General features: G+C 45.6%; 4 protein-coding genes and 1 long non-coding RNA gene across 6 annotated transcripts; 3 read left to right on the top strand and 2 right to left on the bottom strand.

Moving 5' to 3' along the window:
* The first annotated feature begins 17,212 nt into the window (after positions 1 to 17,212).
* Positions 17,213 to 36,244, top strand: LOC138661841 (HHIP-like protein 1). The gene is made up of 9 exons (XM_069746782.1): positions 17,213 to 17,892; positions 21,639 to 22,285; positions 24,164 to 24,307; positions 24,629 to 24,957; positions 26,259 to 26,385; positions 27,599 to 27,744; positions 33,730 to 33,811; positions 34,507 to 34,589; positions 34,726 to 36,244. The coding sequence occupies exons 1-9, from the start codon at positions 17,629 to 17,631 to the stop codon at positions 35,619 to 35,621; spliced, it is 2,718 nt and encodes a 905-aa protein (XP_069602883.1). The 5' UTR covers positions 17,213 to 17,628; the 3' UTR covers positions 35,622 to 36,244.
* A 6,700-nt stretch (positions 36,245 to 42,944) lies between these two features.
* Positions 42,945 to 72,344, bottom strand: KCNK6 (potassium two pore domain channel subfamily K member 6). The gene is made up of 4 exons (XM_069746783.1): positions 72,023 to 72,344; positions 66,417 to 66,733; positions 47,098 to 47,493; positions 42,945 to 45,000 (listed from the first exon to the last, which is right to left on the bottom strand). Exons 2-4 carry the CDS (start codon positions 66,721 to 66,723, stop codon positions 44,777 to 44,779), a joined length of 927 nt encoding a protein of 308 aa, XP_069602884.1. The 5' UTR covers positions 66,724 to 66,733; positions 72,023 to 72,344; the 3' UTR covers positions 42,945 to 44,776.
* Positions 72,345 to 88,797: 16,453 nt separating this feature from the next.
* Positions 88,798 to 99,083, top strand: YIF1B (Yip1 interacting factor homolog B, membrane trafficking protein). Its single transcript, XM_069746784.1, has 8 exons — positions 88,798 to 89,004; positions 94,772 to 95,001; positions 95,156 to 95,260; positions 95,612 to 95,690; positions 95,795 to 95,852; positions 97,035 to 97,190; positions 97,614 to 97,707; positions 97,987 to 99,083. The coding sequence occupies exons 1-8, from the start codon at positions 88,977 to 88,979 to the stop codon at positions 98,140 to 98,142; spliced, it is 906 nt and encodes a 301-aa protein (XP_069602885.1). The 5' UTR covers positions 88,798 to 88,976; the 3' UTR covers positions 98,143 to 99,083.
* Positions 99,084 to 103,882: 4,799 nt separating this feature from the next.
* On the bottom strand, positions 103,883 to 113,685 carry LOC138661845 (immortalization up-regulated protein-like). The gene is made up of 4 exons (XM_069746785.1): positions 113,561 to 113,685; positions 107,853 to 107,995; positions 107,694 to 107,765; positions 103,883 to 104,140 (listed from the first exon to the last, which is right to left on the bottom strand). The coding sequence occupies exons 1-4, from the start codon at positions 113,580 to 113,582 to the stop codon at positions 104,024 to 104,026; spliced, it is 354 nt and encodes a 117-aa protein (XP_069602886.1). The 5' UTR covers positions 113,583 to 113,685; the 3' UTR covers positions 103,883 to 104,023.
* Positions 113,686 to 131,398: 17,713 nt separating this feature from the next.
* LOC138661846 (uncharacterized) lies at positions 131,399 to 140,387 on the top strand. 2 transcript variants are annotated; one of them, XR_011317969.1, is made up of 4 exons: positions 131,399 to 131,530; positions 138,963 to 139,140; positions 139,231 to 139,275; positions 139,959 to 140,387. It is a non-coding gene; the product is annotated as an uncharacterized lncRNA (long non-coding RNA). The 2 variants fall into 2 exon arrangements; XR_011317970.1 differs by having other exon boundaries at positions 131,419 to 131,513.
* The last annotated feature ends 3,792 nt before the right edge of the window (positions 140,388 to 144,179 follow it).

Consider the following 144,179-nt stretch of genomic DNA (forward strand, 5'->3'; position numbering starts at 1 on the left):
TGAAGGACTTGACACATGTCTTGAATCTTCGACCACTGCACACCTGACAACTCCATGTCTGCCATCCTACTGCCTGCCCGTGTATGTGTATCCTCCCACAAAAACATAACAGCCCGCCTCTGTTCACACAGTCTCTGAAGCATGTGCAGTGTTGAGTTCCACCTTGTTGCAACGTCTATGATTAGGCGATGCTGGGGAAGGTTCAAAGAACGCTGATAGGTCTGCATACGGCTGGAGTGTACGGGCGAACGGCGGATATGTGAGCAAAGTCCACGCACTTTGAGGAGCAGGTCGGATAACCCCGGATAACTTTTCAGGAAGCACTGCACCACCAGGTTTAAGGTGTGAGCCAGGCAAGGAATGTGTTTCAGTTGGGAAAGGGAGATGGCAGCCATGAAATTCCTTCCGTTATCACTCACTACCTTGCCTGCCTCAAGATCTACAGTGCCCAGCCACGACTGCGTTTCTTTCTGCAAGAACTCGGACAGAACTTCCGCGGTGTGTCTGTTGTCGCCCAAACACTTCATAGCCAATACAGCCTGCTGACGTTTGCCAGTAGCTGCCCCATAATGGGAGACCTGGTGTGCAACAGTGGCAGCTGCGGATGGAGTGGTTGTGCGACTGCGGTCTGTGGACGAGCTCTCGCTTCTGCAGGAGGACGAAGAGGAGGAGGAGGGGGTGCGAACGGCTACAGCCAATTGTTTCCTAGACCGTGGGCTAGGCAGAACTGTCCCAAACTTGCTGTCCCCTGTGGACCCTGCATCCACCACATTTAACCAGTGTGCCGTGATGGACACGTAACGTCCCTGGCCATGCCTACTGGTCCATGCATCTGTTGTCAGGTGCACCTTTGTGCTCACAGATTGCCTGAGTGCATGGACGATGCGCTCTTTAACATGCTGGTGGAGGGCTGGGATGGCTTTTCTGGAAAAAAAGTGTCGACTGGGTAGCTCGTAGCGTGGTACAGCGTAGTCCATCAGGGCTTTGAAAGCTTCGCTTTCAACTAACCGGTAGGGCATAATCTCTAACGAGATTAGTCTAGCTATGTGTGCGTTCAAACCCTGTGTACGCGGATGCGAGGCTAAGTACTTCCTTTTTCTAACCATAGTCTCATGTAGGGTGAGCTGGACTGGAGAGCTGCAGATCGTGGAACTAGCGGGGGTGCCGGTGGACATGGCAGACTGAGAGACGGTGGGAGATGGTATTGTTGCCACCGGTGCCCTAGATGCAGTGTTTCCTACTACGAAACTGGTGATTCCCTGACCCTGAAGGCTTTGGCCTGGCAAAGAAACCTGCACAGATACTGCAGGTGGTGCGGGAAATGGTGGGCTTACAGTGAGGGAAGGGATGTAGCGTTGCTGACTAGCTTCATTGGCCGAGGGTGCTACAACCTTAAGGGACGTTTGGTAGTTAGTCCAGGCTTGAACATTTTTGACAGATGACTTTGCGCTGATCAATTGGATGTTGTTTAAAAAAATGCCAGACTGCACTCTTTCTAGCATCGGATACCTTTTCAGGCATTGCAGACTGAGCTTTAACCGGATGGCCACGCTGTCCTCCAACAGGTTTTAGCTTTGCCACGCGTTTTGGGCAAGATACGGGCCCGGCAGATGGAACCTGTTGCGATGTTGATGCCTGCTGCGGCCCCTCCTCCTCCGCTTCAGAACTGCTGCCGCCTGCACCCTGTTCCCCCAATGGCTGCCAATCGGGGTCAAGAACTGGGTCATCTATTACCTCTTCTTGTAGCTCGTGTGCAACTTCGTCTGTGTCACCGTGGCGGTCGGTGGTATAGCGTTCGTGATGGGGCAACATAGTCTCATCAGGGTCTGATTCTTGATCAGCACCCTGCGATGGCAATGTTGTGGTCTGAGTCAAAGGACCAGCATAGTAGTCTGGCTGTGGCTGTGCATCAGTGCACTCCATGTCAGATTCAACTTGTAATGGGCATGGACTGTTAACTGCTTCACTTTCTAAGCCAGGGACGGTATGTGTAAAGAGCTCCATGGAGTAACCCGTTGTGTCGCCTGCTGCATTCTTCTCTGTTGTTGTTTTTGCTGAAGAGGACAAGGAAGCGACTTGTCCCTGACCGTGAACATCCACTAACGACGCGCTGCTTTGACATTTACCAGTTTCACGAGAGGAGGCAAAAGAGCTAGAGGCTGAGTCAGCAAGATAAGCCAAAACTTGCTCTTGCTGCTCCGGCTTTAAAAGCGGTTTTCCTACTCCCAGAAAAGGGAGCGTTCGAGGCCTTGTGTAGCCAGACGACGAACCTGGCTCCACAGCTCCAGACTTAGGTGCAATATTTTTTTTCCCACGACCAGCTGATGCTCCACCACTACCACTACCCTCATTACCAGCTGACAATGAACACCCCCGGCCACGACCTCTTCCACCAGACTTCCTCATTGTTTTAAAAACGTTAACAAACGAATGGTATTTGTTGCTGTCACACAACTTACACGGTGAGCTATAACTTCAGTATGATTTAGCTACCCCTTTACAGGTGGGTGAGACCACAACGAAAATCAGCCACAATGTTACACACTCTGTTGTTGTTGGCAACAAATGAGATGGCACACACGCAGGACTGTCACTGAAGCGCAAATGTAAATATTTATCTCCCACTGATTTGTGTTTGTTTTTTTTAAAAGGGAGACTTCAGAAAAAAAAAAAATTTAAAAAAAATTATTTTTTACAGAAGAATTTATAAAACAAATAAAATGAAATGATTGTTTCAGGGAGAATTTAGGAAAAAAAAAAAAGGCTTTGTAGGTCCCACTGAGTGAGAGAGGACGCACACAGGAGTCAGGAGTGGCACACAAGCCCAGAGGCCAATATTTATCTCCCACTGATTGATGTAGTGATTTTTTCAGGTAGATTTTGGAACCCAAATCAAGCTAAAAAAAATAATAGGCTTTCTATGGCCCACAATTGGGGAGAGAGAGAGAGATGGCACACCCAGGAGTCAAGACTGGCACACAAGCAGAAGGGGCAATATTAATCTCCCACAGATTTTTTTTTTTTTTTTCAGGGAGACTTGAGAGAAAAAAAAATACCAAAAAAATGATTTTTTTCAGGAATAATTTAGAAACCAAAGAAAATAAAATGATTGTTTCAGGGAGAATTTAGAAAACAAATAAAACAAAAAATAGGCTTTCTAGGGCCCACTGAGTGACAGATGACGCACACAGGAGTCAGGAGTGGCACACAAGCCCAGAGGCCAATATTAATCTCCCATTTTTTTTTTTTCCAGGGAAAATTTATAAACCCAATAAAAAAAAAAATAATAAATAGGCTTTCTATGGCCCACTATCTGAGAGAGAGAGATGGCACGCTTAGGACTGGCACACAAGCCCAAAGCCCAATATTAATCTCCCACTGATTGATTTAATGATTTTTTCAGGTAGAATTTAGAACCCAAATCAAGCAAAAAAATTAATAGGCTTTCTATGGCCCACTGAGTGAGAGATGGCACACACAGGAGTAAGGAGTGGCACACAAGCCCTGAGGCCAATATTTTTCTCCCACTGATTGATTGATTGATTTTTTCAGGTAGAATTATGAACCCAAATCAACCCAAAAAATAAATAGGCTTTCTATGGCCCACTATTTGTGAGAGAGATGGCACGCTCAGGACTGGCACACAAGCCCAGAGGCCAATATTAATCTCCCACTTTTTTTTTTTTTCCAGGGAAAATTTATAAACCCAATACAAAAAATAATAATAAATAGGCTTTCTATGGCCCACTATCTGAGAGAGAGAGATGGCACGCTTAGGACTGGCACACAAGCCCAAAGGCCAATACTAATCTCCCACTGATTGATTGATTGATTTTTTAAGGTAGAATTATGAACCCAAATCAACCAAAAAAATAAATAGGCTTTCTATGGCCCACTATTTGTGAGAGAGATGGCACGCTCAGGACTGGCACACAAGCCCAGAGGCCAATATTAATCTCCCACTTTTTTTTTTTCCAGGGAAAATTTATAAACCCAATAAAATAATAAAAAAATAGGCTTTCTATGGCCCACTATCTGAGAGAGAGAGAGATGGCACGCTTAGGACTGGCACACAAGCCCAAAGGCCAATATTAATCTCCCACTGATTGATTTATTGATTTTTTCAGGTAGAATTTAGAACCCAAATCAAGCAAAAAAATTAATAGGCTTTCTATGGCCCACTGAGTGAGAGATGGCACACACAGGAGTAAGGAGTGGCACACAAGCCCTGAGGCCAATATTTTTCTCCCACTGATTGATGTTGTGATTTTTTCTGGTAGATTTTGGAACCCAAATCAAGCAAAAAAATAAATAGGCTTTCTATGGCCCACTGAGTGAGAGATGACACAGACAGAGATGGCACTCTAGCAGAAATGTCAATCTTAATCTCCCACCAAAAAAAAAAAAAAAAGGAACTGTCCTTCAATTACTATCTCCCTGCAGTAATCTCAGCCAGGTATGGCAGGCAGCAATAAGGAGTGGACTGATGCACAAATTAAATAAAAAGTGTGGACAAACAAACAAGATAGCTGTGCAGAAAGGAAGGAACAAGAGGATTTGTGCTTTGAAAAAAGCAGTTGGTTTGCACAGCGGCGTACACACAGCAATGCAGCTATCAGGGAGCCTTCTAGGGCAGCCCAATGAGCTACAGCCCTGAGGAAAAAAAAAAAAAAAGGAGCTTCCACTGTCCCTGCACACCGAAGGTGGTGTTGGGCAGTGGAAATCGCTACAGCACAAGCGGTTTTGTGGTTAATGGACCCTGCCTAACGCTATCCCTGCTTCTGACGAAGCGGCAGCAACCTCTCCCTAAGCTCAGATCAGCAGCAGTAACATGGCGGTCGGCGGGAACTCCCCTTTATAGCCCCTGTGACGCCGCAGACAGCAAGCCAATCACTGCAATGCCCTTCTCTAAGATGGTGGGGACCAGGACCTATGTCATCACGCTGCCCACACTCTGCGTTTACCTTCATTGGCTGAGAAATGGCGCTTTTCGCGTCATTGAAACGCGACTTTGGCGCGAAAGTCGCGTACCGCATGGCCGACCACGCACAGGGGTCGGATCGGGTTTCATGAAACTCGACTTCGCCAAAAGTCGGCGACTTTTGAAAATGTTCGACCCGTTTCGCTCAACCCTAACCATGAGGTACATGGTAAATGGTGCATCTGACTCACTGGATAGTGGACAGAACACTGGTGCTGCTATCCCTATAGTACCTAATGTCTAAATCCCCGTGGATGAAAAACCCAGTGGGCATAGCAAAAAAACCACTCCATTGCTACCTTCGAGGCCTGCATACCTGACCGAAATAGAGAAAAAAACAATCCCTGGAGGAAGGAACGTACCCTTACAGACAGTTGCGGGAGCTCCATTGGGAAGGGCCTTAAGATTCAGGGGTGTCAAACTGCATTCCTCGAGGGCCGCAAACCATGCGTGTTTTCAAGATTTCCTTAGCATTGCACAAGGTGCTGCAATCATTATGTGTGTAGGTGATTAAATTATCACCTGTGCAGTACAAGGAAATCCTGAAAACATGACCTGGTTGCAGCCCTCGAGGAATGCAGTTTGACACCTCTTGTATACATAGACTAAAGACAACGTCTGCCTAAGATCAAGGTCTGTCCTGGAGTCATGTCCTATGCCCCTGGAGAGCAGGGGGAAGTTCAAGAGCAAGTAAGGCAAAACAGTGTCTAGACAGCTGGGGACTGGCCCAAAAAACTGGTAGAGCAGCTGTACGTCTCCTCACGTTATATGTATAGCTGGTATCAAGGGAAGAAAATGGTGGAGTCAGTGTTAGAAAAGGTGTGCTGAGTTACCATGTGTCAGTGCATGCGGCGTTCCCGCGCTTCTGGGGAGCAAGGCGTGCTGTGATTCGATGAGGACAGTGGAGCCCGCACAACTAATTGGCTGGGGGTGTGTTCCAGGGATAAGAGCAGTCCCCTGAAACGAGCTGGGGACTAAATTTAGAGACCCTGCTGCCAGGGAGATGTAGGGTAGCGTGGAGGCTGTGGTTGGGCTATAAGAACAAAACGACTCCAATGAGCTGCTCATGACCCCAGAAACCAAGCTCTGCTCCCGAATAAGGAGTCAGGAGTATCAGTATTTTACATATTTATATTTTCACAGGGACTTTTGGGGAGGGATACCTGTCCTGAAGGCCCCGGCATCCATCTTTGCAGCACATTGGGGAAGACGGTCATTAAGCGTCCCGGAGGCTGTCTGTCAGGCGGCAGTAAGGCACCGGTTCCCACAGGCTGTCAGCTGACTGGAAGGTACCGGTTTTGTCTTCCCACCCTGCATGTCTGGCTCTGTAGGGTTTACGTGCTAGGGGAATAAAGACAATGACTGTTCTCCTGTCCTCAGACCAGATGCCCCAAACACTCTTGATGTGTTAGGGGGGACGGGGTCCTGCCTGGTAGACATGAGAGAGTACAGTAGTGATGCAATCCCACACTGTGCTCCCAGTCTCTAGCGAGGAGGACAGAGTGACAAAATTCCACTCTGTTACCCAAAATCACAAGGTGTATCTGAAAAAAAACATAATAAAAAAAAAAAAACATGAGGTAGAGACGGGCAGAGAGCAGACCTATGTCCACCTCCTACTGACGGGGCTGAGAGCAGACCTATGTCCATCTCATACTGACGGGGCTGAGAGCAGACCTATGTCCACCTCCTACTGACGGGGCTGAGAGCAGACCTATGTCCACCTCCTACTAACAGGGCTGAGAGCAGACCTATGTCCACCTCCTACTAACAGGGCTGAGAGCAGACCTATGTCCATCTCATACTGACGGGGCTGAGAGCAGACCTATGTCCACCTCCTACTGACGGGGCTGAGAGCAGACCTATGTCCACCTCCTACTGACGGGGCTGAGAGCAGACCTATGTCCACCTCCTACTGACGGGGCTGAGAGCAAACCTATGTCCACCTCCTACTAACAGGGCTGAGAGCAGACCTATGTCCACCTCCTACTAACAGGGCTGAGAGCAGACCTATGTCCATCTCATACTGACGGGGCTGAGAGCAGACCTATGTCCACCTCCTACTGACGGGGCTGAGAGCAAACCTATGTCCACCTCCTACTAACAGGGCTGAGAGCAGACCTATGTCCACCTCCTACTAACAGGGCTGAGAGCAGACCTATGTCCACCTCCTACTGACGGGGCTGAGAGCAGACCTATGTCCATCTCATACTGACGGGGCTGAGAGCAGACCTATGTCCACCTCCTACTGACGGGGCTGAGAGCAGACCTATGTCCACCTCCTACTGACGGGGCAGAGAGCAGACCTATGTCCACCTCCTACTGACGAGGCAGAGAGCAGACCTATGTCCACCTCCTACTAACAGGGCTGAGAGCAGACCTATGTCCATCTCATACTGACGGGGCTGAGAGCAGACCTATGTCCACCTCCTACTGACGGGGCTGAGAGCAAACCTATGTCCACCTCCTACTAACAGGGCTGAGAGCAGACCTATGTCCACCTCCTACTAACAGGGCTGAGAGCAGACCTATGTCCATCTCATACTGACGGGGCTGAGAGCAGACCTATGTCCACCTCCTACTGACGGGGCAGAGAGCAGACCTATGTCCACCTCCTACTGACAGAGCTGAGAGCAAACCTATGTCCACCTCCTACTAACGGCTGAGAGCAGACCTATGTCCATCTCATACTGACGGGGCTGAGAGCAGACCTATGTCCTCCTCCTACTGACGGGGCTGAGAGCAGACCTATGTCCACCTCCTAGTGACGGGGCTGAGAGCAGACCTATGTCCACCTCCTACTGACAGAGCTGAGAGCAAACCTATGTCCACCTCCTACTAACAGGGCTGAGAGCAGACCTATGTCCACCTCCTACTGACGGGGCTGAGAGCAGACCTTTGTCCACCTCCTACTGACGGGGCTGAGAGCAGACCTATGTCCACCTCCTACTAACAGGGCTGAGAGCAGACCTATGTCCACCTCCTACTGACGGGGCTGAGAGCAGACCTATGTCCACCTCCTACTGACGGGGCTGAGAGCAGACCTATGTCCACCTCCTACTGACGGGGCTGAGAGCAGACCTATGTCCACCTCCTACTGACGGGGCAGAGAGCAGACCTATGTCCACCTCCTACTGACGGGGCAGAGAGCAGACCTATGTCCACCTCCTACTAACAGGGCTGAGAGCAGACCTATGTCCATCTCATACTGACGAGGCTGAGAGCAGACCTATGTCCACCTCCTACTGACGGGGCTGAGAGCAGACCTATGTCCACCTCCTACTAACAGGGCTGAGAGCAGACCTATGTCCACCTCCTACTGACGGGGCAGAGAGCAGACCTATGACCACCTCCTACTGACGGGGCAGAGAGCAGACCTACGTCCACCTCCTACTGACGGGGCTGAGAGCAGACCTATGTTCACCTCCTACTGACAGGGCTGAGAGCAGACCTATGTCCACCTCCTACTGACAGAGCTGAGAGCAAACCTATGTCCACCTCCTACTAACAGGGCTGAGAGCAGACCTATGTCCACCTCCTACTGACAGGGCTGAGAGCAGACCTATGTCCACCTCGTACTGATGTCCACCTCCTACTGACGTGGGCTCAGAGCAGACCTATGTCCACCTCCTACTGGCGGGGCTGAGAGCAGACCTATGTCCACCTCCTACTGACAGGGCTGAGAGCAGACCTATGTCCATCTCATACTGATGGGGCTGAGAGCAGACCTATGTCCACCTCCTACTAACAGGGCTGAGAGCAGACCTATGTCCACCTCCTACTGACAGGGCTGAGAGCAGACCTATGTCCACCTCGTACTGATGTCCACCTCCTACTGACGTGGGCTCAGAGCAGACCTATGTCCACCTCCTACTGGCGGGGCTGAGAGCAGACCTATGTCCACCTCCTACTGACAGGGCTGAGAGCAGACCTATGTCCATCTCCTACTGACGTGGGCTGAGAGCAGACCTATGTCCACCTCCCACTGACAACAAGCTATAACTGATTAGCTTCTTGCTAGTCGGTGGGTATATACTGCTGGAGAGGAGATAACTTTTTTTTTGCATAGTGTCAACCTCCTAGTGAGGTTGCCACATGCTGATCATGGGAGTCACATCAGACAGATCCTTCCTGATTAATAAAACCAAGATGGCGAAAGCACTTAGACATTTTCTTTTTCGGCACGGCACCACTCTGTAGAGAATCTATACTGAAAACTTAAAAACTCAGGTGAATGGGGCTGAGTTTCCCCTTTTTATTACAAGCTAAAAAAAAAGTCAAAATAGCGCAGAATTCTTGGTTTAGTCTATAAGTAGAAAAAAAAAAATTTAAAAAATTGTCTACAATCTGCGTGACCTCGGAGCATTGATATCATACATGTAGAGGCAGACATTTTCTTACTTTTTTTTTTTAAACCCACTAGAACATTTTTCATGGATGAACAGTAGAAATACATAAGACATGACCTCCCCCCAATCACTGACTCATCCAAGGAGCAGTCAATGTTCTCGGAACAGACAGCAGATGGGGGGGAAGCTTGGCTCACAGACCGTAAAATTAAGATTTTGGCACCTGGAAGGAGTCCAGGCCACGTCATCAACCCATTCTTTCCCTGTACAATTGATTCACATACATCCAAATAGAACACAGCTTTGGTATATGTTAAATGACCTAGGTCCATCAATGTTCTGAATAGGGTTATTAATATCAGATTTGTGGTGACTCAGCCCCCCTATTGGATCAGCTATTATCAGCTCTGGAGGTGGCCGGAGGTAATCAGTGAATGGAGTCGGATCAGCTCAGCTCCGCTCAATGTGTAGTGGCCGCTTCTGACAATCGCAGCTCAGCTTCTATCCTGATAACAGTCAGCTTCTATCCTGATAACAACCAGCTTCTATCCTGATAACAGCCAGCTTCTTTCCTGAGAACAGCCAGCTTCTATCCTGATAACAGCCAGCTTCTATCCTGATAACAGCCAGCTTCTATCCTGATAACAGCCAGCTTCTATCCTGAGAACAGCCAGCTTCTATCCTGATAACAGCCAGCTTCTATCTTGATAACAGCCAGCTTCTATCTTGATAACAGCCAGCTTCTATCCTGATAACAGCCAGCTTCTATCCTGATAACAGCCAGCTTCTATCCTGAGAACAGCCAGCTTCTATGCTGATAACAGCCAGCTTCTATCTTGATAACAGCCAGCTTCTATCTTGATAACAGCCAGCTTCTATCCTGATAACAGCTGATCAGTGGAGTGTAAGGTGTCGGACCACCAATGATATTGATCTGTTTCAAGGATAGGCCATCAATATGGTAAAGCCAGACAACCCCTTTTAAGGCCATAACTACACTACTAGATAATCGGACTACACAAAGTGTTTGTAGTCTGTAACCCTGGAGATATATAGATCTGTATCAGAGCTGCATACACATTTTCAAGACAACTTTCAAAGTTGTTTTAGTTTAGTTGGAATAATAATAAAAAAGGCATTACCTCTTTAATGTTGCCTTTTGTGACTGGGATTTGCCCTTTTCACTTTTTGTAAGCTTTTATTTACTTTTTTTTTCTTTTACTTAACAGTAAGTAATTTGCAATGCCCTTCAACACTGGGTCAGTGGGGTAGAATTTGACAAAATATATATTTTCTGGGAGTTTGTATGGGAGAGGGGGATCCCTCAGTTTCCCCCAGAAATTAATGGGGTTGTGTTATACTCAGGCTTATGGGCATAAATGTGAGGTGTCAGGAGAGATGTTGCAATAAGCGACTTTTATTACGGAAGTCGCAACACCCTGTATTACATGGCACCCATCTATTTGAGTGGTAGCGGAGTAGATCTTACCCTAGAAATAACAGCTGATTGCTGGAGGCCCAGAGAGATAGATTGAAAGCGATTTCTCCACATTTTAAAAATGGACTGATTATTCTGATCAGGATGGCTTCAGTTTTTCTTGTACATGAAAAGAAAAAGAAAACAAAGTTTCTCCACCCTATCCTTTCTGTCAGTCCATTAAAACTTGACTGCACTTAAATGTCATATGAGTGCAGTCCAATTTTTTTCACAGACCCTTTAGACTTGCATTGCTACTTTTGATTCGATATATTGGATCAAAATTGGACATGCCTCCAATTTTTTCTGCACACTACTTGATCCAATTAAAAAATCAGACATGTGCACAGCCGTATAAAATATCATAAGGACGAGTGCCATCCATGGAAACCACAGATAACACTCATATGAGAGCACAATATGGACATTGGTTTCTATGCAATTTGTTCTTCAGTCTACATACAGTGACTTTGTCAAAGTATTCACCCGTTTAGCATTTTTCATGTTTTGCTACCTCACAACTTGGAATTTCATTGTTTTTTTTTTTAGGGTTTACATTAGTTCATGTAAAGATCACGCCAACAACTGTGAACATTTGGTTTTCTTTTTATTATGAAGCAAACAATAGGACAAAATAACTGAAAACTTCAGTGTCCTTAACTATTCACCCTCTAAAGTCAGTATTTTTAGAGCCTCCTTTTGCGGCAATTCTAGCTGCGAGTCACTTTGGATGAGTCTCTATGAGCTTTCCACATCTTCCACTGGGATTTTTGCCCATTCCTCAGGACAAAATTGCTCCAGCTCCTTCAAGTTAGATGGTTTCTCTGGTGAACAGCAATATTCAACTCTGACCACAGATTCTCAATTGGATTAAGGTCTGGGCTTTGACTTTGCCACTCCAAAACATTTACACGTTTCCCCTTAAACCACTAGTGTTGCTATAGCAGTAGGCTTTGGGTCATTGTCTTGTTGGAAGGTGAACCTCTGTCCCAGTCTCAAATCACTGACAGACTGAAACAGGTTTTACTCAAAAATATCCCTGTATTTCGCACCATCCATCATCCCCTCAGCTTGGACAATTTTCTCTGTTACTGTTGCCGAAAAACATCCCCACAGCATGATGCTGCCACCACCATGTTTCACTGTAGGAATGCTGTTCTCAGGGTAATGAGCTGTGTTTGTTTAGCGCTGGAAAATGTCTTTACCTTGATGGCCAAAAGTTCAATTTTGTTCTCATCTGACTACAGCACCTTCCTCCATAGATTTGGGGAGTCTCCCACATGTCTTTTGGCAAACTGAGAAGGGGCGTTACAATTTTGGGGTGTAAGTAAAGACTTTTTTTCTGCCAACTCTTCCATAAAGGCCAACTGGAGTGTATGGCATATTGTGGTCTTATGGACAGATACTCCAGTCTCTGCTTGGGAACTCTGCAGCTCCTTCAGGGTTACCATTAGTCTCTGTACTGCTTCTATGGTCTTCATGGTGTTGTTTGGAGATCTCCTTGATCTTAATGGTGTTGTTTTGATATCTCCTTGGTCTTCATGGTGTTGTTTGGAGATCTCCTTGGTCTTCGTGGTGTTGTTTGGAGATCTCCTTGGTCTTCGCGGTGTTGTTTGGAGATCTCCTTGGTCTTCATGGTGTTGTTTGAGATTTCCTTGGTCTTAATGGTGCTGTTTTGATATCTCCTTGGTCTTCATAGTGTTGTTTGGAGATCTCCTTGGTCTTCATGGTGTTGTTTGGAGATCTCCTTGGTCTTCGCGGTGTTGTTTGGAGATCTCCTTGGTCTTCATGGTGTTTGGCTAGTGTTGCCTCTTGGTTAATGGTGTTGCAGCCTCTGTGGCCTTTTAGACAAGGTAAAGTGTATATACTGACAGACATGTGACACTTAGATTACACCGGGAGATGTTCTGTCACTAAACATGGGACTTATGAAGAAAATTACTTGCACCTGAAATTTTTAGAGGTTTCATAGCAAAAGGGGTGAATACATATGCACATGCCAATTTTTAGTTATTTGATCCCATAAATATAATTTATGCCTATATTTTTGTCACTTCACCAACTTAGACTATTTAGTGCTAATACATCACACACAAATCGGATTATTATTATTTATATAGCACCATTGATTCCATGGTGTTGTACATGAGAAGGGGTTACATAAAAATTACAGACATCACTTAAAGTAAGCAAACTAACAATGACAGACTGGTACAGAGGGGCGAGGACCCTGCCCTTGCGGGCTTACATTCTACAGGATGGTGGGGAAGGAGACAATGGGTTGGGGGGTTGTGGCAGCTCCGGTGTTGGTGAGGGGGTAGCTCCGGCGGTGGTGAGAAGGCAGCAGGATCACTGCAGGCTGTAAGCTTTCCTGAAGAGGTGAGTTTTCAGGTTTCGTCTGAAGGATCCGAATGTGGTTGATAGTCAGACGTGTTGAGGCGTGGAATTCCAGAGGATGGGGGATATTCAGGAGAAGTCTTGGAGGCGGTTGGGTGAGGAGCGAATAAGTGTGGAGGAGAGAAGGAGGTCTTGGGAGGACCGGAGATCACGTGAGGGAAGATATCAGTCAGAGATATATGGAGGAAACAGGTTGTGGATGGCTTTGTAGGTCATTACTAGTAATTTGAACTGGATACGCTGAGGGAATGGGAGCCAGTGAAGAGATTTGCAGAGGGGGAAGCAGAGGAGTAGCGAGGAGAGAGATGAATTAGTCAGGCAGCAGAGTTAAGGATGGACTGGAGAGGTGCAAGGGTGTTAGCAGGGAGGCCACAGAACAGGATGTTGCAGTAGTCAAGGCGGGAGATGATGAGGGCATGCACAAGCATTTTAGTAGATTGAGGATTGAAGAAAGGACGGATTCTGGAGATATTTTTGAGCTGGAGGCGACAGGAGGTGGAAAGAGCTTGGATGTGTGGTTTGAAGGACAGGGCAGAGTCGAAAGTTACTCCGAGGCAGCGGACTTCCGGTACGGGGGAAAGCATGATGTCTATAATAGTGATAGATAGATCAGGTAAGGAAGATTTGTGAGATAGAGGAAAGATGATAAGTTCAGATTTGTCCACATTGAGTTTGAGGAAGCGAGAGGAGAAGAAGGAGGATATGGCTGATAGACACTCTGGGATTCTGGAGAGCAGAGAGGTGACATCTGGGCCAGAGAGGTAGATCTGAGTCTCATCAGCATAGAGGTGGTACTGGAATCCATGGGACTTTATGAGTTGTCCCAAGCCAAGTGTATAGATTGAGAAGAGTAGGGGTCCTAGAACAGAGCCTTGGGGGACTCCAACAGAGAGAGGGTGGGATGAGGAGGTAGTGTGGGAGTGGGAGACGCTGAATGTGCGGTTGGAGAGCTATAAGGAGATCCAGGATAGGGCGAGGTCTTTGATGCCAAAGGAGGAGAGGATCTGTAGTAGGAGGCAGTGGTCAACTGTGTCGAAAGCAGAGGACAGGTCTAGAAGGAGGAGTACAGAGTATTGTCCATTAGCTTTGGCTGTAAGTAGGTCGTTAGTAGTTTTGGTCAGGGCTGTCTCAGTTGAGTGATGGGGGCGGAAACCAGATTGTAGATTGTCAAAGAGCAAGTTAGATGAGAGGTGGAAGGAAAGTTCACAAAAATGTTTAAACACAGATCTATAATATAACGCTGGGAGCGTCACTCTGTCCGAAGCCTTAATAGACTGCGCAGGCGCGACGCTCCTAGCGTTACATTATAGAAAAAATGCCACCGAGAGCAAGGGGGTCGGGAGCACGGGGACGCCGTCTACATATTTGCGCCCTGATTATGCAAATAATCCGCTGCCATAGTAAGTTTTTACTTACGCTATTCGTTTCGGGCACCATTGTCTTGCTCTTCCTGGTGCCGGAATCGGCGCCTGCGCAGTCCGCGCTTTCCGGCGCCATTTTCTTGAAGACACACAGCAGTGTGTCTTCAAGAAAATGGCGCCGGAAAGCGCGGACTGCGCAGGCGCCAATTCCAGCACCAGGAGCAAGACAATGGCGCCCTAAAGGAATAGCGTAAGTAAAAACTTGCTGTGCCATGAGGCTGTGGCACTTCATGCCACAGCAATTTGTTACTTACGCCATTCCTTTCCGGCGCCAGGGCACTTACTACTTCATAAGGGAGCACTTATGGCATAACTACTTCATAAGGGGGCACTGAAGGCATTACTAGTTCATAAGGGAGCACTGAGGGCATTACTACTTCATAAGTGGGCACTGCGGATCATCACTCCTTAATAAGGGGGCACTGAGGGCATCACTACTTCATAAGGGAGCACTGAAGGCATTACTCCTTCATAGGTGAGCACTGAGGGCATTACTCTTTCATAGGTGAGCACTGAGGGCATTACTCCTTCATAGGTGAGCACTGAGGGCATTACTCCTTCATAAGTGGGCACTGAGGATCATCACTCCTTAATAAGGGGGCACTGAGGGCATTACTACTTCATAAGTGGGCACTGCGGATCATCACTCCTTAATAAGGGGGCACTGAAGGCATTACTCCTTCATAGGTGAGCACTGAGGGCATTACTCCTTCATAGGTGAGCACTGAGGGCATTACTCCTTCATAGGCGCAGAATGGCAGTAGCACATGACAGAACGGGGGTGCAAGATGGAAGCAGCACATGACAGAACGGGGGTGCAGGATGGGAGCAGCACATGACAGAACGGGGGTGCAGGATGGGAGCAGCACATGACAGGATGGGGACGCAGGTTGGGAGCAGCCAGTGACAGAATGGGGACGCAGGATGGGTGCAGCACATGTCAGAATGGAGGTGCAGGATGGGTGCAGCACATGTCAGAATGGAGGCGCAGGATGGGAGCAGCACATGTCAGAATGGGGGCGCAGGATGGAGCAGCACATGTCAGAATGGGGGCGCAAGATGGGAGCAGCACATGTCAGAATGGGGGCGCAGGATGGGAGCAGCACATGACAGAATGGGGGCGCAGGATGGGTGCAGCACATGACAGGATGGGGACGCAGGATGGAGCAGCTCATGACAGGATGGGGGCGCAGGATGGAGCAGCACATGACAGAATGGGGACGCAGGATGGGTGCAGCACATGACAGGATGGGGGTGCAGGATGGAGCAGCACATGACAGAATGGGGGCGCAGGATGGAGCAGCTCATGACAGGATGGGGACGCAGGATGGAGCAGTACATGACAGGATGGGGACGCAGGATGGAGCAGCACATATCAGGATGGAGACCATATACCAATATAAATGCTCACCACCCGGGCGTAGAACGGGTTCAATAGTGAGTTGTAATATAACAAAATAGGTAAAAAGCAAACGGAGGGGGTGAATGCTTTCACCAGCCACATTATGTTGCAAGATGTGTAATTACCGTATTCTGCGAGCTCCACTGGTTAATTAATAGTGGTAGATGTCACTTTGTGGCACAAGGGCTGTACATATTCATGCATTTTGCATGTTTTACTCCAGCATCCTTTTGATTAACATCGGTATATAAATGACTATGTAAGTATATGTAAGTATATGTCTTCCCTGACACCTGAAATTCTACGGGCAATTGTTCAATTTCTTTTCAAATTTAAAGTTTTATTGTTTGTTTGTTTTTTAAACCTGCAGAAATAGAGAAATAGTAACACAAGCAATAATCTGTGGAAACAGGAGACTCGAAAAAGCAATATCTTCCATGGAAGAACCGTAGAGAGAAAAATAACAATTAGCCTTGAGTGTAAGGGTACCGTCACACAGTGGCATTTTGATCGCTACGACGGCACGATCCGTGACGTTCCAGCAATATACTTACGATCTCGCTGTGTCTGACACGCTCCTGCGATCAGGGACCCCGCTGAGAATCGTACGTCGTAGCAGATCGTTTTAAACTTTCTTTCGTCGTCTAGTGTCCCGCTGTGGCGGCATGATCGCATGGTGTAACAAAGGTGTGCACGATATTGTATACAATGTGCGCATAGTAACCAACAGCTTCTACATCGCACATACGTCATGAAATTATCGCTCCAGCGTCGTACATTGCAAAGTGTGACCGCAGTCTACGACGCTGGAGCGATATTGGAGCGATGCTGGAGTGTCACGGATCGTGCCGTCGTAGCGACCAGAGTGCCACTGTGAGACGGTACCTTAAGACAAAACTCTGATTAGGGAGAAAGAAAGATCAGAGAGGACCCAGCCTCAGACAAGGAGCATTTCTTGTGAAACGTGCATAATTCGTCCCATGTCTTTCCTTTTCCATGTCATTTTGGTTAATGAGGTGACTTGCTCTGCAAGATACTATAATGTAGGGATTTCTAGGGCAGCGCTTTTCCCACAAGACCCCGGTCTGTGATGAGATGTAAGTTTTGAAGGTGATGAGAGACAATTGGGGCTGGATTAAAGAGTAGGAGAAGGAGGGGACTGGATCATATTCTGCAGCCCCATGTACAGATGAGGAGGACGAGAGAAGGGGCTTACAAAATAGTCAGTGCAGGAGAGAAATAGGTGTGGGAGAGGCAGACAGGAATGAGAGAGTCATATAGCAGACACATCCTCTTGTAGAAAAAATGGGAGAATTGAGGAGAAAACTGCTCTGAGCGAGAAGACTCGTTTGAATGGGGGTGACAGATTTGTAGATTTGCAGAGACAAAGTGGCCTAGTCTCTTGTTAGGTTCTCTAACCACCAGAGTAGACAGGATGGAAGGAGCCTTTCCCACAGTTCTAGAAAAATCAAGGGGAAGAGAATGAGTAATTTGAGGGAGGAACAAAGAAAAGTGCAACTGAGTTCAAGATAAGTCCAAGGAGACGTATAGACATCTGGAGACAAAAACTGTGCTATTGCTAGATCGATCAGCTGGCATCCATGACCATCCATCCGGCTCATACCTTTTGGCTATTGCTGGTCACCACCACTTGGGTGGTGAGAGGTCATCCGCAGTGCTTGGATTATAAACCCCCATTTCAGCCCTCAAAACCCTTGGCTTTTTGTGCAGTCTACTCCTCCTTTGGATGCTGTGACTTCGATCAGGACAAAGCCATCGCTGACAGGTTCCGCTACATTACTGAATTCCTGGACCACAGCGGGATCAGCGTCTGCGGAGACTACATCCGGAATATCCTGTGCCAGGTACTGAAACCTTAACCCTTATCTCCAGCTGCAATGATCCCTTCAGCAAATATCAATGCCGTCTTTTTCTTATTCTTCTTCCCACTCCAAATATACACATACCCGTAGGTCATCCTCACACCTTTCTCCCGTCTAGCTATCCCTCTCTCACCCACTTGACTCATGTTCCTCTTACCTACCTTCACTTCATCTAATTTTTACCTTTTTTCCTATACCAAGAATACCCTCTTAAACCCAGATATTGATATCCCTCTCATGATTCCCTCCTAACTTTCCATGCCCAACTCTTTATTCTCATGTATGTTTTTTTCCACTCATTTATGTTTTTAGACCTAGGTCTTCTATGGTTGGTTTTATGTCACATGCTTCTCTCTTTCAGTGTCATCTTGTGCTTTGGAACTCCTCAGTCTTCTCTCTTGCACACCGCCTTTCTCCACGTTCCGCCTTCTTTCTCACTCCTCTTTCCATTGTCTCTTTACTCCTCATCTTCTATTTCACCCCTTTCGATATTCTCTAGTCAAACTTCATATCCCTTGTGTGAGTCATGTACTGCTTGTTTCAAGACTCTTGTCCCATGAATGTAATCTTCATTCATCTGAAGACCTCCTTCTCCATTATCCTACTCACCGGTGTCTCTCGAATTCTTCAATATCATCTATCTTCTCTCGAACCAACCAAAGCCAATGGTTTTATTACCATATAGACATACATTTACCATGCAGATTTTGATTAGCCTCTTAAAATAAAGCAAGTTTTTTAAGTAATGGGGTAATGGTCAAACATTGGGAAAAGCTTAGATTTATGAAGAAATAGTAGATATTTCAGAGATGACCCAGTACATGTTGAGTGTCTTGTTACAAATAGAGTTAAATATGTTCGGAAAAGATCGGGGAATCTGAATTTGCCATATTGGTACCCTATCCGTGTTGCATTTATGTTTGATGATCGGTTCCAATCATATGCCCTCATTTGTACTCCCACTGACTCCAATGGCATCCGGCGAATATTGCTAAAACAATATTCGCTGGTGATCGTAACCCGAACTGAATATTGAAAAATTCTCTCAACTCTAGTTACAACCCATCCATTCCCTTGAGGACTCGTAAACCTTCATTCTCCCTCATTGCTTTTTCCTTAGACGTTCACCATCCTCCTCTTCCAGCTTCTTCACCCTCTCTCCCTCCTCCTCTGCTTCCTCGAAAAGTAACCCCTTCCCTGTTTCCTTTCCCACATCTGAGAGCAAGTGGCTCCATCCTGCCTCCCCTTGGTCCTGTCCCTCTTCCCTCTCCATTCTGTCCCAGTCTCTGCACTTTTCTACACGTCTCACCGTTGCTTTTTCACTCTTGACGTTGGTTTGAAGACTGTGGGACCTTTGTAAGGCCATGCATATCATGCCCCTTGTCATGCGGTCATTTGTTGATGGTCTTATTCAGACACTGGGGATAATTAATGAGATTCCCCAAATTTCCACTCTGTTTTCCTGCAGCTCGAAGGCAGGCAGTGCAGAACGTAAGGTTAATATTACAGCTGGCGCCCGGACAGGGAATATTCTGCATGTATGAGAGGAAGCAGTACAAGGCTCCATTGTGGTCTTCACGGAAACCCCTTGTGAGAGGATGAGAGGAAAGCTATGTCTGGAGGCCAAATATACATGTACGCAGGGGCCAAGGACTAGAGAAAGGGGCTGATGGCACACAGAGGGGGATCCCTGCAGGCAATGTCACCAGTAACAAGTGTTTTTTTCCCCTGTGTTTCCTTTTGAAGGCAGGTCCCCGAATCGCTTTCATCTGCTCCATGTTTGCCTGCACCTCCAGGAAACACTTGAGACTGCTTAATCCCTGCACTTGCAGAAAAATAAATATAGGATTAACCTACACCTGTAATATTAAATATTCACATATGCAAATTAGCTCTTCTCCAAGAGGAAGTACAACTGCTCTCTAGTGCCACCTATTGGATGTACTAACTTATAAGTCAATGTCTCACCCTTTAATGAGGCTTACCACATGACTTGGGCTATTTAGCCAAACTCTTCACATCCACAATATCACCAATGGATGGTACTAAAGAACCCGCTTTTATCCTCCCGAGGGAGATCTAATTTCCATGCCCTTTTCCAAGGAATGACTGGTCTAAAAGTCTTCCTAAATCATCTTGGTGGTCTCCACCAGAAGTAAAAGTCCTTCACCTCCTCCACCATCATAGATTCACGCCCAGCATCAGTATTACATGGGCCCTTGAGAGCCCTTCTTCACTTTTTATCTTCTCTTCTTCTAAGTTTTTTTTTATTTTTTAGTTGATACACTTGCAGCAGAGCTTTTTTTTTGTTATTTCTGTATGAGCTGTTGTTTTTATTATTACAATTTTAGGGATTGTATGACATTCCAATCGAATTTTATTCCACTTTTTGAGAAGGTAAAGCGACTATAAAACAGAAATCTTGCAATTTTGATTTTAGCTTTTGATTTGGGGTATAACTTATGGGATAAATGTTATGACATTGTAATAATTTATACAGTTATGAATGGGAAAACAGGGGTGACATTATATATATATATATATATATATATAATTTTTTATTAATTTCAAATATTTTTCAAATATTTATTTTATTAGTCCCCAAAGGGGACTTGAAGCTATAATCTGTACTGCTATGCTGTAATATTGAAGTGCATTGTGAAATTACTACTGGTTTTCATAACTGTACAAACATAGCAGGCTTGGGGGGGTCTTCATAAGACCCCCGACTGTCATGGCAATACCATTTGCAACTTGTAATTGCATTATTGTTGTGTCAATGTATCAAATAGTACACCCCTTATTTCCAACTTCTCAAATGCCACAATTGAAATTGGCAGCAGCATCTAAGAGGTTAGCCTGCTACAAGCGGAGCTGGCGCCATTCACAGCATTTTGGTTCTGCCTGTGTAATACTAATGGCACCCGCACGATTGCCCGAGCTTGCTCCATTCGTGCAGTGGGCACATCCACCGTACGGGTATGGCAGATGTCATTAAAGGAAATCTGGGATGAACCCATGTTGGTTTCATGTTTCTCATGGTTTTAATGGGGCTTTGTTCTACAACCAGAGTTAAAGGGAATAGGTCACCTACAAACTGCAAATTCAGCTACTTAGCGCCTATAAGGGTCATACCAGCAACATACAAATTAGAGCTGTAGTTGAATAAGATTTTATATGGTCTAAGTCACCTATATAAATGTTTAAGGAGAATTGAAATGTTTATATGGAATCTGTCACTTGTTTTTTCCACCTATTCTGAGTGCCGAGACCCTGATTCCAGCGATGTGTCACTTACTGCCTTTAGAGAACTGGTAGATCCGCATCAGATAAAACTGTGAATTTATCACAATTGCAACAAGCAGCCCGGTAAGTGACACATCGCTGGAATCAAGGTCTCTGCATCTACATTATGCTGCTGTCAGATGGGGCAGCAAAAATTTGATGACAGGTTCCCTTTAAGCCGCTGAATTTGCAGCTTGTGGGGGGAAGGTGACAGACTCCCCTTAACGATCAATGGAGATGGGAAATGTCAAAAAGGACAGTTAGGATAAGAATAGAAAACTGCGACCACCCGCCATGAGTTTTTTCTAATAGAGAAACGGGTATGGCTAATGCCCAAACGAACACATCCCCTTTATACGCAATTTGTGGATATTACTGTCGATTTTTATTCTTGGTACTTGTACAATCTCCATTCTAAGATGTTTTCTCCTTTGCTTTATCAGGAATGTTCACCCTATGCCGCCCACTTATATGATGCAGAAGATGCCAACACTCCTCTCCGCGACCTCCCCGGTCTGTGCGGTAACTACTGTACGGAGTTCTGGTACCGGTGCCGCTCTACACTCAGCCTGATCGTTGAGGGCCAGGACCTGTCAGATATAGAAAGCGATGTCGGTAAATTCTGTCGTCTTCTCACAATAGATGATGTAAATTACTGTTACCCCAATGTCTTGACCGATGCAGAACTAAACACCGGGCTCGGCAACATGAAGGAGGATGAAGAGGGATGCCTCCAGCTGTGCTTACAGGAAATAGCCAACGGACTACGCAACCCGGTCGCCATGGTGCACGCCAATGATGGCAGCCATCGCTTCTTCATAGCGGAGCAAATGGGCTACGTATGGGTCTATCTCCCAAATGGGTCAAGAGTGGACAAGCCCTTCCTTAATGTCTCCAAAGCCGTACTCACCTCCCCCTGGGCAGGGGATGAAAGGGGTTTTCTGGGTATTGCCATACATCCTAATTTTCGACATAATGGAAAATTTTATGTTTATTACTCCATTTATGCAAAGAAGGACGAGAAGATACGAATTTCTGAGTTCCACTTATCTACTGAAGACGTGAACATGGCGGATCACAAATCTGAACGGTATCAGTGGTGGGAAAGGGTGGGAGAAGCGTGCGTGCATAGTGGTTCCTGTAAATGGGGGTAATCGGACACAATACATGAATACTGACTAGTAAAAATAGACTTGGACAAAAACATTGTCAGGACCCTGGTCCAGCGGCCATGATTGCAGTCTGTGGCCACAGGAACCTCCTCCTATCTGCTGACATCTCTGATGACATCATTGCGGTGTAACACATGGATGACATCACACCAGACCTGCTAATCAGTAGAGGTGCTGGAGATGTCAGAAAACAGGAGGAAATTTGCAAGCCCTGCTCTGGCAACCACGGACTACCAACGTGGCCATTGCAGCAGGGACCTGCAAATCTTTTTGCTCCACTCTGCTTATAGAGGGTGTATGAAATTGGCTGTTGTTTTTTTTTTTCCTTCCAAAAACAGCGCCTCTCATGTTCACAGGCCATGTCTGGTATTGCAGTTCATGTGAATGGGGCTCAATTGCAATACTAGTCAAAGCCAATGGACAATCGTGTTTTTCCTAACATTATGCAAACACTAATGGATGATTATCCGTCAGCATAAGGCACCTAAATAAATCAGTAAATCTAGATTTATGAATGCAGAGGTCGCATGGATTACTAGAGATTAGTGCTGTCCATTCTTGCTCCCTGTCTTTTCGATATTACCATATACACAAGGAATTTGGCTTCATCATCAGGCATGAGAATGACCACGGCTGTGCGATGTCACCAGCCCTTTAGCAGCTGGGTCAGACATCGTACCCCGTGTTTATTTCATCTGGTATTTGAGAATTGCAGAGTGCGGCCTGATTTGTTTCTAAGGGTAATCCGAGAGGAGGGATGTGACGGAGCTGTTTCCATCTTAATTGTCTGGCTAGATGTAATATATACTTTGTGGTGAGGAGTCTGGATATACTGGGCAGGAAGGGAGGATTTGGGGACAGCTCAGAGAGCACGTACTCAGAATAGACCGCCGAAAAGGAAGCTACGCATATAACGAGAGGCGGAGACATTACAGATGGATATTTCTCACTCGTGCTGTCCCTTTATTGTGGGCTGGCTGTTGCAATAATTTACCAGATTTTTTTAAATCTGTTAACATAAGTCTACGCAATTTCAAAGGTTTTTTTTTCTAAGGGTGGCAGACCCCATTACTATAATTTTTCTCCCAACCTTGTATCTTTCATCAGAGCCACCATACAAATGGTCTGGCCCTCAAATGTCCAGCTAACTCCATCTTCTATACATAAAATAACAAAATAATCTGGTCATCAATCAGCTTTTCAAGCTGTTAACATATATTCAAGCGATAGGTTGGAGGTCACAGAATAGTAATTGGGGTATACAGTGTCCTTTATAATGTGAAGTGAAGGGCACCATGGTGGGAACCCTGATTACCCCACAAAGGGTGGTTTTTTTAATCATAGTTGTAGACTGGTGGGTAGCAGCCATAGGGTAAGTTTCCATTTTAGAATTGCATAGTACCCTGATAACAGTACCATCTGTACTGTCTTCAGTGTGAAAAACAAGTGACCTTAAAAGACTGCACACATTAAAGGGATTTGTGCACATTGGGCAAACCCTTTCCATTATAATGGTTTCTATTAGAAGTGTCTTACCTCTACGACCCCCAGCAATCGGCTCTAAATTGTAAGAGAACCCACTGTTTCAATTAGTAAAATAGGTTCTAAGATGCAATCAACCAACGTTCCGCCAAGTCAAGATATCGTGTGTGTGTATATGGGTCTTGAACAAACATTCAGCCATCACTTATCACATGTATATAACCAATGTTATTCATAGACTGTGGCTCCTGAACTCAACACTATGCAAAACTTTTTTATATTGCCCTGGGTAACCAAATATGTCTTCTCTACAGAATTATCTTAGAGGTCACAGAGCCCGCATCCAACCACAATGGCGGCCAGATCCTGTTTGGACTTGATGGATATTTGTACATATTTACTGGGGATGGTGGACGAGCTGGGGACCCATTTGGAGAATTTGGGAATGCCCAAAATAAGTGAGCAAAATTGTGTGTTCTTGTTAATATTCAGTATGTAGCTAAAACCTAAGGGAGGTGACATACATAAACACAAGGGTGTTACTGTTCGGAAAAGTAAGGCTTCATTCGCACATTGAGGTCATGATGTCTTGGGGCTAAATGGCCACAAAAAGGGAACACAGTATAAATGTGAAATACAATGATTGGGGTCTTCTTTACCGATTTTGAATTAGTGCTTCTATTTCAAGATGTTTTGGGAAATAAAGATGTTTCCCAAGGCTATGAACAGCTATCCACACATTGTAGATTGTCTGTTCTTCTTTTTGTGTCTATGAACAGGTCTTCTTTATTGGGCAAAGTTCTGCGCGTTAACGTAACAGGAAATGACAGGGGACCACCATATCGCATACCAGTTGACAATCCCTTTCTGCGAGAACGTACAGCAAGACCTGAGGTCTTCGCCTACGGTGCTAGGAACATGTGGAGATGTTCAGTGGACAGGGGGGATCCAATCACCAAGAAGGGTCGTGGACGCATTATTTGCGGTGATGTGGGCCAGAACAAATTTGAAGAGGTGGATCTCATCCAGAAGGGAGGAAATTATGGCTGGAGAGCAAAGGAAGGGTTCTCTTGTTACGACAAGAAGTTATGCAACAATGCTTCACTAGGTAAGTAACTTTTAAATGGATGGTAACCTACCGCAGATACAATCCAAACCTGGGGCACTTAAGGTGCCTATGAAGGTACCTGAGGAAAGATGGTCAAACTTGGACAAATATCTAATGTTTATGGAGGTATCCCGACTCTCTATCAACAGATGTCATGGGAGAGACAAATTACTTATGTCTGATCTCACCATGTCCTATACTTTGTTCCTTCTGTTTCCTGTCCTGCTATTGTGGCCCTGATTTGGAACTTTGGTGAGACAATCCAAACCAGCATATGATTGAGCAGACAGAAATGCAGCTATTTTTTTACCCTCTACAATTATGCTCCTGGCCACTATAAGAGCCTTGTGTCCCCTTCAATCAACTTTTAAATATTTATGGAATTTTCCTCTTTACATGTATAATAAACTATTCCTTACTCGCCCTCCCTGGGTACGTCGTTGAGTCTCTGCCGCTGCTCCTCTTGTCTGTTATTGTCTGGGGCACTAATGTCACATGGACAGCACTGCTGCCAGTCAGTGATTTTATCGGCTCATGCCGTCAACTCGGGCTGAGCTCACGGATTGGCTGCAGCGCTGTTGATGTGATGTCAGAATTGCAGACAATAGCAGACACCAGGAGCAATGTTGAAAACCCAGTGGTGGACCTGGAGAGGGTGAGTAAAGCCCCTTTTTTTTTTACATGTGGCAAGGGGACTGTGGGTTTCCAAAACCGGAAACCCTTTAAATCCTGTCTCTAGTTGGCCTCACTCAGAATTGTTTCCTAATATATATTCTTCATCGTTATAAAAACAATGAGGCTCATATGCAAAGCATATGTAGATGAGTGGGTCCTCGTACATGATTTCCTTTTTCGGATGCAGTTTTCCTTTACATCGAGCACAAGAACCGAATATCAGGATATCGCAATTGGTTCTGGCTTTGAAGTGTATTGAATGATTGAAGGTATGCCCAGTACAGTGAGCTGATATCTTCCAGACATCCAGACATGAACGCGATTCAGTGCCTAGAGTATGGATCCAACAAAAGTCATCTGTCATACAGAGTCCTGAAAAATGGCTTCCTAAATCTGGGGGAGATTACACAACCAATCCACCAGTATCGTATTGAACAGGACGTCCAGGAACAAGGAGCCACATCACCGAGAGTCATCACATCTGCCTGACGCATGAGAAATCCGGTCTTGCAATTCATAAACGAGAAAGCACAGAGTCTGATCTGTCCTTATATATACATTAGCACGTGCTCTTTTTTTTAATATTTTTCAATTTTTCTTATTCTCTGTTTATTTCCCCATTTCAGATGATATCCTACCAATATTCGCCTATCCCCACTCTCTTGGAAAGTCTGTTACTGGTGGCTACGTCTATCGCGGATGTCAGATGCCCAATCTTTTAGGACGTTATATTTTTGGAGATTTCATGAGTGGGTGAGAAAAACTATTAGGACATTGTGTAATGCTATCCCAGATATCATGGCCCCCATGTTGTCATAGAAAGACACTTCTCCTCATAAGGGGGCTGTAGCAACACGCACAACCTGAAATATCTAAGGCATGGAAGGATATTGCTCCTCGCAATGTCAGTGAGCCACATATTATCAACGGGGGAAACCCTTGCTGACCCCTAGGAGGACACTGTTACACAATGAAGATTACCTTAAAGAGTAACTAATCTTTTTTTTTACTTATCAGTCTTTGCAAAGTTCTAAATCTTTGCAATGTTCTCTACACTTTACCTTTCCTCCTAAGATCTATGCTAAAAGAGCTGTTTTACCTGCCTTGTTCATGCACTTATTGTAGCTGATTTGAATGGCAGGTCTAGCAAATATCCATAGCCGTATTTAAGCTCATCTGCTCCCCTCCCCCCATGCACAGACACTGGCTACAAGCACGCTCCCTGTCAGCGCATTGGGGAAAGGAGCTGAGAAGGAAATTTTCTAGAAGTACAGTCCAAAACAGCTACTCTAAGTGCATGAGCAAGGCAGTTAAAACAGCTCTTTCAGCATAGGGTTTGGAAGAAAAGGGAGCAAGATTGGATAATAGAGTAAATTACAAATGTTCATAACTTTGCTAAGACTGAATAATAATTACATTTTTTAAAACGTTACTCCTGAAATTCTATATCCACCATCATTATCAATTTTATTGCATTTAAATGAATCAGATTTGTAAACAGTCTCCTTTAGCTTTGGGTCTGCAGCTCCTATCCACTTTAACAGGTTTATAATAAACCCGGACACCTCACCCTTTCATATGTCCCTGTAGATTTTAGCAAACAGTATTGGACAAATTCATGGTAATATAACTGCAGAACCTGACTACACAAATTGTAGTCTGTTACCATGGATACACATAGTATAGTATACATATAGGAGATTATTAAATAAACCCATTTGGAAAATTTTATTTGTTTTCTATTATAGACGCATTGGAACAAAACAAAAAATGGTTGTGGAGATGGATAAATTCCGGCAAACTTTAACATTTACACTGTAAAATGTGCATCACGATTGTTTTCAGGACCCTGCCACATATTCATGTGTGGATGCCCCAGTAATCCATATATCAGCTTCATTATGGTGGAGTTGCCTTCGCCATATTTTCCATTATCAATACAATATATTTCATTACTTTGTTCCAGACGTCTAATGTCTCTTAAAGAAGACAAGGATGGCAGACAGTGGCACTACACAGAAATCTGTATGGGAGCCGGACAGACCTGCAACTTCCCAAAACTCATAAATGCCTACTACCCTTATATTATATCATTCGGAGAGGACGAGGCAGGTAACACATTATATAGGTTCATACATATGGTATATAAGATGGCGTAGGGAATATAGGGAGTGATAAAAGCTGGGGTTGGGGTGGGCAGAGGTAGCTGTGGCACCAACACAGTGATGTCTGAGGGGTTCAGGGATTCTTATGTCACAACACAGTACACAAATCGCATAAATGGCACACGGTAGCCGTATCACAGATTGTGTATGGACAAGTAGGGGCTTTTCATTGTGTAAAAAGTAGAACGTAATCTGTAGAGTTCAAAGGGAATATATCATCAGAAAATGTATTGTGTTAGCTTCCATATCACTATCATTATAAAGACAAAAACTGAAATTTTGCACTGTACTGGAGTCTCATACCTCCTAATCTTTTCATAAGACTTTTCAGTAGTCTCATTATCATGACAGACAGCATTACAATGAAAGGTAATATCTTTATATACTGTAGCTAAAACAGGATCCACCATTCACAATAGGTGATATCACAGCTCACCTCCTCCTCCTGTACAATGACTGATAATGCCTCTATATACAGTAGATATCACAGGATCCACCATTCACAATAGGTGATGTCACAGCTCACCTCCTCCTCCTGTATAATGACTGATAACACCTCTATATACAGTAGATAACACAGGATCCACCATTCACAATAGGTGATATCACAGCACACCTCCTCCTCCTGTACAATGACTACTAACTCCTCTATATACAGTAGATAAGACAGGATCCACCATTCACAATAGGTGATGTCACAGCTCACCTCCTCCTCCTGTACAATGACTGATAACACCTCTATATACAGTAGATAACACAGGATCCACCATTCACAATAGGTGATGTCACAGCTCACTTCCTCCTCCCGCTGTACAATGACTGATAACACCTCTATATACAGTAGATAACACAGGATCGACCATTCACAATAGGGGATGTCACAGCTCACCTCCTCCTCCTGTACAATGACTGATAATACCCCTATATACAGTAGATAACACCGGATCCACCATTCACAATAGGTGATGTCACAGCTCACCTCCACCTCCTCCTGTACAATGACTGATAATACCTCTATATACAGTAGATAACACAGGATCCACCATTCACAATAGGTGATGTCACAGCTCACCTACTCCTCCTTTACAATGAAAAGTAACAATATATTGGAAATAATATATATAGGTTTTTAAAAAAAAAAACATTTAATATAAAACCCTTTTTGAAACAATAAGTAATTTTCTGATGACATATTTCCCTGAGGCATAAAGGCTTAGGCTATATTCACACTTAGCGGTTTTTACCGCGGAACCGCCGCGATTTTGATGCTGCGGGTCCGCAGCAGTTTCCATAGCGTTTACAGTAACATGTAAACCCTATGGAAACCGCAAACTGCTGTGCACATGCTGCGGGAAAAACCGCGCGGGAACGCAGCGGTTTACAACCCGCAGCATGTCACTTCTTTGTGCAGAATCGCTGCGATTCTGCACCCATAGGAATACATTGAACCGCTTACTTCCCGCATGGGGCTGTGCCCACGTTGCGGGAAGTAAGCGGATAATGTGCGGGTGGTACCCGGGGTGGAGGAGAGGAGACTCTCCTCCAGGCCTTGGGAACCATATTTGGGGTTAAAAAATAAAAAATCTGGTTATACTCACCCTCTGATGTCCGGAGCTCCTGGGCGCTGCACGCGGCCGTCCGGTCAGAGTTGCTGTGCGACCAGGACCTGCGGTGACGTCGCGGTCACATGACCGTGACGTCACGAAGGGTCCTTCTCCCACAGCATCTTTGGAACCGGACCGCCGGGTGCAGCGCCCAGGAGATCCGGACATCAGAGGGTGAGTATAACCAATTTTTATTATTTTTAACATTACTATTGATGCTGCATATTGCTGCATATGCAGCATCAATAGTATAGGCGGAAACCCGCAGCGGAAAACGCGGAACAAACCGCGATAAATCTGCAGGGAGAACCGCAGTTGTTTTGCCCTGCAGATTTATCAAATCCGCTGCGGGAGAACCCGCAGGGACCCGACGCAAGGTGTGCACATAGCCTTAGGGTATGTGCACACGATGCAGATTTAGTGCAGAACTGCAGCAGATTTTTCTGCAGCAGAAACGCTGCAGAACTGCACTGTGATCACAGTACAATGTAAATCAATGTGAAAAAAAAAAAGCTGTGCACATGGTGCAGAAAAATCTGCGCAGAAACGCTGCAGATTTCAAAGAAGTGCATGTCACTTCTTTTGTGCAGTTCTGCAGCGTTTCTGCACCCCTCCATAATAGAAATCTGCAGGTGCGTTTTTGATGCGTTTTTTTGTGCAGATTTGTGCTAAAAAACGTATAAAAAACGCACAAAAAAACGCACCTGCAGATTCTGCCAGGAGATGCAGATTTAGTGCAGAACTGCAGTAGATTTTTCTGCACCAAATCTGCATCGTGTGCACACAGCCTTACAGTGGGGCAAAAAAGTATTTAGTCAGTCAGCAATAGTGCAAGTTCCACCACTTAAAAAGATGAGAGGCGTCTGTAATTTACATCATAGGTAGACCTCAACTATGGGAGACAAACTGAGAAAAAAAAATCCAGAAAATCACATTGTCTGTTTTTTTAACATTTTATTTGCATATTATGGTGGAAAATAAGTACGAGGGGCGATCCAAAAGTAATGATAATCAATACTAAACACAATGAATATAGTCAAAAAATTTTTTTATTTTTTTACATAGTCTCCTATCAAGTCTATACATTTAGTCCATCTCTTTTCTAAACTTAGAATTCCCTTAGAAAAAAATTCTTGATCTTGACCCTCAAAAAAATCCCCAACAGCGGTTATCACGTCGCTATTGTCATCAAATCTCTTGCCCCGGAGGTGTTCCTTGAGTCGAGGAAAGAGAAAGAAGTCACTGGGGGCTAGATCTGGCCAATAGGGGGGGGGGTGTTCCACCAGTTCAAAGCCCGCTTCTTGAATGGTAGCCATGGCAACTGCAGCTTTGTGAGCCGGCGCGTTATCTTGGTGAAACAGCACTCCAGCCCGCAGTTTGCCGCGCCTTTTCTCCTTGATAGCCTCCCACAATCTTCTTATTTGTTCTGCGTAGTAGGAGCCCGTAATAGTGGCTCCCTTCTCCAAATAGTCCACCATAATAATTCCTTCATCGTCCCAAAAAACGGACGCCATAACCTTCCCTGCTGAGCTTGACACTTTGAATTTCTTCGGCGTTGGTTCGTCGGCTCGTTTCCACGTCATCGATTGTTGTTTAGTTTCGGGATCAAAGTGGTGGAACCAGGTCTTGTCCATGGTCAAAAAACGTGACAAAAAATTTTCCTTGTCTGCTTGGAACTTTTCGAGATTTGCTATTGAAATGTCAACTCGTTTCTTCTTTTGCTCGCCGGTTAACATTTTTGGCACCCAACGCGCGGAGACCTTTCTCATATGCAATTCTTTTGCAAGGATTCTTTGAATACTGCCATATGAGATCCCTGGGACCTCAGCTACATGCCTGATAGTCACTCTTCGATCTGCCAATACAACTTCTTCAACTTTTTTCACGTTTTCTTCATTGAGGGACGTGGATGGGCGTCCTTGACGATGTTCATCTTCCGTCGATGTTCTTCCCAGCTTAAATTCCTTGGCCCAGCGTGCAACTGTGGAATATGGAGGAGAAGAGTCCCCCAATGTTTCCACCAAGTCGCTGTGTATGTCTTTGGTAGACATTTTTTTCAAGCAGAGGTATTTGATGACAGCTCTGAGCTCGTTTTTTTCCATTTTGATGTTCACTCCTCGGCAGTTCATATTCAAATGAATGTAGCTCCCGGGAATCGTGGTCTATTTAAGTGATTTTTTTTTTCCTGGACTAGTGGGTACCTAAGAGAGAAGAAAACATTTTATTTTAATTTCTGTGTGCAATAGAAATAACCGATTATCATTACTTTTGGATCGCCCCTCGTATTTGGTCAGAAACAAAATTTCATCTCAATACTTTGTAAGGCTACGTTCACACTAGCGTTCGGCTAGTGTGCGTCGCGCTAGCGTCGGGCGACGCAGCGGCGACGCACGCGTCATGCGCCCCTATGTTTAACATGGGGGACGCATGCGTTTTTGCTTGTTGCGTTTTCCGACACGTGCGTCTTTTTTGACGCTAGCGTCGGACCAAGAAAACGCAACGTTTTTGCGTGCGTTTGCACGCATTTTTCGGTGCGTTGTGCGTCGCGTCGCCGAGGCGCACAACGCTAGTGTGAACGTAGCCTAATATATCCTTTGTTGGCAATGACAGAGGTCAAACGTTTTCTGTAAGTCTTCACAAGGTTGCCACACACTGTTGTTGGTATGTTGGCCCATTCCTCCATGGAGATCTCCTCTAGAGCAGTGATGTTTTTGGCTTTTCGCTTGGCAACACGGACTTTCAACTCCCTCCAAAGGTTTTCTATAGGGTTGAGATCTGGAGACTGGCTAGGCCACTCCAGGACCTTGAAATGCTTCTTACGAAGCCACTCCTTCGTTGCCCTGGCGGTGTGCTTTGGATCATTGTCATGTTGAAAGACCCAGCCACGTTTCATCTTCAATGCCCTTGCTGATGGAAGGAGGTTTGCACTCAAAATCTCACGATACATGGCCCCATTCATTCTTTCATGTACCCGGATCAGTCGTCCTGGCCCCTTTGCAGAGAAACAGCCCCAAAGCATGATGTTTCCACCACCATGCTTTACAGTAGGTATGGTGTTTGATGGATGCAACTCAGTATTCTTTTTCCTCCAAACACGACAAGTTGTGTTTCTACCAAACAGTTCCAGTTTGGTTTCATCAGACCATAGGACATTCTCCCAAAACTCCTCTGGATCATCCAAATGCTCTCTAGCAAACTTCAGACGGGCCCGGACATGTACTGGCTTAAGCAGTGGGACACGTCTGGCACTGCAGGATCTGAGTCCATGGTGGCGTAGTGTGTTACTTATGGTAGGCCTTGTTACATTGGTCCCAGCTCTCTGCAGTTCATTCACTAGGTCCCCCCGCGTGGTTCTGGGATTTTTGCTCACCGTTCTTGTGATCATTCTGACCCCACGGGGTGGGATTTTGCGTGGAGCCCCAGATCGAGGGAGATTATCAGTGGTCTTGTATGTCTTCCATTTTCTAATTATTGCTCCCACTGTTGATTTCTTCACTCCAAGCTGGTTGGCTATTGCAGATTCAGTCTTCCCAGCCTGGTGCAGGGCTACAATTTTGTTTCTGGTGTCCTTTGACAGCTCTTTGGTCTTCACCATAGTGGAGTTTGGAGTCAGACTGTTTGAGGGTGTGCACAGGTGTCTTTTTATACTGATAACAAGTTTAAACAGGTGCCATTACTACAGGTAATGAGTGGAGGAAAGAGGAGACTCTTAAAGAAGAAGTTACAGGTCTGTGAGAGCCAGAAATCTTGATTGTTTCTGACCAAATACTTATTTTCCACCATAATATGCAAATAAAATGTTAAAAAAACAGACAATGTGATTTTCTGGATTTTTTTTCTCAGTTTGTCTCCCATAGTTGAGGTCTACCTATGATGTAAATTACAGACGCCTCTCATCTTTTTAAGTGGTGGAACTTGCACTATTGCTGACTGACTAAATACTTTTTTGCCCCACTGTATATATAAAGAGTGGTATTTCTATGCGGAGAGCTGGGGAGAAGTTATAGGAAGGTGTTGCAGTGCATAATGAAGTTCAGCATGAGCAGAAAATAAGGAGCAGTACATTAGGAAATAAGAGGGATACATTTGTAGGAAAGAGTCAGCGATGAGCTCTCCTGCAGCTCCTCCACAGGTGAAATAAAGCATTACAAGGTGACCGCTGAAATCAATAGGCCAACAATGCCCTGAGGATAAGACATGTAGACAAACAAGGGGGACACTATTTATAGCTGCTCTTTAGCTCATTCTTCGCTTTTATCTTATAGTCTGCGAACATGACAACAAATGTTAGAACAATGTTCAAGTTTTTTTTTCTTTTCTCTTTGAAGGGGAATTATACTTTTTGTCTACGGGAACGCCCAGTGCAGCGGTGGCAGCAGGAGCCATGTACAAAATAGTGGACCCATCAAAGTAATATTCTACTGATATCACTACTGGCTGATGGTGGACGAAGGGGTGGAAAAAAAGAGATCTCCGCAATGTTACCTATACTATTTCTTCATAGAGTGTCTGCACATTCAGTCCTGCTATTGGCCATTGATGTGCATCCATATGGTGGTACATGGAGCTGGTAGACTAAGGCCTCATGTACACTACTGTTGCATGGATGTAGATATCTAAGGTCCCACACTGTTCCTTCATAGTTCTCCAAATTTATATGAAGGCCCAATTTTCTCCTCTAAGTGTCTGTTCCCAAGAGTACACCACTGACAGATACCTCTGGTGGTGGCTTATTTCCATTGAAAACAAAAGGGTCAGGCATGTTGAAATTCAACATGCCCAACCAGTCTTATCCTCCAACATCTGCTATCGATGGAGTCAGGATGTCCACGTAGACCTCAGGTGGAGGAACAAGGAAGGGTGTTTCCAGCACGTCCAGTCGTCCATCCAGTTTAGACCTCAGATGGTTGATCTTCCATCAACATTTTTGGGTTGGGCCGCCATTCATCTAATATGTATGGCCATCACATAGGAATGATTACATAATATGCTCTGTACATGGCTTAAGCTTGACAGTCCTGAGAATTAGTTATTTGTTTTTCTCATGAGTAACCTGAATTTTGCAGATTTCTTCTTCTGAACAGTCTTCTCTCTTGTCTTCATAGACGAGCCCCTCCAGGCAAATGTGCGATTAGTCCTCGATCTGTTCCCGTAAAGGGAAAACTGTTGGATTTCTATCCAAAGCAAAGTGAGTATCGGTGTGAAGTAGTATATGGATATTCAGTATCGGCCAAAAAATATCCATAAAATGATGGAAAATGTGTGATAGGACCTTAGGGTGGCATCTAATGTAACGTTCCATGCCAACTATTTGTTCTCCACAGAACTCATTCTAAAATCCAAAATGATGACAACCGAATCTGCTCCAACCTCAATCTCAACCAGATTGCAAGAGACAACCAGATTCAGCACAACACTGGAACCTCATTATACTGCCATGTCTCCTGCCAGCACAACATACAGAAAAATGACAACCCCAGCATTTGTCACAGCTGCCCCTGTCCCAAGGCCAACAACGCCAAGAAAAGCAGTAACGTCAGTCCCAAAGATGGAGAAATGGGTCACTAAGGCTAAGAAAGGAGTGACTTCTCAGCCTAGAAGTCAATGGATTCCCACCAAAGGTTGGCAAAGCGAATTAAAAGATGTTTTCTCCACCACCAAAGGACGATCGTACACAACCTCCATGACCACCCGGGGAACGTCACACTCAAGATACGCTTTCAACTCCAAGACCACGTCACCAACTCTTACAAGAAGGACCGAAGCGGGAAGTAAAACTGTACGCAAGAAGGGCTCGGGAGTAAAGCGAATGAAGAAGAAAGTGTTAAAGAAGCAGAAAGTAAAGATCATAAAGAAAATCAAACATGGGACTGTCCGTCTGGTCAATGACGATAAGGAACCTGATAGAGGAAGGGTGGAGATCCACATCAATGGAGAGTGGGGGACAGTCTGCAACGACAGGTTCGATAGCAAAGCTGGCTCTGTTGTGTGCAGACAGTTGGGCTATCCCTATGTATTGAAGGTGGCCAGAAAAGCTGAATTCGGGGAGGGCAAGGGGCTGCGAATTCTACTCGATGAAGTAAAATGTCACGGGTGGGAGAAAACCCTTTTGGAGTGCCGAAGATCAAAAATTGGGGAACATGACTGTGCCCATGACGAGGATGTTGGGCTGGTGTGCGCCATGGAAGATAGACATTTCGATAAGGACATACCATCATAGACAATATCTTTTTTTTTGTGGGAGGGAAAAAAAAAAGTAATAATTTATGGGATATTTTTTCCCAAAATTTAAGATAATCCATTCTATATGAAGAGTTTCTTCCATAGTAAACTTCTTCCCAACCGAACACAATGGGGTAGGAGGTGAACACCTTCATGAACCGGAGTAATGACCTTGGATACGTCGTTAAAGTGGAAGCTGCGCTTCACACAGGGGGTTGTCGCGGTGATGCCACCTCGAAAAGGTGGTAAATGTCCTCAGCTGGGCTCAGGGCAACTCTACACCCAACACAACAATGGGGAGCGTACAGAATGTAATATATATACCCATTGGTAATGCAGCGGGTCTGCGGCTTTGTCTTTCTTGTTACATCTGCCGGACTGGTGCTTTGTTGTTTTTTGGCCGCTCATATGTCACACGGTGCAGACTCAGCGTAGAACTGTGTCACTAAGGAAACGTGCAAATGACTCTGCCATTTCCACAGTCTGTGGCTGGAGCGGCCGTCACGTGTCAGATGTGTGGTCTCCTCATGTCCTGGATTACACTCGGCATATGATTGCATCACAAAGGGACAAAAAGAACAAATTATCCTCTTAGTGTAATAAAATCAATAGTCAGCCGAACTATCGGAGCAGTAATTGTTTTATTTTACCCCCCCTCCTGAGGGGACGTGCCCCTATATAATCATATATGATTAGAGAGCCTTTAAAGGAATCCATCATCTGATTCCTGAGCCTGGTTGATGCAAGGTGTACTTTCCTCTGAAACCCTCTGGCATTTCAGAGAAAAAAATAGTTAGATCTTCTCAGCGCTGTTCTAGGTAATTGGTTATTCGAGAGACCTGTCAATCACCTTCAGCAGCGCTGGAAATAGCCGGCCAAATCTCTATTTTCCATATATAAATGTGTGATTTTTTTCTTCACCTAGTGTAAATGCCGCTGCTCTCCTGAATCTGGCAAAGTTTTTCTTTCGTTTTTGCTCCTCTCCGTTCTTGAGATATGGCCTCTTCTTCCCTGTATATAACGCTATTATTTTTTAAGCCAATGGGGCGTGGTCTTCAACTCCTCATGGGCGTATTCTTGAAGACCACGCCCATTCAGCTTAAAAAGAGTAGAAGAGGCCTTATCTCACGAACGGAAAGGCGCAGGAACAAAAGAAAAATGTCCCCGGATTCAGGAAAACAGCAGCATTGACACCAGATAAGAAAATTAAAATTATATTTATAGCACAAGTGACTAACCATGACTAAAGAGATTGTCCCATGACATTAAGCCCTTTTCAAATCCTTCCCAGATTCTTGTCAATCTGGTATTAACAAATGAATGACCATGTAAAAATGTGCGTGGAGTCTTAGCACTACATTTATAAAGTTTGTAGAGGTGTCGGCTGTAATTGAGACCAAATCTACAGGTTCATATGGCAAATAGATCTGCTTACAGTCGCCAAGTGCATGTGACTTTGTAATAAGGCGATTCTGGTCCACAAGTATCAAATATGGTGCAATTTGCGTCAAATATTTATAGCATAATCATTTCAATTTTTTTTATCAAATGTTGCATTTAAAATGATAATGTAGCCACAATTTACTCTAACACCACCTTTTCAGTATGGTAGTACATATCCCAATGTTAGTGTCAAATCTCACAAGTGAATGCTGAATTTTTGCACCTAATGAAACTTTTTTGTAAAATATGTTAACTGGTAGATACCCCAATGGTAAAAAAGAGATTAGGAGACCAACGAGTCAGATGTTGCACTTTAAATGTAGAATTTTTGTGCAAATTGTGACTTGTTGTTAATTGTTAAAAATGGATATATTACATACATTTTTTTTTCTCCAAGATGGCCGTGACCGGTCTAGAATATCTGACGTTTGTGTAGAAATACAATCTACCGTATATACAGTACAGACCTAAAGTTTGGACACACCTTCTCATTTAAAGACTTTTCTGTATTTTCATGATTATGAAAATTGTAAATTCACACTGAAGGCATCAAAACTATGAATTAACACCTGTGGAATTATATACTTAACAAAAAAGTGTGAAACAACTGAAAATATGTCTTATATTCTAGGTTCTTCAAAGTAGCCACCTTTTGCATTAATGACTGCTTTGCACACTCTTGGCATTCTCTTGATGAGCTTCAAGAGGTAGTCACCAAGAATGGTCTTCCAACAATCTTGAAGGAGTTCCCAGAGATGCTTAGCACTTGTTGACCCTTTTGCCTTCACTCTGCAGTCCAGCTCACCCCAATCCATCTCGATTGGGTTCAGGTCTGGTGACTGTGGAGGCCAGGTCATCTGGCGTAGCCCCCCATCACTCTCCTTCTTGGTCAAATAGCCCTTACACAGCCTGGAGGTGTGTTTGGGGTCATTGTCCTGTTGAAAAATAAATGATGGTCCAACTAAACACAAACCGGATAGGATAGCATGCCGCTGCAAGATGCTGTGGTAGCCATGCTGGTTCAGTATGCCTTCAATTTTGAATAAATCCCCAACACTGTCACCAGCAAAGCACCCCCACACCATCACACCTCCTCCTCCATGCTTCACGGTGTGAACCAGGCATGTAGAGTCCATCAGTTCACCTTTTCTGCGTCGCACAAAGACACGGTGGTTGGAACCAAAGATCTCAAATTTGGATTCATCAGACCAAAGCACAGATTTCCACTGGTCTAATGTCCATTCCTTGTGTTCTTTAGCCCAAACAAGTCTCTTCTGCTTGTTGCCTGTCCTTAGCAGTGGTTTCCTAGCAGCTATTTTACCATGAAGGCCTGCTGCACAAAGTCTCCTCTTAACAGTTGTTGTAGAGATGTGTCTGCTGCTAGAACTCTGTGTGGCATTGGCCTGGTCTCTAATCTGAGCTGCTGTTAGCCTGCGATTTCTGAGGCTGGTGACTCGGATAAACTTATCCTCAGAAGCAGAGGTGACTCTTGGTCTTCCTTTCCTGGGACGGTCCTCATGTGAGCCAGTTTCTTTGTAGCGCTTGATGGTTTTTGCAACTGCACTTGGGGACACTTTCAAAGTTTTCCCAATTTTTCGGACTGACTGACCTTCATTTCTTAAAGTAATGATGGCCACTTGTTTTTCTTTACTTAGCTGCTCTTTTCTTGCCATAATATAAATTCTAACAGTCTATTCAGTAGGACTATCAGCTGTGTATCCACCAGACTTCTGCACAACACAACTGATGGTCCCAACCCCATTTATAAGGCAAGAAATCCCACTAATTAAGCCTGACAGGGCACACCTGTGAAGTGAAAACCATTCCCGGTGACTACCTCTTGAAGCTCATCAAGAGAATGCCAAGAGTGTGCAAAGCAGTCATCAAAGCAAAAGGTGGCTACTTTGAAGAGCCTAGAATATAATACATAATTTCAGTTGTTGCACACTTTTTTAAGTATATAATTCAACATGTGTTAATTCATAGTTTTGATGCCTTCAGTGTGAATGTACAATTTTAATAGTCATGAAAATACAGAAAAAGTTTACATGAGAAGGTGTGTCCAAACTTTTGGTCTGTACTGTATATATAGCATTTCTTGCCAAAAAGTTAATCAGTGAGTGAAGGTATTAAAAAGGGTGACATATCAATGACAAGGAAAGTGTCACAAATTGCTCAACATTTTAGGAACTAATACAGATGTATCTTCCAGTGTTCCGAAACAGCGGCAATAACCGGCCCAGCGCTAGAGCGCAACCTAGTGGACAAATGTCCAAATAGCAAAAATAGGCAAAGATCAATCCCAAAAATGACTTATTTTCACAGTTGTAAAAACCTTTCTTTAGCCCCAATTCTTATTCCATTCACGTATTAATTATTCCTTTCCAACATCCTACACAAAAGAGAACGGCTTAAAACCTACTTATTGCAGTATGAGCAATATTTGGTGCTTTCCGGTAACTTCTTGTGGTCATAGGAAACAGTTTTGACCATTTCTTGCATTTTCATGGCTTTGTGCAAAGTTCACTTGAACATTTGGCATTCTTGTGCAAGAATAATGAGATATTTGGACATTATGGCTGAATGTTGGCTCAGTAATTGTTTATCTGTTGTTCTAAGGGAGAATACTTACAGACTCAATGCTACAATCATGCAGGCCTTGGTTACAGCAGGGATTTGGCAGTGCCCACACCTGGGTATCCTATGGTCCTGTGCAGGGAGGGAGTCTGGCCATGGATGCTCAGTCGGCTCCCTAACACTAATCATTAATTGAGGGCAATGTGAAGCCAGCATTAATGTGGGACAGTTTACTGGGGACAAGCTGGGGGCACTGCTTTCTATCTCCGCTAATGCAGCAGGGACAGGTGTCTCTGGTGCCAATGTAGTAGAGCTAACAAGGTGATGTAACAGAGTTGAAATCGGTGAGGAGAAACCGGTGTAGTAAAGCTGAGATAGTGATGGAGCAGAGTTGACTCCGTGAAGACAAAATGAGTATAGCAGAGTTGAGTGTTCAACAATGGCTCTATGTAGCAGATCTGCCATTGCAAAGTAGCAGTGTTGATAAAACGGAAACTCAAGTAGCAGTACGAGAACTATGGCAGCAGTGAGAAGGTTTCCAACACTGTGTAGAGGCAGTAAGCCAAGTACCTGAATACTCAGGTGACGACCAGCTGCATGAGCTGGGTGACGTCTCTGGGGCAGAGGACGGAGGAAACAGTGATCATTGCTGGAGCAGGACACGTTACCCTTCCTTAAATTATAACTATTAGTGATGAGTGAACATGCTTTGATAAGGTGTTATCTGAGCATGCTCATGTGCTGAGTGTCTTCGGCGCGCTGGAATAATATGTTGGGAGTCCCTGCTGCTGCATGTTTCGCGGCTGTTCGACAGCCACAACATATGCAGGAATTGCCTTAAAGCCGCAAGACATGCAGGCACGGGGACTAGAACATGTTTTTCGAGCACGCTGAAGACACTCGGTTAGCGCCAGAGCATGCTGAGATAACACCTTATCCGAGCACGTTCACTCATCACTAATAACTATTCAATACAGTTCTGACCATGATGTGAACATTTATTTAATGGCCATCCTTTGTACCCATAGGTGTATTATTTATTTTACCGATATGACAGGCTCCTAGTGAAGCACTAGCCCAAAAACAGATAGTGCTATTAAATACTTATAGTGCCTCCTGATGGTCTTTCGATTCCCTTTCCAACCATCCTTACGTAGTGTCCAATACTGGTGAGAATCTGCCACTTTTAGTGCATGAAATAATTCTGCCGCCGGAGGATCCAGCTGATAGGACTGAGCTACTGAGCATGTGTGACCGCCAGCGCCGGACACATTAGGTGGACGTTCTGAGAAGGAATCAAAAGAACAGCAGAGGGCGCCATAACAAGAATGGAACCGCAAAATCCAGGTAAGTGATATTTGCTTGGAGCACATCCCCTTCATATAGAAGTATAATGACACCGATCACTGAAAACAACAACTTACAGTATTACATGAACTAATATTTATTTTGACAAACATACTGCATAGACATCAGAGATGGGAAAAATAAAGGGTTAAATACTCCTGGTTACAAAGCATACAATAAATTAATGAACAGGTACAGATCATGTGATGAACAGCTTCAGTCCATAATTCATTACAAAATACAAATAAAAAACAACATACAAATCTTACTGAGCAGCTCCGGTCCACACGACCATTCCTGTCCATGTACCCTTTTAGTGCATATTTTTGGCCCCCCTTCATGAGCCAGAAAGCAGAGACGTTCTTAGGGTATGTGCACACGTTGCGGATTTCCTGCGGATCCGCAGCATTGTTTGCGGTGCAGAAACCCTGCAGATCCACAAGTGATTTACAGTACAATGTAAATCAATGGTAAAAAAAAAAAATGCTGTGCACATGGTGCGGAATATTCGGTGCGGAAACACTGCGGATTAAAAGAAGTAGCATGTCACTTCTTTTTTGCGGATCTGCAGCGTTTTTGTACCCATTCCACTATAGAAATCCGCAGGGGTAAAAAAACGCAAGAAATCCGCAGTAAATCCGCACAAAAAAAACACGTCAAATCCGCACCTGCGTTTTCTGCCAAGAGATGCAGAATCCGCACCAGAAATTCCTAAGCCTAATCCGCAACGTGTGCACGTAGCCTTAGCAGGACTGGCAAAAATTCAGGGGTCCTCCTGGGTGATAGCAGAAGAGGGGCCGCTGACCACCCCTCAGATGAAGACTGATAGGATGGATGGACGGGGCCATCTGTTTGGATGACAGTAAAGCCCAGAGGTGGAAAAAGGCTACAGTTTATGGAGTCCATTTGGCTCAAGTTTCTTTTAAATAAAAAAACAAAAACTTGCCTAATGCTACTACCTCCTTATAGTAACACTAGCGGGTGAGTGCTGGTTATTAGGTATCCACAGGGGGCAGAAATAAAATGGCCTGAATTGTTTGCCACCGGATGTGGTAGTCACCGACCATTAGAATTTGAAGGACCCTGGTCCAGCGGCTATGTTGGTAGTCCATGGCCACTCATCCCGAGCCTTGCGGACCTGCTCCTACCTGCCAGTATTCTCGGGGTCTCTTCTGACTATTAGGCCCAGCGTGACATACGGGGATGCCGGCTGGTAGCAGGAGGTTCACTGGGCTCTATCCTCATGGCCACGGCCCGGGTCCTGCTAATCATTTTGCCCAACTCTCACCAGCTATAGATTTGCTTTTTATGTATTAGGAAATAAAACAGACCTGCTCCCCGCCGCCTCTGGATCTGACCACGTTGTCTGCAGATACCCAGCAGCCATGATATATAGAACGATGACCACGTAACTTAACGAGGCAACAAAGGTAAATAATTTAAAAGGTAAATTGTTCGCGTTACTGCTTTTCATTTTAGGTCCATCACAATCAAATCACATCTGTTTTTATTTCTGAAGCTTCTAAAAAATATTAAAAAAAATTACTGCTACTTTATATTAGTACTGAAGACCATAAGACTCAAGGACTGCGACCATAAGACTCAAGGACTGCGTGTTTGGAGGCCGTAGTGACCCGGTCCCATGAACGGGACCAAAAGATGTAGCTTCTGAAGATTTAATTTTCTTTTTTTACAGGCTGAAGTGTTAAATCACCAGATTATTTGGGACTGAAGCATTGGGAGTCATACTGTTGACCGTAGGAATTAATCAGCACTAATTTTCCATAGGCGGTCATACACATTAGATCAAAATTTGCCCAACCTGATTGTTTTTGGTGTGACCGACGGACCATCGCATGTTTATTACAAGGTCAGATGACACACGGTAGCAAATATATATATATATATATATATATATAAAATATTATATATATATATATATATATATATATATATATATATATATATATAAAGATTTGGCATATTGAATCAATATGCCCAATTTCTTTTGTCTTCAAAATAAATAATTAGTGGAGAAAGGGTGAATTTGATGGACCTAGGTCTTTTTTTTAACCTATACAACTATGTAAGAGGCCATTATAAGGGTCTGGCAGCAGCTTACTACCCTCTCCCCAGTGAGAATGCATGTATGCTCAGCCAGACTGAGCGTGCCTGTGTATGCGGGAGGGAGAGATAGCTGTTGCCAATTAAATATTTGACCGACATCTATTGACTACTTAAATCAGGCAAGAATATAAAAGCAGCAATGTGATTGGTTCTCTGGACTGATTTTTATAAACCTTCCCTCAAAGTAATTGCCCGGGAGAACCTATAAAACAACTATTGCTCCCTACCAAATTTCACAAACCATCTCAGGATACAGACAAACTACATGTATGTGGTACTTTTCGACAAAATTGTGCAAAACACTGATACATATCATTTTGGAATGTCACCACTTAGCAATAATTTACTGTCAACATTCTGAGAGCAACACTCAGACATGATAAAAAGCAACTAAAAAGTATAAAATCTTCCCTTTTTTATCACAAATTTAAAAAAGAAGGTGCTATTTACTAATATTATTGACTAAGCTTCTTCCGGAATAACTTGCTGGAATCTTATACAGGGGGAAATGCAGAAGATATATCAGCACTGACTTTTTTACAGCAGATTAGACACTTTCTTTTGTACTCAGTTTCCCTGCAGCGCCTCCGCAGGTGAAATTAAGTATTGCTCAGTAATCACTACAATCAATGGTCTGGGTCTTCTGAAGCGACAGATACTCTTTAGAGCCATTTTTTCCCTACTTGCTAATAGATCAGGCTTCTGAAAAGGGAGTTGGATTAATGCCCATAATAAAGGAGCTGAACTAATTCTCTCTTCTCCCCAGACCATAAACCAAGGAAAGTCGAGCATACCCAATTTTTGCCACCCAATTTGGATCTCTGTCACGGAGGTATTCTCTACTTAATGGGAGATTTCCATGGGTGCAATATTAGGGATTCATATGACTCAGATCTTGTATAGAGCCATACTATGGCACTGCGCGTCAGACCCCATTCAAATGAATGGTAGCAAAGGCAGGGGTATACACCTGTCTGCCCAATTACTACCTAGCAGATTAACAAGAACAGAATATATACTTAGTTATCTAGTCTAATTTTCAGACATGGCACATAAATATGTATTATGGTGAGAAATGACCTGGTAAGATTATTGCGGTAGTGTAAAACATACTGTAAGTGGAACATCTAAAAGCAAAATAATACACTAGGAAATAATCCACACATAATATGTCAAGTTCAGTCCAACAGGAGCTATAATCCACATATTCTAGAAGGGATTTTATAACTATGTCCCATATGTCAGGCAGTGTGAGGATGTAAGAAAATAACCCTAATTCCTGCTTCGAATTTGGCGCCACTCTGGTGGTCACCTCCAGTGCATCATTCACGTGACCGCTGCAGGCAGTCAATGGTCTCAGCAGAAATGCTACCAAGAAACCAGCCAGTGATTAGCTGCAGTTGTCAAGTGAATGATGTAAAGCATCTAAGGGCCGGCAGGGATCACCAGAGAGGAGGCTAATGAAAGATTTTCATAAAATCCTAGAAGTCCCCTTCTAATGTAAACCTAATATAACATAATGACTTGTGGTCTCACAATCTCCTTGAAAAGAAAAGTTCAGGAGAACGTTACGTGGGATAGGAGACATGTTTACTGAGATTACCAGGGTGGTGTCCCTTTCATTCGCACCCTCGGTGCTGGGTACAACATGAGTCTGGGTTATCGGTTGATGGAAGAATAGCTTGGTTGGTTCCCGGTAGTCAGTGGTCTTTTAGGCTCTTTGTTACTCAGAGTGGGGTTTGAGGTCTCCAGAATGGGCTCTTGGTCTTCTTGGTCAGGGAGATGGGGGAGGTAGAAGAGATCAGTGAGTCCATGGAGGTCCGCGGCCTTGTGGAAAGTCTGGAGGAGGAGCAGCATGGCCATAAGTCCGAGTAAGAGGTAGACTGTGGAGGAAAACACAACGTAAGACAAGATCTAATGGACAAACAGGGACAGAGGTTAAAGACTTGAGCAGATGGTCACATCCTCAGAATAATAAATGACTGACGGTTAATAACCCAAATAAACATGGTCTCTGATACAAATCTTATGTCAACAGAGATTGGAATAATCTGGGGCAAAATTAACATGGTTCCAGGGGGTGTAATCATGACAAGGCCCCAGAGGGGTCCTTGCTGCCGCATGTCCCCAGAGGGGTCCTTGCTGCCGCATGTCCCCAGAGGGGTCCTTGCTGCCGCATGTCCCCAGAGGGGTCCTTGCTGCCGCACGTCCCCAGAGGGGTCCTTGCTGCCGCACGTCCCCAGAGGGGTCCTTGCTGCCGCACGTCCCCAGAGGGGTCCTTACTGCCACATAGCCATCCGAAACCAGTAGCACTCCCCAGTTTAGTCCTCTTCACATGAGCAGTAAGGAGCAGCAAATAAGTGAAGCAGCCTTCACAGGGTCCATACATCCGTCTCATGAGAAGCAGTGCAGCCTGTGCCAATAACACTTTCCACCCTTACATTGCTCCTTGCACGGCCCAGTGCCTGTGTAAATGGAGTAAGGCAAGGTTTCAGCAGCATCTCCAGCAGGGGCCGGGGGTAATTACTCTGGGTAGGCCGTCTGTATAGGGAAGATGTCTATCGCTGGCTGATATGAAAACCTTGTTCAAAGTTTGCCTGTGGGCTCATAGTAATCAACTTATGTCTCTGGGAGTAATCCACTACCAGACACTTCTAACAGAAGCGGATATCCCATGGGAACAAAGGATCGGACATGTTGAAAAGGAAACCTAGCTTCTCCCTCCCATAAAGTAACACTGATATACTCAGATGCTGTCCATGCACATAGCCATGCTGTAATAATCCGAGGTGCTCCGTCGTTATACAAAAGCCACTGAAAGTCCTAATAGTAGAAGGGAATTTGTCGGCACTCACCACATCGTGGAAACAAATCTTCTTTATTATCTCATAGCAAGCAATAGAATCAGGTGGGATAGTACAGGCGCACACCGGCAGGCTACGCAGTTTCATGTCTACTGACACCTCTACAGGCCGACACTCTATACCTGATTTTTATTGCATGCTATGAGATAATAAAGAAGATTTTTTCACCGTCTTCTTCACTTCTACTATTTGGGACTTGAAAACCAATATCCACCATCCTTTCTTTCCCCAACATCTGCTGTTGAGAGAAATTCGGGACACCTCCATATGCATAAAATAAAAGTTGTTGGGTGTAGCAAAGTTGGATTATGTTGGACAATTGGCTGGAGCTACCAAATTGCAGATCCCCACCCCTTACCACCACACATGACGTTCCTGTCCCATTTGCTTATACAGTGGGCCATACACGAGGTAGCTGCCGGCCAAATGTTCATTCAGCAGACACTTGTCTCTCCCGACTCCCCCTTACACATGGCCGGGCAGAGGGTTCCTGTGTATGGGGGACGTAGGAGAGACGGTGGTCAGGACTTAGCTCTCCTGATCCCTCCATATCATGTTTGTCCTTCCGTCCCCCAATATTATCTGTCGGGGGGAGAGTCGGGTGGGTTAGGCCTAGTTTTCTCCAATGTGTTTGGGGCTTTGAGGGTAAAGTGCCCGCAGGGTATTCCTTACATATGGCCGTACAGACTTCCGGTTACTCCAGATGGGCTTGATACACTGTATACTATAACTATTGATAAACAATGGACACCGGAGTCACAGTTTGCTTTGTCTCCCACATGAATGACCCAAGTAAATCAGATCAGGTCACGATAAACTGTAGGAACAAAGGAAAAGACGAATAAGAGGGGCCGTAAACTATAGATAGCTGTTGGCTGAACCATTGTTTGCCGTCTCTCCACACAAAGGAGAACTCGCTCCACCACTCACTATCGGGCTCTGAAATCGGGCGCGCCGGATCGTTCTCTTTTACAATAACACCAGTTTTGCATAGGAGCTGCAGACACAAAATGGTACAAGCTTTTTAGTGAACGCCATTAGTAAAGTTGCTCCATGCCAATTTGGGGCAGCACTTTTCTGTTGCCTAAAGGGAAACCTTTAACTACCAATACTTACAAGCTACAGACACTTTGTACAGCTGCCGGAGCCCCTGGTCCTCCTGCTCCCCGGGGACGTAGTCTCCAAGCCCAATAGTGCAAAGCGAGATGAAACAAAAGTAAAAGGCGTCCAGGAAAGTCCAGGAACTTTCTATGGAGCTAAATATGGCGGATGGGACCACCAGGAAGAAAACCAGCACTGCCAACGCCATGATGACAAAATGAACCCTTGTGACCTTCTTACGGTCGAAGCCTCCGTGCAGCTGGAAGTAGAGGATGGGCTGGTAGGTAAATGTGGCCATGAGGCGCTGGACGGCCGCACTGAGCACCAGCATCGTGAATGGGACGCCAATCAGAGCATAGAAGATGCAGAACGCCTTCCCGGAGTCTGTGAGTGGCGTGGTGTACCCATAACCTGGAAAGAAAGAGCAAGAAATGGATCAGTCATTAGGCTGCGTACACACTACACCAGCATTACCGGCAGAGGCGGCCATGTACACCACCCCCTGTAATATACAGCCTGGGAAAGCATCCATTACATCAAGCTGGAAAATGTGGACAACTTCTGGTCTGCAGGCGTCAAATATGTGAGGGAAAATTAAAGCCCAAGGTTGTATGAGGGCGAACACTGAAAATATAGAGACTGGTCACAGTGACTGACTTTGCACATAGTTTTTTCGTCCTGTCAGCAGGTACTTGGCTCATCATATGATCTACTTCCTCATGGAAACTTTCAGCATTAAGCACTCTAATTGAGTTTCTGTTTAAGTCAGGGGTGTCAAACTGCATTCCTCGAGGGCTGCAAACAGGTCATGTTTTCAGGATTTCCTTGTACTGCACAGGTGATAATTTAATCACCAACTCATTATTTGTGTAGGTGATTAAATTATCACCTGTGCAGTATAAGGAAATCCTGAAAACATGACCTGTTTGCAGCCCTCGAGGAATGCAGGTTGACACCCCTGGTTTAAGTGGTTTTGCAGCTTGCTATATGCAGAAGTGACAAGTTACACAGATCGCTAGATAATGTGGCACCGGGCTCTGGGTGCAACGGTGGCACAGGGGCGTCTGAGCTGAGGTGTCGCCGGGGGCATCTGAGCTAGGGTAGAACCGGGGGGCATCTGAGCTAAGGTGGCACCAGAGTCTGGAGGCGACTAAATGAAGATAACTGGCATGGAGGGGCATTTTTAACATCCGGATAGTCACAGACCACAGTAGGTAATCCTTCCTCATGCACAGGGCTGATCTTGGTAGTTAGATCATGGATAGATCTTTGAGTCTATGGTCACCTTCACCACCTTTCCCATAGACTCCTGAGGACAGACAGACTGCGGCGTTGTACGCAGTCTAAATTTCCAATGAAGGGTCCATAGACCGCAGTAGCCCCTACGTTTGTATGTATTGCTCTAAGTTTTAGAGGTTTTCTTTGCACTTGTTATAGAATTCATAAGAATACATTGTTCCACCGCATGTCATATTGTGGAGGCAAAGCCAATGTGTCTTCATGGTCATTGTACGTGATAAATGAATGAAGCTGTCATGTACACGGACCCTTAGACCAGTTTTACATGAATGTATTGCATCCGTACGTCACCTGGACCCCTGTGCTGCTACATAGGATCATAAGATGACAAGTTTGGTTTGGTAGGTCCGTGAGACATGTTGGTGTTAAGTCCGTATGTGATACAGCTAGACTTTACATATCCCGTACATAAGAGGTTGTAGCTTTGTGCAGACCTCCCCCATATCCTAGTGCCCATAAAACACCTTTGTGACCAGTGTCCTAATCTCACAGCTCAGCACAAAACGCCAAATATCCAGTCCCTAAGAACGAATAGAAATGGATTTACTCTGTACACAGAGCGAGGCTTGTTCTACCAGATCCCCCGTACTCCGGACTAGTCGCACATGAAAGACCAAACCCATCACTGTATTGTATCATACGTTCATTCGATTATATCATTGGGTTTAATGAGCGTCTCGCCGCTGTGCATTTATGTAATGGCGGAGATTAGTACTGAGGGATTAGTCACGTATATACAGCAAAATCAAGAACTGGGAAATATACGACTATTTGTGTAGAGATCATATGGACGGCCATTGGCAGAGCGACCCGGTGCCCATACACATTAGACAATTCTGGCCTCCAATCCAAAATGATCCCAATTCTCTAGGAAACAGATGTTGGAAAAAAATGGAATAACACATGTTAGATACACCTAATCCTTCACCCTCAGGCCGGGGTCACACTAGAGAGTTTTACGGACGTATGAGAGGCGCAAAAACTACGCATTGCACACGGACCAATGATTGTCTATGGGGCAGCTCCCATCTGCCATATATTTCTCAGCCGTATTTTGCGTTTGTCAGCGTATTGCGAAAAAAATCCGCCAATGAAATTCTATGGGGGCGAGAAAAATACGGATTACACACGGACCAACAGTGTGACTTGCGAGAAATACGCAGCGGTGTCCTAGAGAAAGCTGGAAATTCAGTGCGGTGTACAGTAAAATCACACTGACAGGTTAGAATAGAACAGATCAAATAAATGTCTACACATGACCCTTAGACAATTATACAGTAGATAGAGATATAGATAGATAGATATATATATATATATATATATATATATATATATATATATATATATATATATATATATATATTCTACTATATAATTGTTTAAGGGTCACTTTCCGTATTTCTGTCACGGTTATTCATTCGCTGATTGGTCTCGCCAGCTGCCTGTCATGGCTGCCGCAACCAATCAGCGACGGGCACAGTCCGGAAGAAAATGGCCGCTCCTTACTCCCCGCTGTCAGTGCCTGTCGCCCGCATATTCCCCTCCGGTCACCGCTAACACAGGGTTAATGCCGGCGGTAACGGACCGCGTTATGCCGCGGGTAACGCACTCCGTTACCGCCGCTATTAACTCTGTGTGTCCCCAACTTTTTACTATTGACGCTGCCTATGCGGCATCAATAGTAAAAAATGTAATGTTAAAAATAATAATAAAAAAAAAACCTGCTATACTCACCCTCTGTAGTCCTCTGAGCCGCTCACGCCGGCCGCCATCTTCCGTTGCAGGTTCCGGTGGCAAAGATGGTATGGGAGAAGGACCTGCCATGACGTCACGGTCATGTGACTGTGACGTCATCACAGGTCCTGCGCTCATACCAACCCTGGGACCGGAAGCTGCCGTGGACTACAATGGGCCCTCGGAAAGGTGAGTATGTGTTTATTTTTTAACCTGTGACAAATCTGGCTGGGCAATATACTACGTGGCTGGGCAATATACTACGTGGCCCTGTGCTGTATACTACGTCGCTGGGCAATATACTACGTGGCTGGGCAATACAGGTCCTTCTCAAAAAATTAGCATATAGTGTTAAATTTCATTATTTACCATAATGTAATGATTACAATTAAACTTTCATATATTATAGATTCATTATCCACCAACTGAAATTTGTCAGGTCTTTTATTGTTTTAATACTGATGATTTTGGCATACAACTCCTGATAACCCAAAAAACCTGTCTCAATAAATTAGCATATCAAGAAAAGGTTCTCTAAACGACCTATTACCCTAATCTTCTGAATCAACTAATTAACTCTAAACACATGCAAAAGATACCTGAGGCTTTTATAAACTCCCTGCCTGGTTCATTACTCAAAACCCCCATCATGGGTAAGACTAGCGACCTGACAGATGTCAAGAAGGCCATCATTGACACCCTCAAGCAAGAGGGTAAGACCCAGAAAGAAATTTCTCAACAAATAGGCTGTTCCCAGAGTGCTGTATCAAGGCACCTCAATGGTAAGTCTGTTGGAAGGAAACAATGTGGCAGAAAACGCTGTACAACTAGAAGAGGAGACCGGACCCTGAGGAAGATTGTGGAGAAGGACCGATTCCAGACCTTGGGGAACCTGAGGAAGCAGTGGACTGAGTCTGGTGTGGAAACATCCAGAGCCACCGTGCACAGGCGTGTGTAGGAAATGGGCTACAGGTGCCGCATTCCCCAGGTAAAGCCACTTTTGAACCATAAACAGCGGCAGAGGCGCCTGACCTGGGCTACAGAGGAGCAGCACTGGACTGTTGCTAAGTGGTCCCAAGTACTTTTTTCTGATGAAAGCAAATTTTGCATGTCATTCGGAAATCAAGGTGCCAGAGTCTGGAGGAAGACTGGGGAGAAGGAAATGCCAAAATGCCTGAAGTCCAGTGTCAAGTACCCACAGTCAGTGATGGTGTGGGGTGCCATGTCAGCTGCTGGTGTTGGTCCACTGTGTTTCATCAAGGGCAGGGTCAATGCAGCTAGCTATCAGGAGATTTTGGAGCACTTCATGCTTCCATCGGCTGAAATGCTTTATGGAGATGAAGATTTCATTTTTCAGCACGACCTGGCACCTGCTCACAGTGCCAAAACCACTGGTAAATGGTTTACTGACCATGGTATTACTGTGCTCAATTGGCCTGCCAACTCTCCTGACCTGAACCCCATAGAGAATCTGTGGGATATTGTGAAGAGAAAGTTGAGAGACGCAAGACCCAACACTCTGGATGAGCTTAAGGCCGCTATTGAAGCATCCTGGGCCTCCATAACATCTCAGCAGTGTCACAGGCTGATTGCCTCCATGCCACGCCGCATTGAAGCAGTCATTTCTGCCAAAGGATTCCCGACCAAGTATTGAGTGCATAACTGAACATTATTATTTGTTGGTTTTTTTGTTTGTTATTAAAAAACACTTTTATTTGATTGGATGGGTGAAATATGCTAATTTATTGAGACAGGTTTTTTGGGTTATCAGGAGTTGTATGCCAAAATCATCAGTATTAAAACAATAAAAGACCTGACAAATTTCAGTTGGTGGATAATGAATCTATAATATATGAAAGTTTAATTGTAATCATTACATTATGGTAAATAATGAAATTTAACACTATATGCTAATTTTTTGAGAAGGACCTGTATACTACGTGGCTGGGCAATATACTACGTGGCTGGGCAATATACTACGTGGGCTGTGCAATATACTACGTGGACATGCATATTCTAGAATACCCGATGCGTCATACTACGTGGGCCACCATCTAATTATATATATATATATATATATATATATATATATATATATATATATATATATATATATATATATACACACATATATATATATACATACACACACCTATATTTATCTATTTATATTTAATACAGCGCTAGATAGCATAATAGCCGGTAATTCAATTGGTAGCTTTTGCCATCTCCTTATCAAACCCGACAGTACAGTAAACCATTTCATATCCCTTATTTTTTTGCATATTCCTCACTAATAACGTTAGTAGAGTCTGTGTGCAAAATTTGGGGGCTCTAGCTTTTAAAATAAATGGTTAATTCACGGAAAAAACTGGCATGGGCTCCCGCGCAATTTTCTCCAGAGTGGGAAAGCCAGTGACTCTCCATTATTAACCAGGCTTAATGTCACCTTAGAATAGCAAGGTGACATTAACCCTTCATTACCCCATATCCCACCGCTACATGGTAAGAGAGTGGTCAAGTGCCAGAATAGTAGCATCTTCCAGATGTTCCTTTTCTGGGGTGGCTTGTGGCAGATGTTTTTAGCCAGGGGCGGGCCAATAACCATGGACCCTCTCCAGGCTATTAATATCTGCCCTCAGTCACTGGCTTTTCCACTCTGGCGGAGAAAATTGTGCGGGAGCCCACGCCAGTTTTTTCCGTGAATTAAAATAAAGGGTTAACAGCTAGAGCCCCCAAATTTTGCACACAGACTCTAATAACATTAGTGAGGAATATGCAAAAAAAAAAAAGGGGATATGAAATGGTTTACTGTATGTCACCATGTCTCATATCCTGTTGGGTTTGGGTAGGAGATAGCAAAAGCCGGCTGAATTACCGGCTCTTAAGCTATCTAGCGCTATATATATATATATATATATATATATATATATATATATATATATATATATATATATATATATATATATATATATATACCGTATATACTCGAGTATAAGCCGACCCGAGTATAAGCCGACCCCCCTAATTTTGCCACAAAAAACTGGGAAAACTTATTGACTCGAGTATAAGCCTAGGGTGGAAATGCAGCATTTACCGGTGAATTTCAACAATAAAAATAGATCATTATTTCCCCATAGCTGTGCCATATAGTGCTCTGCACCGTTCATATTTCCCCATAGGTGTGAACCATATAGTGCTCTGCACCGTTCATTGTGCCCCCTAGCTGTGCCATATACGGTGCTCTGCACCGTTCATTGTGCCCCATAGATGTTCCATATACGGTGCTCTGCACCGTTCACTGTGCCCCATAGCTGTGCCATATACGGTGCTCTGCACCGTTCACTGTGCCCCATAGCTGTGCTGTGCCATATACGGTGCTCTGCACCGTTCACTGTGCCCCATAGCTGTGCTGTGCCATATACGGTGCTCTGCACCGTTCACTGTGCCCCATAGCTGTGCTGTGCCATATACGGTGCTCTGCACCGTTCACTGTGCCATATACGGTGCTCTGCACCGTTCACTGTGCCCCATAGCTGTGCTGTGCCATATACGGTGCTCTGCACCGTTCACTGTGCCCCATAGATGTTCCACATAAATTTGTGCCGCCGCTGCCGCAATAAAGAAAAAAAACCACATACTCACCTCCCTTGATTGCAGCTCCCGGCGTCTCGTTCCGGCGCCTCCATCTTCCCGGCGTCTCTGCTCTGACTGATCAGGCAGAGGGCGCCGCGCACACTATATGCGTCATCGCGCCCTCTGCCTGAACAGTCAGAGCGCAGAGGCGCCGGCCGGGAAGATGGATCGGCGCCCGGCGGCTGGAACGAGGACAGGTGAATATGCTATACTCACCTAGTCCTGGCGATCCTCGCGCTGTCCCCTCCTGTCTTCGGTGCCGCAGCTTCTTTCTCTATCAGCGGTCACCGGCACCGCTGATTAGAGAAATGAATAAGCGGCTCCGCCCCTATGGGAGGTGGAGCCGCTTATTCATTTCTGTAATGAGCGGTCCCACGTGACCGCTGATAGAGAGGAAGAAACTGCAGCGCCGAAGCCCGTGGGACGGCAGGGACAGCGCGAGGATCGCAGGGACTAGGTAAGTATACCTCAGCGCCCTCACCCCCTCACCCGCCGACCCCACCGCTACCGTGACTCGAGTATAAGCCGAGGGGGGCACTTTCAGCCCAAAAATTTGGGCTGAAAATCTCGGCTTATACTCGAGTATATACGGTATATATATATATATATATATATATATATATATATATATATATATATATATATATATATATATATATATATATATATATATATATATATATATATACACACACACACACATACACACACACACTGTAAATATGTTTTCACGAATATTTGAGCCCATGGATTCATTATATGTCCATTTTGCAGGCCTGCGAGAAAAAAAAACGCAGTACGGATGCCATACGGAGGATGACATGCGTAAAATACGCAGACACACCCTGCCTACGGATGACATACGGATCACGGTTTTGGGATCATTTCTGCATATTACACATGTAAATAACGGACCGTATTTCCCTACACTGAGTGTGACGCCGGCCTCAGGGTATACAGTCATGGCCAAAAGTATTGACACCCCTGCAATTCTGTCAGATAATACTCAGTTTCTTCCTGAAAATGATTGCAAACACAAATTATTTGGTATTATTATCTTCATTTAATTTATCTTAAATGAAAAAACACAAAAAGAATTGTCCTAAAGCCAAATTGGATATAATTCCAAACCAAACATAAAAAAGGGGGTGGACAAAAGTATTGGCACTGTTCGAAAAATCATGTGATGCTTCTCTAATTTGTGTAATTAACAGCACCTGTAACTTACCTGTGGCACCTAACAGGTGTTGGCAATAACTAAATCACACTTGCAGCCAGTTGACATGGATTAAAGTTGACTCAACCTCTGTCCTGTGTCCTTGTTTGCTCCACATTGAGCATGGAGAAAAGAAAGAAGACAAAAGAACTGTCTGAGGACTTGAGAAACCAAATTGTGAGGAAGCATGAGCAATCTCAAGGCTACAAGTCCATCTCCAAAGACCTGAACGTTCCTGTGTCTACCGTGCGCAGTGTCATCCAGAAGTTTAAAGCCCATGGCACTGTGGCTAACCTCCCTAGATGTGGACGGAAAAGAAAAATTGACAAGAGATTTCAACGCAAGATTGTGCGGATGTTGGATAAAGAACCTCGACTAACATCCAAACAAGTTCAAGCTGCCCTGCAGTCCGAGGGTACAACAGTGTCAACCCGTACTATCCGTCGGCGTCTGAATGAAAAGGGACTGTATGGTAGGAGACCCAGGAAGACCCCGAGACATAAAAAAGCCAGGCTGGAGTTTGCCAAAACTTACCTGAAAAAGCCTAATACGCTTTGGAAGAATGTTCTCTGGTCAGATGAGATAAAAGTAGAGCTTTTTGGGCAAAGGCATCAACAGAGTTTACAGAAGAAAAAAAGAGGCATTCAAAGAAAAGAACACGGTCCCTACAGTCAAACATGGCAGAGGTTCCCTGATGTTTTGGGGGTGCTTTGCTGCCTCTGGCACAGGACTGCTTGACCGTGTGCATGGCATTATGAAGTCTGAAGACTACCAACAAATTTTGCAGCATAATGTAGGGCCCAGTGTGAGAAAGCTGGGTCTCTCTCAGAGGTCATGGGTCTTCCAGCAGGACAATGACCCAAAACACACTTCAAAAAGCACTAGAAAATGGTTTGAGAGAAAGCACTGGAAACTTCTATGGTGGCCAGCAATGAGTCCAGACCTGAATCCCATAGAACACCTGTGGAGAGATCTAAAATGGCAGTTTGGAGAAGGCAGCCTTCAAATATCAGGGACCTGGAGCAGTTTGCCAAAGAAGAATGGTCTAAAATTCCAGCAGAGCATTGTAAAAAAACTCAGTGATGGTTACCGGAAGCGATTGGTCGCAGTTATTTTGGCTAAAGGTTGTGCAACCAAGTATTAGGCTGAGGGTGCCAATACTTTTGTCTGGCCCATTTTTGGAGTTTTGTGTGAAATGATCAATGTTTTGCTTCATTAATTTTTGTGTTTTTTCATTTAAGACAAATTAAATGAAGATAATACCAAATAATTTGTGTTTGCAATCATTTTCAGGAAGAAACTGAGTATTATCTGACAGAATTGCAGGGGTGTCAATACTTTTGGCCATGACTGTATATGACAGCAGAGGTGTCCGGCAGTAGGGTCTTACATTGTCCCCTTGAAAAACATACGCACGCTCAGCCAATCCAGGCATGCATGAGCATGGTGGAGTGGACACTACAGGAATGCCTTACCCTGAGAAGAAGCAATGGAAAGAACAGTTCAATTAAAAAAAAAAAAATAAAAAAAAAATTGTTGGGTATTTTAAGGCTGCGGATTTCCAGTCTTGAGTTTGCTGGTGGGAATTTCTCGATGTAACAGTACTGGTAAAGTGATATTACCAAGTCTCATTCACACTGCTTAAAAAAGCATTAATATTGACCTGAAAATGTGCCATGGACTATTGCTGCTGAAATTTACGAGGTCACGGTGCTGTATTGTAGTGCACGCAGCCATAATGGCCCCGAGAGGGGAATTTTTGTTATTCCTCTAAAGTGCAGTAGTTGGAATAAGGTTGAACTTGTAGGACCTGTGTGTTATGTAAACAGCGATGAACCTGAGCGACTAGGAATGAGGACTAACCGCAAGGGGTGATGTGATAGACAAAGATCAGCATGTGAGGCATGTCTGCAATCTACCCACTAGATACAAGAAAATCCACAACAGGTGGATGAAAAAGCTGCAGGACGTCCTGTTATATCCTCATTATAATGTCCCCAGAGCAGGAGAAGCCGGCAGCTGCGATTCTCAGCCCATCTCAAACATTAGTCCAGGGTGTGATCAAATAATGGAGTCACTATAGATAAATGGCGCACACAGGGGAAGCTTAAGGCTATGTGCACACGTCAGTATTTTCTAGCAGAAATTTCCTGATAAGAACGGACATTTCTGCCAGAAATACAAATGCGTTTTTTGCGTTTTTGATGCGTTTTTTGAGTCAAAAACTAATTAATGAACATGCTGCTTTTTTTTTTATCTCAATGCATTTTTTTTGCGGAAAAAAACGCATCATATGCACAAAAATTGCAGAATGCATTCTAAATGATAGGATGCATATGTGGGCGTTTTTTACGCGTTTTTATCGAAAAAAACCCTGAATGTGTGCTAAACAAGTGTCTTTGGAATGCTCAAAAAAATCTGTTTGAGTCCCCACGGCTGCATTTCTCACAGCTGTTTGACAGATGCATGTAAAGAAGCTGCGGAGACACCATCACGTGTTTCTCAACGCAGTGATTCCAGAACACGTGATGGTGTCTCCGCGGTGTTGGATGTTTTGGTCTCCCCGAGGCCAATCATCTGTGCCTTTACAGCGTTTTTACTAGGCACTGCTCCTAATAGCCAGATTCCTACTCCACACTGATGAGGGGCAAAAACCCCAAAACAGCTGTCTGTGGATGGATACCATGCTTGGCATAGGTGGCTTTCCTTCATAGGATGCTGCCCTTCCCGTGGTTGTTCCTTCCCGGGGAAAGGCCTGGCTATTCACTGCTTGCGTCGAGAAACACGTGATGGTGTCTCCGCAGCTTCTTTACATGCATCTGCATATTTCCCATAAGGGATGGGGGCAGTGTTCTGGAATCACTGCGTTGAGAAACACGTGATGGTGTCTCCGCGGTGTTGGATGTTTTGGTCTCCCCGAGGCCAATCATCTGTGCCTTTACAGCTGTTTGACAGTCGCAACCCATGCAGAGATTGCCTGTTTGTTAGCTCCGTATAACCCCGCCACCACAACTGATTGGCAGATTTCTGTGTACACTGTGCATAGGCAGAAAGCTGCCAATTAGTGGTGTGGGTGGGGTTATGCAAAGCTCAGCATTCAGAGAACTGTTAGATCTGCGGCAGATAGAACTGATATTTTATCAAAACTGCAGCAAGCAGCCCAGTAAGTGGCACATCACTGGAATCAGGATCTCTGCCTCTACATCATGCTTCTCTCAGTTAGGGGAGCGAAAACCTGGTGAAAAATTCCCTTTAAAATACTAGTGTCTTCTTTACTAAAGAGTCCTTTGCAGCAGCGTCCAGGTGCTAACTTTACCCCTGCACCCACCCTATGCTCCAGAAGTCAGACACTTTATGAGCAAGAGTAATACAATGAGCCCTTGGGGTGATAAGAAGTAAATGAGCCATTGTCCATCCAGCCGATTTCAAAACTGTAAACAGACTAAAGGCGGTCAAAGACGCCGATATTGGTAAGATTGGATGACGGTCTAATACAGGGGCCTCCAACGGCCGATCCTTGCGTGCAGCAGGGGGGAATAAGTTGCTCCCAGAGGGGTCTGGCAGCGGCTCTCTCAGAGAACTCAGGAGCGATTGGCAGAGCCAACCATCACCGTGTATGGCGGAGTCCACAGAGATTGCTGTTGGCCAAATGATTGTTCAGCGGACAGCTCCGCGTGGGTCTTAGGGCACTATCTGAAACCCAGCCTTGGACACCAAGACCTACTATCTGCGGAGTAGGTTTGAAAAGGCCCAATATTAGGTTGGGGTCTCATGCTGCGGCTGCTGCTTTTGGCCGAATCTTTGCCCCTAGGGGGCGGCCAACAGCCCTAAGATTTATCTGCAGAATCACGTTTCCATACAACATGGATTTGGACAGAATAATGTGAGAACTCAGCCTAAGGGTATGTGCACACGATGCGGATTTTGCTGCGGATCCGCAATGTTTCTGCAGTTGCGGATCCGCAGCAGTTTCCCATGAGTTTACAGTACAATGTAAACCTATGGGAAACGAAATCCGCAGTGCCCATGCTGCGGAAAAAAATGCGCGGAAACGCAGCGTTTTATTTTCCGCAGCATGTCAATCCTTTGTGCGGGATCCGTAGCGTTTTTACACCTGCTCCAATAGAAAACTGCAGATGTAAAACCGCAGCGGAATCCGCAATAGAAACCGCGATAAATCCGCAGGAAAAACCGCAGCGGTTTTGCACTGCAGATTTATCAAATCCGCTGCGGAAAAATCCGCAGAGGAGCTTTCTACGTGTGCACATACCCTTAGGCTACGTGAGACGCTACTGGGTCTGTATACAGCACCTATGGGTGCAGGGGCTATTGGACAAAAAAGCAGCGTCTTGGAAGCAAAACGGATGAGAATAGCGCATGCTGCAATTTTTTTGATCGTCCATATGGAAAATGTGGTGCAGTAAATTGACTTTCATTTGTCCATGTGCAGAAAGCACACTGACCAGGAATAGCAGATAGCTCCTATACCCGTTCGGATGAGCGCACAAAGCAGCGTACGTCCCAGTCACCTCCACAATGGACAGATGTGTGCAGCCCGTGACAACACATGATCATCTGAACACAGCCTTAGAGAGAAGAACTGGTTTCAGTCATCACATGCAGGTGTGTGGATTTTCACACTCGTGCCCGTCGGGTGGGTGTATTTTCCACTCACATGTAGCATATGCTTTGCAGAGTTCATCGCTTCCATATCCTGTCTACATTGTTAAATGGTTTACAGTGGAAACCAGTAAATGGCACCGCCAGCTGGGACAAATAGTAAATGGTTGCGGTGCGGTGGAAGAGCTTGGAGAAATTGATGAAGCACCTAGTACAGAGTTACTGAATGTGAGGGACTGGGGGAACCACCATAGATCAGACAGTGGGGCAATGTACGAGGCGGCAGAGCCTGGTTCCTAATATCACAACTTCAACTGTTGTCTTTCCATTGTAATAAGTTACCTGAAACCCAAGCCCAGCCCCATGTACACATAGACGTGGGCAGAGGCCGACATGGCCGCGCAGTGATGGTAAACACCGCAGGCTTACAGCGGTTTAACAATTAACTGGTTGAACGTCAGCATAATGTAAAGCTGCATTTACATCGTGAAACAAGTGTTCCTAAACTTTACAATAATCCGGCAGTGTAAAACAGAATAGCGATTAGCCGATGAGTGATCAAAACACACGTTCGTCGGGTGAAATGATTTTTAAGCATGCTTAAAAAATCATACCTCTTGGCAGCATATCATTCTGTGTAAATAAATAAGACTTGTGCTGCCGAGAACAATGGCAGCTTGTGTGCACTAAAGGATGTATTACAGATCGTTCCGTCCACATTGTTTTGCCTGTGTAAACAGGCTTTTAAAGTTGCACGACCTTTCAGACTGAATCACGGAATGTGATAAAGAACTGATTTGGCCATGTTAGAACTTTTTATACAATACATACGTTCCACAATCTTTCCTTGGAAGAAGATTCCTAAGATCACTGCCTGGTGTAATTGAATATAGATGGTCAGGGTGGACGACTGTAATGGTCAATATAGACTATGGCTGCATCGGCAATATGATCACAGTCACACAATCATTCACTCAACCATAAACCTACTTCTATCTAATACGGTCACCACTAAATTCTATTGAGTTTGATCCACATCTTCATGTATACTTGCATCCATTCTGGTTGGAATCAGCATCTGACCCTCAGATCCGCAATCATTTAAACGCTCAAGCACAAACAATAGTAAGTGAAGAATAAAAGCTCTAATCAGGCAAGAATTGGCCACGTGTAGAGAGTCAAAAGTGGCCATGTACCTTAAGGCCCACATACACCTTAGACCAAAGTTGGACCAAATGGAAGAGTTCATCCAAATCAATCATTCATCATTTTGGTCCTTCAAATGTCAAGCCAACGAGTAACGTTCTTAGTCGTCCAAAGGATGGATTGGGCTGGTGTGATATTTTCATACGACTATCATCAATGACAATGTGCATGTGTTAGTTGTTCGGAAAGCTAAAGATCTGCTATTTCACTTAATCCACTCCACCGATAATCGAACATTTTTGTTTGCTATACATCTAAAATAGATGGCTTCATCTGAAAGATATTTGTACAATGTGCATGGTACAGTCATGTAAAGCAAGATGACAAATATCATCTAGTGTGTATGGGGGCCCTAGATAGCTATACGCTAAATGCTCCTTCAGTCGGCATCTATTCCTCCTCACCCCCAGTCACATATACACTTGGCCGGGCATGCATGTGTTCACAATGTGAAAAGGAGAATAAGTCACTGCCAGGCTCCATTGGCAGATACGTATCTTCCATGAGAACAAAAATTTGAGAAAGTTGAAATCTAAGGATTGGTGAAGAGCTGGGACACCTCCATTCATGTGGTCCTGACAAAACATCCATGTTTGGCAATGTTTAGGTGTAAACCCCAACTTTTTCAGAAACTCCTTCCAGTCATCAGTTAAACATATGTACTAATTTGGATACGGGCATGGGTAATTGTTGGACCTATATCTTTGCCAAATCTTCAATAAGGAACCATCGACACGCCCATAGATATAGAAGGCACAGCTCAAATCCTACGCTAATGGTTTTGACACTTCATATTAGAGTAAAGTCAGCAAAAAGTAATGTGGGAATTATGGGGTTACACCTTATTTAAGGATGGAATGGAGATTACTTTAAGCATGCCATCATACATCCATTACTTAAAAAACCATCCCTCGACCAAAACTGTGCCGCTAATTATAGACCTGTCTCTAATCTTCCCTTCATCTCTAAACTCCTCGAACGCCTGGTCCACTCCCGTCTTACTCGCTATCTCTCAGATAACTCTCTTCTCGACCCTCTTCAATCTGGTTTCCGCTCTTTACACTCTACTGAAACTGCCCTCACTAAAGTCTCTAATGACCTACTAACAGCTAAATCTAATGGTCACTACTCCATGCTAATTCTCTTGGATCTCTCTGCAGCATTTGATACTGTGGATCATCAGCTCCTCCTCACTATGCTCCGCTCCATCGGCCTCAAGGACACCGTTCTCTCCTGGTTCTCCTCCTATCTCTCTGACCGATCCTTCACTGTATGTTTCGCTGGTTCCTCCTCCTCTCACCTTCCCCTTACTGTTGGGGTTCCTCAAGGATCAGTCCTAGGCCCCCTCCTCTTCTCTTTGTATACTGCCCCTATTGGACAAACAATCAGTAGATTTGGCTTCCAGTACCATCTCTATGCTGACGACACCCAACTATACACTTCTTCTCCTGATCTCACGCCTGCCTTATTAGAAAACACCAGTGATTGTCTTACCGCTGTCTCTAGCATCATGTCCTCCCTCTATCTGAAACTAAACCTGTCAAAAACTGAACTCCTCGTGTTTTCTCCCTCTACTAACCTACCTTTGCCTGACATTGCCATCTCCGTTTGCGGTTCCACCATTACTCCAAAGCAACATGCCCGCTGCCTTGGGGTCATCCTTGATTCTGACCTTTCATTCACCCCCCACATCCGATCACTGGCTCGCTCTTCTTACCTGCATCTCAAAAACATTTCTAGAATTCGCCCTTTTCTTACTTTCGACTCTGCAAAAACTCTTACTGTTTCACTTATTCATTCTCGTCTGGACTATTGTAACTCTCTACTAATCGGCCTCCCTCTTACCAAACTCTCCCCGCTCCAATCTGTCCTGAATGCTGCTGCCAGGATCATATTCCTCACCAACCGTTACACCGATGCCTCTACCTTGTGCCAGTCATTACACTGGTTACCCATCCACTCAAGAATCCAGTACAAAACTACTACCCTCATCCACAAAGCACTCCATGGCTCAGCACCACCCTACATCTCCTCTCTGGTCTCAGTCTACCACCCTACCCGTGCCCTCCGCTCCGCTGATGACCTCAGGTTAGCATCCTCAATAATCAGAACCTCCCACTCCCGTCTCCAAGACTTTACACGTGCTGCGCCGATTCTTTGGAATGCACTACCTAGGATAATACGATTAATCCCCAATCCCCACAGTTTTAAGCGTGCCCTAAAAACTCATTTGTTCAGACTGGCCTACCGCCTCAATGCATTAACCTAACGATCCCTGTGTGGCCTATATTAAAAAAAAAAAAAAAATTAATTAACTGGTTCATGCAGCTTTACATGAACACCCAAGCCTTACACTATGGCTGGTCCGAATAACTATAGCAATTGTTACCATCCACCTCTCGTGTCTCCCCTTTTCCTCATAGTTTGTAAGCTTGCGAGCAGGGCCCTCACTCCTCTTGGTATCTGTTTTGAACTGTATTTCTGTTATGCTGTAATGTCTATTGTATGTACAAATCCCCTCTATAATTTGTAAAGCGCTGCGGAATATGTTGGCGCTATATAAATAAAAATTATTATTATTATTATTATTATTACTTGGGATCAAATTCTGTTTTTTTCCTTTTCTTACAATATATTGGTCTCATGGAGATAGCCAGGCGAGGGGCATTTTTTATTATGTGTCTTCTTTGCAGTATGTAGATGTGGAGACTGCAGATTATTCCATTGTATATGTAAACAGCGTGTACATCACATGGATTTATAGTGAACTACGCTGACCCTTCTGTTCTCACCACTATGTAATATGTTTACAAGCCGAGTGAGTTGCTGACCCATGATCGGGCCCGGAGCCAAGACACACAGATGTCAATGTGGGGGCCCAGCAATAGAAGGAGCACAGTCAAGGCTTTCAGTACTCCCGGTGATGCGGAAATCGGAGAACGCCAAGCTGATGGACATACTGTACACAAACTATCTGTGTCATTGGCTAGTACAAGGAGTCTACTAAATACCAGCTCTCGAACACCAAAATATGATGCATTCCCTAGAAATCAAAGGTTGTTTTCAGGCTCATGAACATATAGACAGATATGACTGATAACACTCTAATGGATATGTGGGACCCCAACAGATGTTGCCGGGATAGATAAGGATCTGTCATGTCCAATACTTTTGCTATTGGGAAGATAAGACGCCACCAGAGATGTCTGGCAGCAGCTATCTCACAGAGAGCCCAGGAGCAATCAGCAGAGCGTCCCTGTCTATGGGAGAGCTGAAGGTCAACACCTATCCAAAATGGTTGGGGGGCTTTAGGCTGCCTGTACACATTCGAGAGCAGTCAGGTATTCAATGTCTCCAGTGATCTAATATGGAGTACTGAAATGAACACAGTGTCTTAAATTATATATAGTGCCTGTAATTGGTATCACATGCTGTCCCTCAATCACATGTATGGGAGACGGCTTGTAGTACTGTTCGTGGCCGCTGCAAACTTTAATTCATTGTGCCAGTTTTGCTGCACCAAAAGCTGATTAGTATGAGTGACAGGTAGAGATGAATGGATCAAAGTGCAGGACCCGGTCCACTGGCCAGGTCAATATTCAGCGGTCCATCGGGCAAGTCAATATTCAGTGGTTCACTGGCCAGGTCAATACTCGGTGGTTCACTGGCCAGGTCAATACTCGGTGGTTCACTGGCCAGGTCAATATTCAGTGACTGCTTGATGGGAGCCCAGCAAATCGCCTCCTAACTGCAGGCATATTTGGCTCCATTTTTGATTAGCCAGCCTGCTGTGGCGGACATAGCAGGTGGGAGGCTCACAGGGATCCAGTCTAATTTGGAGTCCTAACACTTTTCCCATTAACAAGGGTTAAAACTGCACATACAACTTATCTGTGACGTCTTCTAACCTCAAGAGAGATCTCAATTCCTCATTCCTTCCCAGTCATTAAATTCATGTTGCCCAAACCACGGACAGGGTGAATCAGAATCTGGCGGCTTATTTTTGCCATATACGAGTTACACAGAAACAATGAATGCGTCTTGGATGACTAGTCCGAGAACGGCCTCTGGCGGATTCTCCCCACCCTGCTCTCCCCTGTACACATAGAGAGAGACCTGGGATGGGGAGAAGCCAACATGGGCCAACCTTGGACCAGTCATCGAAGCCGCATGGCCCCCAGGCCGGCTTTTCAAAGTACGGTATATTAATTTTGAAATACCGCAGCGTTTCATTGAAAATAGAAGGCTGCAATAACAAATCCGTGTCCAACTCCTTCTGCATGAATCCCATGGCAAGTTTCTTTTACAGGCATCATTCACACTTAAAATTTTTTTTTCCCAAAACATCCTTTATATATACTAAACCACTCTACGGTTGCACTCATGGGCGGCAGACCACTTTTTCCTATTGTGTTGTCACAGTCTTATTTGTGTTTCTGTTATCTTTTTGTTTTAATCCAATTGTTTGTATGAAAGTGCACAAATGGATCATCCATTAGAAATGCGACCTGCCCAATCCTTATCTTCCCCAATGTCATATGTTGGGGGGGGAGGAAGTGAGGAGACCCCCATACACATTAGGCTGTTACCCGATCCTGGTGATATCGGCAGGTTCAGCCGCCGTCGGTCCATGGTATATGGCAGTCTCCTTGTAAAATTAGCTTGTTATCGGTTGCTGATATTACCAGATTATCTACGGGAGGCGAGTATTTCTGTGTAAACAAAGCCTTTTTCTAATACCCCGGAGGGAAATGCATGGGATTATGGAGTTTAATAGTTTTATTGTTTGCTTTTCTTCACCAAGTGAAACCGGAGAGCTGGAGTTACTGCACGTCTCTGGCAATGATCTGCTCAGTGTCAGTAGAAAAAAAAACGGAAATATTATCTTCTAGCTACGGACTTTCCAACATTTTCTCTTGTACTCCGATAATGAAGGGAGAGCCTCCAGGATATTTGCATATGCAAGTTAACTCCCACGAATTCCTACAGTATCAGCAAATACACAACGTTCTTTTTAATTTGCTAAGTCACGACCCAAAAAGAAGCCAACAATAATGAGTTCTAATCTGCAGACAAGGACGTTAAAAAATCAATATATAATGTATGGATTCTGCCCTCCAGAAAAAAATATTCTTTACAGCCGCTTTCCACTTTAGCTACTTGATGGCGGGTATGAACGAGGGAGCTAACCTTAAATGTTCCAATAATAATGTTGGGTAAAAAGATTTGGAGAACCAGACCCCAGTGGACCTAATTCTACCTGCCGGCATCTCGGCCGCCTCTTCTAACTACTGTAGTAGAGCTTTAAATTACTTTTCGCCAACAGCTATTCCTCCTCCCCATACATGTTTCATTAATTAGAAGAGGTGAATCAGGTGCTACTAGAAGAAACAAAAAAAAGAAGTTCCCCAACATCTTTGTTGGGAAAAAGTCGGGAAACCTCCATAGACATTAATATGGTTGGCCAGTCCCACTGAAATTAAATGAATAAGTTGATCCTAATTCAAGATGCTCCTCCATACAACTCTGGGTTTGTTGTCCACCTCCTTTCGGACCATGACCATTCCTCTGTCAAACTGCATTTCGTGTTAAGAGATAAAACTTTGGAAATTCTTGTACTCACCAACAGTGGTCACCAAAGTGCTGGCGAAGAAGAGGGACGACGCCAGGTCCCAGTTGCTTTCATTAGATGCATTATTTAACACTGAGACCCCAAATTTATTGGCGCTGACCACTTTCTCCAGGAAGGCCTCCAAGCTACTCTCGTTCACACACGGACTGCTCTGAAGAAACGCCTGCTTTAGCTCTTTCAGCTCCTTACGCAAATTTCCCTCATATGGAGATTCTATGGTGGAGACCACCCATGATCCCAGGAAGAGATAGGCTGCGTAGCCAAATAATAGCAGTGTAAGCACCAGCCAGGACCTCATGTCAAAAGAGCTGGAAAAAAAAAAAAAGACAAAACAGTTTACGGTGGTTATTGCTTTTTTGGAAATGATGCCTAGTTTGTTAATTAGTAAAATGCAAGGGTATATAGAATACGTTTTATGCTACCCTAGACAAGTAGGACAAATCCGACCTCAAACAATGATTGTGTGGTATAGTAAGGGTGATCTAATGAATCTGTAAAGTGTGGCTGGGTTGAGTCATCGTCTTGGGTGATGGTTATGTTTTTACTCCTGAGGAAGCTGGTCAATACCAGCTATACGTGTGGAGACCTTTGTTTTCCCCTTTTATATGACCTTTACCTGCACTCTACACAATGTATAGCTGTATCTTTCACTTGTGGTCGGTCCTGATGAAGAAGTTGGATAATTTTGAAACGCGTTACCAATAAATCACATAGGAATCTCCTTGGTCTCCTGATTTCATCCATTGGCAGCGCAGTGAACCCCACTGCTACAAGGTTTTACCAATAACATTCCTTTTTAACATTGGAAGTAGGACATGGTGTGTCGGGGGTATGTCTAGTGAAAACAAGTTTGTTGGGTGTTAACTTATTAAGTGACGGGGTCCAGCCGCTGGCACCCGCACTGATGGGCAGAATGTGGAACTTTTATCCCCATTACAAAATGTAGGTGCAGATTGGATGATACCTGACCACTGCTCCATTCATTACCTATGAAAACAAGAACAGCGAAGCGCTCCTAGGCAAACTCATCTTAAGTGATAATTATGTGGCTGTTATTGTGATCGATTTTGTCAATCTATTAGATCTCCCTGGTGACGGGATCTGTAGAATGTTGGCATTATGTGCCAACAATGAAAGGCTTCAATTACATCAGAATACCACGGGAGATGGCCATATAATCATTCTGCATCTGGGTGTGGTCCCTGTTATACCGGTTAGCACTCCCGTGCAGACTAGAAAAATATACAATAACCCATTTACTACACAGCCTCCTATTATATGGAACGTCAGAATAAATCATGAATGTTCTACACGAAAAACCTCCCATCCAATGCATTTCAGATAGAAGATCCCGCAATGTAAGGGCATCTGGTTCCACTACAGTTGAATGGGCCACGTATTACCTACACCAGACCCGGGCAAGGTGCTGCCCGCAGGCCACATCCGGCCCTCTGGCGGTCCTAGTCCGGCCTGCGCACCGAGACACCCGAAGGGCTGAAAATACTGGCCCACGTGGCCGTCCCATGTCGCTACCCTCCCCTGCCCGCATTCCAATTTCATTGATATCTGCATCCTCATGATGCAGTTAGTGGTATATACAATTGTGGAGGAGGGTCCGCAAGCTTCTTCTTCCACCAATCAGCATGTGCGACTGTTACAGCAGACGCAATGACGTAGTTACATCCCATCTGCTGTGTGGCGCTTCAGTGCACCGGAGACTGGAGCTCATACCGTGTATAGGGGGATGTGTGGGCTCATACCGTGTATAGGGAGCTGTGTGTGGGCTCATACCGTGTATAGGGAGATGTGTGGGCTCATACCGTGTATAGGGAGATGTGTGGGCTCATACCGTGTATAGGGGGATGTGTGGGCTCATACCGTGTATAGGGGGATGTGTGGGCTCATACCGTGTATAGGGGGATGTGTGGGCTCATACCGTGTATAGGGGGATGTGTGGGCTCATACCGTGTATATGGGGCTGTGTGGGCTCATACCGTGTATAGGGGGATGTGTGGGCTCATACCGTGTATATGGGGCTGTGTGTGGGCTCATACCGTGTATATGGGGCTGTGTGTGGGCTCATACCGTGTATAGGGGGATGTGTGGGCTCATACTCTGTATAGGGGGATGTGTCGGCTTATACTGTATGTAGGGGGCTGTGTGTGGACTTGTACTGTACATAGGGGGCTGTGTGTGGACTTGTACTGTACATAGGGGGCTGTGTGTGGACTTGTACTGTATATAGGGGGCTGTGTGTGGACTTGTACTGTATATAGGGGGCTGTGTGTGGGTTCATACTGTATATGGGGCTGTGTGTGGGCTCATACCGTGTATAGGGGGATGTGTGGGCTCATACCGTGTATAGGGAGATGTGTGGGCTCATACTTTATGTAGGGGGGCTGTTTGTGGGGTAATACTATATATAGGGGGCTGTGTGTGGGCTCATACCGTGTATAGGGGATGTGTGGGCTCATACAGTGTATATGAGGCTGTGTGTGGGCTCATACTGTGTATAGGGGGATATGTGGGCTCATACCGTGTATAGGGGGATGTGTGGGCTCATACCGTGTATAGGGAGCTGTGTGTGGGCTCATACCGTGTATAGGGGGATGTGTGGGCTCATACAGTGTATATGGGGCTGTGTGTGGGCTCATACCGTGTATAGGGGGATGTGTGGGCTCATACAGTGTATATGAGGCTGTGTGGGCTCATACTGTGTATAGGGGGATGTGTGGGCTCATACCGTGTATAGGGAGATGTGTGGGCTCATACTTTATGTAGGGGGGCTGTTTGTGGGGTAATACTATATATAGGGGGCTGTGTGTGGGCTCATACCGTGTATAGGGGATGTGTGGGCTCATACAGTGTATATGAGGCTGTGTGTGGGCTCATACTGTGTATAGGGGGATATGTGGGCTCATACCGTGTATAGGGGGATGTGTGGGCTCATACCGTGTATAGGGAGCTGTGTGTGGGCTCATACCGTGTATAGGGGGATGTGTGGGCTCATACAGTGTATATGGGGATGTGTGGGCTCATACCGTGTATAGGGGGATGTGTGGGCTCATACCGTGTATAGGGGGATGTGTGGGCTCATACCGTGTATAGGGGGATGTGTGGGCTCATACCGTGTATAGGGGGATGTGTGGGCTCATACCGTGTATAGGGGGATGTGTGGGCTCATACCGTGTATAGGGGGATGTGTGGGCTCATACCGTGTATATGGGGCTGTGTGTGGGCTCATACCGTGTATATGGGGCTGTGTGTGGGCTCATACCGTGTATAGGGGGATGTGTGGGCTCATACTCTGTATAGGGGGATGTGTCGGCTTATACTGTATGTAGGGGGCTGTGTGTGGACTTGTACTGTACATAGGGGGCTGTGTGTGGACTTGTACTGTACATAGGGGGCTGTGTGTGGACTTGTACTGTATATAGGGGGCTGTGTGTGGACTTGTACTGTATATAGGGGGCTGTGTGTGGGTTCATACTGTATATGGGGCTGTGTGTGGGCTCATACCGTGTATAGGGGGATGTGTGGGCTCATACCGTGTATAGGGAGATGTGTGGGCTCATACTTTATGTAGGGGGGCTGTTTGTGGGGTAATACTATATATAGGGGGCTGTGTGTGGGCTCATACCGTGTATAGGGGATGTGTGGGCTCATACAGTGTATATGAGGCTGTGTGTGGGCTCATACTGTGTATAGGGGGATATGTGGGCTCATACCGTGTATAGGGGGATGTGTGGGCTCATACCGTGTATAGGGAGCTGTGTGTGGGCTCATACCGTGTATAGGGGGATGTGTGGGCTCATACAGTGTATATGGGGCTGTGTGTGGGCTCATACCGTGTATAGGGGGATGTGTGGGCTCATACAGTGTATATGAGGCTGTGTGGGCTCATACTGTGTATAGGGGGATGTGTGGGCTCATACCGTGTATAGGGAGATGTGTGGGCTCATACTTTATGTAGGGGGGCTGTTTGTGGGGTAATACTATATATAGGGGGCTGTGTGTGGGCTCATACCGTGTATAGGGGATGTGTGGGCTCATACAGTGTATATGAGGCTGTGTGTGGGCTCATACTGTGTATAGGGGGATATGTGGGCTCATACCGTGTATAGGGGGATGTGTGGGCTCATACCGTGTATAGGGAGCTGTGTGTGGGCTCATACCGTGTATAGGGGGATGTGTGGGCTCATACAGTGTATATGGGGCTGTGTGTGGGCTCATACCGTGTATAGGGGGATGTGTGGGCTCATACCGTGTATAGGGAGCTGTGTGTGGGCTCATACCGTGTATAGGGGGATGTGTGGGCTCATACAGTGTATATGGGGCTGTGTGTGGGCTCATACCGTGTATAGGGGGATGTGTGGGCTCATACCGTGTATAGGGAGCTGTGTGTGGGCTCATACCGTGTATAGGGGGATGTGTGGGCTCATACCGTGTATAGGGGGATGTGTGTGGGCTCATACCGTGTATAGGGGGATGTGTGTGGGCTCATACCGTGTATATGGGGCTGTGTGTGGGCTCATACAGTGTATATGGGGCTGTGTGTGGGCTCATACTGTGTATAGGGGGATATGTGGGCTCATACCGTGTATAGGGAGATGTGTGGGCTCATACTTTATGTAGGGGGGCTGTTTGTGGGGTAATACTATATATAGGGGGCTGTGTGTGTTCGGGTTAATACTCTATATAGTGGGACCACATACTGACTTGTAAGCACCCCGTCGATATCGGCGGGTGCGTCCGACATTAGCGTAATGTGTATGGGGGCTTTAGTCGTACATTTTTTATGAGATAAAATAACTTTCTGGGAACACTCAAGGAAAGATCGCTTTCAGAAGAGCAATAACCAACACTGGCCTGACGTGTGTGGGCAGACCCCCATGCAGATTACAGTCATCTGAACCTGCTGGTTGACCATCTGGTCTTGAGGCCAGGCTGATGATGTTGGAGTAGAGAAGAATCAGGGCCGGGATCCCCGGAGATTAGCCACCACCATAGCTGGGTGTAATACTGTACTACTCTGTGGTAGGACCGATACCGGTAATTATACCAGTCTAACCACCACTTTACTGATCGTTATCTTACGGGAAAACCCCATCATTTGCCTATTATCGGGAACGTAAAAATGACTTCTTAACCCTTTGAGGACATATTTATCCCATAGGTTTTAACTGAAACCAATTAGATTGAATCAACTTACGGCCTGTAAAAAGTTAAAGTCGCTCAAAATGTTCTAGTGTTCTGGCCCGGATTCTCCGCTGTAGTTACTTTTCCCATCAGGTGAAACGGAGACACTTGATATGGACTTATATGTGTTGTCACATAAATATACATACATTATATATATCTCCAACAGCACAAAGGGCAGTGACAGAAGAAAATTTCTCAAGAATGCATCTACTGAGGCGACATCTACTCTGCCGCTTCGGGGCCTCTACGGTCACTATCCATCCTTACAGTAGACATGTAGGACATCCTTTAAAAAGATGTAAATTCTCAATTTCCTCTTAGAACATATAAAACAGGTACAATATAAGCATAAAGGACACGTAGTACAATAAAGGCCTGGTAACTCTGCCACTTACCTGCTCAGTCTCTGCCGCCTCTTCCAGGTTTCTGAGGCTTCTTTCAGTTGGGCAGTCTAAGCAGTCTAAATCCCTGTCTCTCCTAACCTAGCTGTCTCTTCTCCTGCACTCAGCTATGTATTCATGCTCATGTCTCAGGATTTCCAGTCTCTGCTCTCCTCCACAGTAATCAGCCCCCTATCTGTGTGGCTCAGGCTACTGTGGCCACCACCTCTCTGCCTCCCTTCCCCCTGTCTCTCTCTCTTGGTCTCTTTATTGACTTCTCCACCTCTGAGCAACAAAAAAAAACTTTTACATGAGAGGAAAAGTCAGAACTTCCTGAGAGTGCAGGGAGGGAGGAGAGACAGCCTCCACCAGGGGAGGGTGGAGAGAGCTGTGTGTGAGTGTCTAGAGGTGGAGAGACCATGAGGACTGGAGCTACAGAGAGAGCTTCTATACAGGAGTCATCATAGGAATTTGGCAAGGAGGAGAGAAGCAGAAAAGAGTCACCTGAGTAGGAAGAGTGCATAAAAGTGAGCAACAGTAGATAAAAATATTAAAGCTATAAAAGACAAATTATTGATCACAGCAGTCGCACCCCCCAGCGATCTGGATCTCCAGAACCACACACTGCAGAATCACCGTCTTGACTGACGCGCACTCTTGACCTCATATTTGTTCATTGTCTATAGGACTGCTGGAAATAGCGGAGCGCTGTACTCAGCTTTCTCCAGAAGTCCCATAGACAATAAATTGAGCGGCGGTCAAGCATGCGCATCGCCCGCTTCCTCCTGGTTATATATGTATCAAGACACAGAAACAGGAAGCCAGAAGAAAACTGTATGTAGCTTTAGATGTGAAAAAAAAATAGAAAAAAAATTTGCTAAAAATCAGCAGACAGTAAAGTTACAATAATAACATAATCCATAGCCGGAGAACCTGCGTCATCTAGGCCGCCTCACCATCAATGCAGGGTCTTCATTTCCGTTTTCACCCAGATTCTGAACTTAGAAAAAAAAAAGAACACAGAACTGATACTTCGCTGCCCCTGCAATGAGCTCACAATGGGGTGGGGGTATATGATGAAGCACAATATCATCAAGGTGTACTTACTTATGTCTCCACACCAAAATGGTTTTATAGTATTAGAGAAGCATGGTTGTTTTCTACAAACAGCACCATGCTAGAAATCTGGCCTAATGCTGTTTGTTAATTAGTGCTGGATCGTACCTGCCCTTTATATTTGAAAACATACGGAGAAAACCTTGGAGTTTTTACATTCCCCAATAATGACTAGTAAAGATATAGTGATAAATTCCAAGACAAATTACTATAAAAGTATAACACTCTTTATTAATTATATATCAAAGACAAGGCACACAGATATATGAAAAAAATCACATGAAGTATACAAAAATGATACCACAACTATAGGACAGGTCTAATAGCAGATGATGCAAAGAATCTGGCGTGGCAGGCTATCCATGACATGAGAGCGTTCCCAGTACCCACACATATATATGCATAAAGGGGGAAACCTCAAGGAATGAACCTATGAAGCTGGGTAAAGACCATGCAGGGCTCATCAGTATTATGAATAAGCCACAAGGCTAAAAATAAGGTGCAAATAGTGCATGTGAAAAAATACGCAGCAGCCCGTCTTACCCATCGGATGCCAGATGCCACAGGCTCAGGTACCCCAACGCGCGTTTCGCCGCTGCTTCCTCAGGGGGCAGTGTATCATTGTGCCACATAAACCGGCTTAAATATACCACTTAGACTGAAAAACGCCAATAGAAAGGAAGGGGAGTGGTTAGCACTTTATATTTGTAGACTTTTAGCTCGGGAGACGCATGATATTAAGTTAGAGTCCCATCAAAGAAAAGTACCCCTTGCCATGGCTGATGGGCTCCCATGAATTGCACAATTTATGCACAATTCATTCATTTTTAAAAGTATATTCTACATAGCAGTAATGCAGTTTACATTTCATATATTCAATGTTAGCTACATCTTAGCGCTTACGGAGCGCTGCTGTATGTTTTTGTGTGTATAGAAAATGTGGCCCTGTAAGCTTAGATCCATTGTGGATGTGCACAGGTGTGTCAGCTTTAGTTTTCTAATCCTAGACAACAGTTTTAGGCTATGTGCACACGTTGCGGATTCTCTGCGGATCCGCAGCGTTTTTTGCAGTGCAGAAACGCTGCAGATCCGCAATTGATTTACATTTAATGTAAATCGATGAGAAAAAAAAAAAATGCTGTGCACACTTTGCGGAAAATTCGCTGCGGTTTAAAAGAAGTAGTATGTTGCTTCTTTTTTGTGAATCTGCAGCGCTTTTGTGCCCATTCCATTATAGAAAACCGCAGGCGTAAAAAACGCAGCAAATCTGCAAGAAAACCGCAGCAAAAACGCACAAAAAACGCTACAAATCCTCAGGTGCGTTTTCTGCCAGGAGAGGCAGAATCCGCACCAGAAATTCCTAAGCCTAATCTGCAACTTGTGCACATAGCCTTATAAAGAACCTGTCACTTGATTTATGATGCCCAAACTGTGGGCAGCAGGAATCAGATCCTAGTTGCAAATGTTTTGTCTCCAATATGCTGAAGGGTTTCAGGGAAAATAAAGTTAGAAGATCCAGCTGGGAACCATAACCAGAGATGAATCCTGCACCGCCTCCAGCCGGCTCTTCCCAGCGCCTCTCAGTATGGGTAGAGAGAAGATGGATCTTCCAACCAGGGTCAGACTGGCCCATTGGAGGATTGTCCGGTGGGCCCAGGCACTGACACCTGCTAGCATACAGGGCTGCAGCTGCCTAGGGCTCCCACTGCTCCAGGAGCCCCCAGCCAGTGGTGTATCGGTAATAGCAGCACACCACACAGCTGGTATGGGGCCCGTGAGTCAGGGTGGCCTGCCCGCTGTCAACAGAGCAGCAGCGGGTGACAGTAGGCTGAAGTCGGCTGGTGTAGCTAAAGACTGTCCCCGCTGCTAAAGAGAAATTATTATTCACTCTTCCCCATGTCCCCATGGGCATGGAGAAGAGTGAATATTAATTTCACTTTAGTAGTAGGCAGTGATAGACGCAGGCTAACACTTACTGCTGTCAGGGCTGGCAGACCAGGGCCCCCGTTCCCCCAGCCGCTATGGGGCCAGTAAGTCAAGTCAAGCTTGATAGATATAGATATGTATACACTGCTCACAAAAATAAAGGGAGCACTTAAACAACAGACTATAACTCCAAGTAATTCAAACTTCTGTGAAATCAAACTGTCCACTTAGGAAGCAACACTGATTGACAATTCATTTCACATGCTGTTGTGCAAATGGAATAGACAACAGATGGAAATTATTGGCAATTATCAAGACACCCTCAGTAAAGGAATGGTTCTGCAGGTGGGGACCACAGACCACATCTCAGTACCAATGCTTTCTGGCTGATGTTTTGGTCACTTTTGAATGTTGGTTGTGCTTTCACACTCGTGGTAGCATAAGACGGACTCTACAACCCACACAAGTGGCTCAGGTAGTGCAGCTCATCCAGGATGGCACATCAATGCGAGCTGTGGCAAGGTTTGCTGTCTCTGTCAGTGTAGTGTCCAGAGGATGGAGATGCTACCAGTAGACAGGTCAGTACACCAGGAGATGTGGAGGGGGCCGTAGGAGGGCAACAACCCAGCAGTAGGACCTCAGCCTTTGTGCAAGGAGGAACAGGAGGAGCACTGCCAGAGCCCTGCAAAATGACCTCCAGCAGGCCACAAATGTGCATGTGTCTGCACAAACGGTTAGAAACCTACTCCATGAGGATGGTTTGAGTGCCCGACGTCCACAGATGGGGGTTGTGCTCACAGCCGAACACCGTGCAGGAGGCTTGGCATTTGCCACAGAACACCAGGATTGGCAAATTCGCCACTGGCGCCCTGTGCTCTTCACAGATGAAAGCAGGTTCACACTGAGCACATGTGACAGACGTGACAGAGTCTGGAGACGCCGTGGAGAGCGATTTGCTGCCTGACACGCCCCCGGAAGAAGAACAGGCGAAACGCGCGTCGGGGTGGGCCGCGCATTAGGACGTGGGCACTATATAGGTAATATACCTTCACTTGCTATTTAAAGTACTTTTATACTACGCAGGTATTTTACTAAGTACATGGAGAGTCTCCCTTGGTTTTTTCTGCCACTTAGGCGTGCGCCAGTGGCTTAAACTAGGTAGTATAGGGAGATATCATGTGTATGTGGTATTATGCTGTATGAGTGTATCTCTCATTATTAATTATATAGTAGTTGTGGTTATTTGTGCCCTATGCCTAGTGGCGTCTAGTTGTTGTTTGAGGTACCTAGGTAATTATGATGTATGTTTAACAAATAATTCATTAATAAAACTTGTTAATTTTACATTCCTTGTGCCAATTTTTATCTTTGTATGGGTTGGTACTGTGGTCCTTCCATGAGGATGGTCTGAGTACCTGATGTCCACAGATGGGGGGTTTTCTCACAGCCCAACACCGTGCAGGACGCTTGGCATTTGCCACAGAACACCAGGATTGGCAAATTCGCCCCTGGCGCCCTTTGCTCTTCACAGATGAAAGCAGGTTCACACTGAGCAAATGTGACAGACGTGACAAAGTCTGGAGACGCCGTGGAGAGCGATCTGCTGCCTGCAACATCCTTCAGCATAACTGGTTTGGGAGTGGGTCAGTAGTGGTGTGGGGTGGCATTTCTTTGGAGATCCGCACAGCCCTCCATGTGCTCGCCAGAGGTAGCCTGACTGCCATTAGGTTCCCGAGATGAGATCCTCAGACCCCTTGTGAGACCGCATGCTGGTGCGGTGGGCCCTGGGTTCCTCCTAATGCAGGACAATGCATCCGCCAACTCCTGGACTGTCTGTGGTGCAACATGACGATGGTGGATGGAGCCAGGGGCGGATTATCAGAGGGTCAATATGGGCGGTAGCCCAGGGCCCAGTGGTCTGGGGGGGCCCTGGGCTGCCGCACAGATTGACCCTCCACTAATCGTCTGTGATTGAATGCCCACCGCCGGGCCGGCATGTATGTGCCCCCGGATCCGGTGGGCAGAGAGAGGGGGCCCGCATTGGGCCCCTTCTCCTCTGCTCACCGGGCCCCTTCCGGCGCTGCGGCGGTTTCCTATTGATGTGCGGGCGCGCGCCCGCACATCAATAGTTAACAACAACAGCCGCCAGCCAATTGGAGGCTGGCAGCTGATGTCGGCCGCAGCGCACACGTCGCTGGCGTCTGACGTCATTGTCAGTTGCCGGCGAGTGTGCGCTGCTGGAAGGAGCTCGCCGCCTGGAGCGCGGACAGGTGAGGAGACTGTTTTTTTTTTTTTTTTTTTTGATAAGCTAACGGTTACGGTGGACACACTGGGGGGCAATGCTGGAGGACACACTGGGGCAATGCTGGAGGACACACTGGGGCAATGCTGGAGGACACACTGGGGGCAATACTGGAGACACTGGGGCAGATTGCTGGAGGACACACTGGGGGCAATACTGGAGACACTGGGGCAGATTGCTGGAGGACACACTGGGGGCAATACTGGAGACACTGGGGCAGATTGCTGGAGGACACACTGGGGGCAATACTGGAGACACTGGGGCAGATTGCTGGAGGACACACTGGGGGCAATACTGGAGACACTGGGGCAGATTGCTGGAGGACACACTGGGGGCAATGCTGGAGACACTGGGGCAGATTGCTGGAGACACTGGGGCAGATTGCTGGACACACTTTCTGGGGGCAATGCTGGAGACACTGGGGCAATATGCTGGACACACTGGGGGCAATATGCTGGACACACTGGGGGTAATATGCTGGACACACTGGGGGTAATATGCTGAACACACGGGGGTAATATGCTGAACACACTGGGGCAGATTGCTGGACACTGTCTGGGGCAATGCTGGACATACTGTGGCAGATTGCTGGACACACTGGGGGTAATATGCTGGACACACTGGGGGTAATATGCTGGACACACTGGAGGTAATATGCTGGACACACTGGGGGTAATATGCTGGAACACTGGGGGTAATATGCTGGACACACTGGGGGTAATATGCTGGAACACTGGGGGTAATATGCTGGACACACTGGGGCAGATTGCTGGACACACTGGGGCAGATAGCTGGACACTGTCTGGGGGCAATGCTGGACACTGGGGCACATTGCTGGACACACTGGGGGCAATATGCTGGAGTCAGACACTGGGACAGATTGCTGGACACACTGGGGCAGATTGCTGGACACACTGGGGCAGATTGCTGGACACACTGTCTGGGGGCAATGCTGGACACTGGGGCAGATTGCTGGACACACTGTCTGGGGGCAATGCTGGACACACTGGGGCAATATGCTGGACATACTGGGGCAGATTGCTGGACACACTGGGGGTAATATGCTGGACACACTGGGGCAGATTGCTGGACACACTGGGGGTAATATGCTGGACACACTGGGGGTAATATGCTGGACACACTGGGGGTAATATGCTGGACACACTGGGGGTAATATGCTGGATACACTGGGGCAGATTGCTTGACGCTGTCTGGGGGCAATGCTGGACATACTGTGGCAGATTGCTGGACACACTGGGGGCAATACTGGAGACACTGGGACAGATTGCTGGACACACTGTCTGGGGGCAATGCTGGACACACTGGAGCAATATGCTGGACACACTGGGGCAGATTGCTGGACACACTGGGGGCAGGACTGGAGGCATGGGCAGAATGTAGACACGTGGCATGATTGGAGACACGGGGCAGGATTGGATCATGGGGCAGGATGGATACGATGGAGACAGATGGGGCAGGATGGGGAGATCATATGGTGTAGAATGGATAGTCATGAGTGCAGGATGCGAGAACATATGGCTGGAGCCAGGAATGAGACACACGGGGCCAGGGTGGGGAATATTATTACCATAGGGGCTAATTAAGGGATATTATTACTGCAGTGATGTATTTATTTTATTTTTTTGAGTATACTGTTTTAAATGGGGGGGCGGTCCTGTTACTGTGCAGAGTGACACTGTCGCCTTTTTTTCTTCGTGTTGTAATGTAGAAGTTGTGAAAAATTAAGTAATGTGTTCTGCAAGCGGAGCTCGAGATAACTGTGTTATTTCCTGCAGAAACGAGTCCTGGCTAGAAAAAATGATGGCGGTCTTTGCTGGATGAAAGATGAAGGACTTCACCTAGAGACGTCACTGGTGAGTCAGTGTTACCTATACACTGACACTATACACTGTATACTATATACAGAGCTCCTGTGTACTATGTCACCAGTGATCACTGTATTCCATATACATTATATACAGAGCTCCTGTGTATAATACCACCAGTGATCTCTGTATTACCTCTACACAGACACTGCATACTAAGTACAGATCTCCTGTGAATACTGGCACTTATAGTGTTATAGTATTGTGTTTGTTTGTTTTTTTGTTTTCTTTTTTATTACTGATCAGTATTGTAGTATTCAGTCACTATGTGGTGGTAATATGTGGTCTGGAAATGGTGTTGTGGTATTTGTCCCTTGTATGTGCTATTTGGTCACCAAATGGTAATATGTGGTCTTGACATGGTGCGGTGGTATTTGTTCCTTGTATGTGATATTATTCGATCACTGTGGTTGTAATTTGTGGTCTGGTCATGGTGCGGTGGTATTTGTTCCTTGTATGTGATATTATTGGTCAAAATATACCTAAATTGTATTGCAGATTTTAACAAATATTTAATAGGTTACAGTAGAGTAGGGCCCGGCCATTTTTCTGGAATAATCTGGCTCGGGTATGGCACATGACCCCCGTCACATGACCCCTGTCACCCGTCACATGACCCCCGTCACATGACCCCCGTCACATGACCCGGGGGGCCCACAGTGTCTGAACAGCCCGGGGCCCTGGCTACCCTTAATCCACCCCTGGATGGAGCGAAACATGATGTCCAAGATGTGCTCAATCGGATTCAGGTCTGGGGAATGGGCAGGCCAGTCCATAGCATCAATGCCTTCATCTTGCAGGAACTGCTGACATACTCCAGCCACATGAGGTCTGACATTGTCATGCATTAGGAAAAATCCAGGGCCAACCGCACCAGCATATGGTCTCACAAGGGGACTGAGGATCTCATCTCAGTACCTAATGGCAGTCAGGATACCTCTGGCGACCACATGAAGGGCTGTGCAGCCCTCAAAAGAAATGCCACCCCACACCATTACTGACCCACTGCCAAACCGGTCATGCTGAAGGACAATGCAGGCAGCAAATCGCTCTCCACGGCGTCTCCAGACTCTGTCACGTCTGTCACATGTGCTCAGTGTGAACCTGCTTTCATCTGTGAAGAGCACAGGGCGCCAGTGGCGAATTTGCCAATCCTGGTGTTCTGTGGCAAATGCCAAGCCTCCTGCACGGTGTTCGGCTGTGAGCACAACCCCCATCTGTGGACGTCGGGCACTCAAACCATCCTCATGGAGTTGGCTTCTAACCATTTGTGCAGACAGGTGCACATCTGTGGCCTGCTGGTGCTGGAGGGCATTTTGCAGGGCTCTGGCAGTGCTCCTCCTTGCACAAAGGCTGAGGTAGCGGTCCTGCTGCTGGATTTTTGCCCTCCTACTGCCCCCTCCACGTCTCCTGGTGTACTGGCCTGTCTCCTGGTACCGCCTCCAGCCTCTGGACACTATACTGACAGACACAGCAAACCTTCTTGCCACAGCTCGCATTGATGTGCCATCCTGGATGAGCTGCACTACCTGAGCCACTTGTGTGGGTTCTAGAGTCCGTCTCATGCTACCACGAGTGTGAAAGCACAACCAACATTCAAAAGTGACCAAAACATCAGCCAGAAAGCATTGGTACTGAGATGTGGTCTGTGGTCCCCACCTGCAGAACCATTCTTTTATTGAATGTGTCTTGATAATTGCCAATAATTTCCATCTGTTGTCTATTCCATTTGCACAACAGCATGTGAAATTGATTGTCAATCAGTGTTGCTTCCTGAGTGGACAGTTTGATTTCACAGAAGTTTGATTTACTTGGAGTTATATTCTGTTGTTTAAGTGTTCCCTTTATTTTTTTGAGCAGTGTATATATATATATATATATATATATATATATATATATGATTATATATATATATGATTATATGTCCGCCAGTAGCTCTACCTCTTGAGATATATATATATATATATATATATATATATCTCAGTGAGTGAGTCCTGGTGGCCATAAGACTGTAGGACTGCGGGGCTGGATTATATTCTATGGGGGGGGACGGCTACATTATATTCCATCTGGGGCTGCATTATATTCTGTGTGGGAGGATGCTGCATTATACCCTATGATGGGGGCTACATTATTCTATATCAGGGGTCTGCATTATACCCTATAAGGGGGCTGCATTATACCATATGAGGGGAGCTGCATTATATCCTATAAGGGGGCTGCATTATACCCTGTGAGGGGGGCTGCATTATTCTATATAAGGGGGGCTGCATTATACCATATGAAGGGGGCTGAATTATTGTATATAAGGGGGCTGCATTATACCATATGAGGGGGGCTGCATTATTCTATGTCAGGGGTCTGCATTATATCCTATAAGGGGGGCTGCATTATACACTATGAGGGGGGCTGCATTATACCCTATGAAGGGGGTTGCATTATATCCTATTAGGGGGACTGCACTAGTCTATATGAGGGGGGCTGTATCATACCCTATGAGGGGGTGCATTATACCCTATGAGTGGGGCTGCATTATACCCTATGAGGGGGCTGCATTATACTCTGAGGGGGCTACATTACACTATGTGAGGGGGGCTGCATTATACCCTGATATTAGCGTGTTTTACCGCACAATTGATGGACTTGTATTTATTTCTATGTAGCTACATAGTGGGCCCCAAGAATGATTTTCTGTGGTGGGCCCAAGGTGCTTCATTTCAACGCTGCTTCCAACTATATTTTCTTTGAAATGTAGGAGCATTTCACGGAAAGATAAACCTCTACAATCGTGGAGCCAAGCTCTGATTCATGCTGCCACTCGTGTAGGCAGCACAAACTGACAGATTCCCTTTGTATTTTAGCTGACTATATGTTAACGCCACCTTTCTCAGTGGTCATTAGTGGGATTCAAATCAACAAATATATCAATGTCTTCATACAGTTAGGGCCAGAAATATTTGGACAGTGACACAAGTTTTGTTATTTTAGCTGTTTACAAAAACATGTTCAGAAATACAATTATATATATAACTAGATTGTGGCCCGATTCTAACGCATCGGGTATTCTAGAATATGCATGTCCCCGTAGTATATGGACAATGATGATTCCAGAATTCGCGGCAGACTGTGCCCGTCGCTGATTGGTCGAGGCAACCTTTATGACATCATCATCGCCATGGCAACCATTATGACATCTACGTCGATACTGTGCTCGTTGCTGAATCAGAAACGTGAGATGTCTACGTCCTTTATGACATCATCGTCGCTGTGCCCGTTGCCTGGCGGCCTCGACCAATCAGAGAGCCGGGATTTCCAGGACAGACAGACAGACAGACGGAAAAACCCTTAGACAATTATATATATAATATGGGCTGAAAGTGCACACTCCCAGCTGCAATATGATAGTTTCCACATCCAAATCGGAGAAAGGGTTTAGGAATCATAGCTCTGTAATGCATAGCGTCCTCTTTTTCAAGGGACCAAAAGTAATTGGACAATGGACTCTAAGGGCTGCAATTAACTCTGAAGGCGTCTCCCTCGTTAACCTGTAATCAATGAAGTAGTTAAAAGGTCAGGGGTGGATTCCAGGTGTGTGGTTTTGCATTTGGAAGCTGTTGCTGTGAGCAGACAACATGCGGTCAAAGGAACTCTCAATTGAGGTGAAGCAGAACATCCTGAGGCTGAAAAAAAAGAAAAAATCCATCAGAGAGATAGCAGACATGCTTGGAGTAGCAAAATCAACAGTTGGGTACATTCTGAGAAAAAAGGAATTGACTGGTGAGCTTGGGAACTCAAAAAGGCCTGGGCGTCCACGGATGACAACAGTGGTGGATGATCGCCGCATACTTAATTTGGTGAAGAAGAACCCGTTCACAACATCAACTGAAGTCCAGAACACTCTCAGTGAAGTAGGTGTATCTGTCTCTAAGTCAACAGTAAAGAGAAGACTCCATGACAGTAAATACAAAGGGTTCACATCTAGATGCAAACCATTCATCAATACCAAAAATAGACAGGCCAGAGTTAAATTTGCAGAAAAACACCTCAAGAAGCCAGCTCAGTTCTGGAAAAGTATTCTATGGACAGATGAGACAAAGATCAACCTGTACCAGAATGATGGGAAGAAAAAAGTTTGGAGAAGAAAGGGAACGGCACATGATCCAAGGCACACCACATCCTCTGTAAAACATGGTGGAGGCAACGTGATGGCATGGGCATGCATGGCTTTCAATGGCACTGGGTCACTTGTGTTTATTGATGACATAAGAGCAGACAAGAGTAGCCGGATGAATTCTGAAGTGTACCGGGATATACTTTCAGCCCAGATTCAGCCAAATGCTGCAAAGTTGATTGGACGGCGCTTCATAGTACAGATGGACAATGACCCCAAGCATACATCCAAAGCTACCCAGGAGTTCATGAGTGCCAAAAAGTGGAACATTCTGCAATGGCCAAGTCAATCTCCAGATCTAAACCCAATTGAGCATGCATTTCACTTGCTCAAATCCAGACTTAAGACGGAAAGACCCACAAACAAGCAAGACCTGAAGGCTGCGGCTGTAAAGGCCTGGCAAAGCATTAAGAAGGAGGAAACCCAGCGTTTGGTGATGTCCATGGGTTCCAGACTTAAGGCAGTGATTGCCTCCAAAGGATTTGCAACAAAATATTGAAAATAAAAATATTTTGTTTGGGTTATGTTTATTTGTCCAATTACTTTTGACCTCCTAAAATGTGGAGTGTTTGTAAAGAAATGTGTACAATTCCTACATTTTCTATCAGATATTTTTGTTCAACCCTTCAAATTAAACGTTACAATCTGCACTTGAATTCTGTTGTAGAGGTTTCATTTCAAATCCAATGTGGTGGCATGCAGAGCCCAACTCGCGAAAATTGTGTCACTGTCCAAATATTTCTGGCCCTAACTGTATATTCAGGCAGGAAGAATGAAGATATTGCTGTATTTGGAGAATTGGATAGAGAAATTGGTCTCCGTGCCTGCACCTGTCATCAGAATCATTGAGCAGGGGGTTGGAAACAATGACCCTGGAAGTCCCTTCCAACACATTCTATGATTGCAGCCTCCTCAGGCTTTGGGACAATGACCATAAGATTTGGCAAAATGCACTGTGCCAAGTAAAGGGTTTGTCTATTACTGGCACCTTCAGCGAACAGCTGTTTGCAGGATGCCAGATGTAGTTACTCAGCCAGCGTAGCACAGCGCCATACAATGCATAGTGGCTGTACTCAGGTACTACAGCTCAGCTCATACACTTCACATTTGGAAACCACTGTAAGGCCGGTTTCACACGTCAGTGGCTCCGGTACGTGAGGTGACAGTTTCCTCACGTACCAGAGACACTGACACACGTAGACACATTGAAATAAATGTGTCTCTGCACATGTCAGCGTGTTTTCACGGACCGTGTGTCCGTGTGCAAAACACGGAGACATGTCAGTGTTCGTGGGAGCGCACGGATCACACGGACGCATTAAAGTCAATGGGTGCGTGTAAACACGTACCACATACGGATGCCGTCTGTGCGCTGTCCGTGTGCTGTCATAGGGTTAAAATTGAAACAAATTGTTTCAATATACGGACACGGACAGCACACGGACGATAAACATGGACACACGTACAGCACACGGATGACACGGGGATGGCCTACGTGCACACACGGACACGGATAGCTCCAGGACCGTTTCTTCCGGTACCGGAAATATCTGGACGTTTGAGACTGGCCTAAGGCCTGTTTCACACGTCAGTGTCTCCGGTACGTGAGGTGACAGTTTCCTCACGTACCGGAGACACTGACACACGTAGACACATACAAATCAATGCATCTGTGCAGATGTCATTGATTTTTTGCGGGCCGTGTCTCCGTGTGCCAAACACGGAGACATGTCAGTGTTCGTGGGAGCGCACGTATTACACGGACCCATTAAAGTCAATGGGTCCGTGTAAAACACGTACAGCACACGGACGTTGTCCGTGTGCAGTCCGTGTGCCGTGCAGGAGACAGCGCTACATTAAGCGCTGTCCCCCCCACTGGTCCTGAAGCCGTGATTCATATCTTCCCTGCAGCAGCGTTTGCTGCAGAGAAGATATGAATAAGTGTTTAAAATAAAGATCTATGTGCCCCCCGCCCTCCCACCCCCTGTGCACCCGCCCGCTGTTCTGACAATACTCACCCAGCTCCCTCGTTGGCTGTCGCTGCTTCCTGTTCTGGCCGCATCTTCTCCTGTATGCGGTCACGTGGGGCCGCTCATTTACAGTAATGAATATGCGGCTCCACCTCCCATAGGGGTGGAGCCGCATATTCATGACTGTAATCGGCGGCCCCACGTGACCGCATACAGAAGATGCAGCCAGAACAGGAAGCAGCGACAGCCAACGAGGGTGCACACATTGCGGATTGTATGCGTTTTTGCTGTGTTTTTTCACTGTGAAAACGCATACACAATACAGCCCATTGAATTCAATGGGATTCTGCAATGCTGTGCTAATGCTGTGTATTTTTCTGCGGTGGAATCGCATTGCGGAAAAATACGCAGCATGCTCATTCTTTGTGCGGAATCGCGGGAATTCCGCACACATAGGAATGCATTGATCCGCTTACTTCCCGCATGGAGCTATGACCACCATGCGCAAAGTAAGCGGATCATGTGCGGATGGCACCCAGGGTGGAGGAGACGAGACTCTCCTCCAGGCCTTGGGAACCATATACCTGTAAACAAAAGAATAAAAAATCGTGATATTCTCACCTTCTGGTGGCCCCCGCAGCCTTCCTGTTCCTCGCGATGCTCCCGTTCCCAGTGATGCTTTGCGACAATGACCTGTGATGACATAGCAGTCTCGCGTGATCTCATCTGGGGTCATTGTCGCGAGGCATCACTGGGAACGGGAGCATCGCGAGGAGCGGGAAGGCTGCGGGGGCTGCCGGAAGGTGAGAATATCATGATTTTTTTTTAATTATTATTTTTAACATTATTTCTTTTTACTATTGATGCTGCATAGGCAGCATCAACAGTAAAAAGCTGGTCACGCTTGTCAAACACTATGTTTGACAAGCGTGACCAACCTGTCAATCAGTTTTCCAAGCGATGCTACAGATCGCTTGGAAAACGCTAGCATTCTGCAAGCTAATTATACTTGTAAAACGCTAGTGTTTAGCTGGAATACGCATGCCAATTCCACATGCATTTTACCCGGGCAGGGAGTTGCGGAATTTCGGCGGCAATTCCGCAACGTGTGCACATAGCCTTATACTTTTCCTCTGTTTCACTCCTGATTTTGGCTTAAGAATATTGATGTAAAATACCGAACATGTGCACGTGGCCTAATAAGTACAATACAGCTAACTCTCTGGTGCAGTGGCTGCAGCATCAAAGTCAACCTTTTGGCACGTAGTACACACAAGATCACATGGTGTTCTCCTACTGGGACTAATAAAACATTTGGAATATAATATATACAACCTTTTCTCCAATACAAATAATTGCCTACAGTTGAGTAAAATAGTTTTGCGCTGCCTTAGTTCTGTCCTCAGTCAGGTACGGACTGGGGATGAAATTCAGCCCTGGCATTTGAAATCAGCCCATGTTGTCCCCATCCCCAAGTACCAGATGGGATATATTACTACTATTACCCTGGATGGAGGAAAGGAAGATTTACTACAACACCAATATTTCTAATTATACCCATGGCCTGCTGGGGTAAGTGATGGAGTGATCGGCTTTGTGCTCCGTCACAACTGTTAACAGTTTGGGTGTCTTGAGAACATTGATTCTGTTAACAACATGGCACACAAGGCAGCCCACAACCAGCTTCTGGCATTTGCCAGAATTGCCAAATGGCCAGTCCGGCCCTGCCCTCAGTGGTCCGCACGAAAGGGCAGCGTTCACTTCTGAAGCCGGGGTCCCGACCGCCTCTGGTGTTGCCATGTCCCAATGACGCCATGAGAATCATCGAGGGACCGAGTAAATAAAGAGGTGCCCGGATATGAGCTGCAGAATGTAAAACTCCGACTGACCCTTCTTCCAAAACATGATTTAAAATAAATAAATTGTACCCGATATCACCAAATCCGACGAATCAAAATATACAATTATCAAAACGTCAGAAATGTTTTTCGTCGCGTCTCCCCCCCATTCTCTAAAAATGTCAATTGAAAAGAAACAAAAACTGGCACACAGTAATGACATAAAAATTAAAAGGTTCAGGTATGGGAACATTTTTTTAAAACAGTAAAATAATCCAGTATAGCTGGCCCCTCGTGTTTGGCCTCGCCGGGGGCGTCCGCACCGGGGGCGTCCGTTCCAGGTCATTTTTTACCGCACACTGAACGTCATAAAAACAAAACAAAAAAATTACATTATTTTTCACCATTTCAGAACATTGGGATTTTTTTACGGTAAAATGAACGGTTTATTCAAAAGTACAAACCGTCTCACAGTAAGGCTGCCGTCACACTAGCAGTATTTGGTCAGTATTTTACATCAGTATCTGTAAGCCAAAACCAGGAGTGGGAGATAAATGCAGAAGTGGTGCATATGTTTCTATTATACTTTTCCTCTAATTGTTCCACTCCTGGTTTTGACTTACAAATACTGATGTAAAATACTGAGCAAATACTGTGAGTGTGACGTCAGCTTGCCTCATACAGCGGCAGACGTAACAATATTATGAGTCTTGGAAAAAAAAACGGGAGCTCCCTGCAGCGGGAAAAGGTTAAAGGGAACCTGTCACCCCGTTTTTTTAGATTGAGCTATAAATACTGTTAAATAGGGCCTGCGCTGTGCGTTACCTATGCTGCGAAATACATTACCAAAGTCGCCGTTTTCGCCTGTCAATCAGGCTGGTCTGGTCAGGTGGGCGTGGTGACATCTGTTTCTTCCCCAGCTTTCCGTTGGTGGCGTAGTGGTGTGCGCATGTCCAAGTGCCGAATCCACTGCGCGCAGGTGTAGAAAAAGCGCGCGATCTGCGCTATTACCCCTGTCATCGGTGGGGGCGGCCATCTTCCTGAGGCCGCGCGTGCGCAGATGGAGTGCTCTGCTGCACGGTGCTCTGCTGCACTCCATCTGCACACGCGCGGCCTCAGGAAGATGGCCGCCCCCACCGATGACAAGGGTAATAGCGCAGATCGCGCGCTTTTTCTTCACCTGCGCGCAGTGGATTCGTCACTTGGACATGCGCACACCACTACGCCACCAACGGAAAGCTGGGGAAGAAACAGATGTCACCACGCCCACCTGACCAGACCAGCCTGATTGACAGGCGAAAACGGCGACTTTGGTAATGTATTTCGCAGCATAGGTGGGGAATCAGGGTACACTACATACACTATTGTAACGCACAGCGCAGGCCCTATTTAACAGTATTTATAGCTCAATCTGAAAAAACGGGGTGACAGGTTCCCTTTAACGTCTATGACATGGCGTCCGTATTACACCGGCTGCTGCCACGACAGCCGGAAGTCTCTCTCCCTCACGGCAGCGTGACTACTACTGTACTGCGACTGCGACTGCGCTCTCTTGGTCGGGTCATGTGACGTGTCCCTGCCGTGACGTCATTACGCCTCACCCCTGCCACATCACGACTGTCTACTCTCTCTTTTTTTTCTACGACTCGACAAACTTTATCAACACTCCCTTAGATTAACACGATGCCTATGATTGGTTAAGAAGCGTGTTACGTCACCATAGTAAGGAGGAGGTGAGGCCGCGTCATCTAACCGGAGCCATGAACCGGGAGAGCAGCTTCAGGGCCCGTAAGTAATAGACGCGGGCTTATGGTGCTGGTGGGAGGTGGAGTCTGGTTGCTATGGGACGGTGTGCAGTTTGTGCAGTCTGGTTGCTATGGGCCATTGTGATGTGAGCTGCGGGGTGTGAGTGTGGACGTGATAGGGGTACTGGGAGGTGAGTGCATTGGGGGCTTCAGAGACCGATGAGGGGGCTTGTGGCTGACATTTGGGGTCACCTCTGGCCTTGTGCGCTATTGGGGTGGTCAGCTACTATTGGGGGTCTTCGTGCACACAGGGTTAACTACCTGGTGCTGTCTGTAATCTGCGCCTGACATCTCACCTGTCAGCCTGATCTGTGCAGTACTACAACCACTATAGGATGCTGTATCAATGATGGGAGTGCTCCTCTATTCCCTGCACATATGTTACAGAGCATAAAGCCTGGGGGCGCCGGTCAGATTGGGGGGATATGGGGAGATCGTGTTCTCCAGACGATGTTACAGAGCATAAAGCCTGGGGGCGCCGGTCAGATTGGGGGGATATGGGGAGATCGTGCTCTCCTGATGATGTTACAGAGCATAAAGCCTGGGGGCGCCGGTCAGATTGGGGGGATATGGGGAGATCGTGTTCTCCTGACGATGTTACAGAGCATAAAGCCTGGGGGCGCCGGTCAGATTGGGGGGATATGGGGAGATCGTGTTCTCCAGACGATGTTACAGAGCATAAAGCCTGGGGGCGCCGGTCAGATTGGGGGGATATGGGGAGATCGTGCTCTCCTGATGATGTTACAGAGCATAAAGCCTGGGGGCGCCGGTCAGATTGGGGGGATATGAGGAGATCGTGCTCTCCTGATGATGTTACAGAGCATAAAACCTGGGGGCGCCGGTCAGATTGGGGGGATATGGGGAGATCGTGCTCTCCTGACGATGTTACAGAGCATAAAGCCTGGGTGTGCCTGTCAGATTGGGGGGATATGGGGAGATCGTGCTCTCCTGATGATGCTACAGAGCATAAAACCTGGGTGCGCCTGTCAGATTGGGGGGATATGGGGAGATCGTGCTCTCCTGATGATGCTACAGAGCATAAAACCTGGGTGCGCCTGTCAGATTGGGGGGATATGGGGAGATCGTGCTCTCCTGACGATGTTACAGAGCATAAAGCCTGGGTGCGCCTGTCAGATTGGGGGGATATGGGGAGATCGTGCTCTCCTGCACATATGTTACAGAGCATAAGACCTGGGGGCGCCGGTCAGATTGGGGGGGATATGGGGAGATCGTGCTCTCCTGACGATGTTACAGAGCATAAAACCTGGGGGCGCCGGTCAGATTGGGGGGATATGGGGAGATCGTGCTCTCCTGACGATGTTACAGAGCATAAAGCCTGGGGGCGCCGGTCAGATTGGGGGGATATGGGGAGATCGTGCTCTCCTGCACATATGTTACAGAGCATAAGACCTGGGGGCGCCGGTCAGATTGGGGGGGATATGAGGAGATCGTGCTCTCCTGATGCTGTTACAGAGCATAAAGCCTGGGGGCGCCGGTAAGATTGGGGGGGATATGGGGAGATCGTGCTCTCCTGCACATATGTTACAGAGCATAAGACCTGGGGGCGCCGGTCAGATTGGGGGGGATATGAGGAGATCGTGCTCTCCTGATGCTGTTACAGAGCATAAAGCCTGGGGGCGCCGGTAAGATTGGGGGGGATATGAGGAGATCGTGCTCTCCTGATGATGTTACAGAGCATAAAACCTGGGGGCGCCGGTCAGATTGGGGGGATATGGGGAGATCGTGTTCTCCTGACGATGTTACAGAGCATAAAGCCTGGGGGCGCCGGTCAGATTGGGGGGATATGGGGAGATCGTGCTCTCCTGATGATGTTACAGAGCATAAAGCCTGGGGGCGCCGGTCAGATTGGGGGGATATGGGGAGATCGTGTTCTCCTGACGATGTTACAGAGCATAAAGCCTGGGTGTGCCTGTCAGATTGGGGGGATATGGGGAGATCGTGCTCTCCTGCACATATGTTACAGAGCATAAGACCTGGGGGCGCCGGTCAGATTGGGGGGGATATGAGGAGATCGTGCTCTCCTGATGCTGTTACAGAGCATAAAGCCTGGGGGCGCCGGTAAGATTGGGGGGGATATGGGGAGATCGTGCTCTCCTGATGATGTTACAGAGCATAAAACCTGGGGGCGCCGGTCAGATTGGGGGGGATATGGGGAGATCGTGCTCTCCTGATGATGCTACAGAGCATAAAACCTGGGGGCGCCGGTCAGATTGGGGGGATATGGGGAGATCGTGCTCTCCTGATGATGCTACAGAGCATAAAACCTGGGGGCGCCGGTCAGATTGGGGGGATATGGGGGGATCGTGCTCTCCTGATGATGCTACAGAGCATAAAACCTGGGGGCGCCAGTCAGATTGGGGGGATATGGGGAGATCGTGCTCTCCTGATGATGTTACAGATCATAAAGCCTGGGGGCGCCGGTAAGATTGGGGGGGATATGGGGAGATCGTGCTCTCCTGATGATGTTACAGAGCATAAAACCTGGGGGCGCCGGTCAGATTGGGGGGATATGGGGGGATCGTGCTCTCCTGATGATGCTACAGAGCATAAAACCTGGGGGCGCCGGTCAGATTGGGGGGATATGGGGGGATCGTGCTCTCCTGATGATGCTACAGAGCATAAAACCTGGGGGCGCCAGTCAGATTGGGGGGGATATGGGGAGATCGTGCTCTCCTGATGATGTTACAGATCATAAAGCCTGGGGGCGCCGGTCAGATTGGGGGGGATATGGGGAGATCGTGCTCTCCTGATGATGTTACAGAGCATAAAGCCTGGGGGCGCCCATCAGATTAATGGGATACGCAGAGATCGTGCTCTCCTGACGTCTCACATTTGCGCCATGTCACATACACAGTCCTATCATATCATACATTCCACAAGCATCAGACCACCAGTCTCTAACTTTAGGGGGAGATCTGGTTCTAACCGGGGGAGGGGGGGGGGTCATTTACTTGTACTGCAATCCCCCATTATTACTGGAAGGCGTCCACTTATATAATGCATCAATCTGATCCCCGGAGGGACGTCACGACCTCCTCTACAGATCCCAGCAGGCAGAAATCTGCATTCCCCTCTATTACCTGTCGTGTACTCCTAGTAGGGTATAAGGCTGTGTGCACACTGAATGGATTTGCTAAAAAAAAAATCCTTCTCGAAAACCCTGTTAATGAATTTTGTATTTGGAAATCCTCTGTATTGTGCATTTGAGGAGTTTTTGGAGATTTTTTTTCTTTTCTCTGAAGCAGGCTTGAAGCAAGACTGTAGGGGACAAAGTGCACGTCACTTGTGAAGACAATCTCTACCAACTAGGCGCTGTCCGGTCAAAATGCAGCAAAATAAAACATTTCAGGGAAAAAAAAAGGAGTTTCCTGAAGCAGTCGGGTTTTTTTTTAAGCCTTAAAAAACCTCTTGTGTGCGCATATTCCAAGGCCCCTGACACAGGCCTCAGAAAGACCACCTATAAATAAAAGATGTTCAATTATTGATGCAAATGTTAACATATAAATGACAGATAAATAGAAGCACTGGTATGTGAGGGACCTGCACCGATGGTGTGTTATAATGTCAGCGACAATGGATGAAGTGCTGTGTCCGTGGGGCTTTTGTCTTCATGATATAAATTAAGGTTTTAGTACAAGGGGCCATCAAAAATAAGTTAACTATATATTGTAATATACACTTTTTGTTACCACCGTGGACGATCTATGGCATGCAGGTGCTTATATCGTGGCTGTAAGTTTGACACGTATGTCATGATTTTCCCAGTGTAAGCAACAAACTGAATAGCAATGGTGGAAACGGAGCATGCTCTGTGTAATTTGCTGATGTCAGTCTATTGTTGGGTGCCACCGCCATCTTAAAATCCTGGCGTACAGAAGTCATTGAAGTCAGATCCATCTGTTGCAGGGAATTTTTATGTTAACCCCTTAGTGACCGCCAATACGTCCTTTTTTATGATCCGCGATATAAGAGACTATCATCCCCCGACGCGTGACAATCCAGCAGCTGTCGGCTTGCTGCATCAGCCACGATCAGTGTTGGTGCAGTGTTTGGTCGTTTAACCCCTTAAATGCTGCTGTTAATTGTGACTTCGGCATCTTGATAGTTAGCAGAGTGTGGGGGGCTTCCGCTTTAACCCCATTGGCACCCTGAGATATTGATTGTGTGGTCCTGATGTTTGCCATGGCAGTTCATGGCCAATTAAATAAAACAGATAAAGGTAGCGCTATAGCATGCAAACATAAAATCTGAAAATTGGATTGCATTACCGCACTAGAAATATGAAAAATTGAGAGTGCTTAGCTCGTAAATTGGTCAACTCATGTGTACCCGGAAGCCACCGTGTAACGGGGTCTACCAAGCTGGGGTACCTCTTTCAGTACCACCCCGTGTTTCAGAAGGTCCACTCTGGCTTTTGCTAGATTCTGAATGAATGACGCTGGCAGGAATCTCTTGATTACATGAGAGCATATAAAAACTGCCTGCTTCTCCACGTATTTCTAGTCTAAGAACACCCTTTATTTACAGCACACAGAATATATAACACAGATACACAGGGCCGGCCAATAGGAAAACAGCAGGCCAGACATACATTACAATAGCCGCAGGGGGCTGGAGCCTGCCACTATTTACTGTGGGAATTACAAAGGTGGGGGGAGGTCAGAAAGAGAATATCTTGTCCAGGGGTGCAGCCTGTGGACTGATGCATTTCACATGGAAACTATTATACATACATATACTGCATAACATTCTTGGTGCTGGGGGGTTCTGTAACACACGGTAAGGCGTTTCTCGTTGCCAGGACCTAATGCCAATCCTCTCTTACAGTCTACATTTCTCTGGGAACCTAATGTGAATCCTCTCTTGGACTAAAGTATATATCTCTGTGGAGGGGTAGAATCCTGCTGCATGGCAAAATAAAGGCCTTAAAGTCTGCCGGCTATAGCAGCCTGTTCAAAAGTTATCAAAATTTAGGTGGTAGAAATAAAGTTTTTCATTCCTGTTATGCCACTTTGCATTCATTCCTGAAAAGCACCTGAAGGGTTAACGAACTACCTGACAGCAGTTTTGATTACGTTGAGGAGTGCAGTTTTTAAAATGGTGTCACTTTTGGGGGTTTCCAATATATAGAAACCCCCCCACCCCCCAGAGTCACTGAACAGGTCCCTAAAAATAAGTTTTATAAATTTCATTGAAAAAAATGAAAAATTACTGCTCCGTTTTTTTTTTAAACCTTCTAAAATGCGAACAAAATAAAAGAACATTTTACAAATGGTGCTGATGTAAAGCAGACATGAGAGAAATGTTATTTATTAAGGTTTTTGTGTGGTATGAAGATCTGGATTAAAGGGATGATCATTCAAAGTTTGAAAATTGCTAATTTTTTAACATTTTTGTCAAATTTCTGATATTTTTAAAAATAAATGCAAAACATATCGGCCTAAATTTGCTATTATCATAAAGTGTAATGTGCCATAAAAAACATTCTCATAACCAATGGGATATGTTGAAGCCTTGCAGAGTTATTAAATTGACACTGGTCAGATTTAAAAAATTTGGCCCGGTCCTAAGGGGCTAAGGCTTTTTGTGCACATATGGGAATACTGAAAGGACCTCACTGCAGCCACCTCTCCATGTGTGAATAGTTCCATCTTTTTAATGGCTGTATATGCTTTGGATATGTATAAGAAGTTCACCAACCTAATTTTGTTTTGTTTGTTTTTTAACAGCTTCAAAGCGGCGCCTTCGAGGTTCCAACCCAAATATGGCCAGTCCACATCAGTTATTCGATGACACAAGTGCTGGCCCCCCTGGACCTCACAGCATGGAGTACCACAACCATGGCTCCCCAGCTCTGGGCATCCCGACTCAAGCCTTCCTGTCAGAACCAATGTCCAACTTCGCCATGGCATATGGAAGCAGTTTGGCTACCCAGGGCAAGGAGATGGTGGACAAAAACGTGAGTCCCTGGTCTGGGGTGATTATTAGGATGAGCATTTATTCCGCTGACTTTTTATTTAATGCCAGGACACAATGTCTTGTGGGGAGAATTTTCCAATTGTAGATTTTTGGGGAATTTGGGATTATTAATGGTTTTCTTCTTTATCTTGCAGATTGACAGAATAATCCCAGTAAACAAGCTTAAGTATTATTTTGCAGTCGACACCGTGTATGTTGGAAAAAAGATCGGGCTGCTCCTCTTCCCCTACATGCATCGGGTAAGGTCGTGTTCTGCCAGGGTTTTATAGGAGCCGGAGGAGGAGGCTGGCCCCTGTCCACACTGTCCGATCTGAGGTCCACTCCATCATGGGCCTAACATTGGGCACAGATCTGTAGAGACTATTGTTGTCTGACTGTGGTGTTGTGGGCACGGCGGCATACAATTTGCCTACCATTACATATTCCAGCATGTGCCATCCCTTCTGGAATATGTCATGGTTGCTTGCTCACGTGTATTTGCAACTCCATTCACAGTGGAATCGGAGATCAGAAGACCCCCATTCTTTTGCTACTGGTGGGCTTGCATCTATTAGACATTTATGGCATCTCCTGTGTTTTGTACTGTTTAGGACTGGGAGGTCAGGTACCAGCAAGACACCCCCGTAGCTCCACGATTTGACGTCAATGCACCGGACCTTTACATTCCAGGTGGGTGGCTGAAATATTGACTCGACATTTCATAGCTATAAAATCTTTGAAAAAGAGGAAAAGTGTCTCTTTATATATTGTAACGTGCGCTCTTCTTCTTGCAGTCATGGCTTTTATCACTTATATTCTGGTTGCCGGGCTGGCTCTGGGAACACAGAACAAGTGAGTAATGTGTGTGTTCTCTTTACTGTAGGGTAAAGGACATTATAATCGGTCACCGGAGGAGCAGCATTCCCATACATCTCTCTGTAAAAAAGCCTCATGAGGGTTACAACATGCAGTGCTGTGCAAATTAATTGGGACAAAGCATTTTTTACGTAAAATCGTAAGTTGGTTACCAGTCAGTGATTCAAACCGGTTTTAATATATAATAAATACATCTTGGTCAACTAGCCAGTGGAAAAAGGTAATTTTCAGAATTAGTATGTAACAGTACATTATAACATTTTATTTTTTTGCTTTGTCCCAATTAATTTGCACAGCACTATAAGTAAATAATTGTGGCACATGATGGCTGTATTATTCAACCATCATCTGCCTCTGAACAGCTGCGATTGGAACAGGGCACCGAACACAGCTGTTAATCTGTTAAATGCTGCTGTCCTTTTCAGACACCAGTATTTCCAGTGCCTGGCTTGTGGGGTGCGCTGTTCTAAATGCCCATTGTCCCACCATCCCCCACATGGCATGCTCGTGAAGCGATTGCAAAACGCCAAGCTCCAGTGTGTGGCTGGTGTTCATAGAAGGCTGACTCTATCTATCTATCTATCTATCTATCTATCTATCTATCTATCTATCTATTGATAAATTGATATTCCCTCCCATTATGGCTTGATTGACATCACAAGCCTTTGTGAAGCCCTGTGTGAGTGACATTGATATCTGCTTCTGATGCATTTCTGGTTTTCATGGCTCAAGCCCCGGTGCATGGCTTGACTGCACATGCTCAAGGCTTCGTAAAGACGTGGGATGAAATACCCTGTTGTCATCTACATCAGACAACTCATATTTTCTGTATTCTTGAGTGACAGCCTGGAGTTTTGGGCATCGCTTCTCCACTTCTACTTCAAGCTGGTAGACTGCATATGGTGTGCACCATCTTATATCTTTTTTTTCCCTGTAATAAAGCAAAATTACTCTACAACACTTGGTGGTGGTTTGTGGGCATAAAAACCTGACTTATTCCATTTCAATAGGACGTAGTAACACCCTGTGCGACCGTCCCCTGAACCCTTAGCCTTTGGTGCATGTTTTTGCAGTGATTACTCTCCACCACTAGATGACATCTTAATTTTGGCAGAAGATTGTTCTGTCTGTTCTTATGTTGTTGCTTTTCATCTTCAGCTTTTCTCCTGAGATCCTGGGCATGCAGGCCAGCTCCGCCTTAGCCTGGCTCATAGTGGAGGTGTTTGCCGTCCTCCTCAGTCTCTACCTAGTGACTGTAAATACCGACCTCACCACGGTGGATCTTGTAGCGTTTTCAGGCTACAAATATGTGGGGTAAGTAGAAAGGTTGTGGAGGGTTTCTTGTTTTATTTGTGTAGAGGCACAATAAGAAGAGGTGCAGTATTCATTCATTTGTGCACAAGTGGCCAACCAAAGGTAAGCCGTCTGTGATGGGATCGAGCAGGGGGCTAGGATTTTTTGTCCCTACTCTTTGATAGGCTGAAGCCTACAGTTCCCCATCAATTAATTGCCTCTTCCGCTGTCTTTCTAAACTGATCTGCTGTATTCATGGTTTTGGCGCAAAACTTAACTGCGGCAGAGAGAATTAAATCCAGATTTTTCCATGGAACTTATAAATGTTCCTATTCTGATACTTTTTAAAGGATGATTGGACCGTTTTGCACTTGCTTTCTCGCTAATATCTTTACTATATCTACATTCTTAGAATCGTCCCAATGTCTAATTTATCTCATTCAGGATGATCTCAGGAGTTCTGTCCGGCCTCCTGTTTGGGAAGACGGGATATTACATCGCCCTAAGCTGGTGTTGTGTCTCCATAGTATTTTTCATGGTAAGTGCTGATTACAACCACTTTCCCAACATTAAAAAGTAGTCTGACAATGGACATTTGTTACAAATAGGATTTGCTATAAATGTCTCCTACATTGGGGGGTCTTGCTACTAAGACCCTAGTGATGGAGAGAACTTGCTTCTGTACCCCCCTTACCTATAGAGGAGAATTGGATGTGCATGTAAACAGCAATATATGGCTTTTGCTGGAATACCCCTTTAATTACTACTTTGTACATTAATTACTATTTTTCGTCATTTCCTTCTTGTTTCACCTCAGATTCGGACCTTGAGGTTAAAGATCCTGTCGGAAGCTGCAGCCGAGGGCGTTCTGGTACGTGGTGCCAGGAACCAGTTGCGTATGTACCTGACCATGGCAATCGCTGCCGTGCAGCCGCTCTTCATGTACTGGCTGACGTACCACCTAGTGAGATGATTCCCCCCTACCTATTAAAGAGTTTTCTGAAAACAAAGGTGCCATTTTGGAATTTCACTCTCCGCTTCCAACAAGCATCCTTCGGTAACGATTTTTGTACTGTTTTTTTTTTTTTTTTTTTTGTACGGACCCCGTTGCTTGGATTATTATTATTTTATAGGGGTTCGTACCGCATCTCTTCCTTCAGAAACACCTCTGACTGTAACATCTCGATGACCTGGGCCACTGGATGACTTCCTCCTGAGATGATGATGGTGGGACCCTCATAGTTGCAGTCAGGAACAGGGAGGGGGGTCTTCCTACGGCTGCTGATGACCCCATTTGTACAAAGCCCTATTTTATCTTTGTGCAGCTGCCTATTGTCTTAAGGATCTGTTAGACCTGGTGAAGCCCAAAGGAAGGGCAATAAGTATTAGGAAACGGAAGCTACCAATAAAAAGGAAGACTTCACTAGATTACGCTTTACGTTTTATCCCAAAGTCATTGACTGTCGCTTTTTGTCTGAAGAACTCTATTTATATTCTGGACTTTACACACATCTGATGTGTCCGTATAATATGTACACCCTCAATAGCTATGGCTCCTCGGTCCAGACACGTTCACACCAAGAACCTGCATGTGATTGGACTCCTGACCGCTCCCTGCGCTTTTCAAGTTAAATTATGATTTCACTAAAGTTTAGTAAATCTGAATCTGCTAAAACTGCAGGACATTTGCCTTATTAGATAGTTTGGCAGCTCGGGGCAGGTGTGGATGACCCTAGCTTTCCTTTATACTACCCCTTAGTGGAGTCTGTAGGCTTGGTCTTGCTATTCTAGGATGTTGGGTCACTATAGTGTCTGCGTAGAAGTTTACAGGTGTGATCTTCAGTCTCGTATGACCTGGGAGTGTGGGCTCCGTAGTCTGTATCCATCATTAAATGAATACTTTTCCAGTGTCAAGTTTGACTTTTTTTTTCTGCTCTCCTTTATCTATTTAAAGTGGCCATTTCCATCTCCGATATTCGTAGACTATCCATTGCTCCGAGATGGGAATGCATTGATCCTAATGGTTGGGTGTCTATCATCTTGATCTGAGTCGGGCTAGCAATTTGCGGCACTTCTATCATTGTGGCACTACAACTCCCAATATGTGCTAAGAGATGTAGCTATACAACAGCTGGCATGCCGCAGGTTGCTGACCCACGATGAAAGGGCCCAAATCCTTAAGACCTACTTTCACGGAGGAGATGGGCTCATGCCTCTTCATGAATTAGGAACGCCGTACAAGCGGCATATACCTCAGTGTTCACCTCACCGCAAATCCTACTCCAACCCCTTTTTGGTGTAGTGAAATTAAAAATGACAAGTTGCAGTCTCTAGTAAATTAACGAGATAAAAAAGCGCAAATAGGGTCTTATCCTTCGGATTAATTACAGTTTTTAACAAGGAGCTGCTCACCTGATGACCTAGAGCAATAGCATGTGTGTACCGGCTGCTGCAGATCCACGGGCCGCCAACGCGACCTTTTCAGAGACGTTGTAAAGGATAATTTGTGGATTAAATCCGTGTTGCCACAATGATACAAATTCCGATATAATAATGAGCTCTGGTGGTTTATTCAACGTGTTTCAAGGTCTATCTGACCACTTCATCAGGAAATATTACCACAAAGTAAGTTTGGTTATTGTCAGTTTTTACCGTCAGTGTTTACTCTACGTTCACATGTCCAGTAATCATCCGTTAGGATGGATCCAGCAGAATTACGTTGGCAAAAACTTGGTGCAGATCAGTCTCTAAGAAGCACAGTAGACCGCACCACCTCCTATGATCACAGCTGAGCCTTCACGCCTGCAACGGAGATATAACCGCCGGACCTCGGCTGCCGACAACACATGCCAATAGATTCAATGAAGATAAAGGCAGCACTCACCGATCCTTCCAAGACAAGTATCTTTATTAATTCAGGATAAAAGTCTTCACGGCCGGGGGTACAGGTGTAAAGAGTGCGGCAGGCCTGACGACAGCTGTTACGCGCCCTCCAGATCGCCAGGTGAAAAAGGCGATCAGAGGCAAAATACCTCCTCTCGCCGCTTCCTCCCACCACGCCGACACAACCCCTGTTTATGTGTCTTGCATGGTGGGAGGAAGCGGCGAGAGGAGGTGTTTTGCCTCTGATCGCCTTTTTCACCTGGCGATCTGGAGGGCGCGAAACGGCTGTCGTCAGGCCTGCCGCACTCTTTACACCCGGCCGTGAAGACTTTTATCCTGAATTAATAAAGATACCTGTCTTGGAAGGATCGGTAAGTGCTGCCTTTCTTTATCTTCATTGGATCTAGAAACTTGGTGCAGGCAAAACTTTTTGAGCGTGTGAGCATAGCCTTGGTCAAAAGTTAAATCAGTTATTTCTTGAATGAGAAACCATCAGGGGAAAAATAAAAACCTACTTTCTCCTATCAGTCCATGGAAAGCAGACCGCAGTTGGACGGCATCCAAGTTCTGTCCGATTTTTATTTTTTCACGAGTTCATAGATTTGCATTGCCCATTTTTTATCTAACGTGTCTCCTAATTTATATTTTATATTCAGTGAAAAATCATGGACATGTGAAAACGCAGACTGCGCTCAAACGAGGAAAAGTGAGGTGTGAATGAGGCCTAACGGCTCTCCTGAATCACATCTGTTTTATATAATCCGTCCTTTTCCTGAAAAGTAATTGTGATGTTTTGTTACATTACACTAGGTTTGTTAGAAAAGTTATAATGCTGCACTATCCTGATATAATCATGTACAGCGGGGCGGGGGATCTGATCCTGGTAGCCCATAATCACTAATTAGTGGCCATTGCTCATTTCCCAGTGGTTCGGACCTCTTTAGCACAATGTAGGGTTCAGGCTTGTTTTGTGAGATGTTGTGGAAGCGGCCAGGGAATACTGCTGATCCTTAGATAATAGCGGAAACCAACAAGCCCCCTGAGGAAAGTATGTGAGCAGGTATCTACACGAAGGAGCTGCACCTCCAGTTACCTGCCCGAGGACATGTGCACTCTTCCTGGGGCAGCTGATCCATCGCCCTACTGCAAAATACAGGTCCTTCTCAAAAAATTAGCATATAGTGTTAAATTTCATTATTTACCATAATGTAATGATTGCAATTAAACTTTCATATATTATAGATTCATTATCCACCAACTGAAATTTGTCAGGTCTTTTATTGTTTTAATACTGATGATTTTGGCATACAACTCCTGATAACCCAAAAAACCTGTCTCAATAAATTAGCATATTTCGCCCATCCAATCAAATAAAAGTGTTTTTTAATAACAAACCAAAAAACCAACAAATAATAATGTTCAGTTATGCACTCAATACGTGGTCGGGAATCCTTTTGCAGAAATGACTGCTTCAATGCGGCGTGGCATGGAGGCAATCAGCCTGTGACACTGCTGAGATGTTATGGAGGCCCAGGATGCTTCAATAGCGGCCTTAAGCTCATCCAGAGTGTTGGGTCTTGCGTCTCTCAACTTTCTCTTCACAATATCCCACAGATTCTCTATGGGGTTCAGGTCAGGAGAGTTGGCAGGCCAATTGAGCACAGTAATACCATGGTCAGTAAACCATTTACCAGTGGTTTTGGCACTGTGAGCAGGTGCCAGGTCGTGCTGAAAAATGAAATCTTCATCTCCATAAAGCATTTCAGCCGATGGAAGCATGAAGTGCTCCAAAATCTCCTGATAGCTAGCTGCATTGACCCTGCCCTTGATGAAACACAGTGGACCAACACCAGCAGCTGACATGGCACCCCACACCATCACTGACTGTGGGTACTTGACACTGGACTTCAGGCATTTTGGCATTTCCTTCTCCCCAGTCTTCCTCCAGACTCTGGCACCTTGATTTCCGAATGACATGCAAAATTTGCTTTCATCAGAAAAAAGTACTTGGGACCACTTAGCAACAGTCCAGTGCTGCTTCTCTGTAGCCCAGGTCAGGCGCCTCTGCCGCTGTTTATGGTTCAAAAGTGGCTTTACCTGGGGAATGCGGCACCTGTAGCCCATTTCCTGCACACGCCTGTGCACTGTGGCTCTGGATGTTTCCACACCAGACTCAGTCCACTGCTTCCTCAGGTTCCCCAAGGTCTGGAATCGGTCCTTCTCCACAATCTTCCTCAGGGTCCGGTCTCCTCTTCTCGTTGTACAGCGTTTTCTGCCACATTGTTTCCTTCCAACAGACTTACCATTGAGGTGCCTTGATACAGCACTCTGGGAACAGCCTATTTGTTGAGAAATTTCTTTCTGGGTCTTAAGGTACTGTCACACTAGACGATATCGCTAGCGATCCGTGACGTTGCAGCGTCCTCGCTAGCGATATCGTCCAGTGTGACAGGCAGCAGCGATCAGGCCCCTGCTGGGAGATCGCTGGTCGGGGAAGAAAGTCCAGAACTTTATTTCGTCGCTGGACTCCCCGTAGACATCGCTGAATCGGCGTGTGTGACACCGATTCAGCGATGTCTTCACTGGTAACCAGGGTAAACATCGGGTAACTAAGCGCAGGGCCGCGCTTAGTAACCCGATGTTTACCCTGGTTACCAGCGTAAAAAAACAAACAGTACATACTTACATTCAGCTGTCTGTCCCTTGCCGTCTGGTTCCTGCACTGACTGCTGGCCGTAAAGTGAAAGCAGAGCACAGCCACAGCGGTGAGTCACCGCTGTGTGACTCACCGCTGTGCTGTGCTTTCACTTTCACTTTACGGCCAGCAGTCAGTGCAGGAACCAGACGGCAAGGGACAGACAGCTGAATGTAAGTATGTACTGTTTGTTTTTTACGATGGTAACCAGGGTAAACATCGGGTTACTAAGCGCGGCCCTGCGCTTAGTTACCCGATGTTTACCCTGGTTACCGGGGACCTCGGGATCGTTGGTCGCTGGAGAGCTGTCTGTGTGACAGCTCTCCAGCGACCAAACAGCGACGCTGCAGCGATCCGGATCGTTGTCGGTATCGCTGCAGCGTCGCTAAGTGTGACGGTACCTTAACCCTCTTGCTTGAGGGTGTCAATGATGGCCTTCTTGACATCTGTCAGGTCGCTAGTCTTACCCATGATGGGGGTTTTGAGTAATGAACCAGGCAGGGAGTTTATAAAAGCCTCAGGTATCTTTTGCATGTGTTTAGAGTTAATTAGTTGATTCAGAAGATTAGGGTAATAGGTCGTTTAGAGAACCTTTTCTTGATATGCTAATTTATTGAGACAGGTTTTTTGGGTTATCAGGAGTTGTATGCCAAAATCATCAGTATTAAAACAATAAAAGACCTGACAAATTTCAGTTGGTGGATAATCAATCTATAATATATGAAAGTTTAATTGTAATCATTACATTATGGTAAATAATGAAATTTAACACTATATGCTAATTTTTTGAGAAGGACCTGTAGTACTCGTGCAAGGGCTGGCTTGCTGTGACTGCCCATTTTTCTCTTTTGGGCCAATGATGGGGGGTCCTATCTGCTTCTGAATCCAGGCCGTGCAATGTTGGGCATTCCCTGTAGTGTTGCAGAGGAAATGTGTGACCAGGTGCAATAGTCGCTGGAGATAACCACTGATCTGCAAGAGTTTCAGAAGCCCCTAAACCCTATGACCCCAGCCCCCCATTACTGTAGCTGGAGGTAGCCATTTAGTTATATCTTTGATCCCTGCAGGTCGCGGTGCACACACAAGACTGTATAACGCAATAATCGGTATATTAGACGTTTGATATGCATTGAGGTACATTATAGAAGCCTTTATTGACGCCTTGGCTCTCGGGATGTAGGATAACTCCCGGTCTGTTCCTGGCGCTGAATTGATAAATTATTTTCGGATCAGTACAGTGATTTTTGCTGGAGTAAGAAAACATAAAACATTTTTATTAATGTTTCTTCTCAGATTTTTCTTTCTTGTCTTTCTTATCTTTCTTATCTTTGGGTTTTTTCTCCTTATGTAATTTCTTGTCCTTCTTCTTATGCTCATGGCCTTCCCCATGTGCCTGTAGAGAGGCAACGCACAGGTTAGGAGTGAACGTTGAGTACTGGATATACTGCGGTAATACACGCGGAATACATTTTCTGCATCAATTCCTCCCAATTTTCAAGATCTCTGCTTGCTGTCATTGCCGGGTTATTTACCAAAATATCACAAGTTATCCCCTTAGGAGAGAGGATAAGTTGCTGATCACTGGGGGTTCTGCTGGTACATCTCAGTATTTTGGGAGCCCAGGAGTCAGACTTTGCAGAGCCCCATCTTGAATGGAGCATACGTGTGATTGCTTAGCCTCCGTTCCATTGATTTTTTTTTTATTATTTTTTTTATGGGACCTGCTGGAAACCGTAGAGCACTGTACTCTGCTTTTTCCGGCAGTCCCATAGACAATGAATGGAGCCGGGGTCAATCATGTGCAGATTATAAGAGAGTTATGGAATCTAAAGTTAAAGGATATGGACGTCTTTAAATGCATTTTATTTAAAGCAGGGGTCCCCAACTCCAGTCCTCAAGGCCCACCAACAGGTCATGTTTTCAGGATTTCCTTTGCATTGCACAGGTGATGCAATTATTACCTGGGCAAGACTAAGGAAATCCTGAAAACATGACATGTTGGTGGGCCTTGAGGACTGAAGTTGGGGACCCCTGATTTAAAGGATTTGTATCAAGATTGTAAGTTACTCCCTATCCATAGGGTAGGGGATAACTTCCTGATTGCTGGGGGTCCGACTGTACGGACCCCCACGAATTCCCACGAAGAACAGCAGATGTTGAGCATGAGCATCTGTACTGCGCTCCATCTCCGGCAGTCCCATTGAGAATGACTGGAGTGGAAATGCGCAAGCTCAACCTCCTAGAGCCCTGTTCTAGGTATTCCTAATGAGTCCCAATAAATAATCCCCTGTACTGTGGACAGGTGGTATCTTTTCATCTTGGTATAAGCCCTTTTTAAAGTCTGATTTTTGTCTAATTTGGATTTCAATAAAAATATTGAATTGTTTGGCTTCTATAGCCTCTATGCATCAATCTACATAGCAGATGCTGAAAAAAGTAGAACTTTGGATATGGTCATAAATAAGTCCAGGAGAAGAAATCGTTGCAAACCCTGTCTTAAAATAAGTGTTCTGTGGGATTTACTAATGACTTATTCTGCATTCTGCCATGCACAGTGATACATAGAGGCTGTAGAAGACAAGCAATACAATTTTTTTTTTTCCAAAAGGCTACACAGGTAAAAAATACATGCATTTAGGTTTAAAAAAACATTCAGGAGGTTTTTAATATGGAGCAGTGTATCAAAAAAATGTAAATACTGCATATATTATGAAATAAAACCACACAGAATTCTAGACCTGCTTAGATTATAGATGGCATTAATGCTGACCATGGGCAGGAGGCCTGTTTTATACCGACATGAGACCTGTTTTCCTTACGGCCAAATGATGGCAGTCTAAGGGTATGTGCACACAACGCCTCCTTCTGACGGATTTCTACTGAAAAAGCGCTGAAAACTGCCAAAAATAATGTACATAATAATGCACAGCATTGCTGAAACAAATATCTGTGCACATTTTCTTGTATTTTAACTGCTTCACACTTCGAAAGCCAGGATGAGGCTAACAAAAGTGACTGCTCCATTGACTTGGAAGCAGCCACTTAAAGGGAAGGTGCCACCAGTTTTCTTGTATTTTGTTTTTTTTGTGAAATTAAGCTTAAAATAGTAATTAAAATGTATTAATGCAATGTTTGCACTGTTTGCAAACATTTCTATATGAAAAATATATATTTTTCTACAAATATACATATTCACCACTAGGGGGAGCATTTTCCGTTTTAGACTTCAAGCAGCTATAGTAAGATTTAGTAGCTTTAAGGTACCGTCACATTAAGCGACGCTGCAGCGATCTAGACAACGATCCCGATCGCTGCAGCGTCTAACGACGCCGGTCCCCTGGTAACCAGCGTAAACATCGGGTTACTAAGCGCAGGGCCGCGCTTAGTAACCCGATGTTTACCCTGGTTACCAGCGTAAACGTAAAAAAAAAAAAAAAACAGTACATACTCACATTCCGGCGTCTGTCCTCTCCTGCGTTCTGCTTTGCACTAAGCGCCGGCCGGAAAGCAGAGCACAGCGGTGACGTCACCGCTGTGCTTTCCGGCCGCTGCGCTTACACAGTGCAGAGAAGCAGAACGCCGGGGGACAGACACCGGAATGTAAGTATGTAGTGTTTTTTTTTTTACATTTACGCTGGTAACCAGGGTAAACATCGGGTTACTAAGCGCGGCCCTGCGCTTAGTAACCCGATGTTTACCCTGGTTACCAGTGAAGTCATCGCTGAATCGGCGTCACACAGTTCTGGACTTTCTGCTCCAACCAACGATGGCACAGCAGGATCCTGATCGCTGCTGCCTGTCAAACTGAACGATATCGCTAGCCAGGACACTGCAACGTCACGGATCGCTAGCGATATCGCTCAGAGTGAAGGTACCTTTACTCTTTGCTGGAAAATTCGGGCAGTAACTGCTGACATCACCATTTCCCTCCCCTTTTGGGTGGTCTAATATCCCTGGGGCAGTATGAAGAGCAGCATCACAGGGCAGCACCATTTTGTGTGTGACTGCCCTGTGATCTGCTATCACCAGCAGTTACTGCATCAGAGGCACAGCTTGTTTACAGAGGAGCAGAACACAGTGGACTCGGCAGCATTTTTTGTGAATAACATTCTTGCCATCCCCCTTCCCCCACCTTAATCCCTGTCCTGTCAGCTGCCCTGCTCTCTCTCTCCAGGTGTCAGCTCCCTCTCTGCAGGCTGTGAGTGCAGCTTACCAGAGATCACAGGGACTGTGTGTGAGGGGGAGGCAGAGAGAGCAGGAGAAGTGTGTGAGGAGCAGAGGATGTCTGCCCAGGACGTGCCTGCCTGGAGTACAGAGGAGCAGGGAGGTAAATCACCTGCACTCCCCACTCTCCATCCTCCGGCTCCAGTGAGCGCTTCTTCTGTCCTGCGATAGAGAGTAAGTGGAGCTCGGCAGATAGCACAGGGCTATAATAAAATGGCGGCTAGTCACACCTACAGCAGTGAGTTGTGCAGCCCACAGAGGCGTGCCCAGCTCACTGCTAATGCTGCTGCAATGTTACAGATAGGGTCAGCGCCAGTCTATTATCTCCTATGTCCATGGGGTGCCGTAATCTGACACTGATAGTGCCCTGCTACTGCTGCAAAACCAAGATGTCAGCCCCCAGTGCATTCTTTAAACTCATATAACACATGAAATCTGTTTCACATGCATTCAAATCTGGGTTATAACAGCATGTTATGCTACAATACAGTGATTTATTAATGACCTACAAACGCGGTACCTTCCCTTTAAGGAGTTAAAAAATAATAATAATGTTGTAGAAGACATCCAAAAGATGCTTTGAGCAAAACCGCTCCAACATTTTCCTGAAGCTTTTTCTGCATCAAAAACACTGAGTACGCCGGCGTCTTAAAGACGCCGTGCGCACCTACCCCAAAGCAGTCCGCGTATTAACACATCTCCTCCTTTGGGTGCCCTCTTACCTTTCCTTTTTCGCAGTCGCTTCCACTTGAGCTGCTGGAATCACTGGAGTCGCTGGAATGGCCGTGCTCGCCCTATGAAGACACACAATCCTAGAATATCACCCTATATTGGTTTGTATATATGGCTGCAATTCCAGTACCATCTGTCAATCGCTGTACCTTGTGGCCTCCTCCATGGCCATGGTCTCCATGCTTATGGCCGTGGTCTCCATGCTTATGGCCGTGGTCTCCATGCTTATGGCCGTGCTTCACGTCACCGTGTCCATGCTTTTTAGCGTCCTCGACTTTCTTTGGGTCGACTGCTACAAAGAGATAATACATGGAAAATTATTATAACTAATCAATTATATGCAAGGAAATATGTAACTTCTTTACATATGTGGAACATTCCTGTAAAACGCAGCTTCGGCTGTTAGTATGAGGACGTCATGGAAATTAATTACTGTGCAATATCGGCAGGTTAGATATTGGTATCACTTCTTAAGATAAAGGGTGCAGAGATCGGCCATTTGTGGCTGCTTTTCAAGAAGAGCTGCCGGAATTTCAACACACGCTGGTCTGATCTGTAAGACGGGTCTAATGAGTGCGGGCTGCACAATGGGTCTGCGTGGAAGAATAGCTTTGGTGCACGGGCATACAAGTTACTGGATCAGTGTGCTGTCCTTTGTGTACGTGGACATCACAGTGACCAAAAATACCGCCATGCGGTCCCATATTATGCACCATATTTAAGTGTTTTAGACACTTTTTGTGATGCTTCTGGCAAGGGGCTTTCTCCAGTATTTGGCACAAAACTCCTTAAAACGTTGCAAAATTTTAGGTCAATTTTGACATTTTTATGATAGCTCCAGCCGGTTCTGCCAAAGTGGGCCAAGCTCACCCTACAAATTCATTATAATTTATGCTGAAAAGTGGCTTAAATAACACCAGAAATGCTCTGGCTGTGGCAGTGGCGTAGGAAGGGGGGTGCGGGGGGGGCGGTCCGCCCCGGGCGGCACAATGCTGGGGGCGGCCGGCGCTGCAGGAGAAGAAGATAAAAAAAAAAAAGACGCCCCTTTAAATCTTCGGGCGGCGCCGTCCGCCGCCACGACCAGGGCCAGCTCCCCCCACCCCCGGGTCCCGCCCCCGCCCCCCGCTCTATACTCACCTCTCCTGGTTCCTGCGGCGCCGGCAGCTGCAGCGTCCTCTGACTCTGCGACGTCTCAGAGCAGAGGGCGCGATGACGTCACTACTGTGCGCGCCGCTCTGCCTCTCTGTCCTGAGCGTCGCAGAGCCGGAGAGACGCTGACTGCACCGGACCTGCGCTGGGAACGGGAGAGGTGAGGATTTTACTTTTTTTTTTTTTTTCTTTATGTCTGACTGTCTGGGGCTGGGGCAATGCTGGACACACTGGGGCAATACTGGAGACCATGGGGCAGATTGCTGGACACACTGGGGCAGTACTGGAGACCATGGGGCAGAATGCTGGACACACTGGGGCAATACAGGAGACCATGGGGCAGATTGCTGGACACACTGGGGCAATACAGGAGACTATGGGGCAGATTGCTGGACACACTGGGGCAATACTGGAGACCCTGGGGCAGATTTCTGGACATACTGGGGCAATACTGGAGACCATGGGGCAGATTGCTGGACACACTGGGGCAGTACTGGAGACCATGGGGCAGAATGCTGGACACACTGGGGCAATACAGGAGACCATGGGGCAGATTGCTGGACACACTGGGGCAATACAGGAGACTATGGGGCAGATTGCTGGACACACTGGGGCAATACAGGAGACCATGGGGCAGATTGCTGGACACACTGACTGGGGCAATACAGGAGACCATGGGGCAGATTGCTGGACACACTGGGGCAATACAGGAGACTATGGGGCAGATTGCTGGTCACACTGGGGCAATACTGGAGACCATGGGGCAGAATGCTGGACACACTGGGGCAATACAGGAGACCATGGGGCAGATTGCTGGACACACTGGGGCAATACTGGAGACCCTGGGGCAGATTGCTGGACACACTGGGGCAATACTGGAGACCCTGGGGCAGATTTCTGGACATACTGGGGCAATACTGGAGACCATGGGGCAGATTGCTGGACACACCGGGGCAATACTGGAGACCATGGGGCAGAATGCTGGACACACTGGGGCAATACAGGAGACCATGGGGCAGATTGCTGGACACACTGGGGCAATACTGGAGACCCTGGGGCAGATTGCTGGACACACTGGGGCAATACTGGAGACCCTGGGGCAGATTTCTGGACACATTGAGGCAATGCTGGAGACCCTGGGGCAGACTTCTGGACACACTGGGGCAATGCTGGACACTGGGGCAGATTGCTGGACACACTGGGGGTAATATACTGGACAGACTGGGGCAATGCTGGACACTGGGGGTAATATGCTGGACACACTGGGGCAGACTGCTGGACACACTGGGGAAAGGCTGGACACTGGGGCAGATTGCTGGACACACTGAGGGCAGATTGCTGGACACACTGGGGGTAATATGCTGGACATACTGGGGCAGATTGCTGGACACACTGGGGGTAATATGCTGGACACACTGGGGCAGATTGCTGGACAACATGGGGGTAATATGCTGGACACACTGGGGGCAGGACTTGAGGCATGGGCAGAATGTAGATACGGGGCATGATTGGAGACACGGGGCAGGATTGGATCATGGGGCAGGACGGATACGATGGAGGCTGGTGGGGCAGGATGTGGAGATCATATGGGGTAGAATGGATACTCATGAGGGCAGGATACGACAACATATGGCTGGAGCCAGGAATGAGATAAACGGGGCCAGGGTGGGGAATATTATTACCATAGGGGATAATTAAGGGATATTATTACTGCAGTGATATATTTATTTTATTTTTTTAGTATACTGTTTTAAATTGGGGGGCGGTCCTGTTACTGTGCAGAGTGACACTATATCACCTTTTTTTCTTCATGTGGTGTAATGTAGAAGTTGTGAAAAATTAAGTAATGTGTTCTGCAAGCGGAGCTCGAGATAACTGTGTTATTTCCTGCAGAAACGAGTCCTGGCTGGAAGGAATGATGGCGGTCTGTGCTGGATGAAAGATGAAGGACTTCACCTAGAGACGTCACTGGTGAGTCAGTGTTACCTATACACTGACACTATACACTGTATACTATATAGAGGTCCTGTGTATAATGTCACCAGTGATCTCTGTATTACCTCTACACAGACACTGCATACTAAGTACAGATCTCCTGTGAATACTGGCACTTATGGTGATAGTATTGTGGTTTTTTTTTTATTACTGATCAGTATTGTAGTATTCAGTCACTATGTGGTGGTAATATGTGGTCTGGAAATGGTGTTGTGGTATTTGTCCCTTGTATGTAGTATTATTCGGTCACTATGTGGCCTGGTCATGGTGTGGTGGTATTAAGTCACAGGTGTGGCATGTGGGGGTGACACCATTAGGCCCAGTTTAAGTTCTACAAAACAGGAAAACCATATATGGTAACCTTTGTGTGTATTGAGCTGGGGGGGGGGGGCGCCAAACTCGGGATCAGCCCCGGGCGGCAAAAGCTCTAGCTACGCCTCTGGGCTGTGGTGCACTTCAGTGGAAAGATACAGCAAACTGACTAAAGAGCCGCACACCTGAATTAGGTACATCTGTACCCCAGCGCTTCATTCATTAAGACTGCTGTGCAAAACGCCGGACATGCAATGTGTCTGCCCTAAAAATGGAGTGCAACATGCCTAAGACTGGACCAAAGGCTTGTGCAAAACGCCAAAAACTCATGCAAAAGGCCAAGCACTAACCCAAAGACTGGGGTGCAAAATGCCCGAGACTGACCCAAAGACTGGCGTGCAAAACGCCCGAGACTGACCCAAAGACTGGGGTGCAAAATGCCCGAGACTGACCCAAAGACTGGCGTGCAAAATGCCCGAGACTGACCCAAAGACTGGCGTGCAAAATGCCCGAGACTGACCCAAAGACTGGCGTGCAAAACGCCCGAGACTGACCCAAAGACTGGCGTGCAAAACGCCCGAGACTGACCCAAAGACTGGGGTGCAAAATGACCGAGACTGACCCAAAGACTGGCGTGCAAAATGCCCGAGACTGACCCAAAGACTGGCGTGCAAATCGCCCGAGACTGACCCAAAGACTGGCGTGCAAATCGCCCGAGACTGACCCAAAGACTGGCGTGCAAATCGCCCGAGACTGACCCAAAGACTGGCGTGCAAAACGCCCGAGACTGACCCAAAGACTGGCGTGCAAATCGCCCAAGACTGACCCAAAGACTGGCGTGCAAAATGCCTGAGTCTGACCCAAAGACTGGCGTGCAAAATACCTAACACGGACCCAAAGACTGTCATATGGAAAGCTAGCCTTTAATTCCCCCTACGAGTTCACTGCCTACATATTAGACAGGATCAGTAAATTCCTATGAGCTCTGGATTTCATCTATCGGCACCACACACGCCTGTAACATCTGTCCCCTGCACACCCATGTTTCCTTGGAAAGACTCAATAAGTTATTGATTTGTGAAAGTCTCTGGAGTAAGAAGTGTTCTCCTGTCACGTGTCCCCATCACCCACCCTTGTCTTATTAGCACTTGTATGTTCACCCAGCCGTACCTATTCGCCGCTAATCTAGCAACAATTATCTCCCAGGAAAACAGGAGGCAGAGAGAATACAGTTTTCTCTACCCTCAACATATCACTATAAATCCACTGTTGTTATATGGGAGTCATTATCTTTTCTATGTGCTGTGTTCAATTTATCACCGTCATAAAAGCATAAATGTATTCAAAGTTCAGGTTTCTAAGTAAAGGAGCAGCAGTACCACCCACGACCTGCTGATAAGAGTGGCGCTGTTTCTGTAGAAGACACATGCATCTTTTCTAGTTGCGATTTTTTTTTTTATTTAATAACAATATGACAGGGGTGCTAAAAGTTGAGAAATGAAGAAATATTTTTTTTTTATGTGAACAGATTCAAGATTTAGAGAATTAATTTTTCCATCTATTTTACTTAAAATGTTTTCTGATACAGAACTCCAACTCCTATGCAAAGTGAAACATTCTGGACGTCTGCAGCCACCACTAGGGGGAGCGTACGAGCTAACTGCATTGGCCGCTATAATGCAACAGTATGCCATAAGCTCTAAAGCTCCCCCTAGTGGTGGCTGCAGTCGAAGAGCATTTAATTGTTTCTATGTCTTGCAGAGAATTTGGAGCTGTGTATCAGAGGAAAAAAAACCAACAAAGGATATATTAAAAAATTAAATCCGAGCAGAATTTTGGACATGGGCGGAACAGTGGCTCAGTGGTTAACACTGTTGCTTTGCAGCGCTGGGGTTCAAATCCCACCAAGGACGACGTCTGCAAGAAGTTTGTATTTTCTCCCCATTTTTGTGTGGGTTTCTTCCCATACTCCAAAGACATACTGATAGAGAATCTAGATAGTGAGCCCCAATGGGGACAGCGATGATGTCTGTAAGGCGCTGTTGAATATAATGTTATATACTGTAAGCAATGCCAATTAACAAAAACAATGCATGTAGCCACCACTAGGGGGAGCGTATGAGCTAACTGCATTGGCCTATATAATACAACAGTATGCCATTAGCTATAGAGCTCCCCCTAGTGGTGGCCACAGACAGAGAATTTTATTATTTGCAGAGAATCTGTAGCTCTGTATCAGATGAAAGAAACTCTGCACCAACTAAGGATATATTAAAACCATCCTAAAAGGCAGATGGAAGCACAGCCTAATGCATGTATACGTTGCGGCTATACAGCCCCCCATATCTCAGCTTCCAGGAGCGGTCAGTGGATATGGTGCATACTATAAGGTGTCTCTTACCTGCAGACAGATTGAAGTCCATTATTTGTGAGGAGCTCTGAGCGGTGGGATGAGGAGCGGCAGCTATGGCATGGACTACACAGCGCTAGGTGTGTCCTGGACTCTTTATCCTCTACAGCCTGGAGGAGGTGACTTGATGAAGAATGGAGGCGGCATCCCTCCTGGCTAAAAATATCAGATTACAGACCAGGTATTATGCAGCGCTGCCAGGCTAAATATTCTTGCTGGAGGGAACCCTGAATTATATGGTTCTGGGGCATCATGAGACTTGGAGCTGTGGACATAAGCTCGCTCTGGATATTCCTGGCTGGCCGTGTGTTTATTTCTGGGCAAAAACTGCAAAAAAAGCAAATAATCTGGCCTAAAATAAGAGATGCAAGCTAGGACAGCACTCCGCCACTCGGTAGCACCTTCTTGGCCATAAGCAAAGTACACCACAGATATAAAGTTTGGGGGGATATTTCTTCTCCAGAATCAAGCGGCATACGACATTTAGTAACTTTCAATATGTTTCTTGTACATATTGCGACTTTTATTGTAGCTCAGAGCTGCATATACAAATCCTGTGTACTTCAGAGCTGAAATCTTACAGCATTCACTGTCGGCTCAGTGTCAGGACAGAATTTCCTTTAACATGTAGGAAAAACGGACCGAGTTTCACCCAAGTTTGGTCCGAGTGTCATCAGTTTATCTCAGACATAAATAAAAAATTCCCTCTTCTTTTGGCATGCAGCAATCTGTGAATTAGACTGCACTCTGATGCCATTCGAGTGCCGTTCGGTTTTTTTTTTTTTCACGGACCCATAGACTTGCATTGCCGATTTTGATCCGACACTTGAATGTAAATCGGACATGTCTAAGCAAATATGAACAGATCACTCTGTCCCCGGAAAGTCATGGACATGTGAATGATCCCATTTACAATTCTAGGTACGATTGCCAGCCGTAAAAAAAAACAAAAAACAAGGATAAAGATAGTGTGCGAAAACAGACGTGTGAATGAGGCCGAAATTTCCAGCTGCATGATCAGAGCCGACGGGAGAAAAACTTCTTGATTCTTTCAGACGACCCGAGAAAAAAAAAAAATAGTGAATTTAGCTCTGGAGTGTAGTGAGTAAAGGCTCTAAATGAGGATGAGGCCAAGAGTTTTCAAATTAATGTAACTAACGTTTTGAATGAAACGATTTTGCAGGTAAAAATGTATTTAAATTACATTAGAATATTAAAGAATTTACTAATTCTGAGTTCCAGCACTTTGTTGGTCGTATTTCCATGGGCCAGTAATTGGGAACGAGCCGTCATATAGACACTCGTCCTCCGATTCTCGCTCCGTTGAAATGTCCCTTTAAGTTTGGGTTATAAAACTGTAATTCTACGTGTGGAGCTGTTGATATCTGATCTGGTCACACCCTTACACCGGGGCTTGTCAAATATTCATGGCTATTGTGTAAGTGCGAGCAAACAGTGACTCACGTCTCATCTCAGTACGCTGTCACCAGTCACCGACCTTTCCTCTGTCCCTGCTGCAGAGAGAATGGCGCACAGTCCAAAACTACAGCAGTCACAAGGGGCTGCCACCTTAGGGCGTATTCACACTGCATTTCTATGTATGGCAGAGGGTTTCCCAAACTATCCCTCTGATGTATGACTCTTGGGTTACCTATAAAGAAAAACTCAAAAATATATACCTTGTATTTATGCTTTTATTGTGCCACTTGTCTAGTGCAACCGACTACGCTATTCCATAAAGAGAAAACAAAAAAAAAGTGCATCATTGGATGAGTATAGGTAATAAGCTACAAATATATGTGTGTCATAGAAAAAAAAATAAAATCCATAAAGACATCTCTAAAGAGGGGACAGATCAACTTCACATTGAACATATGGGATTAGATATAACTGAGGAAGTGAGAGAGAGCTTACACCTCAACCTCCATTGTAGTAAGGATGTCCTGCAGTGACCAGGTGATTACAGCAACCATCTGCTCTGAAAGCCAGACACTAAGGCTGCCGTCACACTAGCAGTATTTGGTCAGTATTTTACATCAGTATTTCTCAGCCAAAACCAGGAGTGGGTGATAAATACAGAAGTGGTGACATGTTTCTATTATACTTTTCCTCTAATTGTTCCATTCCTGGTTTTGGCTTACAAATACTGATGTAAAATACTGACCAAATACTGCTAGTGTGACGGCAGCCTAAGCCTGGGATTTGCTTAATCAAAAGCGGAGCAGTACACTTACTAGGCAAGAGCTTCCTCTGTTCCTCTTGGTTCCCAGACTTTTTGGAGCCAGTGGTCAGTGATTAATATTGGGTTTTAACTGATCCGATTTTTATGGGAGATATATTTTTGGCGTCATAGAAATGGGAGGAACATAGCGCGTTCACGTAGATCGTTGTAAGGCCATTCTAATCTCTGCAACTTAATATTGGTCCAATGGATGATGCTATTCATGCCATTTTTCATCTCCATAGAAAGGTTAAATCGTAACAGCAAATTCAAAGTGTGTATTTAGGAGGTTCTGGTTTTGTGGGGTACTTTTGTCCTAATTTTTGCAAATTCCAATATAGCCCTGAAATTAGAGGTGTTTTTTTTAATATCAGGGATAAATACTTATTTAGACTCCATCATGCAACTGATCCACATGTGGTTCCGATGTTCACTGCTTCTTGACATCACCAGGCCAGAAGCCTTAACGCAAACACAGAAGTGACCAGAGCCTCATTGTTTAAAATGGGTTATTCTCAAAACCATAAAATCAAAAACAAGCAATTTTGCAGATTACTAGTTTTAAAATATATTTTCCGTTCCCAAGAACAGAGGGATTTTTAATTCTATTGTGTGCTGCTTTTTGCCAAGTTTACGGGCCACCGCTGTAGTCTTATCAGAGGTGGCCGGTCTCCAAGGCCAGGAGTGAAACGTGCAAGCTCTTTGTTTTTAGTGCTGCTTAATCCAGTCAGTTTCTGTGCCACTGTGAAGCTGCAGTGGAAAGGTGCTTCTTCTTGCAGCATCGGAAAGTGCACAGTCCAGGAGAGCGGCTCAACCATGGCACTAGTGCGTACTGTAAATCATTATGGAGGGTACTGCTGTCCGGCAAGCTGGAAGAGGAGAGACCAGATATGAGCCGGCTCCATTCCAGGCAGCTGACAGCTACCTGGAACAGCAATGATCGGAGATTGCTGCTGTCCAACCGTTTAGATGCTGCTGACAATCACTGACATTGCCATTTAAATGGTTTGATAGAAAGCAAATTTACAGTACAGCGAAGCAATCATGGGGTGCAGATGGGTCGCCATGTCAGTCATGGGCCTAAGTGTGTCAGTCATGGGCCCCCAACACTGCTACCTTGGTCAATCTACAAAACCCTGTATATACAGCATTAGGCCGGGGTCACACTAGAGAGAAATACGGACGAGGGAGAGGCGCAAAAACAACGCATTGCACTCAGACCAATGTTTCTCTATGGGGCAGCTCCCATCAGCCGTATGTTGTGAATTCTGTGGCAGAGTTCACTCCTGTGGTCACAAGTGGTACTTCGGCTGATTCTCTCTGGGAGCTTCCGTTTGTGGAGGAAAGTGGTACTGCAGCTTCTGAGTTTCGTCCCTCAGGTGATCTGGTGAGGTCGTTAGCTGCTTCTCTACTTAACTCCACCTGATGCTTTGATCCATGCTTCCTGTCAATGTTCCAGTGTTGGACTTGTGTTTCTCTGGATCATTCCTGTGGCCTGCTGCTCTGCATAGCTAAGTGCTTCTTTGCTATTTGTTGCTATCTTTTCTGTCCAGCTTGTCTATTTGTTTTGCTGGAAGCTCTGGGACGCAAAGGGTGTACCTCCGTGCCGTTAGTTCGGTACGGAGGGTCTTTTTGCCCCCTTTGCGTGGTTTTCTTTAGGGTTTTGTGTAGACCGTAAAGTTACCTTTCCTATCCTCGTTCTGTCTAGAATATCGGGCCTCACTTTGCTGAATCTATTTCATCCCTACGTTTGTCTTTTCATCTTACTCACAGTCATTATATGTGGGGGGCTGCCTTTTCCTTTGGGGTATTTCTCTGAGGCAAGGTAGGCTTATTTTTCTATCTTCAGGCTAGTTAGTTTCTCAGGCTGTGCCGAGTTGCATAGGGAGCGTTAGGCGCAATCCACAGCTGCCTCTAGTTGTGTTTGGAGAGGATCAGGAATTGCGGTTTACAGAGTTTCCACGTCTCAGAGCTCGTTCTATTATTTTTGGGTTATTGTCAGATCACTGTATGTGCTCTGATCGCTATGTACATTGTGTTACTGAATTGTCTATCACAACAGTACAGGAAGCCAAAGTACTAATGATTCTCAATAGAGGGAAAAAAGAAGTTCTGAGACCATTTTTTTTCCTTTGCACTGTGATTTGTCTTTTTTTTCCCCTAGACATTTGGGTGGTTCAGGACACAGGTGTTACAATGGACATTAAAGGTCTGTCTTCATGTGTAGATCAGCTCACGGCAAGAGTTCAAGATATTCAAAATTTTGTGGTTCAGAATTCTTTGTTAGAACCGAGAATTCCTATTCCAGATTTGTTTTTTGGAGATAGAACTAAATTTCTGAGTTTCAAGAATAATTGTAAACTGTTTCTGGCTTTGAAACCTCGCTCCTCTGGTGACCCAGCGCAACAGGTTAGGATCGTCATTTCTTTTTTGCGTGGCGACCCTCAGGACTGGGCATTTTCTCTTGCGTCAGGAGATCCTGCATTGAGTGATATCGATGCGTTTTTCCTGGCGCTTGGATTGCTGTACGATGAGCCTAATTCAGTGGATCAGGCAGAAAAAAATTTGCTGGCTCTTTGTCAGGCTCAGGATGAGATAGAGCTATATTGCCAGAAATTTAGGAAATGGTCCGTGCTCACTCAGTGGAATGAATCTGCGCTCGCAGCGATTTTCAGAAAGGGTCTCTCTGAAGCCATTAAGGATGTCATGGTGGGATTTCCTATGCCCGCTGGTTTGAATGAGTCTATGTCTTTGGCCATTCAGATCGGTCGACGCTTGCGTGAGCGTAAATCTGTGCACCATTTGGCGGTATTACCTGAGATAAAACCTGAGCCTATGCAGTGTGATAGGACTATGACCAGAGTTGAACGGCAAGAATACAGATGTCTGAATGGGCTGTGTTTCTACTGTGGTGATTCCACTCATGCTATCTCTGATTGTCCTAAGCGCACTAAGCGGTTCGCTAGGTCTGCCACCATTGGTACTGTACAGTCAAAATTTCTTCTGTCCGTTACCTTGATATGCTCCTTGTCGTATTCTGTCATGGCGTTTGTGGATTCAGGCGCTGCCCTGAATTTGATGGACTTGGAATATGCTAAGCGTTGTGGGTTTTTCTTGGAGCCCTTGCAGTGTCCTATTCCATTGAGAGGTATTGATACTACGCCTTTGGCCAAGAATAAGCCTCAATACTGGACCCAGCTGACCATGTGCATGGCTCCTGCACATCAGGAGGTTATTCGCTTTCTGGTGTTGCATAATCTGCATGATGTGGTCGTGTTGGGGTTGCCATGGCTACAAGCCCATAATCCAGTATTGGATTGGAATTCCATGTTGGTGTCCAGCTGGGGTTGTCAGGGGGTACATGGTGATGTTCCATTTCTGTCAATTTCGTCATCCACCCCTTCTGAGGTTCCAGAGTTCTTGTCTGATTACCGGGATGTATTTGATGAGCCCAAGTCCGATGCCCTGCCTCCGCATAGGGATTGTGATTGTGCTATCAATTTGATTCCTGGTAGTAAATTCCCAAAAGATCGACTGTTCAATTTATCCGTGCCTGAGCACACCGCTATGCGCAGTTATGTGAAGGAATCCCTGGAGAAGGGGCATATTCGCCCGTCATCGTCGCCATTAGGAGCAGGGTTCTTTTTTGTAGCCAAGAAGGATGGTTCGCTGAGACCGTGTATAGATTACCGCCTTCTTAATAAGATCACGGTTAAATTTCAGTACCCCTTGCCATTGTTATCTGATTTGTTTGCTCGGATTAAGGGGGCTAGTTGGTTCACTAAGATAGATCTTCGTGGTGCGTATAATCTGGTGAGAATCAGGCAAGGCGATGAATGGAAAACTGCATTTAATACGCCCGAGGGTCATTTTGAGTATCTAGTGATGCCATTCGGACTTGCCAATGCTCCATCAGTGTTTCAGTCCTTTATGCATGACATCTTCCGAGAGTACCTGGATAAATTCCTGATTGTGTACTTGGATGACATTTTGATCTTCTCGGATGATTGGGAGTCTCATGTGAAGCAGGTCAGAACGGTTTTTCAGGTCCTGCGTGCTAATTCTTTGTTTGTGAAGGGATCAAAGTGTCTCTTTGGTGTGCAGAAGGTTTCATTTTTGGGGTTCATCTTTTCCCCTTCTACTATCGAGATGGATCCGGTTAAGGTCCAAGCCATCCATGATTGGACTCAGCCGACATCTCTGAAAAGTCTGCAAAAGTTCCTGGGCTTTGCTAATTTTTATCGTCGCTTCATCTGCAATTTTTCTAGTGTTGCCAAACCATTGACCGATTTGACCAAGAAGGGTGCTGATTTGGTCAATTGGTCTTCTGCTGCTGTGGAAGCTTTTCAAGAGTTGAAGCGTCGTTTTTCTTCTGCCCCTGTGTTGTGTCAACCAGATGTTTCTCTTCCGTTCCAGGTCGAGGTTGATGCTTCTGAGATTGGAGCAGGTGCTGTTTTGTCACAGAGAGGTTGTGGTTGCTCAGTGATGAAACCATGCGCCTTCTTTTCCAGGAAGTTTTCGCCTGCTGAGCGAAATTATGATGTGGGCAACCGAGAGTTGCTGGCCATGAAGTGGGCATTCGAGGAGTGGCGTCATTGGCTTGAAGGAGCTAAGCATCGCGTGGTGGTATTGACTGATCATAAGAACTTGACTTATCTCGAGTCTGCCAAGCGCTTGAATCCTAGACAAGCTCGTTGGTGGTTGTTTTTTGCCCGTTTTGACTTTGTGATTTCGTACCTTCTGGGCTCTAAAAATGTGAAGGCGGATGCTCTGTCTAGGAGTTTTGTGCCCGACTCTCCGGGTTTATCTGAGCCGGCGGGTATCCTCAAGGAAGGAGTAATTGTGTCTGCCATCTCCCCTGATTTGCGGCGGGTGCTGCAAAAATTTCAGGCTAATAAACCTGATCGTTGCCCAGCGGAGAAACTGTTTGTCCCTGATAGGTGGACGAATAGAGTTATCTCTGAACTTCATTGTTCGGTGTTGGCTGGTCATCCTCGAATCTTTGGTACCAGAGAGTTAGTGGCTAGATCCTTTTGGTGGCCCTCTCTGTCGCGGGATGTGCGTACTTTTGTGCAGTCCTGTGGGATTTGTGCTCGGGCTAAGCCCTGCTGTTCTCGTGCCAGTGGGTTGCTTTTGCCCTTGCCGGTCCCGAAGAGGCCTTGGACACATATCTCTATGGATTTTATTTCTGACCTTCCCGTTTCTCAAAAGATGTCAGTCATTTGGGTGGTCTGTGATCGCTTTTCTAAGATGGTCCATCTGGTACCCTTGTCTAAATTGCCTTCCTCCTCTGATTTGGTGCCTTTGTTCTTCCAGCATGTGGTTCGTTTGCATGGCATTCCAGAGAATATTGTTTCTGACAGAGGTTCTCAGTTTGTTTCGAGGTTTTGGCGAGCCTTTTGTGGTAGGATGGGCATTGACTTGTCTTTTTCCTCGGCTTTCCATCCTCAGACTAATGGCCAGACCGAACGAACCAATCAGACCTTGGAAACATATCTGAGATGCTTTGTTTCTGCTGATCAGGATGACTGGGTGTCCTTTTTGCCTTTGGCTGAGTTCGCCCTTAATAATCGGGCCAGCTCGGCTACCTTGGTTTCGCCGTTTTTCTGCAATTCTGGGTTCCATCCTCGTTTCTCTTCAGGACAGGTTGAGTCTTCGGACTGTCCTGGTGTGGATACTGTGGTGGACAGGTTGCAGCAGATTTGGACTCAGGTAGTGGACAATTTGACCTTGTCCCAGGAGAAGGCTCAACTTTTCGCTAATCGCAGACGCCGTGTGGGTCCCCGACTTCGTGTTGGGGATCTGGTTTGGTTATCTTCTCGTCATATTCCTATGAAGGTTTCCTCTCCTAAGTTTAAACCTCGTTTTATTGGTCCGTATAGGATTTCTGAGGTTCTTAATCCTGTATCTTTTCGTCTGACCCTTCCAGATTCTTTTTCCATACATAACGTATTCCATAGGTCATTGTTGCGGAGATACGTGGCACCTATGGTCCCATCTGTTGAGCCTCCTGCCCCGGTTTTGGTGGAGGGGGAATTGGAGTATATTGTGGAGAAGATTTTGGATTCTCGTGTTTCAAGACGGAAACTCCAGTATCTGGTTAAATGGAAGGGTTATGCTCAGGAAGACAATTCCTGGGTTTTTGCCTCTGATGTCCATGCTCCCGATCTTGTTCGTGCCTTTCATGTGGCTCATCCTGGTCGGCCTGGGGGCTCTGGTGAGGGTTCGGTGACCCCTCCTCAAGGGGGGGGTACTGTTGTGAATTCTGTGGCAGAGTTCACTCCTGTGGTCACAAGTGGTACTTCGGCTGATTCTCTCTGGGAGCTTCCGTTTGTGGAGGAAAGTGGTACTGCAGCTTCTGAGTTTCCTCCCTCAGGTGATCTGGTGAGGTCGTTAGCTGCTTCTCTACTTAACTCCACCTGATGCTTTGATCCATGCTTCCTGTCAATGTTCCAGTGTTGGACTTGTGTTTCTCTGGATCATTCCTGTGGCCTGCTGCTCTGCATAGCTAAGTGCTTCTTTGCTATTTGTTGCTATTTTTTTCTGTCCAGCTTGTCTATTTGTTTTGCTGGAAGCTCTGGGACGCAAAGGGTGTACCTCCGTGCCGTTAGTTCGGTACGGAGGGTCTTTTTGCCCCCTTTGCGTGGTTTTCTTTAGGGTTTTGTGTAGACCGCAAAGTTACCTTTCCTATCCTCGTTCTGTCTAGAATATCGGGCCTCACTTTGCTGAATCTATTTCATCCCTACGTTTGTCTTTTCATCTTACTCACAGTCATTATATGTGGGGGGCTGCCTTTTCCTTTGGGGTATTTCTCTGAGGCAAGGTAGGCTTATTTTTCTATCTTCAGGCTAGTTAGTTTCTCAGGCTGTGCCGAGTTGCATAGGGAGCGTTAGGCGCAATCCACAGCTGCCTCTAGTTGTGTTTGGAGAGGATCAGGAATTGCGGTTTACAGAGTTTCCACGTCTCAGAGCTCGTTCTATTATTTTTGGGTTATTGTCAGATCACTGTATGTGCTCTGATCGCTATGTACATTGTGTTACTGAATTGTCTATCACAACAGCTGTATATTTCTTGGCCGTATTTTACGGGCTGACAAAATCGCAGCATGCTGTGATTGTCAGCGTATTCCTACAAAAATACGCCAATGAAAGTCTATGGGGGTCAGAAAAATACGGATTACACCCAGACCACACATGTGACTTGCGAGAAATACTCACCGGTGTCCTATAGAAAAACGGTAATTCAGTGCGGTGTACAGTATAATCACACTGACAGGTAAGAATAGAATAAATAAAATAAATATCTGCACATAGAATAGGTGTGTGTATATGTATGTATATATATATATATATATATATATATATATATATATATATTGTAACGTGGCTAAAGGTTGGATAGTCGACGGGAGGTATGTATCACAGAGAAGGCTTGTCACTGTGATGTAACCCGGAGTGTTTTCTTTAGTACACATAAAGCAATAAGAAATTGTTTAGTATATTTGGGTCCGGGTTACGGGTAGCTATGAGAGATGGGAGGGTCTGGCTACCCATATACCTCACCCCTGGGTATGGGGCATAACCGTGCCTATCTATGTTTGTTTCAGGACCTGTGGTGATGTCAGAACCACATGTCTAATCATGTGATGGGTTCCTGGGTGTGGTTACACCTATGTAAAGAGGTGTGTGTAGCACATAGAGTGTGTTTGGAAGTCTGTCAGGGTGGACACACTTCCATGTGTCCTGGCTGGACACTGCAGAGTGGCCTGTGTGTTGGACGGTTGCACGTGGGGACAGACGTCCTGAACAGCACACAGAGACCATCTTTAGGCTGGAGAGCCTACGTGCTGGACATAGCACAGCCTGTGTGCCTACAGGTCTGAGAGAGAGCGGAGCTCTACTATGGACACTGAGGACTTTTCCATCTGATGTAAGACTGTTTACCCTTGTGTTGCTGACTTAAATGGTTTATGGAGTGAATAAACCTACATGAACGCTGAAGAGAATGTGCCTCCTGTTTCCTCCTATGCATCCGAGCGAGTACAATCCCTACAATATATACATATATATAAACATAAGGATGAATGACCTCGGGGAGATCAATACATCCAACACCGCGGAGACACCATCACGTGTTTCTCAACGCAGTGATCCAGAACACTGCCCCATCCCTTATGGGAAATATGCAAATGCATGTAGAAAAGCCGCGGAGACGCCATCATGTGTTTCTCAACGCAAGCAATAAATATCCAGGTCTTTCACCGGGAGGGAACAACCACGGGAAGGGCAGCATCCAAAAAGGAAAACCACCTATGCCAAAACATGGTATCCATCCACAGACAGCTGTTTCGGGGTCTCCATGTCACACTTCAGAGTTCTGCAATTTTCTCCGCCAGAGTGTGTGACTGAGGGAAGATATTAATAGCCTAGAGAGGGACCATGGTTATTACTTTGAAGAACTTAGAATATAAGACATATTTTCAGTTGTTTCACACTGTTTTGTTAAGTATATAATTCCACATGTGTTAATTCATAGTTTTGATGCCTTCAGTGTGAATGTATAATTTTCATAGTCATGATAATACAGAAAAAAAAAAAGCGTGCCCTAAAAACTCATTTGTTCAGACTGACCTACCGCCTCAATGCATTAACCTAACGATCCCTGTGTGGCCTATTTAAAAAAAATAATAATCAGGTTCCTCGCATTATGTTCTCATACACTTTATGCAGTTATTAGCCCTCTGTGTCTGTACTGCTACATACTTAGGCAGTTAAAGGGAACCTGTCACCCCGTTTTTTGAGATTGAGATATAAATACTGTTAAATAGGGCCTGCGCTGTGCGTTACTATAGTGTATGTAGTGTACCCCGATTCCCCACCTATGCTGAGAAATATATTACCAAAGTCGCCGTTTTCGCCTGTCAATCAGGCTGGTCTGGTCAGATGGGCGTGGTGACATCGCTCTTTTCTTCCCCAGCTTTCCGTTGGTGGCATAGTGGTGTGCGCATGTCCAGAGTTCCGAATCCCCTGCGCGCACGTGAAGCAAAAGCGCGCGTTCTGCGCTACTACCCCTGTCATCGGTGGGGGCGGCCATCTTCCTGGGGCCGCGCGTGCGCAGATCGAGTGCTCTGCTGCACGGGGCTTCAGGAAAATGGCCGCGGGATGCCGCGCGTGCGCATTAGAGATCGCGGCGGCCATTTTCCCAAAGCCGAGATGCAAACTCGGCTTTGGGAAAATGGCCGCCGCGATCTCTAATGCGCACGCGCGGCATCCCGCGGCCATTTTCCTGAAGCCCCGTGCAGCAGAGCACTCGATCTGCGCACGCGCGGCCCCAGGAAGATGGCCGCCCCCACCGATGACAGGGGCAATAGCGCAGAACGCGCGCTTTTGCTTCTCGTGCGCGCAGGGGATTCGGAACTCTGGACATGCGCACACCACTATGCCACCAACGGAAAGCTGGGGAAGAAAAGAGCGATGTCACCACGCCCATCTGACCAGACCAGCCTGATTGACAGGCGAAAACGGCGACTTTGGTAATGTATTTCTCAGCATAGGTGGGGAATCGGGGTACACTACATACACTATAGTAACGCACAGCGCAGGCCCTATTTAACAGTATTTATATCTCAATCTCAAAAAACGGGGTGACAGGTTCCCTTTAACTGGTTCATGCAGCTTTACATGAACACCCGAGCCTTACACTATGGCCGGTCCGAATAACTAAAGCAATTGTTACCATCCACCTCTCGTGTCTCCCCTTTTCCTCATAGTTTGTAGCTTGCGAGCAGCAGGGCCCTCATTCCTCCTGGTATCTGTTTTGAACTGTATTTCTGTTATGCTGTAATGTCTATTGTCTGTACAAGTCCACTCTATAATTTGTAAAGCGCTGCGGAATATGTTGGCGCTATATAAATAAAAATTATTATTATTATTATAAATGAGAAGGCGTGTCCAAACTTTTGGTCTGTACTGTAAATTTATATTTCATACAGAGCTAGATATCAGACAAGCCGGTAATTCAATTGCCGGCTTTTGCTATCTCCTTCTCAAACTCGACAGCATATGAGACATGATTTACATACAGTAAACCATTTCATATCCCTTATATTTTTACATATTCCTCACTAATAATGTTAGTAGTTTGTGTGTGCAAAATTTGAGAGCTCTAGGTGCTAAAATAAGGGGTTAAATCACTGAAAAAACTGGCGTGGGCTCCCGCGCAATTTTGTCCGCCAGAGTGGGAAAGCCAGTGACTGAGGGCAGATATTAATAGCCTGGAGAGGGTCCACGGTTATAGGACCTCCTGGCTAAAAACATCTGCCCCAGCCACCCCAGAAAAGGCACATCTGTAAGATGCGCCTGTTCTAGCACATAGCCTCTCTCTTCCCATTCCCTGTAGCAGTGGGATATGGGATAACAAGGGGTTAATGTCACCTGGCTAATGTAAGCCTGGTTAATATTATTATTATTATTATTATTATACATTTTTATAGCGCCATTTATTCCATGGCGCTTTACATGTGAATACGGGGCAAATATAGACAAATACATTAAACATGAGCAGATAACAAGGCACACGAGTACATAAGGAGGGAGGACCCTGCCCGCGAGGGCTCACAGTCTGCAGGGGATGGGTGAGGATACACTAGGAGAGGGAAGAGCTGGCTGTGCGGCTGTTCAGTAGGTTGAGGATCACTGCAGGCTGTAGGCTTGTCGGAAGAGATGAGTCTTCAGGTTCTTTTTGAAGGTTTCTATGGTAGGCGCAAGTCTGATGTGTTGGGGTAGAGAGTTCCAGAGTATGTGGGAAGCACGGGAGAAGTCTTGGATGCGGTTATGGGAAGAAGAGATGAGAGGGGAGTAGAGAAGGAGGTCTTGGGAGGATCGGAGGTCGCGTGTAGGTAGGTACCGGGAGACCATGTCACAGATGTATGGAGGAGACAGGTTGTGGATGGCTTTGTATGTCAGTGTGAGGGTTTTGAACTGGAGTCTCTGGGCGATAGGAAGCCAGTGAAGGGCTTGACACAGGGGAGAGGCTGGGGAATAGCGGGGGGACAGGTGGATTAGTCGGGCAGCAGAGTGTAGGATGGATTGGAGTGGTGCCAGAGTGCTAGAGGGGAGTCCAGAGAGTAGGAGGTTGCAGTAGTCGAGGCGGGAGATGATAAGGGCATGCACTAGCGTTTTTGCAGTGTTGCGGTCAAGAAAAGCACGGATCCGGGAAATATTTTTGAGTTTGAGACGACAGGAGGAGGCAAGGGCTTGGATATGTGGCTTGAAAGAGAGGGCAGAGTCGAGGATCACCCCGAGACACCGGGCGTGTGGGACTGGGGATAGTGAGCAGCCATTGACATTGATGGATAGATGTGGTGGAGGGGTAGAGTGAGATGGGGGAAAGATGATGAATTCTGTTTTGTCCATGTTCAGTTGTAGATGTAGGTGTCAATAAGACACCTATCCATTATTAATCCAATAGTAATAAAGGGTTAAAAATACACACACACATTATGAATAAAGTATTTTAATGAAATAAACACCTGGGGTTTTAAAGGGAACCTGTCACCTCCAAAATCGAAGGTGAGGTTATCCCACCAGCATCAGGGGCTTATCTACAGCATTCTGGAATGCTGTAGATAAGCCCCCGATGTATCCTGAAAGATGAGAAACAGAGGTTATATTATACTCACCCAGGGGCGGTCCCGGTACAATGGGCGTCGTGGTCCGGGGCCGTCCATCTTCTTACGATGACGTCCTCTTCTTGTATTCACACTGCGGCTCAGGCGCAGGCGTACTTTGTCTCCCCTGTTGAGGACAAAGTACTGCAGTGCGCAGGTGCCTGGAAAGGTCAGAGAGGCCCAGCGTCTGCGCACTGCAGTACTTTGCTCTGCCCTCAACAGGGCAAAGTATGCCTGCGCCGGAGCCGCAGCGTGAAGACAAGAAGAGGACGTCATCGTAAGAAGATGGGAGGCCTCGGACTGGACCACGACGCCCATCGGACCGGACCGCAGTGGGACCGCCCCTGGGTGAGTATAATCTAACCTCTTTTTCTCATCTTTCAGGATACATCAGGGGCTTAACTACAGCATTCCTGGGCTTAGCTCACCTTCGATTTTGGGGGTGACAGGTTCCCTTTAATATCTTTATGGTACGCTCATTCCAACTGACGACCCTCGTTCCTCTGAAAAAAAAGGAAAATAAAAAAAGCAACAATATCCCATACTTGACCGCCGTACAGTCATGTCCCACGATGTAAATCCATTTGAAGGGGTTAAATGCATTTACAACCAGGAGCCTGCTAATGCAGCCGCCCCTGGCTGTAAAAACTGGGGATTTATTAATATCTGCCCTCAGTCACTGGCTTTCCCACTCTGGCGGAGAAAATTGTGTGGGAGCCCATGCCAGTTTTTTCCGTGATTTAACCCCTTATTTTAACACCTAGAGCTCCCAAATTTTGCACACACAAACTACTAACATTATTAGTGAGGGATATGTAAAAATATAAGGGATATGAAATGGTTTACTGTATGTAAACCATGTCTCATATGCTGTCGGGTTTGAGAAGGAGATAGCAAAAGCCGGCAATTGAATTACCGCCTTTTCTGATATCTAGCTCTGTATGAAATATAAATATACAGTACAGACCAAAAGTTTGGACACACCTTCTCATTTAAAGATTTTTCTGTATTATCATGACTATGAAAATTGGACATTCACACTGAAGGCATCAAAACTATGAATTAACACATGTGGAATTATATACTTAACAAAACAGTGTGAAACAACGGAAAATATGTCTTATATTCTAGGTTCTTCAAAGTAGCCACCTTTTGCTTTGATGACTGCTTTGCACACTCTTGGCATTCTCTTGATGAGCTTCAAGAGGTAGTCACCGAAAATGGTCTTCCAACAATCTGAGTTCCCAGAGATGCTTAGCACTTGTTGGCCCTTTTGTCTTCACTCTGCGGTCCAGCTCACCCCAAACCATCTCGATTGGGGTCAGGTCTGGTGACTGTGGAGGCCAGGTCATCTGGCGTAGCACCCCATCACTCTCCTTCTTGGTCAAATAGCCCTTACACAGCCTGGAGGTGTGTTTGGGGTCATTATCTCGTTGATATAAATAAATGATGCTCCAACTAAACGCAAACCGGATGGAATAGCATGCCTCTGCAAGATGCTGTGGTAGCCATGCTGGTTCTGTATGCCTTCAATTTTGAATAAATCCCCAACAGTGTCACCAGCAAAGCACCCCCACACCATCACACCTCCTCCTCCATGCTTCACGGTGTGAATCAGGCATGTAGAGTCCATCCGTTCACCTTTTCTGCGTCGCACAAAGACACGGTGGTTGGAACCAAAGATCTCAAATTTGGACTCATCAGACCAAAGCACAGATTTCCACTGGTCTAATGTCCATTCCTTGTGTTCTTTAGCCCAAACAAGTCTCTTCTGCTTGTTGCCTGTCCTTAGCAGTGGTTCCCTAGCAGCTATTTTACCATGAAGGCTTGCTGCACAAAGTCTCCTCTTAACAGTTGTTCTAGAGATGTGTCTGCTACTAGAACTCTGTAGTTAGGTCTGACCCCTACCTTAGAGTTGCAGTACATCGTACAAGTGATTAATCAGGTGGGGTAAAATATAAGGTGAAAATTAATAAATCTGTAAAATATATATAGTATAAAAGTTTAAATATCCCCTATTTTCCTACTCAAAAACTAAAAAAAAAATAAGTATATCTGGTATTGCCATGTCTGTAAAATACTATGGAAATATAAAAACTATTCACAACATCCCCCCAAAAAAGCAATAAAAGTGATCAAATCATTGTATCTACCCCAAAATAGTACTAATAAAAATTACTACTCAACCCTCCAAAAACAAACTCTCCCACAGCTGCATCAGCGGAGAACAAAAAGAGTTAAAAATACATATTTTTTTAAAAGGTCAATTTCTCTTTAAGCCCTAAAACAATATATGCATTTATATATATATATATATATATATATATATATATATATATATATATATATATACATATTTCTTTTTTACTCTATGTGTTAGAAAAAAGGAAAACTATACGCCTTAGGGCAGTCTCACATGTCCAGATAATTCCGGTGCCGAAAAAAATCGGTACCAGAATTATCCATGTCCGTGTGCCCCTACGTTTCTGTGGCACATCAGTGCCCCCCCCCCCCCCCCATCCCCCGCTGTTCTGAAAATACTCACCCGGCTCCCTCGCTGGCGCTGCTTCCTGCTCTGGCCGCACCTTCTACTGTATGCAGTCACGTGGGGCCGCTCATTTACAGTAATGAATATGCGGCTCCACCCCTATGGGAGGTGGATCCGCATATTCATGACTGTAATCGGCGGCACCACGTGACCGCTGATACAGTAGAAGATGCGGCCAGAGCAGGAAGCAGCGCCAGCGAGGGAGCCGGGTGAGTATTTTCAGAACAGCGGGGGGCGCACAGGGGGTGGGAGGGCGGGGGGCACATAGATCTTTATTTTAAACCCAATTATTCATATCTTCTCTACAGCAAACGCTGCTGCAGGGAAGATATGAATCGCGGATTCAGCACCAGTGGGGGGGACAGCGCTTACTGTAGCGCTGTCTCCTGCACGGCACACGGACTGCACATGGACAACGTCCGTGTGCGGTACGTGTTTTACACGGACCCATTGACTTTAATGGGTCCGTGTAATCGGTGCGCTCCCACGAAAACTGACATGTCTCCGTGTTTGGCACACGGAGACACGGCCCGCAAAAAATCAATGACATCTGCACAGATGCATTGATTTTAATGTGTCTACGTGTGTCAGTGTCTCCGGTACGTGAGGAAACTGTCACCTCACGTACCGGAGCCACTGACGTGTGAAATCGGCCTTAGGTATTGCTGTGAATCATGTTTTTCCCGACCATTTTTACCTCACAGTGAGCGGGGGGAAAAAAGCTCCTAAAAAACGATGACAGGACTGTGTTTTTTTTTTCTCACTATTTCACCTCATTTGGATTTTTTTTAACCGTTTTTTTTTAAAGTACATTATACAGTAAAATAAATCACCCGTGCGGCTAACGTGACAGAAAATTAGAAAAGTTATGGCTCTTGGAAAAAGGTGAGAAAGAAACGGAAGCGCAAAAATTAAAATTCTCCGGCGGCGGCAATGGTCTAATGTATATATCTCAATAATATTTAGATGTTAAATATATATATATATATATATATATATATATATATATATATATATATATACATATATATATATATATATATATATATATATATATATATATAAAATGAGGGTGCAATGAATTTTATTACATGTGTATATAAATAATAATAAATATATTTATATATAATTTGTATTATTTTATTTACGCTCCCTATTAATCTCCCTCAGGGAACGTGAGCCTGAAGTAATGTAATAATACAGTGTGTGGTAAAATTACTACAGGATGGGCTTTATATGAGGGGAAAGATGAGGGGAATCATTGAACATGAGGCAAGGCGGCTTTATACAGATGTTATAGGGGAGGTCATGTGACGAGGAGCGGGCTCGTTGAGGTGACGCGTGCGGAGACTCCCGCTGACGTCACTCTGGTTGGCTCTGTAGTCGGAAGGAGGCGATGACGTCAGTGCAGAGAGGGGCGGAGCTAAACGCGGAAGAGTGACTCCAAACACAGCAGTGTCCTCAGCTGGGGACCAGGAGCGGCATTCCCGGGGGCCCCTGCAGCCTGGTGAGCGGTATATCCAGGTATATACTGTGTGCTGTGACGTAATGTGCCGACATTTCTATGTTGGGTCCTGCTGGACACCTGTATGTGGAGTCCAGTGATCGACCATTGGGGGATTGATTAGTCTGGCCTGTGTATTGGACAATGGTGGGGGATACAGATGTCTGGCTGGGGGGAAGTAAGGGGGTGTATATATATAATTAACCCCTTACTGGTCTGGTGGGTGTGGGCTTTTTTTTTTTTTGCACTCTAATTTTTCCTCTTCTATGAGCCATAACTTTTTTTTTTTTTATTCTTTCTGTTTTTTTCCGCCTCCCCTCAGGGTTTGTTTTATTTTTGCGGGACGAGTTGATGTGAATGGCACCATTCTTTTCTGCATATAATCATGTAATTATTATTTTATTATCATATGCAGAAAAGAATGGTAATGAATGTAAAAGGTAAAAGAATGTAATAAGAAAAAAAAATGGGAAAAAAAAAATCAAAGTGTAAATTAAAAAAAAAAAGAAAAAAAAAAAGTTGGGTTTAGTTTTCTTGGGTTTTTCTTTGACGGCCTTCATCGTGCGGTGAAGATGACGGTATATTCTGCTTCTCCAGGTCGGTGCGATTACAGCGATGCCGGACTTGTAAAGTTTTATTTTTATTTCACTGTGGATAAAAAAAAAATGTATTTTTGCTTCGCCGCTTTCTGCGTTCTGTAGCTTTGTTTTTTTCCGTGGCGAGCTGATGTTTATATTGGTACAATTTTAGAGCACTTTAGTCACTTTTTATTGCATTTTTTTTAGGTATTTTCAAAGAAACAAACAAACAAAAAAAATTAGTGTGGCATTTCATCTACCCCCTGATGTTTACCTTTATGGGTTAAATTGAATATTTCTAGAAATTGGACTCTTGTGGATGTGGTGATACCAATGTATTATATTTTCCTGTATTTTTTATAAGGGGGTTAATTTAAATTTTTCTAATTTTTTTTAGCGTGTTTCTTTTTACGTTATTCTTTAGCTCCATAACAGGATTTAACCCCTTACCGACCACCGATACGCATTAAAAGGCAGCCTCTAAGAGTACTTATTCCCTCATTGTCAAAAACGACGATCGAAAATAAGGTTGTAGCGCCCCCCAGAAAATCTCAGGAGTCTTGGCTACCGGGCATATCTTAGACCCCTGAGAACATGATCAAAGCCGGATTTTCTGGTGCCCAATTACAAGATCACCTTGAGACCCTCCTGAGCCGTCCCCAGGCCCAGCATCATCTTCCTGGGGGAAAAAAAAATGACATGCGCAATGCGCCCACCGAGATCTGCCGGCTGGTACACAGCAACAATACGACGTTTTTCCAATTGGTTCCTTTTGATCACTGTAATGGGGTCTATCACACTGATCAAAATAAGGAAAAAAATAGTAAATCAACTCCCCCTTTGTCATCCCTTTAGTTAGATAAAAAAATATAAAATACATTTTTAAACTTTTTTTTTTTTTCCCATTCTTTGCAGTTAGGGGAGGGCTGTTTTATGGATGTGGTTAGGGGTGTGTTATGGTTGGAGTTAGGGTTAGGGGTGTGTTAAGGTTGGGGCTAGGGTTGGAGTTAGGGGTGTCTTATGGTTGGAGTTAGGGTTAGGGGTGTGTTATGGTTGGAGCGAAGGTTGGAGTTAGTGGTGCGTTATGGTTGGGGCTAGGGTTGGAGTTAGGGTTAGTGGTGCGTTATGGTTGGGGCTAGGGTTGGAGTTAGGGTTACGGGTGCGTTATGGTTGGGGCTAGGGTTGGAGTTAGGGTTAGGGGTGTGTTATGGTTGGGGCTAGGGTTGGAGTTAGGGTTAGGGGTGTGTTATGGTTGGGGCTAGGGTTGGAGTTAGGGGTGTGTTATGGTTGGGGCTAGGGTTGGAGTTAGGGGTGTGTTATGGTTGGGGCTAGGGTTGGAGTTAGGGGTGTGTTATGGTTGGGGCTAGGGTTGGAGTTAGGGGTGTGTTATGGTTGGGGCTAGGGTTGGAGTTAGGGGTGTGTTATGGTTGGGGCTAGGGTTGGAGTTAGGGGTGTGTCATGGTTGGGGCTAGGGTTGGAGTTAGGGGTGTGTTATGGTTGGGGCTAGGGTTAAAGTTAGGGGTGTGTTATGGTTGGGGCTAGGGTTGGAGTTAGGGGTGTGTTATGGTTGGGGCTAGGGTTGGAGTTAGGGGTGTATTATGGTAGGGGCTAGGGTTGGAGTTAGGGGTGTGTTATGGTTGGGGCTAGGGTTGGAGTTAGGGGTGTGTTATGGTTGGGGCTAGGGTTGGAGTTAGGGGTGTGTTATGGTTGGGGCTAGGGTTGGAGTTAGGGGTGTGTTATGGTTGGGGCTAGGGTTGGAGTTAGGGGTGTGTTATGGTTGGGGCTAGGGTTGGAGTTAGGGGTGTGTTATGGTTGGGGCTAGGGTTGGAGTTAGGGGTGTGTTATGGTTGGGGCTAGGGTTGGAGTTAGGGTTAGGGGTGTGTTATGGTTGGGGCTAGGGTTAGGGGTGTGTTATGGTTGGGGCTAGGGTTGGAGTTAGGGGTGTGTTATGGTTGGGGCTAGGGTTGGCGTTAGGGTTAGGGGTGTGTTATGGTTGGGGCTAGGGATAGGGATGTGTTATGGTTGGGGCTAGGGTTGGAGTTAGGGGTGTGTTATGGTTGGAGTTAAGGTTAGGGGTCTGTTATGGTTGGGGCCAGGGTTAGGGGTGTGTTATGGTTGGGGCTAGGGTTGGTTAGGGGTGTGTTATGGTTGGGGCTAGGGTTGGTTAGGGGTGTGTTATGGTTGGGGCTAGGGTTGGTTAGGGGTGTGTTATGGTTGGGGCTAGGGTTGGTTAGGGGTCTGACATGGTTGGAGTTAGGCGTGTGTTATGGTTGGAGTTAAGGTTAGGGGTGTGTTATGGTTGGAGTTAAGGTTAGGGGTGTGTTATGGTTGGGGCTAGGGTTAGGGGTGTGTTATGGTTGGGGCCAGGGTTAAGGGTGTGTTATGGTTGGGGCTAGGGTTGGTTAGGGGTTTGGCGTTAGAATTGTTTCTGTTTTCAAAAGTAAAAAAAAATGACGATATGATGGCTGGTGTTGAGCGCAAGTGCTTGCTACTTGAGTTTGCATCAGTTTTGTAATCAGGAGAAATTGCACAACAAATGTTGGGGTCCATTTTCTTCTGTTACTCTTGTGAAAATAAAAAAGTTTGGGACTAAAGTAAATTTTTTGAGAAATTTTTTTTTTAAATATTAATTTTTTCCTTCCACATTGCTTCAGTTCCTGTGAAGCACCTGAAGGGTTAATAAACTTCTTGAATGTGGTTTTGAACACCTCGAGGGGTGCAATTTTTAGAATGGTGTCGCTTTTGGATATTTTTTGTCATATAGACCCCCCTCCAAGTCACTTCAAATTTGATTGTGGTCCCTTAAAAAAAAAAAAAAAAAAAAGTTTTGTAAATTTTGTTGAAAAAATGAGAAATTGCTGGTCAACTTTTAACCTTTCTAAATTCCTAAAATTATGTTTTAAAAGCTGTGCTTATGTAAAGTAGACATGTGGGAAATGTTATTTATTAACTATTTTGTGCGATGTGACTCTCTGATGTAAGGACATAAGAATTAAGTTTGAAAATTGTGAAATTTTCAAAATTTTTGTCAAATTTCAATTTTTTTCACAATGTCATGAAGTACAATGTGTCACAATAAAACAATCTCAGAATCACTAGGATCCGTTGAAGCGTTTGAGTTAACCTCATAAATTGACACTGGTCAGTACTGTAAAATTTGGCTCGGTCATTAAAGGGAACCTGTCACCCCGTTTTTTCAGTATGAGATACAAATACCGTTAAATAGGGCCTGAGCTGTGCTTTACAATAGGGTATTTTTTTGTCCCCTGATTCCCCACCTATGCTGCCGAAATACCTTACAAAAGTTGCCGTTTTCGCCTGTCAATCAGGCTGGTCTGGTCAAAAGGGCGTGATCACAGCGCTGTTTCTCCCCCACATCTTGCTTATGTTCCCGTTGGTGGCGTAGTGCTTCTCGCATGCGCAAGTGCCGAATGCACTGCGCAGCTGTAGAAAAAGAGCGCGCTCTCCGCTATTCAGCGGTTTCTCAGTGGGCGTGGCCATCTTCCTGAGGCCGCGCATGCGCAGATGGAGTGTCCTGCTTCCCGGGGCTTCAGGAAAATGGCCGCGGGATGCCGCACGTGCGCAGATGGAGATCTCGACGGCCATTTTCCTGAAGCCGAGTTCGCATCTTGGCTTCAGGAAAATGGCCGCTGCGATCTCCATTTGCGCACGTGCGGCATCCCGCGGCCATTTTCCTGAAGCCCCGGGAAGCAGGACACTCCATCTGCGCACGCGCGGCCTCAGGAAGATGGCCGCGCCCACCGAGAAACCGCTGAAAAGCGGAGAGCGCGCTCTTTTTCTACAGCTGCGCAGTGCATTCGGGAATTGCGCATGTGAGAAGCACTACGCCACCAACGGGAACATAAGCAAGATGTGGGGGAGAAACAGCGCTGTGACCACGCCCTTTTGACCAGACCAGCCTGATTGACAAGCGAAAACGGCGACTTTTGTAAGGTATTTCGGCAGCATAGGTGGGGAATCAGGGGACAAAAAATACCCTATTGTAAAGCACAGCTCAGGCCCTATTTAACGGTATTTTTATCTCATACTGAAAAAACGGGGTGACAGGTTCCCTTTAAGGGGTTAAACCTACAATCGTCTGATCGCTCGTACTGTACACTGTATTGGGTATTGCAGTATATATTGATAATCTGGTCTCCTATGAAGCTCGGCTTGTGGTGTCAGCGGCCATCAGCTGCAATGTAGCCACTTGGAAATTTCTGAATAGACGCCCCTTCGAGGATCATGTCGCTTTAATGATGCTATCAAACATTGATAGTGGCATTTATATAGTTAAACAGCAGCGATCAGAGCTAGCGCCGGTCGCTGCTGTCAGAGGCAGGTTCAGGCTGTATAACACAGCTGGCACGTGCCCTGTGTAGCGCAGGCTCGGCTCCTGATCCCGCTCAGTACACCTACATCATGGTGTAATAGTCGTCATTGGACAGGATGGGGTAATAAGGTATGTTAAAAAAAAATACATTACATAGGAAGGAAATAAAAAAGCTTTTATAGGGGTTTTCTAGGTACAAAATATTGATGGCTTATAGTTGGGATGTGTTGTCAGTATTAGATTAGTGGGGGTCCGACTATCGGCACATGTTACATGAGGCAAGTATTCGGGCATATGACTGCTTGTGATCCTCTCTACTAGCAGATGGCGCTTTAAAAGACTTGTCGCAGCAAGGTAGTGTAATAATATAAAGGGGTATTCCGGTAGCATAGTAATGCTACCTATAGCATTAGTAAGAGCATAATAATCTCCTATCATTTCTATATTGGTGGCGGTCCACCCACTAGGACCCCCCCCCCCCCCCCTCGATCTCTAGAATGGGGCCCATACCTGACCAACGCTCCATTCATTCTCTATGGTAGGACCCCCACAGATCTAGGAGATATTACCTATCTTAAGGGCTAAAAAAAAAATAAAGTGAACATTTTTTTTAAAATAAAGGGCAATGGGAAATATTTAGCATCTCCGTGTCCATAAATGTCCAACCGTACTCCCCCTGTATTGGGCGCAGTGTGAAACTCGGGTCCCCTCTTTGTCATTGTGTCAATTCATAACAGTAGGTCTGATTGGTGCATGATGGACCCCACTGATTACATTGGGGTCTGGTGGAGTTCAGGGGAACTTTCTGTTACTTTTAGGGTATGTGCACACGTTGCAGATTTGACTGCAGATTTTTCCACGCAGAAAACGCAGGCCAAAATGGTTGCGGATTTAATGCATAATTGTTGCGGATTGTCTTGCGTTTTTTGATGTGCGGATTTGCCTTACTCAATGTACATCAATGGGTGCAGAAGCGCTGCGTTTCCCCACAAAGAATTGAAATGCTGAGGAAAATAAACCGCTGCGTTTCTGCGCGGTATTTTCCGCAGCATGTGCACAGCGGTTTTTGTTTTTCATAGGATTACATGGCACTGTACACCGCATGGAAAACTGCTGCAGATCCGCAGCCAAATCCGCAACGTGTGCACATAGCCTTAGAGTCCGGAATACTAATCCTTCCTTCAAAACAGCCAGAAAATGTGCTGGAATTTTCTAAAATAAAAAAAAAAATGTCCGTCTTGCGTAGCTGTGAACATCGCCTTATCCAGCAGGGAACTTGTGGGTGGTAATGAGCGTTTCTATTCATTCTCAGCAAACAGAGATCCTTGTGTACATAAAACGGAAAGTTGCAGTCACTTATGAAGTTATAACTATCTGTTATGCTTCTGCTGGGTTAGGTTCACACCTCCATATTTTTTTTTCCTATTTAAAGTGGCTGCTTGTTTTTATTTTTGGGGGCAGATTTACCCTTGGAACAGAATGTACAGAACACAGAAATTATGCAATGCAGACTGACCTGTATTTTTTTTTTTTGTGCAGTAGAAATCACTTGTAAGAGGATCCAACTGGGTAGATATCCTGTTTGCATCCATTTTTTTCCCCCCTAAAAAATAGCAGTACCTTTGAACAGAAATGCTGAGTTTTCCAGCCTCACACAGAGGTTTTAGCTGGTCCCGTTCACTGTAATAGTGCAGTGCCAGGACGAGCCTTTACTACATAGAGGCTGCACAGCTTGACGTCCCCCGACCTCCTCCAAACAGCTGGTTAAAGGGGGTGATGATATTTGCATCCTGTTGATTGAAAATCAATGGCCATATTAATGATTATCCATCAGTATTCTTAAAGGGATCCTGTCCCCTCAGAAAATGTTATTTACCGCTCCTTCCTGATAGTGCGGCTACAGGAAAAAAAATGAACAGCGCTTTGGTGACAGCTTATTTTATTTTTAAATAATTTTTCATATTTTATACCTAAATAAAATAAAACTAATATTACTTTTCAGTTGTTGATTTTTTTTTTTTTTTAATGACACCTTCCCTTTAATAATATACTGTATATATCATCGCTTGGTAGTTTTGATGATGGGAATCCGGGTCCTTAGACGAGCAGCGATCAATGATCACATTAAACAGATCTTAGACCAGATGAGTTTGGTGGACTTACTATGAACATTCAAGTTAGAAAAGCTGCATAATCCTTCTGTTAAATGATCATTTTTTGTTTTAAGTCCATCTACAGAGTGCGAGAGCTCATGAGTCCCAGTGTGTTCAGTCTCCATCCACTCAGCCTGACGGATAGCTGCATCTTGTACAAGGAGGAGCTGTCAATCATGCTAGGTGGGCGGAGATTGGGAGTAAAGACTCAAAAAGGATTAAAGAACCGTTCTGACATGGATTGTCAAAGTAAGTACACCAGCCTCTTCGGGTCTAAGATAACTGTTTGATAATGTATGGTGTGAGGCCCCATAGAAGATCTATCCGTCTGTACACTGTTATGAGGAGGTGACGTGTGCCGCCCTGTAACTCTCTTGTTTTCTTGCAGGGTCTGTGGGGGTATCGGCGCCCGCTTCGGGGTGGGACGGAGGCAGGATGGTGTGTGAGTTTTTTCTCCTCTCGTCGATCTGGTTTGTGGTGGTCATATTTTGGATGGAGACTATCAGTATGTGGCTGTTCCTTTGCCATCTGTTTCAAGACAGAGCCATGTACCAGTGGGGAGACAGGTATGTGTGGGGGTCCGCCGAGGAGGCTGCTTAATACTGCGCCGTGCCAGGCGAGCGCCATGTAACACTCGTCTTATGTTTCCCTTACAGGATTTATGTCACCCACCCTGACCAGATAATGTACATAATTATAAGGTGAGTGCGGAGCCCTGCACCATCACTGCCGTGTGTACACCCCGGGGATGAGGCAGACCTATACTGGGGCTTAGCAAATACTGAGTATACAAGTGCGGCAGAGCCGATTATGTCATGTAACTGTTTGAGGGCTGCATCAATACAGCTTATGTGCAGAACAGAGGGGACATTGAAGGGGGTTGTCTAGGATTAGAAGCAGCACCGCTCCTACCCATAGGATGTGTCTGCTATTGCAACTTAATATCATTCAAGTAAAAGGAGCTGAGCTGCAATACCACACACAACCTCTGGATATTGGTGGCGCTGTTTCTAAAAAAAATAAAGCAAACATGTTTTTCCTAACAATGATAAACTCAACTCTGCTACATCAGTTTATTACCCCAGAAAATGTCACTTAGAGCAGTTGTCCCATTACTCCGGGAAATTGCAGTCTATAAAGAGTTAAACCTTTAGTATGACCTGACCCCCGGGGCGAGTAAGTGATAAGCGCAGGGTTATAGATTTTATCAAACCTCTGGTAGCAAAGGCCAAATTTTTTATTGGACCATTATGGCGACGCGTCCCTCCTTTCGGATTTTCCAGGAGTCGGAGATTGGCGATTATTACGTAGGATTACAGCGCCCTCGGTTGTCCATAATGGAATATTGCACCATGTATTGATTGGGTTGTGCTTTCTCTTCCAGAGTTGATTCAATGAGGTAACAAAACCGCGATGTTCCTAGGATTTACAGAGGAGATTGGTGAATATCGGACATTTACTTACATCAAGAAGGGAAAGATGCAATTTTAATGATCAGTATTTTTCAGATTTGCTTTTATAATGACTGTGCTGGGATCCAGGAGTCGTCGGCACTGGAGTGGCGCAGGCATGGTGGCTCTTTCTGTGCTTGGCAATGGACAGTCTGGGATTTGATGGTCACCTCGGCGCCTTCTTATACACAGCGGCCTGAACCTTTCTGAAGAAGGAGCTGAGCTCCTGGAAACCCCTCTTGGAACAGGGTCTCAGATTTTGTTTTTTTGTTACAAGAAATGTGCTTTTAGCGATCTCAATCAGTTTTTGGATTTTCTTCACACTTTTTTTTTTTTTTAAATAAATCTAATTTTCAATTAAATGTCAGTAATTTCTTCTTTATGGTTGCGTGTCATTAGCCAATTTCATTACAGTTTTGCTTCAAGTTAAATTGTTTGTTTCATGTATGTTCTTTGTTCAGGAGCACACCACTGCTCTGCCTCCCGACCTCCTCCTTCTGCTCCTGAAGATCGACCATTTGGATCATGGTTGCGTCGCTGGCCTGAACTATGCGCTCTCTGAAGGAGCAAGCATAGAAAAGCTTTCCTCTGCAGCATCGGAGGACCAAAAGGAACTTTACTCATTTAACAAAATGGGACAGCGCCTTCTAATAAAGTCTTCATTATTATTATTTATTTATTTTAGATCCATTTTGTTTACCTAAGGGATCGTGTACACTGCCATATCTCTACAACCTCCAAGGAGGTTACAAGGAGCTAGGAGAACATTGTACACTGGGAATGTTTAGTTTGCAAAAAAGAAGACTGAGAGGAGACTTAATAGCTGTCTACAAATATCTCAAGGGCTGTCACATTGTAGAAGGATCATCTTTGTTCTCGTTTGCACAAGGAAAGACGAGAAGCAATGGGATGAAACTGAATGGGAGGAGACACAGATTAGATATTAGAAAAAAACTTTTTGACAGTGAGGGTGATCAATGAGTGGAACAGGCGGCCACAAGAGGTGGTGAGTTCTCCTTCAATAGAAGTCTTCAAACAGAGGCTGGACAGACATCTGTCTGAGATTGTTTAGTGAATCCTGCATTGAGCAGGGGGTTGGACACCATGACCCAGGATGGTCCCTTCCAACTCTAACATTCTATGAGCCTGTAGAATATCCCTGTATCTGCAGGTTAGTAGCATTACCGTATTTTACATGACGGGTTCCCTTTAACAGGGTCGTCTACCCCAGTGGTAATTGGTGTCGAGCACTGCAGCTTGCCAAATCCTAGTAGCGTGTAATGTATAAACTATTAGGATTTGGCTCTGCTTTTCCGTTTTCAGTTTGTGACTTGCGTAGAACAGTCATGGCCAAAAGTTTTAAGACTTGACACAATCTTTGATTTTCACAAAGTTTGCTGCTTCAGTGTTTTTAGAGCTTTTAGGGTGCTTTCATACACCGGTCTGATTTTTTTTTTTTTTTTAAACCGCACACCTACTTTTTTTTTTTTTTAATCAGACCGCACCGAGTACGGTCTAGTCTTCTCCTCAGCATCAGATTGGAATAGGACGTGGTTGGAGTTTCATAGACAATGGATTTGTGACACAGAAAAATGGACAACACTCAAACATTTCACACAGATGTGAACGCACCCTTAAGCAGAGGGTGATTCAGAACTATTATGTCAAGACTTTTAAAACTTTTATCGAAAAATGCATAGTTTATGTAAAGACTAGTGATGAGTGAACGTGCTTGGGTAAGGTGTTATCTGAGCATGCTCATGTACTAACAGAGTGTCTTCGGCGCGCTCGAAAATTATGTTCCGAGTCCCCACAGCTGCATGTCTCGTGGCTGTTTCACAACCGCAACACATGCAGGGATTGTCTAACAAACAAGGAATCCTTGCATGTGTTGTGGCTGTGCTCAAAAAAATAAAAAAAATATATAAAGGGAACACTTAAGCAACACAATGTAACTTCAATTCAATCACACTTCTGTGAAATCAACTTGTCAAGTTATGAAACAACACCGATTGTCAATCAATTTCTCCTGCTGTTGTACAAATGAAACAGACAACAGGTAGAAATGATAGGCAATTAGCAAGACAACCTATATAAGGAGTGGTTCTGCAGGGGGTGACCACAGACCAATTTTCTGTTCTCATTCTTTTTGGCTTTTGAATTTTGTTATTGGTCTTACCCCCAGAGGTACAGTAGCATGTGCCATTGTCTACAACCCATAGAAGTTGCTCAGGTAGTGCATCTCATCCAGGATGGCACATCAATGTGAGCTGTGGCAAGAAGGATAGCTGTGTTTGTCAGCACATTGTCTAGAGCATGGAACAAATGCCAGAAGACAGGCCAACGCACCAGGAGACATAGAGGGGGCCGTAGGAGTGCAACAACCCAGCAGCACGACCGCTACAGCCTCCTTTGCACAAGGAGAAACAGGAGGAGCAGTGCCAGAACCCTGCAAAATGACCTCCAGCAGGCCACTAACATTGATGTGTCTGCGCAAACTGTCAGACACAGACTCCATGATAGTGGTATAAAGGCCCGACGTCCACAAGTGGGTGTTATGCTTACAGCCCAACACCATGCAGGGCGATTGGCATTTGCCAGAGAACACCAAGATTGGCAGATTCGACATTGTGCTCTTCACGGCGGATGAGAAGCAGGTTCACACTGAGCACATATGACAGAGTCTGGAGATTCCGTGGAGAGCGATCTACTGCCTGCAACATCCTTCAGCATGACCGGTTTGGCAGTGGGTCAGTAATGGTGTGGGGTGGCATTTCTTTGGAGGGCCGCACAGCCCTCCATGTGCTCGCCAGAGGTAGCCTGACTGCCATTAGGTACCGAGATGAGATCCTCAGACCCCTTGTGAGACCATATGCTGGTGTGGTTGGTCCTGGGTTCCTTCTGATGCATGACAGTGCTGGGCCTCATGTGGCTGGAGTGTGTCATCAGTTCCTGCATGATGAAGGCATTGATGCTATGGACTGGCCCGCCTGTTCCCCAGATCTGAATCTAATCGAGCACATCTGGGACATAATATCTCGTTCCATCCACCAACAGACTGTCCAGGAGTTGGCAGATGCTTTAGTCCAGGTCTGGGAGGAGATCCCTCAGGAGACCATCCTCCGCCTCATCAGGAGCATGCCCAGGCGTTGTAGGGAGGTCATACAGGCACGTGGAGGCCACACACACTACTGAGCATCATTTCCTTGTCTTGAGGCGTTTTCACTGTCAAGAGGCGCCCTCTGCTGGTTGTCCTCATATGAACTCGAGCAAGGGAGCTTTCTAGGAAAGTTCCCTCGATCTAGGAACAGCCAGCAGAGGGCGCCTCACCACAAATGAAGCTAAATATAGGTAATTGACCTATATTTAGCTTCATTCGCCGGGGTTTTGCAGACATGAGCAGCCTGCATTAGCGGAGCTCGTGTCTGCAAAATATTTTAACCCCTTCAGATGGATCTACATCGTTGGACCTTACAGATCCTCGGAAGGTATGTATATTCTTGGTTTATTATTTTTTTTTAATTTACAGATCGAGGGTCTTCAGTGAGTGGATTGAGAGTAGAATAAATTAATACAACAGCCTTTGTGATTTTTTCAATAAATTAATTTTTAATAATGTGTGTGTGTTTTTTTTTAACCCTTTACTAGTATTGGATTAATAATGGATAGGTGTCATAATTGAAGCCTCTCCATTATTAATTAGGCTTAATGTCACCTTACAATAGCAAGGTGGCATTAACCCTTCATTACCCCATATCCCACCGCTACACGTGAATGGGAAGAGAGTGGCCAAGTGCCAGAATAGGCGCATCTTCCAGATGCCTTTTCTGGGGTGGCTGGGGGCAGATGTTTTTAGCCAGGGGGGGCCAATAACCATGGACCCTCTCCAGGCTATTAATATCTGCCCTCAGTCACTGGCTTTACTACTCTGGCGGAGAAAATTGTGCGGGAGCCCACGCCAATTTTTTCCGCCATTTAACCCCTTATTTTACTAGCTAGAACGGCCAAATTTTGCATATACACACTACCAACATTAGTAGTGTGGAATATGCAAAAAAAATGGTGATATGAGATGGTTTACTGTATGTAAACCAGGTCTCATATCATGTCGGGTTTAGGAAGGAGAAAGCAAAAGCCGGTAATTGAATTACCGG

Source organism: Ranitomeya imitator, chromosome 2 (assembly GCF_032444005.1).
Source record: "Ranitomeya imitator isolate aRanImi1 chromosome 2, aRanImi1.pri, whole genome shotgun sequence".
In the NCBI taxonomy this organism is placed as follows: domain Eukaryota; kingdom Metazoa; phylum Chordata; class Amphibia; order Anura; family Dendrobatidae; genus Ranitomeya; species Ranitomeya imitator.

Bases quoted from the DNA above. Each gene is read 5' to 3' on its own strand.
- LOC138661845 (XM_069746785.1), bottom strand. From the start codon at position 113,582: ATGGACTTCAATCTGTCTGCAG. The intron at 107,766-107,852 runs GTACAGCGATTG...GTGTCTTCATAG, and splicing joins GCCATGGAGGAGGCCACAAG to GGCGAGCACGGCCATTCCAG. The intron at 104,141-107,693 runs GTAAGAGGGCAC...GCCTCTCTACAG, and splicing joins GCGACTGCGAAAAAGGAAAG to GCACATGGGGAAGGCCATGA.
- KCNK6 (XM_069746783.1), bottom strand. From the start codon at position 66,723: ATGAGGTCCTGGCTGGTGCTTACACTGCTATTATTTGGCTACGCAGCC. The intron at 47,494-66,416 runs GTGAGTACAAGA...CTTTCTTTCCAG, and splicing joins CACTTTGGTGACCACTGTTG to GTTATGGGTACACCACGCCA. The intron at 45,001-47,097 runs GTAAGTATTGGT...TTTCCTCCACAG, and splicing joins GTACAAAGTGTCTGTAGCTT to TCTACCTCTTACTCGGACTT.
- YIF1B (XM_069746784.1), top strand. From the start codon at position 88,977: ATGAACCGGGAGAGCAGCTTCAGGGCCC. The intron at 95,002-95,155 runs GTGAGTCCCTGG...TTTATCTTGCAG, and splicing joins AGGAGATGGTGGACAAAAAC to ATTGACAGAATAATCCCAGT. The intron at 97,708-97,986 runs GTAAGTGCTGAT...GTTTCACCTCAG, and splicing joins TCTCCATAGTATTTTTCATG to ATTCGGACCTTGAGGTTAAA.
- LOC138661841 (XM_069746782.1), top strand. From the start codon at position 17,629: ATGACCATCCATCCGGCTCATACCTTTTGGCTATTGCTGGTCACCACC. The intron at 22,286-24,163 runs GTATCAGTGGTG...TCTTCTCTACAG, and splicing joins GCGGATCACAAATCTGAACG to AATTATCTTAGAGGTCACAG. The intron at 33,812-34,506 runs GTAATATTCTAC...TTGTCTTCATAG, and splicing joins AAAATAGTGGACCCATCAAA to ACGAGCCCCTCCAGGCAAAT.